We start from the raw sequence: 144179 nt of genomic DNA on the forward strand, positions 1-144179 counted from the left end.
TTCATTTCTCTATTGAGAGTGATTCGGAGTTTATGTGCATATAGTATTCTATTCAGATGGGTGTGTTCTGAGAAGAAAAGCTTGGGGTTAGTCTATGATCAGAAATATAAGTTCTATAATATTTTCACTGTGAAAAAGTCTTACTATCTGTTCATTATCATGCTACATCGTATGTGATACATAAGATTTGCTTCAATGGCTACATCAATGATTGTGAGTTATCTGATAAGAGTTATCAGGCTTATGATTGATCATTGTGAAGGCTTCAATCATAAGCAACAAATTTGCAATTGTTTTGAATCTGAGTAAAGGCTTCACCATTTTTGTGGGATGGGTAGTTTCCCTCACGAAGAGGGTTTTCCTCAGCATAACTCTCAAGTGTCATCTGTTATTTTTGTGTTTTTCTTTTCATTTGTTACATACCTATATTCTGGTTCGAGAAATTTAACACTATGCCTTGAGAATATTTCACCCTTTAATTTCAATTGGGAAGTAAATAGGATGCCTTTCTCTTTACATAAATATAACCATCTTTTGAATGCTAATCATATGAAGACACTTTGGCATTTCTGTTGTATATCCGGAACACATTTCCTAAATAGCATGTTCCCATGCCAAAGCGTTAAATACTAAAAAGCAAAAAAATTCACTGCCTTACTTTCCATACTAACTTGTACTGAATTCAACCTGTTGCAATTGATGTTTAGCAATTTAAAGTTCTTTGATAGGCTGCAACCAGTTTGCAACTTATTGCAACAGTAATTCAATTGGTGTGCAGATTCAAAGCTCGCTTGGCGTAAAGCGAATTTACTGGACTGATGTGCATTATTCTCTTCCTGGCAAGATGATTATCATTATTCAATAGACTGTTGAAAACAGTTGCCTTTGTGAGGCATTTTTGCTTGACCACAAGTGAGTGCACCTAGGCACAATTCTTGGTCATTGTCAGCATGTGCATCCAATATGGATAATCTTCAGCACCACATACTATTACATATCTGATGTTAACTAAATACATAGAGATTCTGCACAACACCATCTGGAACTGAATCCCATATCTATGGATTACAAAATTATTGATCGCCCAAAAAAAAGAACGATGGGAACTATACTAGAGCCCACATATTGGAACAGTGGAAAGCTCAGCCAAATAATCAAATTTTGCAGGTCTCAATCCTTTAAGATTATTTTAAAAATTAGAAGTTAAAGAATGCAAAGGAACAATTCATGGTCAAGTTACATTCCACAGTTCATGTTACATGTGAAGCTTAGGGTGAGGTGCAATGTGATGTAGCTCAAAATTCTTTTTTCTCTATTTGACAAATCATGTTAGATGATCAGGCAAGAGCCTATAACACAACAGTAAATTGTGAGCCTCTTATCCGAAATGTCTTCGGTTCGACTCTACACAAGCTTAATAAATAATAATAATTAATCACATCATATAATAATAATAAATTTTGACTTCAGCCTCTTACCCATCAAAAAAAAATCATATTAAATTATTCTAAATTCATAAAAGCATCTCATATCTTTTTTCTCTACTTAATCCTACCCCTGCATGCAAGAACTGCGAGATCAACAGGTTCGGGGTAAGCTCCTCTAGTAGATGCCAGCCAATTATTCCTCCCGCTTTTGTCAATTTTCTCAGAAACAGCAAGCTTGTAATCACAAACACATCAGATACGTAGCACCGTTAGTAAGATGTGATTCCTAATTTTGATGACTCGAGCAATGAGCAAAATACAGTGCAGTGATAAAAACATTACTAATGTCCTAAGAGTGATGGTGATTTGAACGTTGTAATGATAGTAAAGATAATGGTCAACAACATAGAAACTGATATTAACATAACTATCAATTAAAGGCTTTTAAAGAGTAGGGATCCAATGACATCTACAGCAATATCTGGAAATGCATAATCATAGGAAAGCTATGCATTCAGCCCAGGTACAAAAGAAGGATATTACATAATGAAGCATTTGCAATAAGTCAAACTGAGCCATATGTTTGATATAGGGTATATTCTTCTCCAGCGGTGAAAGCTTGATGTATTAAAGTCTTTAATATGCTTGTTAAAGAAGGTTGAAGCAAGTCTACACCTTGAGGCAGAATAAATACATTCATCTTTTCCAAATTTGAGTAGGAATGAATAGAAATGAGTACTGGAGGCGTAACTATGCACATTTTTGGAGCACGAATAAAGGCAGTGCAACGTTTGTATGGGCATCTTCAGCAACGCTGGACTAATAATACCCGATGAAAGACACGGCTCCCACAAAATGAATAACTGGAGAAGAAATGTCGTGAGAAGCTTTGTTATGCCCAATGCCCAACGATATTCAACCTTGGAACAAAGCACAGACGATGCAGAGCCGACAGGTCTGGATTGGAATATGGAAGCCCACACAAAAATACGCAGAATAGAGTCATCAAAGCCTAGAAGACAAGTACAAAGGAATGATATCACATATGCAAAATAATGAAAACATCCTAGCATGGGCATTAGGGAGTTCAATAAATATTTGAAACATTATTTGTACCGCTAAATGTTTGATGAGTCACTATGTCTGTCTTCGATTTGTTAAAGGAATACATATTCATAAGACAAAGTGGTGCCTGCCGGTTAAAAGGAAGATTCTGAACCGAATACTACCTATTATGTTTTAATTGAAAGGGTGTCATTATACAACTTTTAATGCTGAAGAGTCGCGTTTCTTACTACATGAAATATAAATATGGACTTCAAAACAACAATCCAAAAGAAGACATTCGAAGACATTCGGATTCTCAAAGAATAAGCATTTTATATTTTTTTGTATGGAGGGAGGAGGAGCTTAATATGGCTTTTCTAATGAAATTTTACTATTTTATTTTAATGATAAAATAAAATGTTCTTTGTTTATTATTAAAGTCGGAGAGATTTAAACTGCAGATGAATCATCTTTTGTAATTATTTTTTAAAAAAATTTTACAATTTAAATGTCAGATAAGTGAACATGGTCATTTAGCATTTAAATTCGATAATCACAGATAGTGTAAAATATTTAATTGTTTCCACATCTGTGTCCAATTTCTCTCCTTACCAGAAGAGTTAAAGTTCAATCTCAACTAATTTAAAATTGCATATATATTTGATTTGTCGCATCTTGATTATTTAATTGTTGGCAATAAAGTGTGTAAAACATTATAAAATTGTATGTGAAAAATCACTAAAGTTGACTCTATTCCCTGAATGAGCAAAGGCACTAGTCTTTTTATTATTGAAGTCATAAAATCTATAACTTCCTTCCTACAAGCATCAAATCCATTGTTAACAAACCTTATATAACATTCAAACATTCAACATTCAATCCTATTTTGAAAGAGTTCAAGGACTTTGCTAGTCGAAGAATCTAAAGCTTAAATTCACTTTAGAAAAGTTCTGAACCAAGTAATCAGGTTCGAGGAGAAGGTCTACCTATTAAATTGTAGCTTCTGTTGGATTGAACTATCTTAGAGTTAATCATTTCTATGACTATTGTTAATCATTAATCATACATACTCTAATATATATATATATATATATATATATATATTGTATGCTATATATTATATATAATATATTTCTATATAATATAGATATGTTTTAATTAATGATTAATTAACATATATAACTATAGAGACATGTCTCTTCACAAGACATGCCTCTTGAAGATATATTTATATATTTTGGAAATCTGCAATTGAAACACATAGAATTACAACAATGTTATTACATTTACAGAGATCCTTAATCTAACATGGTATCAAAGCCAAACTGCAAATGTAAGAAAAAAATAGAAATATCAGATTATTGTTTGAGAAAAACACATGCATAGATCGGTCTGAGGAATATTATTATCATTTTCCATTAAAACAATTTATCACACATGGGAGGAAATTAAAACGCAGAACAACGACAATGCTGGAGAACAATACATGCAATATTTCGATGATTCAGATAAGAGAGGTTGATATTGAAATTTTAATAGTCATTTACGCCCACATTATGCTCAAAATATACAGACCACCGATACAGAGTAAATAGGTGGAAGTATTATAAACAGAGCAGAAATGAAGACCAAAATAATATCATGTCCAAGGGAAGACGCAGTCATGCCTATTTGAACACGCATAGCCAAGTCGATTTATATTAATACAAAAGATGATCCATCGATAAAAGGTTATTGGTAAAGAAACATACCCTCGATAATCATCAGATGGTTGGCCATTCGACGACCAACGAAGAGAGACAATAACCAACATCTAAGAAAGATAATGATTAAGTTTCCATTGATTTGTCAAGATGACATCAATTAGAAGGCAAGTTGATACACAAAAAAATACATCATATTATGATATAATAATCAAACTATGGAGGTTCGTGTTCCAAGGAATGTTGATGCCAAGTCATCACATGTCATTTATAAGTATCCTTTTGTTATCGTGAATTTCTTCGTGCATCGTTGGAAGACGAGGAGGATAGAAGAACAACTAAAGGACGAAAGCACATGGAAGTGTAAGAAATGGGTGTAAATTCCACGCAACAAGACACGAAATTTGGAGCATGTGCATTCCGATGAAGAGGTGACCAGACAAAATTGGAGAAAGGAATCACACAATATGATACGAAGGGAGATCTATGAAGATAAATTTATATCCTTGGGCAAAGTCACGAATAGAAGAGGTGGTCATAATTTTGTGTATAATTAAAAGCAAAATTAAGGACAAGGAGGGAAAGAAGATGTTCTAAATTAAATAAGGAATCTATCTTATTAAAAAAATACGAATGGATGTGTTGCCTTGAAGGAATTGTATCCACTGCAGCAGAAAGGCTCTTTGGGAAAATATAATTCCATAGCGTGTTGGAAAGATGGATCCAAGATTCCAGGACGGTCTTTGCTAACTCACGAAGTTGATTAGGGGTCCAAAGTTGCGGATAATTGTAAACAGCAGTACGATCTTTCTACTTACAGCGAGGCTTCTGTGGCAGCTCAGAACTTTTTGCTTAGTAATTGTGAAAATGGTAAAGGTTTTAAAGAAAATGTGGGTGGATGTTCTGGTGCAGATAAAGAATTAGAAAACCGTTCGGAGAATAAGAATTTGGATAGTGAGGCATCATTCTGCATTAAATTCTCTGGCAGCTATCCTAGTAATCGATTTAATTTTGAAAATAGTTCTTGCAGGAAACTAAAATCAGGATATGGTTCAAACTTGAAAACCAATTTCACCCATGAGTCTAGCATCCTTGGTTCTAATTTTGCAGTAGTAAATATTAAAAAGCATATGTGGCAAAATTCTTCATTAAGGTCAGAAGTACAACATAATCATCTGCACGCCTCTTTACCATCCTTAGTTTCGTGTAATGGGAAGTTGCTTTTGGTGGGGAGGATAGAGAAAGGCATTGGAGGGTCTGTATGGGGTAGATTCCCTTTCATCGAACACACTCGTGTGGGAATACGGGAGTTGCTTAATAATAAGAATAATAACACACCGTATTGGTCTCTGATTTCTATTACTCCTCAAGATCTGGTAGAAGATACAATGGCGTCATCTCATGGAACAAATTCCATGGTTGCTACTCACTTGAACAAAATTTGGCTTACGATCAGAGGAAGCCAAAGTTTGTTGAGCCTTGATTTGAGATGTATGGAATGGAGTGCTCTGCCAGGCTGCCCCGCTGAAGATATTGCAGTTACTTTTCCAAGAAGCGCAGTTTGTGGGACTTTGTCAATTGGCTAAGTTTTCATTGTTTACACCATATCTACTCTTTGGATTCATGAACTTTTGTTTTTGTTGTTCTTACAGGAAAAGCAAGATAGATATCACATTAAGAGGGAGCTTGACATTTCATTTGAGGCTCTTGTAAAGCAAGGAGAAATTGTGAAGGGGAGCAGTGTGATAGAACATAGTAAATGAGCTTCATTAAGTTATGAAAGAATTGGTCATCACACATGCTACAGAATATGGTGAAGGGTCTTCTTCTGAAATACCCACGTATGGAGAAATATAATTAGTTCCATTTATGTCATTGTGGATGGAGAAAGGTAAAATCAGAATGTTATTCCAGGAAAAAAGGGAGGCTGATATTTCAAGCAACCTTGAAAGAGAGGGAGCAGATAGATGATATGATTTAGTAAATCTTCGGTAATCTGGATCATATTGATTCAGAGGGAGTAAATCGTGTTGTGATAGAATCTTCAATGATCGATAGATTGTAACAATCAAGAGGACTGTAATTTTTGCAACTATGTGATTTAATGAGTCTACCCCTTGTGGACAAGTTTGTGTTCACTTATACTACTAAGCTTAAGGTTTGGAGCGTCTATGGACGAAAAGATCAAGTTGTAAATTAGAAAGAAGTATTCAAATTTGATGTGATGTGAAAGTTCCAAAGACTCTGATGATCAAGTTGGATAAAGTGAGGATCTTGAAACAAATATCCTTAATGATTGAGATTATGAATATCCTTCTTTATTAAGAGAGAGTTTTACACTTCTTCTAAAGGCAATGTTGGAGTTTGGAAGATTTATAATCAGAGGGAGTCTAAAAATACACGGATGCGAGTTCAAGATTTTAATGAGCCACACCTTGTGAACATCACTAGAAAATGAAAAGATCCTTAAATAACTTGCATAATCATACTCTAGGTACCGAGTACGTAAAATTGCTCGATGATATAAAAGTTGGAATTTCACATTGTGGGGGGTAAACTTAATAAACAATGTTCAAATTCCCACTTGAAACCATCTTTAGAGAGGAGATTTAATGATTTGACATTTATGGATTGTCATAGAAAGATGTTCTTGCAAAAAAAACAAAAGTTGGTATGTTTGCTACTAGGATTATTGTGCAATGTCTAGAAGTGAACATCTTTTATGATTAAGATTATGAAGAAGAAATCTGACATTGCATCAAATTAAAAGGGAGCAAATAAGAACATGATTCTATCAAATTTTTATTCAGAGGGAGTAGATCATATCACTTCAGAGGTAAACTTGACATGATTAATGATTATTGTTTCTTATGCACCAATTGACTAACATCATATGGTTGATGATTATATGCATACAGTGATAAGTCTACTCTTGTAGAAAATGCTCCATGTCATGTGACCTTGTGATACTGGTGCATTTATCACAAGGATGAATTATATTAGTACAGATGAGCAAAGCGCTGATATTTTTACCAAGCCTCTTGCAAAGTTGAAATTGTGTACTTCAGAGGTAAAATTGATATGACTTTGTTGTAAATGCATTTATTAAAATATATATTCATGAATATAAAATTATTTTTGCTTGCAAGCTTGTATTGTGAAAAGTGACGACTTTTCTTGTGAAAGGTGACGACCTTTCATGTGTTTTGATCCTATTATAAAGTGACGACTTTATTTTAGTTGATCTATTTTCCAACAATGGTTGATTTTGGTGTTATCTTTCAAGCCGGATTTTGCCGGACACATTGATAACCTTCATGGGTCTTTTGGGCGATAGTCAAACACCATGAAAACCCATTGTTTTGAAAGTTTGAGTTATCTTTGTTCTTTGGGCCAAATCTTGCCGGACACATTGATAACCTTTATGGGTCTTTTGGGCGATAGCCGAACACCATGAAAATCCATTATGTTTTCTTTCTCTCTTAGTTTAAAACATAATAATGATTACACCTTATTGTGTACGTTGAACTTATTTCAATTTCCCTTTGCTTAAGAGGGAGTATTAAGGATTCTAGCCTCTTAGTGTGTTGAAGTAAATTCCATATGTTGATTTTTTAAATGTGTGTTGATAAATTCATATTGATATGCCATTTTTAGGAATATCATAGTGAGATGATATCTCCTTATACTCAAGAACATAGTATGTTATATATCAATCTTCCCAAATAAAGAGCGAGTGTTGAGATAGCTTCCATTGTATCTAAGTCATAGCTATGGTAGAAAACAATTGATATACATATCATTGTTAGAATTAGATATTGTTGGCATGTTTGTTCTGACTCATTTCGTGGAGCAATGCCTACTATAAAAAGATCTCACCTATGATATAGACTTTTTACTCATATTATCAAAGCATAATGTATATAGTGTGATATATATATTAAGGTCTTTAATATGACATTCTAAGATTATTGTGATAATGTATTCTATTGCAATCCTCCCGAGCTAAGAGGGAGTGTTAAATTGTAGCTTCTGTCGGATTGTATTGTCTTAGAGTTAATCCCTTCTATGGTTATTGTTAATCATTAATCATACATACTCTAATATATATATATATATATTGTATGCTATATATATTACATATAATATATTGTATGCTATATATTATATATAATATATTTTTATATAATATAGATATGTTATAATTAATAACGTTTTAATTAATGAATAATTAACATATATAAACATAGAGACATGTCTCTTCACAAGACATGCCTCTTGAAGATATATTTATATATCTTGAAAATCTGCAATTGAAACACATAGAATTACAACAATGTTATTACATTTGCAGAGATCCTAAATCTAACACTACCCACCTAGGTGTAGCAGAGCCTAAAGTGCAAAGGAATCAAAAAGTATTCCTGTTTGTTGGCCAGAACTTATTGAGAAGTCCTATCAGAGAAGTGGCAGGCTCTTGGATTTCCAATCTGCAGTTTTGAGAACCAACACGATGAAGCCAACTACTTCTACAAATGAATGTTAACAGCAGATATGTAATAGATTATATCATTATTCCAATACAACACTACACTGTAGACAGAATTAAACTCCATAAAAATATTTACTATTTGTCATTCATGAAAAGCTTTTGACTAAACAAAACTCAATTCCGTATCATTAGTTCAATTTAGCTGAAATGTATCCGTGAGTTAACCAGGTGACTAGTAAACTAATAAATTACTTTCCTTTTTCCATGCTCCATACCAATGTATAGAGCTAGCCAACAAAGCTTCAAACTAGAATCCAGTATGTAGCATTAACTTGGACATAAATCAGTATTTGTCATTCAAAAAAAAGATTTTGAATAAACAAAACAAAGTTCCATATCATTAGCTCAACTTAGCCAAAATTAATTCCTGTGTTGATCATGTAAGAAGTTAAAAAAAAATTCTGTTTCACATTCTCTATGCCAATGTACAGAGCTAGCCAACAAGTTTCAAAAGAGAATCCAGTGGATCCTCATAAACTCAATTGCAGGAAAAATGGTCAAATGTTTCTCGTCCGCACCAAGTTATGTGCATGTAAACCAGTGAGTTTTGTTTCATGATTCACCACAAAAGCTGTCATTTTAAGAACTGATATCAACTATACATAAACTCCTGTGGCTAAAAGCAAAAAAAATGATCCGAATCCCTGCAATAGATATTTTCACCTTTAGAAACTTTGTGCAAGAAATAAATTTGAAGAAAACAAAGAATAAAGTAAACTAATAAGAATATAGCTATGATCACATCCAAACCTACTTCACCAAAATAAATGATAAAAATGAAAGTTGGTTTGGCAACAATGGTAGGGAGAGAAAAATCTAGCACATACTAAGAAAACTGATGCCAAGCCACCGGTGGTGAGCTCTCTTGCAATATTACGGCTACGTTTCGAAGTGGTTGCTTCATAGCTGAAATCAACAAATAAAACTTGATAAGGAAACTAATATAACAAATTCAAACTATTTAGTATTTAGCATAACTAAATGTCCAATTATGACTGCACATCAGACATTTTTAACTCAAATTTCTGACACCTCTAAACTCTAAAAGAATGAAGAATACAGCATCAAGCCCCATTAAAATTCTAGCTTATATAGCACATAATATGCATACATCAGATGCTCGAGGACAGCAGCAGAAGTCGGGGAAGATTCACATTAAATTGAAGCACAGGAAAAACTAATGCTTACAGAAATGGATACAGTGATTTAACCAACAAAAAGGAGCTGAAGCAATAGAAATTATAGCATGCTTGCAAGCCCAATGGTAGCCCACCACCACATTTTCAATTGTTTAGAGATCCATTTAATCAAAATACAGAAACATCAGGAAGAGGATTCAAATGAGACTCCAGATTATAATCTATTAAATTCAAATAAAGCTAAATAAAATATTTCATATGCATAAAAGATGGCATTAGGATTTGACATAGTATCAGAACTTTCTGATGCAGACTCATATTTGTCTCTTGAAAGCACAATAACTGTCTCCAGCCAATTAGATAAAGGAACTTCATAATACTGATATCATCTTGTCTTTTTTTGCAAAAAGAGGGGTAAAAATTTATTAAGACAGAAAGGAATACAACAAGGAGAGCTCAACAAGGAGCTTGATCCTGAGCAACAAGATCATCAAATTCTTGCACCATCTCAAAGGACAGTTGCCTCCTATCCCTAATATTCCAACCCGGATCATGACTAGAAGCCCATTTGGCAAAACAATCAGCAGTTCTATTCCATTCACGCGGAATATACGCGAACCTAATGAACTGAAAAGAGGAAGAGAAGAAAAAAAATCTGCTTAACAACAGTGGCCAGCTGCCAACTAACATCCTCAAGCTCTTGCGAAGAAAGCATGTTCACCACCACCTGGGAATTAGACTCACAAATAATCTTACTCCATCCCCGCAAGCAACATTGTTCCACAGCATATAAAATAGCCTGAGCTTCCATGAGATTGTTAGTATAATCACCCTTATGAACTGAGAAGAAAAATTTAACATCCCCAGAACTACAACGAGCCACTCCGCCAATACCAGCCGGACCAGGATTCCCACGGGAAGAACCATCAGTGTTAATTTTCAGAACTCCACAGGGAGGAGTCGTCCAGTGCCCATCCCGGTTAACCCGACCCTTCCTCTGATGGTGAAGCTGCCTGGACATAGAAGGAAACCTATGAGCTGCAACCCCATCCTGCAGATGAAAATTGAGGCGATTACAGATAGCAAGATCAACCGGATCCATACCCCCATCAAGCTCACACTTCACAAGAATAGTTTCCTGAAGAGAATGTGATATTTTCCACCAAAGATGCAAAACACCAAGCCGAACATCTTGGAATATGCGACGATTCCTCTCCAACCAGATATGCCAAAGCATGAAAGATGGGCCAGCAATCCAAGCAGCATGGAGAGAAGAAGACTTGGAGGGAGCACTACCCAAGCGAGCCCAGAACTCAGGCAAAGAGGAAGCATGCCGACAAGAGCAACCCCAAGCGCTCCACCAAAGGCGCCATATCTGAGTAGAATAAGAGCAATGGAAGAACAGATGGGAGACAGACTCCTCTCCATTACCACACAAAACACAATAAGAGGGGCCCTGAAATCCACGTTTACAAAGATTATCCCAGGTAAGACAACGGTTGTGAGCCACTAGCCACATGAAAAAATTGCACTTGGACCAAGAAACTTTATTCCAAACTTGCTTCCACCAAGGGACCTCAGCATCCCCAAATAATTGTCTAGTTATCTCCTGATACCCAGCAGAGACATGATATTTACCAGACAAGGTACCACCCCAAGCCAAAACATCTGGACCAAGCAAAGAAGAACACTCTCTAGAGGCCAGAATTTGAGAAAGCTCCTGACGATCCATGTCTGTACCTCCAGGAGGCCAATCAGAAGAATGCTTCCATCTGTAACCAACAACAGGTCCCAATTGATAAGGAGTCTTGTAATGAGCCACTTTATCCCATCCAACGGCAAGAAAAGAGTCACAAAGAGGCTGAAGATGAGGGTATATGGATAAAATGGAAGGGAATCCATCCCAAGCATCAGACCAAAACAAAGCCTGAGAACCTCCTTTACATATCCAGAACAGACCCCTCTTCACCAACATCGCACCTGTCCTCAAAGTATGCCAAACCATTGAGCCACGACCTTCAAGAGGAAGTGCAGAAACAGAGCAAGGATCAGCACCATGAAAATATTTATGAGTGATAATACGAGCCCAAAGTTGATGTTGTCCAGAGCACCATCGCCAATAAAGTTTAGCAGCCAAAGCTTGACTACTCAATAGAGCAAATTGAAGACCAAAACCACCCTCCTTTTTAGGCCTACAAACAGTTGCCCAATTAACCAAGCTCCATTTAGTACTACGCAAATTACCACTCCAAAGGAATTGTCGAGAAAGAGCATCAAACTCCTTGAGAAAGTGAATAGGTGCAGCGTGAACCATGCTTCTATAAGTAGGAAGAGCTTAGATAACAGCTTGAAGAAGAGTAACCCGGGCAGCAGTAGAAAGCCATCTATGAGTCCAATGATTTACCTTATCCTGAAGCTTGGTAATCAAATTTTGCCAGAAGAGACGTGGCTGCCTGGAAGCAGCAATAGGAATGCCAAGATAAGTCAAAGGAAGTGAACCTATCTGCAACCGTAGGATACCAACGATCCTGTGCTGAATAGAATCAGGAGTGTTAAAAAAGTAAATGAAAGATTTGTGCTCATTAACTTTCTGGCCTGAAGCTGCCAAATAAACGTCCAAAGCATGTCGAAAGGCTTCAGCTTCCTTGATTCTAGCAAGACCGGCAAGAGCAGAATCATCAACAAATTGAAGATGGGAAAGAGAAGGTAAGCCATTACCCCACCGCCAGCCTTGAATAGAATTATGGGACACCTGATGCTTAATGAATCTGCCCAAGCCTTCAGCCATGATGATGAATAGATATGGGGAGAGAGGGTCACCCTGGCGGAGGCCTCTAGAAACACCAAATAGTTGAGAAGGTTGACCATTAATAAGAATAGAAAAAGAGGCAGAAGTAACACAACTCATAATCCAACTCACCCAGTCAGAGCTAAATCCAAAATAAAGAAGAATACTCCTTAAGAAGCTCCATTTAACTCTATCATAGGCCTTAGCCATATCCAGCTTAACAAACATGTCTCTCTCCCTTGAAGTAGCCATAGAGTGAATAGCCTCAGTAGCAATAACCACCCCATCCAAAATTTGTCTGCCAGCAACAAAACCATCTTGTTCTTCTGAGATAATAATGGGAAGCCACCTTTTCAGTCTCTCAACAATCAACTTAGTAATAACTTTGTAAACTACATTACATAAGGCAATTGGTCTAAAAAACTCCAATTGATTAGCACCCTCTCTCTTAAGAATAAGAGTCAAGAATGTAGAGTTCAAAGCTCGAAGCATCTGCTTGCTAGCATAGGATTCTTTAACCACCTCCAACAAATCATGATTAATGATGTCCCAAAATTCCTGAAAGAATTCAACTGGAAAGCCATCAAGACCAGGAGCCTTCCCCTTAGGCATGCCAAAGACCACCTCGTCCAGCACTTCCAAAGAGATAGGACACATGAGATAATCATTCATTTCCTGAGTGATAAGGGAAGGAATACAGGACAAAATAATATTTTCTTCATTATCAGGAGGAGGAGAGTCCTCAGAGAAGAGGGTAGAGAAGTACGAAATAGCCTCCTGGAACAAAGCTGGCAAGGAATTCAGTTGGATACCTTGAGAATTAACCAAAGAAGAGATAGTGCTCTGATTCCGGCGAGATTGCACTGTTTTATGGAAAAAGGCAGTGTTTCGATCACCTTCTTGGAGCCAATCAACTCTAGCCTTTTGCTTCCAAAAGATTTCCTCTCGAAGTTCTCATTCTTCTAGAGCTCTAGAAGCAAGGGATTCAGCCTTGCCAAGATCCTCTGAGAAACCTCGATCTCTAATCTCCCTTGTGATGACATCAAGATCTTCTTGAGCAAGCCTCTTCATAAAGTGAAGGTTCCCAAAGCATTCCCTATTCCATATCTTGAGTTGCCTTTTAACATATTGAAGCCTTTTAGAAAATGAGAACATTGCAGTACCATTTGCAGGAGCACCATCTTTCCACCAACAAAAAACAAAATCATGAAGAGAGGAGTTCACGAAGCCACATCAACTGGAACTTAAAAGGAGGATGCTTCGGAACATAAGCCCCTATAGCGGAAAATTTGATTGGCCAATGATCTGAACCCCTCCAATCAAGGATTTCTGAAGAGATAGTAAGGGTGCTACTAACCCAGAAGCAAGAAACAAGAAATCTATCCAGACGTTCTGAGATAGCAGCAACACGAGTCCTGCGATTATTCCAGGTATAGAGACCATTAGAAGGCTTAACATCAGAGAGATGCAAAAGAGATATGTGTTGCCGAAGAAGAGCAGAAGAAGGCCCCAATCTAGCCAAACCACCATGCTTCTCCTCCAGACTTAAAACTGAATTGAAGTCCCCTGCTAACACCCAAGGATGATAAGGATGACAATTTCTAACATATTGAATATGTTCCCAAAGTTCCTCCTTTCCCACAAGATCAACAGGTGCATACACATTAGTAACCATGATTACCTCTCCTGAGTCTAGAGCAGAAGCTACCATAGAGAGAGCTGAGCGAGAAGACATCCAGCCAAGAGGAGAAATTTTTTGAGGATCCCAAAATATAGCTAAACCACCAGCACTGCCTGTTGCCCCAACACACTGGCATTGGCCACGAGACCAAATACTAGAGGCATGTTGGACCATAGACTCCACAAAGAGCTTAGTCTCTTGGATACAAAAAAATCAGGACTATGATCAACCACGAAGTTATGAATAGCCTTTTGTCTAGGGATGCTATTCAACCCCCTTACATTCCATGAGAGAATAATCATCATTGAGTAGAATTGGAAAAATGAGAATCCAAAGGTTTCACTGAACCAGACTCAATCAATATATCTCCTGTGAGTTTAATCTTCTCTTGGTCTGTTTTGCGCCCACTCCTTAGAGGGGGAGTAGAAGAAGCCCGCTTAAAAGGTCGAGGCAGCAACCCCAAGGGGAGAGGAGATCCCTTGCCCTTACCTGATGGTAGCACATCCTTAACCAAGTCAGCCAAAACAACATCATTATCTTCGAACACTGCAAGAGTCACCAGAGCCTCTGTCACAGGAGCTACAGGAACCTCACAGTTCTGATATACTACAACTTGAGATGCCCCACAAGCATCATTAAGAACAGATCTCTCATCTGGGCAAACTGGATCAAAAGAGATAGGAGGAATACCCTCCTCTAGAACCATACTATCCAGCTCCTCAAAGCGGTTAAGACCTGAATCAGATAATCTTTCTTTCAAAGGCCTCTTTTGACCACGTCCCTTAGCTCAAGGGCGAACAGGGGTAAATCCATCCTTATCCTGCATTTGAGTCTTACCCTTACCTGTAGCATCTTGCGGATTCATCCCCTTGGTAGTATTAACCATTTGAGATTGTCCTTTCCCTGTAGTATCTGCCAAACCACCAACATTGCCAGTTGTAGAACCATCCACTCCTTTGAAACTCGAGTTACGGGGGCACTGACGCTGTAAATGACCATACTCATGACAAATCCGGCAACGGAAAGGGAGGGATTCATAATCTAACTGCTGCACCCAAGAAGAATCCCCCAGACAAATTCCCAAAGAATCTGGTAATGGGTTATTCAAATTAATTTCAACACAAATTCTAGCATAAGAAATAACTTTTTTATCGAGGGATTGATGTGCGATCGCAGCCGGCTTCCCCAACAAAGCAGCAATTTGTCGAAGGATGTCTTCACGCCAAAATTCCAAGGGAAGACGAGGCAAGCGAACCCAAACTGGCACTGTTGAAGGGAGATCCTCAGCAGAATTAAAACCTGAATGCCAAGGTTTGACAAATAACCCCACATGGTTGTAGAAATAAGGGCCTCCTTCAAAAACACGATCACGATCAGACATGCAAGAGAATACAACAAAAAAATAACTATTCCCTGCCAACATAATCTCCATATCGCCTTCCACCTGCCAAGAGCGGTGGATCCATGCCTCAAGAGCGGATAGGGAAATCCGGATTCCAAGAAATTTGCATATCAAAGCATGCTTGGTCCAATAATCAATGTCCTCCATTACAGCCGTTGGAGGAATAACCAGAACAGGGCGATCATGGCTACGCCGAAAACAACCATTAACTTTTTTCAGCTTGGAGCTCTCCCCTGAATAAAACGATTTAGATCGCATTGCATGCATAGTTGGAGAAGAACCATCTGTTCTCACCAACAGAGAAGAAATCCCAGGCCCTGCCATGCAAACAATAAAACCCCAATCCAAAATTGACTGCAGAAGATTTCCAAAAACACCGACGCAAATTATGTCCAGTAGCTAGCAATCCAAACAGAACAGAAAAATAGTAAAGATCAAACACCAAGAACAGGCTAGGGGAAAAACCCTAGCCCAGGCATATTTAGTAGTGATGCATTTTAATTTCAGGCAAGATTTGAATATTTATGTTTACAAATGCTATCTATAAAGTAATATTTATGTTCTGTTTGTATATATCATCATAAAATCCATTAAAAATAAATATAAACATAATGTCTACTAACAAAGTAAGCATATCCCTATAACATAACAGCCCGGACCTGAATGTGAGGCCTTTACTTAAATACAATAGCAATTAACACCATCAAACACTATCCCCTAGTTGTTATATTCCAACACCTCATAAGGGAAAAGCTACAAATTACAATGATTTATGCCTATGCATTATGGTTGTATGATTTGCAATATACTGCTCATGTTGGAGGTCACTCTAACTGCTGAAATCGAGATTACCTTTGACAGAAGATTTTCTAAGCTAAAATGAAATCCAACAGGAGTTATTCAGCTGCAAATCTAGATACAACAGAATCTTGTTTCGGCATTGTTTCAAGGACAACAAAAGAACCAATCAACCAGACAATACAGGAAAGTTTGCTTCCGCTCATTACATGTTCATGAACTTCATGAAATTCATTAAGATCAACTAATGATTCTTGCATGAATGACAAAAGAGAGGGTACTTAAAGATTTATTCAAGTTCTTCGAGGGTTGTCTACTATTAAATTATTATGCAATCATTAAATTAATGACATGGACAGTGCTAATAAATACAAGAAGAGAGCTCAAGAATGTTAAATGAGCGTGTCTGTCATCACATTTCTCCTCAAACTTTCAAAGGAAATATACATTAGTATAGGACATTGCAAATCCATTTCCTGTTTTATCACCTGATTCTCCTGGAATTATCAGGTCTAAGGTAGTTTTGGATGTGAGTAACCTTCAAAAGCCACCTCTAATATTGACTTCAAAATGTGAACCATCCCACCTCTACACAAACTTGCAAAGGAGATATGTATCTGCTAGTATAGGACATTGCAAATTCATTTTCTGTTACTTTCTCAATTTTTTTGTTGCTTCTTGAATTGTTAGGTCTGAAGTTGTTTTGTTCTGTGAAAAATTTTCAATAACCACCTCTCATAATGATAACAATATGAGGGAGAGACTGTTAGAGTAAATAATTAATCAATTACTAATTATTTATTCTATTACTTAAGCTTACTTAGGTTAATGCCTGTAATTAATAGTTGTAGTAATGAGTTGGTGACAACACGGGAGTTTTTTCCCTTCTAGTATGTTCCACCTTTTTGTGAAAGTGTGCTTAGTTGTCAACCTTATCTTCTACCACTTTTCAACTTGTTCTACAAACTTCCTTGAGGCCTTTATATTCGGTCTCTCTCTCATTATAAATTCATCCATTCACATAACCAATTTCATTTTTCCTATTGTGAAATACTTTCTCTTGCATTGTTTGCTTCAAGCTCTTGTTCCTTTCATTTCTCTTCAGCAAGCTATTTGCATGCAGGTGATCTTGGCACACTGTGGAGTTGGATTTTATCAACTCCTACATAGTATCAGAGCCTCCCTGGTGCTTCTTGGCTGAAAGATTTTTGAAGCCGCGATCCGGAGACACAACCTTAGTTTGTTTGTATTTTTTTTTCAATTAGGAGGAGGAGCATTTTTTTAGGATTTGGGGAAAAAGGAGAAAGAGGGTTTGACATAACAGATTAACATTTTTTGGTCTGTACTATCTTTTGTATCAGCTTTTTTCCTTTTCCGATCATTGTAGAGATCATTTGTAAGCACTTTTATGTATACGTACTGAGATAAAGTGCCACTCTTGCATTTCGAGTTCATGAACGTTGTTTTGAGACAGTTGTACTTGCACTATTTTATAAAGCACCATGGGGGGGACAGTTGTTTGTTGTTTTTGGCCTTCTTCCTTTTGTTTTCCCATGCAACGTCAGTGTGACCGTGTCTTTATAGGTGTTTGTACCTCTTCCCTCTCTCATCGTTCTTGGTTCTATTTGCAAAGGATATCGGTCCACCACCTCAATTGCCTGTCATCTCACCCAGTCTACCTTAAGGGGGAGTTATTCTGTTGTTCTAATGCATCCGTGGTTCGATAGTTCCATAGTGTGAGCTATGTATTCAGTGGTTGATCCTATATACGAGGCGATTGCAGTGTCTGGCTACCTATGCATTTTGGTGAGATGGATCATCTACCATATAGATGAGCTCAGTTCGTGCCTTCTTCTTCCATGGAGGTTCTTCAGATCGGCAATTTCTTTCTGATGGCAGATTTTGCAGCTTCTTCATGCTTCAGTGATGCTCTTCATGATCAATCTTTGTTCTTACTTTATGGGACATTCCCCTAGTTGGAGGCTTCTTCGGTCCTTCACTAAGTTCTTACCTCTTTTTGGGAAAGGGTTTTTCCCACGTGGTTTTCTCTCTTTCCCCATTTTCAGAGGTTGCATTTTTTTGCATTGTACATGGGTACCTAACATGGCCTTGTTGTCGGAACCCATTCTACATTTCATTTTAGTTTTGCGAGCTTAAAGCATTCCCCTAAGTTGCACTTAAGGGGGGGTGTTAGAGTGAATGATTAATTATTTATTCTATTACTTAAGCTTACTTAGGTTAATGCATATAGTTAATAGTTGTAGTGATGAGTTGGTGACAACACGGGAGTTTGTTCCCTTCTCACATATTCCACCTTTTTGTGGAAGTGTGCTTAGTTGTCAACCTTATCTTCTACCACTTTTCAGCTTGTTCTACATGCTTCCTTGAGGCCTTTATATTCGGTCTCTCTCTTATTATAAATTCATCCATTCACATAGCAATTTCATTTTTCCTATTGTGAAATATTTTCTCTTGCATTGTTTGCTTCAAGCTCTTGCTCCTTTGGTTTCTCTTCAGCAAGCTATTTGCACGCAGGAAATCTTGGCACACTGTGGAGTTAGATTTTATCAACTCCTACAGAGATAAAAGTCAAATACTTACCTAAACACCCAGAGTAATATTCTGAGAGACCAAATCAAATAGGAAACATGCAACTATTCAGTCTCTGGCTGCACATTGATTAAATAACCAATATGCTACAGTCAAAGAAGGCAACTCTGCTTACTCTACATGGAAATCATTCGTCCTGAAGTCCAAAACGGATATGAAAATGGAAGTGGAATTGGAAGAGGTGAGCCTAAAGTTGAGGGAAAGCCTGTCAGTATAAGAAATGCTTTCATTCAAAAGGAACCCCTTGTATCACAGTTATTGGAGTCATGATCAAGCCAACAAATACACACTATGCACAAGAACTAAAATAAGATTCTGGTCATAGCTGCCAGGTAAATTGGTCTTGATTATACAGATCTCCTAACTCTCTGTTTGAGCCTGTGATCCCTTCTCTGGTTTGTGATTGCTATTATACTCAGAATTTTTACCTACAGATCAGGAATTCAAATCGTAACATTGGATTTAGTAGTTTTTGATGGTTTACAAACTTTTTTCAGATTGCAGCACTAGTTTACCTACGATAATATTATTAACATATAAAAACCGAGAGCATTAGTTACACAGTGCAATCAAACAAATAAATCATCCTTAACAGTGTCAAATTGTAACCAGGACTTTTTATCAATGAAAAAACTCATTTTACTAGGATCAGATATATTCTCTTAAACTATGGGTGCTTTTCAAATAAAAATTTATTTTGTAGGGCTTTAGTGAGCCTCCAATGTGACTGAGCAATCATTTTGTGTAATATCCCTTCCCTAGTTCTATAAAGACATTTTTGCAAACAGTTTGCAAGCAACCTTGAAATATACTAGGGGACAAAAACTCTTGAACAAATACCAATCTAGAAGAACAATACAGCTATAAATACTAATCTAATAAACTAAGAATTCCAGTTCTCCTATTATGAAATGAAAATAACAATCATACAGCCGTATAGATAATCAAATCTCAGAAAGTGATATCTCAAACACAATTCTCATTTCACCAGTATTGAAAAATGCGCATACAGTAGTCTTACAGCCTTCCGATTGAAAGATTTGATAACTAATATTATATTAAATGTAAGGAAGGGGCTGTGGCATCTGTAGTTAAAATGCTCATGGATTCATCAGAGCTCTTGCTGAATATGGTCTGCCATAAGGAAGTTATCTGTACCAACGAATAATGTTACTGCCACCTTAACCACATGTGATTCTGACTTTACCCTGCCTGTAGGTGATGCTTGTGATGGCGCCTCTGCAGTACTGGAGGTTAGAGTGACACAATCATGTTGGGTTGCTGCCGAGACCACCTAACACTCTGCTAACCCTGCCATTCTGTGTATTTCCTACGTGAAGTTGATACTGGCTGCGAACCTTAGATATGTTAGCTGTATGTGATCCGACTTTGACACACCCCACCTCTCAGCTATAAGTGTCTGCCAACCCTGTCCGTCGTCCAAGCACCCACATCTGCCCGCTAAGAAACTGTATGTGCCCAAGTAACTCTGGAGAGTTCAATCACCATTTCTGCTTCCTGCCGTGAAACTTCAGCAATCTGCAAATCAGTGCATTAACTCAACTCATATTTCTGAACCTGCAAAGTGAGCACAAGGTTTGCGTCCAGTCTCACTTTTTTCCTTAAGGGGTTTCGTCCTTAGAATATTTCCAGTCACATTCAAGCAACCTTTAGGAATTAACAATAGCATATATTCATTCTGTCAATCCCAAGGCAAAAGCTTTCTTATATAACCTCGAAGTGTGGGGAGATACAAACATCTTAGCAATGTGGGATAAAAGATTATTGCATCTTTTAGTCACTTAAGTCATTTTGTCCTAAAGTGACTTTTAAATAATAAAGTACTTAATATTTCAACTCAATAAAATAAAGTGACTTAAACCTTAGGATTTCCCATTTAAAACTCCTCAACTGAAACCCAAACTCCTGTGACTAGCTGGCATCCTAAATCACATGCCGTTAGCCTATCTAGATGGAAAAATAGACCAACTAGGCGTCATTAAGGCTACGCAGAGAAGGGGACATTATAGTCCTCCCTTCTCAGGATTGCTTGCCCTCAAGCAATCTCAATGCCGGATGCTGTAAGATTGACTTGTTTTCCCAAGTAGCATCCTCATAAGGTAAATCCTTCCAGCGAATCAGATATTCTTTGATGGTCCTGTTACACAGCTTTCTCTCTCTGATCTCTATCACCTCTGCTGGAACTAATACAAGCTTCCCTTCCTCATTGAGCGGAGGCAACTCTAAGGAGGGTACTGTATGCTAGCCAATCACTTTTTTAAGACATGAAACGTGGAACACAATATGAATTCTATTGTCATCGAGTAAATCTAGCTCATAGGCGACCTCACCAACCCTCCTAGCAATGCGATATGGACCAAAAAATCTGGGCTGAAGTTTCTGAGACCTGCTCTTCTTCAAGGAATCCTGCCTGTATGGTTGGAGACGGAGATAAATCACGTCACCCAACTCAAAACTCCGCTCAGTCCAACGGCGATTTGCGTACATTTTTTGTTGATTCTGGGCCCATAGAATGTTTTCCCAAAGAGATCTAAGGATATCATGTTGATCCTATATCCAATTCCCTACCAGAGGTGCCCTACTGTCCTACAAAGCCAGGTCTACGAATAACAGGGGATCGTTGCCATAGAGAGCACGAAATGGAGACATCTAAATGGACATGTGGTAGGAATTGTAACAATACTCACCTAAATACAACCACTTAACCCAGGCTCTTTGTGGTCCTGCTACATAGCTACGGAGATAACCTTCCACCCATTTGTCAACTATCTCAGTCTGTCCATCCGTCTGGGAGTGATAACTCATGTTGGGTGTCAACTTCGTACCGGTCAATCTGAACAGTTTCTGCTAGAAAGTGCCAAGGAACTTGCTATCCCTGCCGCTCACAATGGTGTGAGGAAGACCATGTAAACAAAAAACCTTCTGAAAGAATAACTCAACTACCTGAGAGGCTGACCAATCTGCTGCTATAGCGAAGAAATTAGCGAACTTCATTAACCTATCCACCACCACAAAAATAAAATCCCTACCCTGCACCCTAGGCAACCCTGTAATAAAATCCATGGAAATACTCTCCCATTTCTGCGCCAAAATGGGGAGAGGCTGTAATAACCCGGCTGGAAACTCATGCTCTGACTTGTTCTACTAACAAAATTGACACTCCTTGATATGCTAGAGGACGTCGTCCTTGAGGCCCTTCCATGAAAATATTTCCCTAACCTGTCTACTCTATAGGTTTTGAAGAATCCTGAGTGTCCTACTGATGGTGAATCATGTAGAGTTTCCATAATCTTACTTTTGAGTTTAGATCCTGGTACGAGGTCAATACGATCCTTATAGAAAATCACATCATCTATTACCTTGTACCTACTGTCATGAAGCTGTCCATCCATAATCTTACATGCTCGAGTATTCTTAGAATACTCAACCAGCAACTGAGACTTCCAATCTACTGAAATCTCAGAAATAGCACAACATTCCACTACTGAGGATCTCCTAGAAAGTGCATCAGCAACGACATTGTTCTTACTTTTGACATACTCAATGTCAAAATCATAGGCCTAAATCTTGCTGACCCACTTTTGTTGTCTCTCATTAAGATCCTTATGTTCTAGGAAATAGCTCAAACTATTGTGATCCATCCTAACTATGAATTTGCCCCCCACTAGGTACTATTTGAACTTGGCTAAAGCATGCATAATAGCCAACATCTCCTTATCATACGTGGAGTACAATCTCTCACCATCCTTGAGCTTCCTGCTCTCATAAGCAATCAAATGCCTATCCTGCACCAATACCACTCCCCAAAGCATCACACTCAAGAACAAGCGTGTCATGTCCCCACTCTAGCTTAGTCTAGCAGAGACATGTGAGTCAACTTATTATGGGGTCTTGTAGGCTGACAGGGTTGGATAGAGACCCAGTATGGTTATTCAGTGTTGGGGACTTGGTGTTCTGGCAGTTATTGATCAGTTGGGAGACGTTCTTTGTTTTTAGGAGACAGTTTCTATATTTATGGGGTTCATTCCTACTTTTTAGGAGGTATGATCATGCGCAGGGTTGGGTTTCCATGAGTTTGCTCTTTGGGTTCAGTTTCAGAGGGATAGAGCTTGTTTCCTAAAATTTAGGAGCATCCCTAAATTTTAGGGATGAGACTGCCAATAGATCCTTGATTTCCGACTTTAGTCACAGACAGGTGACAGGATGATTTTATGGTTTGTGATGTCAATTGGGCATTTTGTAGCTATTTGGGTTATATTTTTAATATTTCCTAAGTTAGCGTTTAATAATTATTAATTAAATAAGGCTAAGTTAATAACCATTTTGGAGTAATAAGGGGAATTTTGACCTCATTTGAATGCGTACCCCTTGGTGTGATAGCTCGTTGGAAAGGTCTTGAACTTTTCTAAATCTTTCTCTTTGGTCTCAAGGCGATTCAGTGAACGGATTTATGTCTATGGAGAAAAAGGGTCATTTTTAGTAACATTGCCACTTTAAAATAAGACTTAAATCACTTTTGTAACCCAACGCCTTTTGGAGTCACTTTAGGGTTCGATTTGCTTTGGAAGGGGTTATAAGGAGATGGAGGCGCCATTCCTCATTCATATTATGCATTTTAAACTTGTTTACAAATTTTCTCTGCTTGGGCGATTTTATTCTAGGATGCAAACCCCAGGGTATTTACTGGCTGAGACGTAACCCCCAGCAGTATTTGGTCTTGGAATTTTCAGTAGTATCAGCTGTTATCAAGGAAGGAGGACGCCATTTCAGCTTGGGTCTCCAGTATTGTTTAGCTGGGCACGATTATTGGTACATGGGAAAGTGAGCCTTGCAGCAATAGCCGTCATTTGCAGCACTTTGAAATATAGAGAGTCGGATAATCAGCAGCAGACGTTTGCATGTTCACAATCCTTTTCCATCAGCCAGTTTGGCGTCATTGTTAGGAAAAATGTATTGGATCTTTTATTTGGCTCTATAATTCAGAGATCTACCTGGTACGATTTGTATCAATTCTGATTTTGCTGCATACTGTTATTTATTTTCAAATTCTTTTCATATCATTTGCTCCTTCTCATTTCTATGTTGAATAATCATCAAAAATGCAAAAACAAACAAACTCTTCTGCATTTCCGTCTAGTTCTGCAAGAAAACTTTAATGAACAAGAAAAAGAAAATTTTAAAAAAATATATATAATAAAGCTACAGCAGATTAGCAGCAGAGATCCATCAAGGATCTTTCAGTGGTATCAGAGCTTACATCCTGCCAGCCTGTAGGGTTTGTGAGAAATTATTACAACAGTTTTTGGCTTCTGGGTATTGGATAAAAAGTTTTGATAATTCATTTCAACCTCTGGGTACTGGCTAAAAAGTTTTGATAATTCATATTGGCATCTACGTAGTCACTAGTTGGTGGATTGAATACAAATCTATGCATCGTGGTGGAGAAATACACAGGTTCTACGAGCGCAGGAGAAACCAGTGGCAAGCAGAGGCCACCAGAGACACACAGATACCAACTATGGGTGAGGCACAGGGTGCTGCTGGCGACGACATGCCTACAGAGGCAGAAGAAAGAGAGATGGTGCAGACCCTATTCACTACTCAGCCCAAGATTGCTCAGGCTTTAGACAGATTACAGGATACCTTGGAGCGTTTAGAGATGGGTGGACATAGAGGCAGGCAAGGTAGATCAATTTCAGTGGCTGGTAGTCAGCGCAGCCATCAGTCTCATTCTTCAGTTGGGAGCTCCCTTCATTCCAGTAGGAGGCATCGCCATCATACACCTACTACAAATAGGCCATTGCTTCCCCAATTCATACTAGGTGAACGGCCAGCACAGGTGGAACCACCAGAAGTGGGGCTTCAAGAGTCAGTTTTGGCGGCCACAGTTGAGTGGAGAGCTCTACCTCCTGAGGTTAGGGACGTCTTCCCTCTTCCCCGGTATTGTGCACAGTGTAGAGATACAAACAGGTTTAGGGGAGATCGTGGTGATAGACTACCATAGCAGCAGCAAAATTATGACCTCAACAGAGCTACTGGGAAGATTACATTGGCCCCATATAGTGGCTCAGGAGACACTAGCGCACGAGCTTGGGTCCACAAGCTAGACATATATCTTTCATTAAGGCCCATGCCTGAGTGTGAGGCTATTCACTTTGCTGTGTTGCATTTAGAGGGGATTGCCCATGATTGGTGGCACCATGGATTGGTCACCCAGGATCATGCCTTAGTTCACTCCTATGCTGAGTTCACCGAGCGACTCACTGCACGGTTTGATCGTAAGGATACAGAACTTTATTACAGAGAGTTGGCTCACCTTAAACAAACTGGTCATGCAGAAGCCTATATTAATAAGTTCCAGCATATTGCAGTTATGGTACCTGATATGCCCTAGAAACGTAGTGTGATGTTGTTCATTGAGGGTTTGCAGGATAGGCTAAAGGGGTTGGTACATGCTTTCCAACCAGCTACTCTTAAGGAGGCTATTGATGTGACATTGAGACTAGATACTGTTCCCACTTCTTATTAGGCAGATAAGAAACCATTTAGAGATTCACGGCCTGCACAGAAGGCCAATACATCACAGAACAAAGGAGGGACCTCATCTAAAACTCCTTGGATGAATCAAGAGACGAGGAATGAATTGAGGAGGAAAAAGTTGTGTTTTTCTTGCAAAGAACCATGGGAACCAGGACACCGTTGTATGGGTAAAGGAAAGGTTCATTTGATTGAGGTGACTTCTGAGTTAGGGGATGAGGAGGTTCCTGATACTGATATTGAGGATAATACAGAGGATGTTGAGCAGTTTCAGACACAACTGGAGTTAGACACCCCTGAGCCTGTGGCATTAGCTAAAGTAGCTATGGCTACCCTCTCCAGTTATCCTAAGTTTCATGCTTTTCAGTTGAAAGGTACACTTAAGGGTAAGCAGATCACCAGTTTGGTAGCACAGGTGCTACGCATAACTTTATTGATCAGAAATTAGTTGAGAGGCATGGCTTACAGTACGAGGAGTTTGGTGGTTTTAGAGTGAAGGTGGCTGATGGTGCTATCTTGGGTTGTACCAAGCGGATTCCATAACTTAGTATTCAGATGGGAGATTATACTTTGACTGATGACTTCTATGTGCTTCCCATAGAAGATTATGATGTGGTTTTGGGCATGCAGTGGTTACAAGGTATTGGGCGTTACATTATTGATCACCACTGTATGCAATTAGAGTTTCTTTCTGGTGGGCAGAAGGTGATTTTGAGGGCAGCGTCAGATGGTGGACCTAGAGAGGTGACTTCTCGCAGGATGGAGACCATCCTTAGGCATAATGATGTGCTTTGGGCCACACTGTTTGGTTAAATCCAAAACACCCATATCTCAAGATGACCGTGTATTTCATGTGGACATTCAGTCAGTGATGGGTCGTCTCAGTAGAGTGTTTGGTGATATACCTCCTGGAGTACCACCAGAGAGAGGGTTTGAGCATGGTATAGAGTTGGAGGATGGAGCAAAGCCAGCGATTACTACCCCATACCGTCATCCCAGAGCCTATAAGGATGAAATTGAGAAGACTATTCATGAGCTATTGGACATGGGTTTCATTCGGCCTAGTTCCAGCCCCTTTGCTTCTTCTATAGTGTTGGTTAAGAAGAAGGATGGGACTCTACGGATGTGTGTAGACTATAGAGCTTTGAACAAGAAAACAATAAAAAACAGATATCCCATTCCGCGCATTGATGAGTTGTTAGATGAGTTAGATGGGGCTGTCGACTTTTCTAAGATTGATCTTCATTCAGGCTATCATCAGATACGGGTACGGGCAGAGGATGTACACAAGACTGCCTTCCGTTGTCACTATGGGCACTATGAGTTTCTGGTAATGCCTTTTGGCCTTACCAATGCACCAGCTACTTTCCAATCCTGTATGAATCATATCTTCAACAAGCAATTGAGGAAATCGGTTCTAGTGTTTTTTGACGACATATTGATTTACAACAGTACTTGGGAGGACCACCTCAGACATCTCGAGGAGGTACTTAGCATAATGGAGAGTCGGTCTCTATTTGCTAAGCTCTCCAAATGTGAGTTTGGATTGAGGGAGGTGTTATATTTGGGTCATGTGATCAGTGCTGAGGGAGTGAAGGTGCATGAAGAGAAGATTCAAACGATTCAGAATTGGCTTGTTCCTCGGAACATTACTAAGTTACGAGGATTCCTTGGATTGTGTGCTTATTATAGAAGATTTGTGAAGGGTTTCTCGCAGTTGGCAACACCTTTGACAAATCTCACTAAGAAAGGGGCTTTCAGATGGACAGAACAAGCACAGGGGGCCTTTAATAGACTCAAGGAGGTTATGAATACTTGCCCCGTTTTGGCACTACCTGATTTCTCGCAGCCATTTGTCCTAGAGTGTGATGCTTCGGGTTTGGGTATAGGAGCAGTGTTGATGCAGAATAGACACCCCATTGCCTATGAGAGTAGGAAGCTGCAAAACAATGAAAACTTGTACTCTACCTATGATAAGGAAATGTTGGCTATTATGCATGCGTTAGCTAAGTTCAGACAGTATCTTGTTGGCAGCAAATTTGTGGTGAGAACGGACCATAACAGTCTGAAGTATTTCCTAAATCAAACAGAGCTCAATGATCGACAACAAAAATGGGTTAGCAAAATTCAGGCTTATGACTTTGACATCGAATTCATAAAGGGGAAGAATAATACTGTGGCTAATGCACTCTCTAGGAAACCTTCATTGGTTGCCCTATGTTCATTGAGCGAGATTTCAGCGGATTGGAAGGCTCAACTTTTAGTTGAGTACTCCAAGGATCGGTATGCTTGTGAGATCTTGGAAGGGTTGATAGTGGATGACAGATACAGTGTGGTAGATGATATTATCTACTACAAAGGCAGGGTTTACCTTGTTCCAAGTTCTCAATTGAAGGAACAAATTTTGCATGCTCTCCATGATACTCCTACAGCAGGACACCCAGGATATGGTAAGACTTACAAGGCAGTTCGTGAGAGATAGGGTCTCAAAGATGATGTTTTACGCCATGTCCGTGAGTGTATGACTTGTCAGCAGAACAAATCGGAGCATACCTACCCAGCAGGATTATTGCAGCCATTACCTATACCGGAACAGAAGTGGATGGGGATCTCAATGGATTTCATTACAGGTCTTCCTAGGGTTCAGGGGAAAGATTGCATTTACGTTGTTGTGAATAGGCTAACAAAGTATGCCCACTTCTTTTCGATTGCGTTAGATTTTACAGCATCTCAGGTGGCTGAGTTATTCTTCAAAGAGGTGTTTAGACTTCATGGTCTTCCCAAGACCATTGTGAGTGATAGGGACAGCAAATTCATGAGTTCCTTCTGGCAGGAACTTTTTAGGCTAACAGGTACTTTGTTGACACCTAGTACTAGTTACCACCCTCAAACTAATGGGCAGACAGAAATAGTCAACAAGTGGGTTGAGGGATATTTGTGTAACTGTGTCAGGACAGCAAAAAGCATGAGTGCGTTGGTTGCATTTGGGCGAGTATTGTTATAATACTACGCATCATATGTCCATTGGCATGACGCCTTTCAGAGCTCTCTATGGATATGAGGCATTATCTTTCACTGATTTGGCATTTAGTGACAGTAGAGTACCCTTGGCTCAAGATTGGTTACAGGAAAACCAGGATGTCATGAGATCTCTTAAGGAGAATTTACAGCAGGCCCAGAATCAACAAAAGATGCACGCTGACAAGCACAAGATTGAGATGATATGGTCTTTCTACGCTTACAACCATATCGGAAAAGCACCCTAAAAAGGGGGGGAGCTGAGAAGCTCAAACCATGTTTTTATGGTCCATACAGGATACTCAAGCAAGTGGGAGAGGTTGTATATGAGGTTGAGTTACCACCTGGCAGCAGAGTTCATAATGTATTTCATGTATCTTGCCTGAAAAAGGCCCTTGGACAGCATATTACGGTTTCACCCGAGTTACCACCTATGGATAAGGAAGGTAAATTGATTTTGGTCCCTGATGAGATTCTTGAGGTGAGGGAACAACGGTTGAGAAGCCGGGTGATTCGAGAGCATTTGGTTCGGTGGAGAGATCTTCCCATAGAGGATGCCACCTGGGAGGGTGAGAACATTTTACAACATCCAACATTACAGTTGCTTGTGGGCAAGCATCTCCGAGAGGGGAGGACTGTCATGTCCCCACTCTAGCTCAGTCTAGCAGAGACATGTGAGTCAGCTTATTATGGGGTCTTGTAGGCTGACAGGGTTGGATAGAGACCCAGTATGGTTATTCAGTGTTGAGGACTTGGTGTTCTAGCGGTTATTGATCAGTTGGGAGACGTTCCTTGTTTTTTAGAGACAGTTCCTATATTTATGGGGTTCATTCCTACTTTTAGGAGGTATGATCATGCACAAGGTTGGGTTTCCATGAGTTTGCTCTTTGGGTTCAGTTTCAGAGGGATAGAGCTTGTTTCCTAAAATTTAGGAGCATCCCTAGATTTTAGGGATGAGACTGCCAATGGATCCTTGATTTCCAACTTCAATCACAGACAGGTGACAAGATGATTTTATGGTTTGTGATGTCAGTTGGGCATTTTGTAGCTATTTGGGTTTTATATTTTTAATATTTCCAAAGTTAGCGTTTAATAATTAAATAAGGCTAAGTTAATAGCCATTTTGGAGTAATAAGGGGAATTTTGACCTCATTTGGATGCGTACCCCTTGGTGTGATAGCTCGTTGGAAAGGTCTTGAACTTTTCTAAATCTTTCTATTTGGTCCCAGGGTGATTCAATGAAAGGATTTATGTCTATGGAGAAAAAGGGTCATTTTTAGTAACATTGCCACTTTAAAATAAGATTTAAATCACTTTTGTAACCCAACGCCTTTTGGAGTCACTTTAGGGTTCGATTTGCTTTGGAAGGGGTTATAAGGAGATGGAGGCGCCATTCCTCATTCATATTATGCATTTTAAACTTGTTTACAAATTTGCTCTGCTTGGGCAATTTTATTTTGGGACGCAAACCCAGGAGTATTTACTGGCTGGGACATAACCCTCATCAGTATTTGGTCTTGGAATTTTCAGTAGTATCAGCTGTTATTAGGGAAGGAGGACCCATTTCAGCTTGGGTCTACAGTATTGTTTAGCTGGGCATGATTATTGGTACATGGGAAAGTGAGCCTTGCAGCAGTAGCCGCCATTTGCAGCACTTTGAAATATAGAGAGTCAGATAATCAGCAGCAGACGTTTGCATGTTCACAATCCTTTTCCATCAGCCAGTTTGGCGTCATTGTTAGGGAAAATGTACTGGATCCTTTATTTGGCTCTATAATTCAGAGATCTGCCTGGTACGATTTGTATCAATTCTGGTTTTGCTGCATACTATTATTTATTTTCAGATTCTTTTCATATCATTTGCTCTTTCTCATTTCTATGTTGAATAATCATCAAAAACGCAAAAACAAACAAACTCTTCTGCATTTCCGTCTAGTTCTGTAAGAAAACTTTAATAAATAGAAAAAAGAAAATTAAAAAGAAAAAATATAATAAAGCTACAGCAGATTAGCAACAGAGATCCATCAGGGATCTTTCAAAGCGGTCAAGAGAAATCGGGCAGTGCCAAGACTGGGCATGTGCTCATCACCTGTTTGAGCCTATCAAAGGTCTCCTCTACCTCAACTGTCCATCCGAAAGCCCCTTTCTGTGTGAGGTCGGTAAGGGAAGTCGCTATCTGAGAGAAACCTCTAGCGAACCTCCTGTAGTAAGAGCAAAGACCCATGAATCCTCTCAAGTCTGATACGTTCCTCGTTGGTGGCCAATCTAAAATTGCCTAAATGTTTTCTTGATGAACCTTCACCCCATATGCTCCAGTCACGTGACCAAGGTAAAGAATCTCGGTCAACCCGAACTCACACTTGGACTCCTTAGCAAACGAGTGCTCCTCCATGATGTTGAGTACCTCATCTAGATGCTGCAAGTGTTCCTCCCAAGTCCTGTTGAAAATCAATATGTCATCAAAACATACTAAGATGCTCTTCCACAGATGCTTTCGAAAGATGTGGTTCACACATGACTGAAATGTAGCTGACACATTTTTTAGTCCAAATGGCATAACCAAGAACTCGTAGTGACCATAGTGACAACGGAAGGCTATCTTATGCACATCCTCCTAGCAAACCCGTATCTGATGGTACCTTGATCTGAGATCTATCTTTGACAAGTAAATTGCCCCATGTAACTCATCTAGAAGCTCATCAATGCGAGGGATTGAGTACCTGTTCTTGATGGTCCTCTTGTTGGGAGCACGGTAATCAATACACGTGTAGAGTGTCATCCTTCTTCAACAATAGAACTGAAGAAGCAAAGGGACTAGAGCTAAGTCTGATGTGTCCCATGTCTAGAAGTTCCTTAATCGTATTTTCTATCTCCTTATAATGCATGGGATGACGATAAGGTGTTGTGATAACAGGTTTGGCACCCTCCTCCAACTCAATGATATGCTCAAACCCTCTCTCTGGGGGAATGCCTAGGGGTATGTTCTCAAAAACCCTCTTGTTCTTATAAGCATCGGCTGAATGTCAACCTGAAACTCTTGTCCCGAGTCTAAGGTAGCCTTAGAAGAAATAAAACAATGTGTTGCCTACTCCATGTCATCATGCCTCATGATTGCCTCCATCCTATGGGCTAAAATCAACCTGGGTTCACCCTCTAGCATAGCCTTGAGGATCACCTATCGGCCATCCTGTAAGAACTCCAACTGCATCTTCTTATGATCAACCATGTATCTACCTATGGTCTATAACCACCATCTCTCCAACATGGCATCTAGTCCATCTAAATCCACCACATAAAAATCTGCCTCAAGAAGGAAATCATCAAAATGAATCAAAAGTCCAAACACCTTCCCTACGCATGTCAATCTCTCACCTACTGCCACTCAAACCTCAAACTCGCGTATGTCATCAATCTATAACTTCCTCTTGGTAACCCATCGTGAGCTTATGAAGTTATGCGATGCACCTGTATCTAAGAGGCATATAATACGCTGTCCTCTAACAATTCCTTTCAAATGAAAAGGGTGTCCCGTGGGATTGCTAGAAAGTGATGTCATGATAGGAGGTTTGTCCCTGGGTGCCTTCCGTCTTCCTCTCCTAGGTGTAAAATCCTCATTCTCTTCCTCATCACTGCCATCAACATCAGTGCCCTCCTGCTGCTCATTGTCCTCCTCTAAAAGTACCTCTACATAATGTATCTTGCCTCTGCCTAGGCATCTATGATCTGGTGTCCATGGCTCTCTGCAAGTGAAGCATAACTTCTTCCTCCTAAGTTCATTCTGTGTCTCAAAGTCCTTCCTGGGAGGTATAGCCTTATATTGGTTTATGTTCTTTTGGAATGAGGTGGACCCCTTATACGTTTTCTTAGGAGGTTGTAATATCGAAGAGGGTGACTCTAGATCGTGTGCGATCTTAATAGCATCATCCAGAATGTTTGGTTTAAGTACCTTAACCAAACCTCTATATCTATCCTGTAAACCCTCGGTGAACAGCATTACCTTACACTATTCTGACATATCTGAAACCATCACTGAGATCCATTGAAACTCATCAATGAAATCATCCAGAGTTCCACTCTATCGTAACTATGTCAAATCCCTGTAATTGACCTCAATTTCTTTCTTGTCAAAGCGAGTAATCAGCTTAGACATGAAGTTCTCATAGGATGTGATAAGACCATGATCCTCAGTAACCAACCCATGATGCCACCAATCATACGCCGATCCCTCTAAAGCATTGTAGCAAATCGGATGGCTTTAGTCTCTGACATAGGTTTAAGTGTTAGGCAAGTGTCTAGCTTGTGAATCCAAGCTCTCGCAAATGTCTTACTACTGCCATCAAAAATAGGGAGAGATAGTTTGTTTATAGCATGCTTTAAGTCCCGGTTTGGTGCTCTGGGTCTCCTGTCCTGTTGTTGTCTTTCTGCCTCCCTTTTCTAATTTAGGCATTGAATAAAAGTCATATTCCGTTTAACTAGATTAGGGAACAATTCTAACTCATCGAACATTGCCATAACATTGTCTAGTAGTAAGTTTGGTACTGCCAGTGGTGCTCCCTCTTCCTCTACATTAAAAACTGGCATTAAAGGCTTGTCAGTGTTTCATGTGGGAGCCCTAACAGCTCGGGGTGATCCTGCTACACTACTACCTCCACTGTGATGGCTCGGGGATCTCTTGTTAACAAGGGCTAATTGTTGTATATTAGCTACAAGTTGTTGAAGTGCATCAGCTATGTTATTTTGCCCATCTCTAATAGCCCGCAATGTTTCCCTTACTTCTCGATCTAGTTCAACTTCATTTTGTGTCATTTGAATGTTGTTTGCCTGTTCTATCTGTTCAATCTAATCAACCTGTTTAGTCTATTTGGCTTGTTCACCTGTTCCAAAAATCATCTCCTCATCCACTGAATAACTATCCTCAATGTCAATTTGCTTGGAAAACCCTACTTGTTCTGATTGGGGGTGACTAAATTTATAAGGTTTCTTCCTCATACCCTGCTGTCATTTTATTTCTTGTTTATCCCACAAGATGGCAGGACCTATAGCTCTGATACCACTGTAATATCCCTTCCCTAGTTCTATAAAGAATCCAGACTTTCCTTCATTGACATTTTTGCAAACAGTTTGCAAGCAACCTTGAAATATACTTGGGAACAAAAACTCTTGAACAAATACCAATCTAGAAGAACAATACAGATATAAATGCTAATCTAATAAACTGAGAATTCCAGTTCTCCTATTATGAAACGATAGTCTGCTACCACACAATAACTATCATACAGCAGTACAGATAATCATATCTCAAAAGTGATATCTCAAACACAACTCTCATTTCACCAGTATTGAAAAACATACATACAGCAGCCTTACAGCCTTCTGATTGAAAGATTTGATAACTAATATTATATTAAATGTAAGGGGGTGTGGCACCTGTAGTTACAATGCTCATGGATTCTTCAGAGCTCTTGCTGAATATGGTGTGTTGTAAGGAAGCTATTTGCAGCAGCAAATAATGTTATTGCCACCTTAACCGCATGTGATTCTGCCTTTACCCTGCCTGTAGGTGATGCTTGTGATGGCGCCTCTACAATACTGGAGTTAGAGTGACACAGTCACGTTGGGTCACTGTCAAGACCGCCTAACACTCTGCTAACCATGTCGTTCTGTGTATTTCCTACGTGGAGTTGATACTGGCTGCGAACTATAGATATGTTAGCTGTATGTGATCTGACTTTGACACACCCAACCTCTTAGCTATAAGTGTCTACCAACCCTGTCTGTCATCCAAGCACCCACATCTACCCGCTAAGAAACTGTATGTGCCCAAGTAACTATAAAGAGTTCAATCACCACTTCTGCTTCCTGTCGTGAAACTTCAAAAATCTGTAAATCAGTGCATTAACTCAAATCATATTTCTGAACCTGCAGTGTGAGCACTAGGTTTGCGTCCAATCTCAATTCTTTCCTTAAGGGGTTTCGTCTTTAGGAACTATCTAGTCACATTCAAGCAACCTTTAGGAATTAACAATAGCATATATTCATTCTATCAATCCCAAGGCAAAAGATTTCTTATATAACCTCGAAGTGTGGGGAAATACAAACATCTTAGCAATGTACGATAAAAGACTATTTTGTCTTTTAGTCACTTAAGTCATTTTGTCCTAAAGTGACTTTAAATAATAAAGTACCTAATATTTCAACTCAATAAAATAAAGTGACTTAAACCTTAGGATTTCCCATTTAAAACTCCTCAACTAAAACCCAAACTCTTGTGACTGGATAGCATCGTAAATCACATGTCGTTAGCCTATCTGGATGGAAAGATAGACCAACTAGGCGCCATTAAGGCTAGCGCAAAGAAGGGGCCATTACATTTTGGCCCTTCGAAAGATGGAAATAGCAGTAGTTTGGGTCTTGACTAGAAAATCCTTATGCAGTTTTGTGCTTGAATCTACCAAAACAATCATATCCAAAACACACCAGCTAGATTGCTTGAAATATAGTGGAATAACATATAGATATGTAATACAAATTTATTAAAATCAAAATTATATTAACACACATTTATGTGTACATGTGTGGGTGTGGGGATGGGTGTGGGAGTGCGTGTGGTAATATTAATATAACTAATGATTGCACCTTGGTGTGCAATAGGTATGTCGAAGAGGTATTAAAGGTTATTAAAGAGATCTTGATAGTTTTCAGTGTATTAAATTAGTTGTTTGGTATTCAGATGTATATAAATTTAAAAAATTACTTATATTTTACTTCCTTTATGTTTGTGTTTCTCCCTTTTCCTATCTAATTCTCTCTCCTTCTCTATAAATCTATATGTCTATCCATCCCTCTCCACATCCATTTTCATCTCTATATTTATGTGTCTACACATAGAAATGTTATTATTAATTATACTTTTTCAATTGAGTTGAAGTATATTTAATTAATTCATTAATATTTTCTTCTATTAAAATCTTTAAATTCTTAATTCTGTTATCCTATTTAATAATTAGGACCCTTTTGAAAATAAAATAATAAACATTATCCCTTTTCTTAAGCTTATGCTATTTTACATTCTTCTAACTCCAACATTTACAATAGTCAAACTCATCCTATTTTTGTATTAGGAGATGACTTAAACATCACACACTAAGGCTTGATTTCTAAGATAAAAGTGTTAAATAGTTAAAATGGACTTACTTTTTCCAAGCTTAATTTTTATCTTAGTGTGAGAACTTTTTTCGCCCAGAATTTTGTACACACAAACTGCAGCAGAAAAAAGGAATGGCCATGTCTTTGCTGGTCTGAATATCACAACAGGGGAAATTAGCTTGCTTCAGAATGTCTCTTAGGTCACTCTTAATCACAATCTTTCACATGGCAGCACCATTGGGGTTTACTAATGCTATGACACGTACAAACATTCCAGCCAGTGGGAGCTCATTTTGAAACTAAATGTTTCTATCGCTACTGAGCTTGTTTCCTTGGGAATTCTCCAAGTAGCTGCAGGTGATTTATAGCCGCTAATGTACCTTCAACTTGCTAACATACCAACTTTTTTTATTGCACATAGGGGCCATCGGCAAGTTCGTATATAAATTGGAGTGTAGTTTTATATGGAAAAATGAAAGCCATGAGAATTTCAACTAATCCATAAGATGGTAATGAAGGCACTACTAAGGGGTAAACGAAAAGGAGAACTGACATGGAGCACTTATCAGGTGGAAAAGAAATGGACATGTTCAAGGATGCAAGTAACACGTAGAACGTTTGTAAACAGGTGGTGGTCGCTCAAGGCTGTCACAATTTTTTATGAGATATGGGTCTTCTTAATATCTTTTGATTAGCCACCTCTTTTTCCAAAGCTTTCTGATTCTTTGCTTCCTTTTAAGATGATCTAGCTTTCTAGAAATGAACTATGTGAGAAGGCGAGAGACAAGCATGCATTGTTAGATTTGAAGAGGGTTGAAGGTGGGAAGAAAAATCGGGATATAAAACTTTGTTTCTTTATTTACAGAAGCAACAATAATGAATAGGATGCATCTTTAGATTTGCAGAGTTAAACATGAGAAGACAATTTGAGAAAAAAAGCTCTGAATCTCTTTTTACAGAACCTACGATGATGAAAAGATTTGATTTGGCAGGGTGTTTCCTTGCCTGACACAACAAAGCAGTGGAATGTCTTGGATCAAATAATGTTGAGGTACATACCAATTGTGCAAAGCCTGCAGCTCAGAGCACAGGCAGGATGGTGGAGGCAGCATAATAGCAGATGTCTAGATAGAGCAGCAAGGTTTGATAACCAGAGCCATCAGCATAATAGCAGATGTCTAGATAGAGCGGCAAGGTTTGATAACCAGAGATGCTTTGATGCAGGTAATAGCAGTTTTGCAGATTTTGTTTCTCCGCCAAGGAGACAGTGTTGGATGAATCACTGTTTAAGCGATGCATCAGCTCGAACTAAGATGTTGGGGAAGTGACCATTTTTTATTGGTTCCTACTGCTCTGGTATTGTTTCTCACTAATGAAACTTTATGTAGTGTTTTTTTAGATTCCTTTGTTAGAACTGCTCAAATTTGGAAAGACTCCTCAAAGCAGACAAGTTTTTTAAGCTTAAATTTCTCTCCAATCTCATCATTTTACTCTACCATTCCGCTCAAATTTTGAAAAAAAATCAAAATAGATGATTTTCTAAAGCCTAAATTTGAATGCAATCTCATCATCTTCGTCCATGCTTCCACATCATCTAATTGTGGCAGGAGGAGCTGATCATTGGGAGATGACAAGCAACACATAACACCTTCTGTCATAAATATTGGCCAATAAAAACAACAGAAAATGCATGGTTGTGATTCATTCAATCATCTTGCACGCTGTTTCCTTAGTTCTCAACCACTGATGTTGAAAAGTAGCTTGTTCCTTTCATATATGTGTTGGAGTTTGTAGCTGTGATAGAGATCTTTATCTCTAGTAATATGGACATTATTATTGTTATGGTGAACTTCAGCTGAAAAGGATGCTTATGATTAAATTGTAATATTAAATATAATGACATGTGTCATTCAATATGCGTTGAAGCATTGAAATTCCTAGAGTTGTATTTTAAATAATTATATTTTGGGAAACTCAAGAGACCTTGGGTGATAATACGAAGAGTCTCTCCTACTGTTATATATATATATTGCATCAAGCAAAGGATATTGTACGCTTGAACTTTTATGATTAATAAAATGATGTTTTTGATGTGCAGCTGGGTTTTTCCCTTCATTCTAGAAGGGTTTTCCTAAGATATTTCTGGTGTTTATTGTTTCTGTGTTGGATCTTTCTTATTGCTGTTTATCATCATTGATTTCTGGGCTCAAAATCTAACATGGATAACATCAACAAGGAAGTTTTTGTGCGATATCCTTTCTTAAGAATGTTTGCTCTTAGCGAGAGTATTCTTCAGTCTTCTTGTGTATTTCTTTTGTGATGTTTTGGCATCCATATGATAAGTCTTTATGTTTCATCGGCGTCTAAGTCTTAAGCAGATGTTCTTTATTCTAGCATTGAAAATCTTTAGAAGTCATCGATCCATGTGTTTTGCTATTTTTTTACTGTAGTTTTTATTTTAAGTTATGTGCATCATGTTTTACATGCAATATTGGGCTTGCTTAGCAGATTACGTTTTCATTTTTATGGTTGCCCGGGGCCCATAGCTACTTCGATGCTAGTCTTCTTTCAGCATCGTTTAAAATTCTTTATATTTTTTTTGTATTTATTTCTATTGACCACCGATGTATTGTGAAATTTTGGTCAGTTTTGATATTAGATTTCGTTTGGTGATTGCTGTGTATTGCAGTCGCAGGTGATTTTTGTGGCTTGTGACAATTTCTTTCTTTTCTACCGTTAAAAGTATTCGGCATTTTTTTTTCTGCCTCACGATATGGAATCAATGAGGAATTTGATCATCCGAGCTATCATGGTATTTGAAGATGATGATTTGTTTACTGGAGAGTGTGAAGCAACCAATAATGGAAGGTGATGCACGACTCTGTTCCAGTGAAAATTGAAGCTCAATCATCTTAAAACTGAAGTACGAGGAAGTGGAGGATGAGTGGAATTTGAGTGACATGCAGCCAATTTTGCCTGGAACAAAATGTCATTTGATGCCTTACCCATCACCATCCATAACTGTCTTTACTTCCACATCTCCATTTCTTTCAGCCACTTCATCTCCACCCATTCCATTTTTCATCCGGCAGAAGTCAACTGATTATCAAGATTCTTGGATTTTTCTGATTAACGTCTTCTTTACATTGGGATTCATTTCGTGATTGAGCTCCTCTTGTTCATGTGGTTCTGTCACCGATTTCTCTTGAAGCCTACTGTTTCTCAAGATGCAATGTTCCGTTCTTTTTCACAGTGTTTTATATTTCTCAGTAATTCCTTTGTGCTGTTGAATATGAGCAGGAGTTTTTATTGATAAAACTATCCTGACGTGTGGCTGAAAGTGCAAGGTGTCATTCATCATAAAAGTTGAAGAGACCTGGGCACAGAGAAGGAGGACCTGGGATCTCATCTTGTGTAACATCTGAATTCTTACGGTAGCATCTTCTGTGTCATAAAAATTATTATGAGCATAATTGTTAGTAATGAAGATGATGTTGTAATACTTTTATGATTTGCATGATTCATTATCTAATGTTGTTAGTGGTATTCTCATGATTGTGTTTTTCTTGAAGAAGGCGCATGCATATGTGAAGGTTTTGTATCTGTAGAAAATAAAGAGTTCCCTTATGGTAATGATTCCTTATTATAGAGTTGTGTGCTGAGAAGAGTTTCAACCTGTCATTATAACAGTTCTATACATCAGCTTAACTGTGTCCACTCTATTTTTGTGTCATAATTTTGCAACTCTGATTATTTGTATGTATGTGCAAGATCACAGTTGTATATCTGCGCTGAGTCTATGTTATCTTGTGCTAAGGGTGTGTGATCATCATATCTGTTGATTGAGGTTTTCAGTTTTATTCTTCTAGTAATGAATTTATCAGAGTCATCTGTGATTGTGTAACTCTGTGTATTATGATGCTGATTGAGAGCAATTAATCAATCTCATATATATATATGATAAGTACCCTAGACTGGCTGGCATACTTGGTACCATTTTGCAGATTTCTGCATATCCTCTGAAACATGAAACAAGATTTTGATCATCGATCGAGTATTGATAATTGATCAGATAAGTTTTATTGTGCTTTGTATGTGAGCAATATTGTTAAAAGAGATATGTATTCTATATATTATTCTCTATAAGGATAGATCAAATATTTTTGTTATAATAAGGAAAATAATGTATGATTTTAGAATTGATCTCTATATTTCTCTGTGTGATAGGAAGCAATGGGATGATTATGCAGACTGTGAAAATGGACATGATTGCTGATACTTAGAGAGAGATTTTAGCTTCAAGGGAGGCTTCATTATTAGGAGGGTGTGCTTATAGAATCCCCTACATGCTCATATATTCTTGTGATGCTTGTGGTATTTATAAAATTTGAGAATTAAATGGAACTTAGTCTTGTTTTGTTATGCCTATTTATATTCTTGTGTGAATAAATGAAATCGTAAGAATTAGCTATGATAACTTTTTTGCTTTGGGAGTGACCATCATGTGGAGAAAATCCATGATGACATCGCGTGGAGAGAATTCGTGATGGGAGTTGAATGTCATGTTGAGTAATTCCATGAAAGTTCACGTGGCGAGAATCCGTGGTTAGAGGCTTAGCTGGGATTCTTACAAATCTATCATGTTGAGTGATTCCATGATTATGAGTAATTGTTACAAGACTATCATGTTGAGTGATTCCATGACTATGAGTAATTGCTACAAGATTATCATGTTGAGTGATTCCATGATTATGAATAATTGTTACAGGACTTTCATGTTAGGTGATTCCATGAAATTTTATAGGATCTACATGAGTAGATTTTATCATTGGTGTTTTAGTTGCAGCTTTGTGCCAAAGATCTCTCTCTGGCTAAGAGGGGGTGTTGGAGTTTGCAGCTGTGATAGAGATCTTTATCTCTAGTAATATGAATGTTATTATCGTTATGGTCACCTTCAGCTGAAAAGGACATTTATGATTAAATTGAAATATTAAATATAATGGCATGTGACACTCAATATGCGTTGAAGCATGGAAATTCCTAGACTTGTATTTTAAAGAATTATGTTTTGGGAAACTCAAAAGACCTTCAAAGATGATACGAAGAGTCTCTTCTATTGTTATATATATCGAATCAAGCGAAGGATATTGTACACTTGACTTTTATGATTACTAAAATGACATTTTTGGTGTGTGGAAGGTTTTTCCCTTCATTCTAGAAGGGTTTTCCCAGGATACTTTTACCTTGTCTGGCCTCTATATTGACGAGTTAGAGGAATGGCTAAACAAAGCCAATAGAGAGGGAATTTAGCTGGCTGAATATGTGATCAGATTGCTTTTGTATGCCGATGACCTCACTCTAACTGCTAAAACAGCACAGGGGTTGAGAGAACATTTGAAGAACTTAGAAACCTTTTGCACAAAAATAGGGATGGAGGTCAACACTTCTAAGACCAAGATCATGGTCTTTTCTTTGAAGAAGAGAAAACAACAATGCACTTTCATATGTAATGACAAAGTGCTAGAAATTGTAGAAGAATACAAGTATTTGGGAATAGATTTCCATGACCAGCTCAGTTGGGAAACATGCAAATCAAAAAGGATACGAGGGGATGGAAAGCATCTTATCTTCTTCAAAACAGGTGTAGGGCAGCTAAGTTATGGGTTTGGAAGACTAAGAAAACCCTCTTTGGGTTGCTGGTGATACCAGTTATTTGATATGGCAGCGAGGTATGGGGGAGCAGCGTATCAAACCATAAATGGCGACAAATTGAAAGAATTTAGAAACACTTCATCACAACTAATCTCAAAATCAAATCCACAGTCCAATACAAGATTATTTTAGCAAAGCCGGGCATATTCCTAGTGGAGGCCTTGGCAATTGTTAGACTGTTGAGTTATCTAAAAAAGGTGACTAAAATGGATGCTCATCGCTGGCCTAGTAGGGTGGTGGAAGGAGAACTAGCTCGTCGGAAGAAGACATGGAAGAAACAAAACAATAAATGGTTCAATAAGTAGAACACTGACTACCTAGAATGTCTGGAAAACAATTCTGAATTTAAAAAATGGGTGGTAGGAAAAATCAAATCTGTCATGTGGGCAAACCAGCTAGGCAAAGAAAAAGCCTATTATGTCAAAGAATTCAACCCCACATGCGAACATGACGACAAAGAATATTTAGGAGCCGAGATCAAAGGAAAGGCAAAAATCCTAATCGCACAATTGAGATCTGGTTCCCACTGTTTGAAATGTCAAACTGGTAGATGGAAGGTTCCTAAGGAAGAGTGGGAGGACAGAATTTGTAGATTTTGCAACAAGGGTATGGTGGAAACAGAGTGGCATTATCTGAAGGATTGTATAGAATACAAAAACTTTCGCAGCCAACACAAAGAAGCGTTAAAAGTGAACAACATAATAGACCTTTTCGAAGGACCAAGACTCTTCAAGTGGGCCATTTTACTTATGCAGATTCACAACAAAAGAGACAGGCTGGAGAGATCACATCAGACTGACTAGGAGTTTTATGTGGGTCCCTTACGCTTATGGCCTCGTGGACTTCATTAAAAATCTTTCATTCATTCATTCATTCAGGTGTTTATTGTTCATGTTTTGGCTCTTTCTTGGTGTTTATCATCGTTGATTTCTAGGCTCAAAATCTAACAATATGAAACGCCTTCGGCGTAAGTAAAACTCCTAAATTTGTAATAATGTGCTTAGAAAATAATTAATATTGATTATTATAACTTCAATTAATATTCATCACATTCTTGCCCTAGCTCATTTTTAGGAAGTTATTAGTTATTCTTATTAATTATTACTAAAATTACTATATAGCTAAAACAAAATATCAAACTATTTCATTAGGATTCTTTGGAAAAAAAATAATGGATTTAGGCTAGCAGTGCACTCAACATTCCAAATACAATGCACGCACATAATTTAAAGGGAAACAATGAGACATAAAATCCAATGGTCTATAATGGTAAAATAATGAATGTGTTATTAAACAAAGATCATAAATTATCTATATATACAAGTATACACAGGAATGTTTCTATAATAAACAAAGAGAGAGAAACATAAACATTTTGAAAGAGAAAGAGAAAGTTTCCATAACGAACAGAAGGGTTTTAATAACATTACAAAAAAAGTGAGATGGAAGAGAGAGTAAATAGAAGCTATCCAAAATTGTAATACTTTCCCTTAATAGTCAATCTATCTTCAAAGAACAAAAATTTGCATGTCCTCAAAAAGCGTAAAAGGCAGCCTAGCGTATATCAAAGAGGTTTGCATGTTCTGCAATGTTGGCATGTGGCTGAGACCCTCCCTACTTCCGCTGATCAAAAGCAATGTGAGTCCTGCATTCTTGAATCATATAACCAAATTTGTGACAGTAGTTGCACCGGATTTGCTTCTTCTTAGAGCTATTCTGAAATTGCAAATGACTAAAATGGGCCTATATCTTTGTTAAAGGAGTGGGCTGAAAATGCTTGTTCAGAGGAGGATGAAGGAGCATTGCTGCCAAACTGTTGCTTCCAATGATCCTGCTACAAAAGTTTGGTGCACAAATCTAAAAATTTGAGGTCAACATTAGTTGCAGTAATGTTGAGTGTCTCAATAAAGTGCTCAATAAAGTGTAAGGTCATGTGCTCATCCATAATAATAGAGAATAGTTGATTCTTCAAAAAGAAGGCTTTGCTATTATCTGATGTCTTTGGAGATCCTTAGCGTGTTCCTCTTAATCAAACATTACACAATTTGTACTGGTTGGGTTGGGAATATAGGGTTCAATGTGGTCCTTAGCAAGTACCTCAAACCTAATTGTGACCTTGGATCCATATCTAGTACGAAATAACATGTGTGACCAATCTAGGGGTTAATACTTCAACTCTAGCTGGTCTACTATCTTTTTTGGCATAACAAAACTTGTGGCTCCAGTATCTACCATGCAATTGTGAACCAACTTACTCCTTATAATCGATGAAACATAAAATGGTGAAGGGTTTACATCCTTACCTTGAATCTTATTCTCCTCCTTGCTGCTGTCCTGAGACACAACTTCTTGGTTTGTCAAGACAGCCTTGCAGGGTTCATTACTGACTTGATTAGGAACAACCTCACTTGATAAGGCTTTCTTCAACAAGTCAATTTGCCCAAGATTCGCTAAAGGGTCCCACATAGACATTGTAATGCTCATCCTCTTCATATTTTCTACAATATTGAATGGTACAGTAGCATGTACCTTTGGTTAAACTTTAGGAACAGCAGGATGTATTTGTTGTTGTGGCTGCTCGAGAGTGACAATGGGAGGATTTCTTTGTTGTCCTTGTTGCCCTTTAGGTATAGATGGTCTTTCAATTGATATAACTTTACTTTTTGTTACTGCATCATTATCCAGAGCTCTTTTCTTAGATCTAGTATTTGCAGCAATTGGGAGAGCATCTCTACCTACACCATAGAAGTCCTCTCCTTGCCAGTTTAAGAAGGTAGCATCAACAGGAAGTATTTCTTGATACTGCTCGACATCAACTTCAGGTGCAAGTTGCATACTAGAAATACCTTGAACCATTAAAGCTTGATTAATGATCCCGTCAGAACAGGTAGCTTGACTATGAGGCTGATTGCAGGGGTAACACCACTCATAATCTGCTACTAAGTTAATTTGGGTGGGAACCCATATCTCTAAGAGCACTAAAGGGTGCAGGAGCACAAGGCCTAAATGGTCTTTGGTTTATTTTATGTTTACCAGCAAAATTAGCTTAGTAACGCTGCCTATTCGCTTGATATCGACCCTGGTTTTACTACTGGTACAATTGATTTGCAGCCTGATTCTGAGTTTGGAAAAGGTTGTCTACCCTGAAATTGTTACTTTTTTATGTTAGCCATCTCATTGCTGAAAGTTTGCATTAAATTCTCCATCTTAAGCTGACTATTTTTACTCTCTTGCAGCTCTTGTGAAGGGCCTACAACCACAATTTCTTGGATTGGAACAGTTGGCAAGGAATTAAAAGATGGTATAATAACTTAGGGCGTGTTGGACTGGATCTCTGGAAAGATGGGCATTGGAGACCTAGGCACAATCTTACCCACCTGGATAAGATTGTTTTCAGCTCTAACAGCAATATTATAAGCTTGGGGTAGCAAAAGTTAAAACACCCCCCATTAAATTGTTACTTTTTATGTTAACCATCTCATTGCTAAAAGTTTGCATTAAATTCTCCATCTTAAGCTAACTATTTTTAATCTCTTGCAGCTCTTGTGAAGGGCCTACGACCACAATTTCTTGGATTGGAACAGTCGGCAAGGAATTAAAACATGTTGGACTGGATGTCTGGAATGATGGACATTGGATGCCTAGGCACAATCTTACCCACTTGGATAAGATTGTTTTCAGCTCTAACAGCAATATTATAAGCTTGAGGTAGCGAAACACCCCCCATTGGTTGTATCATAATAGAAATATCACTGTTTAAACTCTTCAAATAATAAAGAAACACATGGTCAGCTCAAGGCCTTACCGAAACCAGAATTCTATCCCAAGCTTTATGAAAATTGTTATTAAAGTCCATCATCTGCTCTTGAGAAGCACGCTTTGATGTAGTGAGCTGCTCAACCAGGGACACTTGGTCTGATTTGTCTTCAAAATGCCTTGTAACGGCATCTACCGACGCATCCCATTAATTAATAGAACCAACGGCCAAGCTTTGAAACCATTGTAGAGCTTTCCCTTTGGAAGAAGCTACAAGCAGCTTAACAGCAACATCTTCTTCTGTAACATGATGAACGTTACACAATGTTGCAACATCTTTGATATGCTCAAATGTTGTTGTTTGGCTTTCTCCCGTGAACTTTGGCAAGCTTTTCAAGGCTGCTAGAGGAATATCATGGTGTTGAGCAAAATTCAGAGGACTTCCTTGATTGAAAGGAACAAATAAAAACCGTCTCGCCATTGGTGGTGGAGGAACTTATACTTGTTGAACTGGGACTTTAACAGGAGGAATTGTTGAATGGAAAGAGGCAGCAGAAACACTTGTAAACACTGTTGTTGAACTTGAACCCACTGCAGTTACAGACTACAGTTGAGACAGCAGATACTTCAGGCTCAAAATGCTCAGTTTTGCAAGTGGAACTTGCTGAATGCCTGATACTCCTTTCTTTTGATGGATTTCTCCTTCTATAATATTGAATATCAGGTGCTGAAAACTGTGACCTCTTTGTTGGCTTAGCTCTTGGAAGAGTTCTTCCACGTCTTTTGGGAGGCTCTAACTACAAATACTCAAAAAGAACTCGAACTCCTTGTCTAAATCCTTCTCATAAACTTCAAACAGCACTAGTCTCTTGAATTATCTCGAAGACAGAACCGCCAAATATGCAAAATACTTCTTTTCAGGTATTAAACTTGTTGTTTGCATACCAGAACAACAAGCTTCAAGACAGGCAGGATGTATCCCATCAGGCGTGCCAAAACTGTAAACTCTTAAAAGTGTACCTAATTATTAAGCTACTGAAAATTTAGCACTTTTGGAGAACATGGCAACAACCGTGAGTTTGTGGATGAACTACTTGAACGGTTGAACCTCCAGGTTATAGGTTGGTTCCTAAAAGATGCTTCACCTAATAAAAGGGAGAGGAAACTACTGTGCATAAAAGTATTTCATAGGAAGACTTCAAAATGAAAATATTAAAAGAACCCAATTCACAACCAATATTTTCAAAATAAGTTGTACAGCCTATGACCTATAAACAATATGTAATAATCCTTAGAGATGCAGCATGAGACATAAATTTGAAAGGTTTGAGAAAAGAAACATGGGAAAATAACATCAATCACAAAATTGTATACATATAAGACTCCAAGATAGATCCCAAATCTGTTGTATTATGCTCACAAAGGGCTGGAAATATCATACTACAATCTGATACAGCTATGGGAAAAAACAACACAATGCTCCAAAAATGGTCATATAGGCTCTGCCCAAACTCCATCAATCCCAATACCAAGAGAAAGAATATATCTTTCAACTGCTCACAATCATTCCACAAAAGGTGGAAATGGGGTCGGATCAAAACAAAAATCCTTGAAAAAAGGAACCCTAAATGCTCCAAGTAGAGTCCATCAAGTGTCTAACTTCCGCTCCATTAAGTACCAATGGTGACAAGTCAAAGTGACTTGATGAATCTTCCTAAAAAGACTCCAAAGTCTCCAACTAAAACTGGAATCAAAATAGGGCGTTTGAAACTTGGCAAAGTCATCTGCCACCACTCTTCATTAGGACTTTAACCAACTTTGTAAATTTATCTTCCTCACAAATGAAAATTCCACATGGCTTCTCATCCACTGCCACCACTCCCTTTCACTACTCACTCTGAACAGAAGTAGTGAATGACTTTGACTTTAGTCTTAAATAACCACTCACACGCACAAAATTACATTTAATTTTAAAATTAACTAATCGATTATAGGCAATCAATTAATTAATTTTGATTGCAATGAAATAAAAGTACACATGAACCCATAATTATTTTTCAAAAAATGGCTCTGCCAAGTAGAGCTCGCAACCTCACCTGCACTCATACCAACAAAAAGCAGTCTTCAAATTCTAATGGAAAATTAATTAATTGCAGAACTGAATACAAAACCAAAGAATGAGGATTTTGTGAATCTATCAATAAATTCCAACCACTCCCTGCATTACAGAATCAGGGAATGAAAAGATCGCTGTGGATACCTCTATCACTGCACATGGGAAATACTTTGCAGCTACTAAATATGCAAATCAATCTAACCTAGTTCATCGGCATAATCATTTAAATCAAAATCTAGAAGATCTAGGACTTTCCAAAGATCAGTCAAGAATCTTTGGACACCATACACATGCAAACGCACGGCAAAATGTAAATCACAGAAGGGATAAAATAGCCATCCCAAGAAAACAAGGTCCAACTTGTTACATCCCAAAATTTTGCCCAATTTTAAATTATCACATAGCCGTTGTGTAGATCATGTGAAGTCAATTAGCTGGTAAATCACTTAAAATAGTATGATCATGGGAAATGGAAATACGGTTGTTCGTTTTCATTCATGTGAAGATGACATGTTAGTTGATCATTACAATTTTAACTGAAAATGAATGTTTATTATTTTAATAAGTTTGGAAAAGTTAGTTGCTTGTTTGAAATGGTGGTTAGCTGTTATGATGATTATGTAAATGATTTTTGGTTATAGTAACCTTGATTTATATTGAGGAATATGTTATTATCGTGGAAATTCTTCTTGTTTGCAGAACACAACAAAGGGGGGGAAGTATTGCCAAAATGGAAGCTAGGGTTGGGGCACCAAAAAGTCAACTGGCAGGCCATCAGGTATGGATTTGAACCATCTTGGCTAAGGTTAAACAATTAGGCAAGCAAGAGTGTACCTTGGACAACTACGAGCTAACCAATCAGTTCATTACACTTATCAATTAAAGAAAAACATTAAGCATTAAATTAGTAAGACAAGTTGTTACCTTTTTATCTGAGATTATTGTGGGGCCTCCCGATATGCTTTATATATAGACACCATGATATTAGGATACCTATACTTACACATACATGTACATATATGTGTTAAAATCAATATAATGGTACAAAAGAAATAAATGACTAAGTTAACGCACATGTATGGATAAGTGTACATACAAATAAAGGTACCATAGGTACCATGATACTAATATATTTTTAAAAACATTTGGGAGGGAGAACCACTATCATTATTATTGTTCCATGGCAAAAAGGCTCATTTGTTTTATTTTGAGCGATTATCTGCCTTTCTCATCGGGCTTATATTTCTCAAATGTTTCTTTTTCAAATCTTTGAACCGATGGAGTTCAATTATTTGAGTCGATGGAATTATAATTCTTTTTGGAACCGATGTTTGGCTATGTGTCTGCCACCTCGGCCTTTCTTGTAACTGAGCATGCACTTAGCGGACTGTTTTATGTCTTTCTCGCCATAACCTTGCCAGCATTCTTCCAGATTATTAGCTCTGCAATTTCTATTCATTCTACTGGCACTAATCATAAGCCATACTGCAAGCACTATAGATAGTCCTGCATTCGAGCTCCCACATCTTTTATGAGTCAACCATTCATGGTTTTTCAAATTTGCCAAATCATGTAGCATCCAACTTCTTTCAGATTTTCAAATATGTCTGCCAGACAAGGATAGCGATTCATACTTATACAAGACTGTGTATTTCTTTCTAGTAGTACTAAAGGTTATGCATTTCACTTATTCCTTTGTGCTACAGTAGAAAGACCGAATGATGATATCAGTGATTTAAACTTCATATGGTGTTCAATATAATACTACAAGCAATCAGCCATGCATATATTTCTTACAATTTCTTTGTATGATATGATAATTCGAAGAACTAAGGTACCTTTACTAGACATATAGTCTAAGTGTGTTGGCTCATACAAAGGTGTTGCCAATATGCCTCTAAGATAAGTACAGCACTTGTTGCCATGGTAAAAATTTTGTATATGAATATTATTTCAGAAATGCAACTAGAAACTGAACTGACACTATACTCAAGGGACCTCCTAGGAAAGCACCCATAAGGCCCAACATGGTCAAGATAAAGGGTGGGGAGAGAATGCCCTTACAACAGCAAAAACAAGATGGATTAGTAATATATAACAGTATTAAATAATTGAGTCAGCTCATGGTTGTCCAATATATAACTCTTGTTGTCAAGTTGAGCAATGGGTGATCGGACAAAATTAATAGCACGTTGAAATCCTTCGCCAAGGTAAGTTAGTGGCATGCTTGTCACTATGATCACTAGAGGTCAGAGTGCTAGTAGGTAGAGGATAAGTTGATGGAGGATATCCACAACCTCGTGTTGTGATTTGCAGCCTAATCAAACTCTGAGGTTTATTCGGCGCGGTTTCTCCCTAGATTATTTCAACATGAGTTCAAGACAGGGACACGGGGTCCTAGGGCAGCGCACCAAGTCCTTATATTATAACGGCATCAGTTGTTATTTTTCTATTGGATGACTTATTCTAGCCCTAATTTCGTAAGCGGTAAAAACCTTGTATAAAAGGCTTAGGATTAGGTATTTCATAATGTATGGTGATATTGTAGCTTCTTGCGGCAGTAATGAGCTATAAGGGATTGTGGATTGTAATCACTGCATGGTAATAATATTGGACTTGTTGTTGGTGGACGTAGCTGATGCAAAGATAAATTCAACAGAAGGTAAAACAAAAGGAACTAGCACCAGCATGAGATAGTTAATAAAAAATTTCTAATTGATTTATCAAACGAACAGTATATACACTTGCTCTCCTACAAATTTCTTCTCTCGTAACTTCGTATCCAAAAACTTTCCTTCGTATCCAAAAATTTGACCTAAACCTAAACCTAAAAACTCTATTTATACTTGCTAGGATGGTCTACAGAACATTCTAGATTATTACAAAAAAGGAAAACCGACCCAAACAGAGTTCCCACCAAAGCGGCTTACAAAATATTCTAGATCAATATAGAATAGGGAAGAATGACCCCACAATGGTCTGAACAAATCCCAAGAAAAGATCTTATCCTAATGACGAAATTGGGATATATTCCTCAAGTCGGCTCATGCAAAAATCACATCCAAAATACTGATGCTCGACATCAACAGGGTAACTCGACATATGAAGGAACTCAGCATAAATTGCAACAATTTCTGGTGCTCAGTAACTTCTATAACTTGGTAGAGTTTGAAATGCGGCAACGTGTACAATCTTTATGTGGGTGCTCCTGCTCTAGTAGCCCAGGGTTTAGGTGAACCACGTTAAATCTAGGTGTCTTGTGTTCTCTTCTATGCGATGTATTATTTTCTAATATTGGTTATATTTGCATGTAACTGTTATTTATGTCTGTGTTTAATCCTAACACCTTGTATGTTGTCTAGTCGACACTCTCACAACAGGATGCTCAAGTGGCAGGACCGTGGTGCCCCCGGTCTAATCCCAAGGTAGGGAGGGTCTTTCTCGGATGAGATTGTGTGGGGATAATTAAAGGTCCGTGGTTGGGAGGTTAAACCCATGGAAATGCTTCTCTCTACCAATTTTTAAGGCTTGCTCAAAATAGTAACTGTTATCTACTTCATATATGGTACTTGATTCTTTTTTGTATTTTCGTTTAACATTTGACATATTATGTAATCATGAAACTTGTTTCTAATATTTCCTCATGCTATCATTTGAAAGATTGTATTAGGAATGGAAATTAAATAGATATGATAGTTATAATTGTATTTCATGTGAACTTAGATTAATTCGTTACTATTTCTCTTTAAAGTGAATTGCAATATTGGAATGAGTTAGTTCAATTCCTCTTTCATATGTAGTTGTTATAACTGTCACTTTTTCATTAAGTTATGGATATAGATGTATCTTGAATTAACAGTTTAATTTGGCTACGGAAAATTAGCACGTTACACAACTCTATTACGAGGTAATTGGTAAATACTTGCTTATAAATAACAGAGACCGAAAGGTCAATTTATACAAAAGAATGAGACGATGTTTCCTTAGGAAATGATCGTAAAGAATAGAAACATTCTATTCCAGAGAAAGCAAACTAAAGCTAAAGATATTTACAAGATAACCATTAACTAATAATAGACGTCTTATCTATTATTGTAATACCCTCCCTTAATGGTTAATCTATCTAACACACCAAGCTGTCCTCTGAATTTGACAAACTTATCGAGACCAAGAGGCTTGGTGAGAATGTCTGCAGTCTGATCTGTAGTAGGAACATACTGCAGATCTATAGTCCCGTCTTCAACCAGCTGTCGTATGTAATGACAATGAACATCCACATGCTTGGTTCGTTCATGGAAGACTAGATTCCGTGCTAACTTGATAACGCCTTCGTTATCAACAAACAGAGTAGTCGGTCCTACTGGTGACATCTGCATATCCCCAAGCATCCGACGAAGCCAGACAGCTTCACATCTTGCCTTAACAATCCCTCTGTATTCAGCCTCTGTAGAAGAGAGAGAAACTGCCTGCTGCTTCTTGCTGGTCCATGTGACTACACCGGATCCCAAACTAAACACATATCCAGATGTTGACTTTTTATCATCAACAGAGCCTGCCCAATCTGAATCTGTGAACCCACTGAGTTTAGGATTAGAACTCCGAGAATACAGAAGTCCATAATCAGAAGTGCCCTTCACATAACGAAGCACACGCTTTGTTGCCATCCAATGATCAGCCTTAGGAGCTGTCATAAAGCGTGAAATATAGCTGACTGCGAAGCTGATATCAGGCCTAGTAGCAGATAGGTAGATGAGGCTGCCTACTAGTTGCCTATATGTAGTATCATCAACGGAAGGAGAATCAGACTTGGCTAATAACTTGAGACCTTTCTCCATAGGTGTAGATGCAGGTTTGCAATCCTGCATTCGAAATTTGTCTAACAAGGCCCTAGCATATTTGGACTGAGAGATGAATATACCAGAAGACTGTTGCCAAACTTCAACACCTAAGCAATAATGCATGAGCCCAAGGTCAGTCATATCAAAAGACTGGCATAAGTGTTGTTTGATTCCCTGAATCAAAGATGTCGAACTGCCAGTGATGATCAGATCATCCACATAGATAACCAGAAGGATGATGTCACTGTCAATAGTCTTGATGTACAGATTTGAGTCTGAAGAACTCCTCTTGAAGCCTTGATCACTGAGGTATGTATCAATCTTGATGTACCATGCCCGAGGGGCCTGCTTCAAACCATAGAGAGCTTTTACCAATCTGAGAACCTGATGGTCTTTAACAGCAACCTTGAAACCAGGAGGCTGCGTCATGTAGACCTCTTCATGGAGATCACCATTCAGGAAAGCACTCTTTACGTCCATCTAATGGACCTTCCAGCCAAACTGTGCTGCCATGGCTAGGACTAATTTGATGGTGCTCATCTTTGCAGTAGGAGCAAAGGTCTCCTCATAATCAATGCCCTGACGCTGAGAAAAGCCCTTTGCCACTAAACGAGCTTTGTACTTATCCAAAGTACCATCTGATTTGTATTTGATTTTGTAGACCCATTTGCAGCTAATGGGTTTCTTCCCTGGGGGAAGATCAAAAAGAACCCAAGTGTTGTTCTTCAGCAGGCTCTGGTATTCAGATTGCATGGCATGTTCCCACTCTGGAATTCCTTTAGCCTCGGAATATGTTTGAAGTTCAAACACACTGTGAATGTTGGCCATAAGAGCAAAGTTAACAGAATCTATAGTTTTGCTCTTTTTCCGAGTAGTTCTCCCATCAATGAGCTCATCATCATGAAGATCAGCAAGTGTCTTAGCCCACCACTTAGGCTGGAGAGGAGAATGACCAACAGTAGTACTAGGAGATGCTTGATCAGCAGGATCCTGATCAGAAGAATCTGGATCAAACTCAAGTGAAGCATCTTCAAAACGAGGTGATCCTGCAGGAGAAGCCGCAGGTCGCTGTACAGGTATCACTGGCAGGACTGGAGCTGTAGGAGCTACTGGAGCCCTCCCATCAGGTGGACCTAATGGAAGCCGAACTCCCAAATCATGAACCTACATAGGCTGGTCTGCTGGATCAGGAACAGGAGAAACAGGCATGAATGGTCCTCGCTGCTCATCAAAGACTACATCGCGGCTGTATATGAGACGAGATGTCTCAACATCAATAAGGCAGTAGGCTTTGTGAAGACTGCTATATCCAGCAAGCATCAGTTTCTGACTCTTGGCATCCAACTTGGTGCGTGAAGCATCAGGGATCCAAACAAAAGCAAGAGAGCCAAAAACCTTCAGGTGACTGATTCTGGGCTTGCGACCTGACCAGGCCTCTTCCGGAGTTTTACCTTTGACCGCCACTGTGGGTGACCGGTTCAACAGATAAACTGCAGTGTTAACTGCTTCTGCCCAAAAACACTTCGGAACATGTCTGTGTTCGAGCATGGAACGAGCCATCTCGGTGATTGTCCTGTTCCGACGTTCAATTACACTATTCTGTTGTGGCGTGTGGGGTGTGCTGAACTGGCGTTGGATGCCATGTGTATCCAAGAAGCTGGAGAAAACATTAGAACAAAATTCCCCCCCATTGTCTGATCTAAGAGTAATAATAGATTTCCCAGACTCTTTTTCAACTAAGGGTTTAAACTTCTGAAATACAATAAATGAATCGGATTTCTTTTTAAGGAAATACACCCACATTTTTCTACTGAAATCATCTACAAACAACAGAAAATATCTGTACCCAAGAACAGAAGGAGTGGCCATAGGGCCACAGATATCAGCATGAACAAGCTGAAGTACTTGAGAAGCTCGCCAAGAATCGCCACTGGGGAAAGGTGTGCGATGTTGCTTCCCATCCTGACATGCGTCACAAACTCCAAGGTGTTGGGTTTGAATCTCTGGCAAACCAAGAACAAGCTCATCCCGAGCAAGTTGTGAGAGATAATGCACATTTAAGTGCCCATATCGTTGATGCCAAAGTGTGCTGATGGAAGATCGCCGAGCAGCCATAGCTAAGTCCTGAGAATCACCGGAATCAGTAAGTCTGAAAAGACCATGATCCTCAAGACCAACTGCAACAGTAGACTTAGTCGCCCGATCAGTGATGGTGCACTGATGTGAACTGAAGGTGACTGCCAAGTGTGGAGAATGTCGCAGCAACTGACTGACCGAGAGTAGATTTAGTTCCATCCCTGGAACATAGTACACATCAAGGAATATGAGCTTCCTCCCAACAGACTGAATTTGAATGTTGCCTTTACCAACAACCGTGTACTCTTCTCCACCACCAAAGATAACAGAATCTGAATAAGGCTGGTAGTCAATAAACCAATCTCTGCGGTGAGTGAAATGTCGAGAGGCACCTGAATCAATGTACCAGGCAGATGACTGTACATGATCTGCGGGTCTTTTAGCCATGAAGGCGTAAAAGGCAGATCCCGCCTTCTCAGTGTGCTCTGCACTGTTCGCTTTGAGTTGCGAACCTGATTGCTTAGACTGGGCAGCTAAGCGTTTCCGACATGCAACCTTCATGTGACCATACTTGTGGCAATAGTTGCATTGAATGTTCTTCTTTTTGGTACCATCGGATGCTGGAGCAGAAGACTTCTGCTGAGATGGTTGCTGAAACTTGCCCTTATCCTTCTGAAAGGATTTCGCAGCAAAGACTTGCTCAGTGGAGGTGGAATTGGAGCTGCTACCAAACTGTTGTTTCCACCGATCTTGCTGAAGTAGCAGGGTGCAGAGATCAGTGAACTTTAGATCAACACCAGTAGATGTGATGTTGAGAGTCTCGATAAAATGCTCATAGGAATTTGGTAAACTCCGAAGAGTGATTACCACAATATCCTCTTCCTCCATCTTGCGATTGATGGCAAGTAACTGATCACGGATTTCCTGAATCTGATTCAGGTGTGCCTGGAGCGAGGTGCGCTCATCCATGACAATAGAAAACAGAGTGTTTTTCAGAAAGAAGGCTCTGCTCTTGTTGGAAGTTTCATGAAGACCTTTTAGATGTGTCCAGATTTCAGCCGCTGTCTTGCCGGATGGAATCTGAGAAAGTTGGTCATCAGCTACGGATAGTTTGAGAAGCATTACTGCCTCTCAATTATTCAGATCCCATGTATCTTGATCAGGACCCGGAGAAGTCGAACGCTATGTAACACCCAGAACAAGTTGATCGGTGTTTCGATATTCGAAGATTGCGATGATGCGCTGCTTCCAGGTTCCATAATTGCGACCATTGAATTTGGAATTATGCTCGAGCAGAATATTTGTCAGAGATGCCATGGCACGTTTTTCAATGAATAACTGTGAAAATCTGTGAAGGCACGTTCTTCGAGGCAAAAATACGGAAGACCCAGAAGAATCAGAGAATGACCCAGAAGAGAGCTCGAAAAACCCAGAAGGAATCTTCTATCATTTTCTGAATCCGTTGGCTCGAAAATCGAGGCACCCAGAAAAAACGGACAACAACCCAGTTGAGCTCTCGAAAAACCCACCAAGAATTTGCAAACAAAAATTTTTTTCGACCCCAAAAATTAGGGTTTCGAAAAAAAAGGCCCTAGCTGAAAAAAACTTGAAAAAACTTAAGATTTCTTGATGAAAAATGGTTGAATCTGCTTCCCAGCAAATGATTAGAGATTGAGACGTTGCAAGACAAAGTGTGACCTCAAAATGATGGCGGATTTGCAAAGGTTTGTTAAAAAAAAAAAAAAAAAAAATGCAGAGCCGCGAGTGATACCACGTGAGCTTGCTGAAGAGAGAAGCCACGATTTTCACCAAACACAGAGCTGTGAGTCTGAAGGACCAGACAATCCGTGGTAAAAAATACCAATAAAAAAACGCGATTTGCAGAAGATGTTAGGCAAAAGAAATCGCGATTTTTAGATACCAGCTAAGAATGGTACAAAACGACCACGATTTTCATGCAATTTGCAGACCCGTAATTCGGGAATTTCTCCAAGCAGAAAACCCTAGGTGGGTTTTGGAGAATTTAACTGAAATAATTTTGAAAAATTTTAAACAAATAATTTCAAGAAGAAATTATAAATTTTTCCGAAAAAATTTAAGTATTTAGCTCTGATACCATATTACGAGGTAATTGGTAAATACTTGCTTATAAATAACAGAGACCGAAAGGTCAATTTATACAAAAGAATGAGACGATGTTTCCTTAGGAAACGATCGTAAAGAATAGAAACATTCTATTCCAGAGAAAGCAAAAAACGAAAGCAAACTAAAGCTAAAGATATTTACAAGATAACCATTAACTAATAATAGACGTCTTATCTATTATTGTAATAAACTCTTTATCTTAAACCACATAAAGATTTTCATCTAGGGAAGATCGCATCCCTCTCTGATCATTGCAAATCCAAATCTGGTCTCTTCCTTTTCAAGATTCCACAACTCCTCAATTAACCACAGTCATTTACCCTTAAAAAATATGTGCAACTCATCATACAAGAATATTTACTCCCACCCACTGGGTGCATGCATCAGAAACAATGTCATGGGCAAAGCTTCACTTATTATTATCAACTATTTCTCCGAAGGAATGTGGAATCGATGCAACACACATGGCAGTTTTGCACAATGGGACGAACCAGCAAGTTCTTTGCTTGCAGTAGCCAAATGGATTGAGGATGCCTTGGGGTACCAAGTCAGTATTACGATCATGGAAAATAATTTTCTATTTCTCGATTGCAATGATAAAGATCTTGTGGGGTAAATTATTACGATGCAACGATGTTTTCTTTGAGGGGTACAATGCTAGCTTCCATAAATGGTTACCAAATTTCGACGCCCTTGCACAAAATGATATAGAAAATTATAGATGGGTTTGTTTTAGGAATTTTCCAGTTGAACTACTCTATCACAATATTATTAGAAGAATTAGAAACCTTATTGGGAACATAGTAGGAATGGAGGCTTCCTTCCTTGCAGATTCAACTGTAAAATTCTTAATCAAAAACCAACGAATGTTACACCCTATCAAGATTATTACAAACCATTCAATTTACCACTTCAATCCAGAATATAAAGGGCTCATTAAAGGCAGCTTAACAGATACACCCCGATTCAAATTACTGCAGATCTCAAACTTAGATTTGGTATCAAAGACATCCCAGAAGTTTCTGGAAACCAAGGGGGTTTCACTATAACCAAATTTCCATCTTCTGACAATTTTGTTTGTTCTCTAAAGCATTCTGGTTTACCCAGTCACTGTCAATTTCACAATTCTGAGGTTGTATCCTGAACCTGACATGGAGGAAATGGAACTTAGGGAGCCTATGGAGCAAAATATGAGCACTTTCAAAAGGTTGTTCAATCTTCTACCTCTCCGCCAACCAAAGAACCTGACACTTTGAAACTTCTAAATGATTTCGACTTATATAAATCTAAAAAAATTCCACATGATCAAACCCCTAAAACCAATAATGAGACTGACCTAGCAATGCCTGATTTGAAGCCCTCACCTACAACACACAACATTATCACTCGAATAGACATCAATGATTTCGACTTTGGTATCCAGGATAGACCCGAAAACATTCCCTTAATTCAGGGACTAGATCATGTCTCCCATGGCCGTAGTAAGGAAGTAGCTTATATTCTCTCACCCAATTTCACAAGTTGTATTAATGAAGAAATTTTGGAAGAAAACATCAATAAGGTTGTGGGTCAATTCACAAATATGTAATCTATCAATAAAGAATGGGAATCTACATACTCAGATAACATTGAAGTTGAAATAAAGACTATTGTCAATAATAGCTCCAAAATCTCTAGTAACTGTGTTGAAGCTGATGAGTTAGATAAGATTATTAGAATAAACTCTGATCTCATCTCTGATCTGGTCTCAAAATCTTCTTTGGATGAAGTTGTCTCAGATGAAGAAAATTTCCCTGAGGTGTTTGACTCTGAATCAGAGGATGGATGAAGAAGGTGAAGCAACAATATTGGAGAAGAGATGGCTAATAAAAAGAATCTAAGTTTTGGAGGAAGAGGAAATAGAAGATGATTAGCTCTGTCAAAGAAGTCTGCAAATATAATAGTTATAAATAGTAATTTGGTATCCAAATTCTTGAAAAGTAAATCTTTATATCAATATCAATATCAATGAACTTATTTAATATATATCACAGTACGTATAAACTCATAATTAATGAAAAAATAATGAATTTAAACACCAAGCCAATACATCTTACCACTTTGATAATTAGTATAGAGGAGATATGGTAGCTTTTATTAAGAATATTGTATGTATTATGATTACATGAACAACTAGCAATGATCTTGGTCAAGATGCTCTAAATTGTGCAGCTATGTTCGATATTATTAAAGACGAGGATGGAGAAGGACTCATACACAATGCAATTGTAAATTATAACAGATGGATGAGTTAGGCATGGATAATCTCTGTTAACATAACTAAATGGGAAATTTTTAATTTTTCATACATTAGGGAATGCCCTTATTAAATTCTTGTAAAAGGAGGTATGCCCCCTAAGTCTTATGTATTTTATAGTCTGGACTATGTCCCAGGAAAGACAACAGGTTTTCTTCTCCATTCTTTCCTACCTACCAGTGTCCAGACTCTGCACTGAACTGTATAATTTCATTTTATAAATGAATTTCTTGGCCTCGGCCTTTTACCGATTAAAAAACAAAGTACATACAAATCTAAGGACCCACATGTCAAACCTGGAATAAGTACACACGAATCCATATATATAATGCATACACACACACACACACACGAATCCTTATGAATCATAATAAGAAAAAATCACAAATCCACGAATTGGATTCTTGTAACCAAACCCGTCCCTGAATCCACATCAGCAAATTAGATTATTTTCCTTTTGATAGAAATTCATCAAAACTGGGAAACTTAATAAAAACTTGGCTTTCAATAGAATCTAACTCCACAGAAAATAATTAACATTTTCACAAAACAAGTGTGCTCAAAATTCAACAAACCCTTTCATAGTAATGATCATCAAACAACTCCACCAAATATGTAACCATACAATGCTTGTCAAAAATATGTGCACTATTGACAAGAAACTAGCTCTAGTGAATATGCATCAACTAGCAAACATTAAACTTTCAGGAGATTCCGTTCAATGCAATGCATGCACTCTCTCTACAAGTTATAGTGCAGAACACCCTTTCTTGCCAAAAGCCACTTGAGACCATTGTTCTCCCCACCATCTCTAATTCTATTGAAGAGTGTCATCATTACCAAGTACAATGCAGAAACACTAGATCGTGACCAGCCATGACTTTAAATAATCTTCCTTGTAGTTTCACTGTTGAAGAATTAGGCAAGTCAGTATCCTATGAGAAAGCACTCATTTTGGAGCTCTGCGGTGCAAAGAGATTATTCATGCATTACTTCAAATAAAGATATGGCAAGAAAGGAACATTAAAAATGGTAAATTATTCACTAGATGAAATATATGAACTTGACTTTTCCACCTCCAACATACTTGTCATCAAAAACCAAGTAATTTCAAATGTGCTCCCCATCTTCCTAACGAGCATCCCCTGATATTTTTTCAGAGTGATTTCATTATCGCCAAGAAAGGAGAAATTGTGCCTATAAAAAACTCATACAATGGCTGTGGCCTGGGGGCAGCCAGACACTAGCCAATATGAGTTCCAGCTAAGAATCGCTATCAATGGTGGTTGGTACCTAGGCTCTCGATTGAAATGGACATGACTTACAAGTTTACAAGCATTGACAGCATTCCCAACCACAACCGAATGGATCAATACCATCCTGCCCATATTTTATATTTAGTTTAAGATTCCATGTCTAACTTAAAAGACAACAGGGATCTTCATTTAGATTTCATGACTCTACCTTTTGCAGAAGACGTAGAGAATAGTCTATTCAAGAATGTAAAGCAGAAAAACTGTGGGGTCCTGTCATAGGGCTAGCATTGGCTTGCCCTTAGTTATTAAATTTTAACTCAAGACCATCTTAGAGATTGCAAGTTTTGTGAGTCATCGAGCAATGTGGTCAGCAGGAAAATAAATATGGTCAACAATCTCATAGTTTTCTGTTACTTCATGGTAATTTATTGAAGATATTTTTTTTAGAAGAATTGCAGATGTCAATCGGTTGGTTCAAATACCATAAGTTGACCCACATGAAAGTTGTTTCTCCCTTCTCAATTTATACTCTACGGGCTCAATCTGGAAAATAGGCCCAGCCATTGATCTGGCAAGAACAGAAAGTTTTTTTTCAAGGAAAGTCCCTCTTTGCTGACAGATATTCTGTATTGATGAAAGGATCTACCTTACAGACAATGGATACAGTGAACTATACTTTGAACAAACATTTTAACTGGTTGATAAAGTGTTTACTGGGTCGGCCATAGCAGAATTAAATTGACAACCAAAGTATTACATGTTTTGAAAAAATAATCAAGAAAACAATTATATTTCAAAAAAAAAAAAAATTATACTTTATTTACTCCACCATAATTATCAATTCAATTAATTCAATTCTATCCTCTTCTTCAATGGTGAATTTTTGTTTCTTGTTTCTTATTACTTCTTTTCTCAATCATCATAGAATATGTTGTACCATGGATTTACCTTTTGAGGATGAAGGAGTCTACTCTGCTATGCCTTTTCCCTTATCACTCCTTTCTAGAGTCTTTTTCTTTTCTGAAAGATCTACACCAAGAGTCTCTATGTTTGTGGAGTTGAAAAATCTCACCTCTATGTCTTGGGAAACCCACTAAGGATATTCAGTGTAAGGCCATATGTTTGCATCTTGCATGCTACCCTTCTTATAGAGCCCTAGATAATATGTCACCCTTGTAGCTAACAACTACACCAAGTATGATGTCTTGTAAAAAAAGTTATTATTCTTTACTATCACTAGTTGCTCACCCAAGTTCTCACTAAGAATGGAGGCCCAATCAAGTGCAATCTTCACGATCTTGATGGTCTCAATAAAATGCACCATCCATATGTTCAAATGTCTAGAAGAGGGAAAAACCATGACTCTACTCAAGAGTATGATCAAGTATCCAATATATTCTTTCATGTACCCTCATGTCATATCCACTTTTCCTACTTTCCACCCCAGAGAAGTAAATTTATCTAATATACTTAACAAATTATTAACAAAATAATTTATCTAAATTTATATTCTGAAGTAAATTTAAATTATATTCTGAAGTAAATTTATCTAATATTATTAACAAATTTAAATTAAATTTGATTTAATTAGATTAGATAATAAACCATATAAAACTAATGCATATTAATAAGATTCTACTTAAATTTTCATTTAAGTAGATATTGTCATTTAAATTTGTTAATAATTTTCCTAACTTGAATTTAGGATCCACCTTACAGACAATGGATACAGTGAACTATACTTTGAACAAACATTTTAACTGGTTGATAAAGTGTTTACTGGGTCGGCCATAGCAGAAAAAAATTGACAACCAAAGTATTACATGTTTTGAAAAAATAATCAAGAAAACAATTATATTTCAAAAAAAAAAAAAAAAATTATACTTTATTTACTCCACCATAATTATCAATTCAATTAATTCAATTCTATCCACTAATTCAAAATTAATATAAATTTAAATTTATATTCTGAAGTAAATTTAAATTATATTTTGAAGAAAATTTATCTAATATTATTAACAAATTTAAATTAAATTTGATTTAATTAGATTAGATAATAAACCATATAAAACTAATGCATATTAATAAGATTCTACTTAAATTTTCATTTAAGTAGATATTGTCATTTAAATTCGTTAATAATTTTCCTAACTTGAGTTTAGGATCTACCTTACAGGCAATGGATACAGTGAACTATACTTTGAACAAATATTTTAACTGGTTGATAAAGTGTTTACTGGGTCGGCCATAGCAGAAAAAAATTGACAACCAAAGTATTACATGTTTTGAAAAAATAATCAAGAAAACAATTATATTTCAAAAAAAAAAAAAATTATACTTTATTTACTCCACCATAATTATCAAAATATTAATATACTTAACAAATTATTAACAAAATAATTTATCTAAATTTATATTCTGAAGTAAATTTAAATTATATTCTGAAGTAAATTTATAGAGAAGTAAATTTATCTAATATACTTAACAAATTATTAACAAAATAATTTATCTAAATTTATATTCTGAAGTAAATTTAAATTATATTCTGAAGTAAATTTATCTAATATTATTAACAAATTTAAATTAAATTTGATTTAATTAGATTAGATAATAAACCATATAAAACATTTGCATATTAATAAGATTCTATTTAAATTTTATAAACAGTTTTAATAAGAAAAAAATTGACAACCAAAGTATTACATGTTTTGAAAAAATAATCAAGAAAACAATTAAATTTCAAAAAAAAGAAAAAATTGTAAATCTAAAATTATTTTTGATTTAATTAGATTAGATAATAAACCATATAAAACTAATGCATATTAATAAGATTCTAATAAGGAAAGATTATAATAATATCTTTAATTCATTTCATGCTTTGATATATATTATTTTTGTGAAATTTAAGCATAAAGAACTATCCAAAACATATAATTAAAGCTTCTAGATCCATTATAATCTATATGTTGAATTCTAAAGATGATATAGCAATATGTATTACTAATATTAAATTGTGATGTATTCAAAATATGTGTTACATATTTTGAAAAAATAATCAAGAAAACAATTAAATTTCAAAAAAAAAAAAAAAATTGTAATAGTCTGAATTATAAGATTATTTAATGGGTTTTAATATCTTTATTTAACATATATTCTTTGATATATGTTGGGAATAATCTTATATCCATGTAATTCAAAGTATTACATGTTTTGAAAAAATAATCAAGAAAACAATTAAATTTCAAGGAAAAAAAAAAATTTAATGTGTTATTGTCTATATCCTCTTTTTCACAATAGGTATTAGTCTGAATTATAAGATTATTTAATGGGTTTTAATATCCTTATTTAACATATATTCTTTGATATATGTTGGGAATAATCTTATATCCATGTAATTCAAAGTATTACATGTTTTGAAAAAATAATCAAGAAAACAATTAAATTTCAAAAAAAAAAAAATTGTAGAACCCAAACTATAATACATATGTATTATTATAAGTGAATACATATAATACATGTCTCTCCAATTATAGAATAGTTATGCAGATTATGTTAAGGTGAATGATGTGTTTACCATGAGCATTTGCAAGGAACTATAGGTATGCCGAAAAGGAGATTCATCCTAGAAGCCATGGCCACCATCAGTCATTCAACTATTAGCGAAGTCTATAAAGTAACTGAGATCAACATTTATCAGACTTTTATAGATGGCATACACCAAATATTAATAGTCAGATAAAATATCAGCTAAGTCTATGAAGTAACTGACATCAAATATTATCTTATGCAGTAACTGAAATCAAAGTTTATTCGACAGAAATCTGGCTACTGTTAGGAATTTAGTAAAAGTGGAAGCCGTTTTGAAGTGATACAAGACTTTCATTGCAATAGAGCCATGGAGTTTTGTAGGTGTAGTTCAATATTTGAGAAATCTTATCAAATCATATTCCACAGTTGCAATCACTTATATTCCATAATGGTAATTGGTAAGTCCTCTAAATTCAACAGAAGGCAATTGTTTAGTAAACAATTTGGAAGCCACTGGATTTGGTGATACCTAGCTGGCAATTATTATTTTAGGCGGAGACAAATGTTAATAATAAAATTAAATTAATTAATTATAAGTATATATATGTAACTGAATAGATTAAGTATATATTAAAAATGAAATACATACATTATGAATTTTACATTATTTTAATTTATAAATTATAATTTTATATTTAAAACTACTTAATAATATTAATTATAAACTATAGGGGTTTGCTCCTTCCCCATCAAAGTTCCATCAACAATAATGCATAATAGTTATGTTGTACACATACTCCTACCCATACCCCTAGGATGCGTACAAGTACTAGTACATGTACAGAAGTACTGGTATGCAGTGGGTACTCAAGGGAGAGCATCATAGCAAAGGACCTTGATTAAGATTTCTGATTTTTGTTTCAGTTTTTTGTTTGCATGTCAGCTTGTTGTGTATCAAGCTAAATGCAATATGTAATTGGCTTGAAACTTTGATACAATACTGATTAAAAGTAAACTTTATCACTGTTCAAGTCAGAAGTTTATCTTTTACAATATGTCAATGTTATATAATTCATGTACTGAATATTGTACCAGCAATAGAGAACAATTTACAACTGATGATGTTTGATAGTTCTCTGAGATTCATCTGCAGTTCAATCCTTGAGTTTACTGGTTGTGCCTCTTTTAGTTTTGGTCTGCAGCATTCTTCTGATCTGCTGTTGTTTTACCTCCGTTGCTCCTGTGATTGTTCGAGCTTTTGTCTATGCTCGTATCTATTCCTATGGCGGCTCAGTTCCTTGCCTTATATGTTTTGACTTCCTTGATGTATAACACAGCTACGGAGTCAATTTCATTTGCTTGTGTGTGATATTTCAACATTGTTGTGGCTTCGTCAGCTTTGCGGAGGTTACATGAACAGTTATACATTCTTGCTATTTTTGTTATGGAGCTATCATTCTTCTTCATGTTACCGACGGTTCCCTTGGTGTCATCATGCGACACTCTTAATGAATATGCCAGTTGGCCTCTCCTTGCCGTAGCGGATGTTTGTAGCTGTAGAAGACCTTTTGTCTTCCAATTCTCACCATCGTGTTGCTACTTTCCTTGGGTATTCAAAACGGAGTCATTCTTTGTAAAAGTGTCATTATTGATAGTGTTTGGTGATGATTAAATCTATCCAGAATCACATTATTACAATAATATCCTAATCACTCTTAAAATTATCTGCAGACTATTAATGCTCTATTGGGTATGTGAACGGTATTGAGGTGAATTGTTAATCATTCTGTATCAGTTTGTATCAATAAGGAGCAGAACATTGTAATTGGCATTGAATCTGAATAAAAGCGTCATCGTTCTTGTGGGCTGGGTTGTTTCCCTCGAAGAGAAGGGTTTTTCCCAGGATAAAATCCTTTGTTGTTTTGTTTTTCTGTTTTTTTGGGTTTAACTGTTGCACTTATTCATATATTTCTGGTTCAAACATAACATTATGATCTTCTTGTTCATGTTTAAACTTTGCCTTCTCTGTTATGCATCTAAACATTGAATAAATATTATTATTACAAACATATTGCAATTCCGAAACTGAAAACAATACATCTGCAAACTCTATCACTGTTCTTGTTTTGAAAACTCATTGTCATGACTCATACTTTAATATTTTATAATATTAAAATTTAAAATATATTATTAAACAATTGATCTACCGAAGCATCCCTGTCCCCTATTTTGAAAAATACGTGTACCCATACCCAAGTACCTATCCCCATGCAACCTTGCATAGTAGTAATTTGAAAATTAGTGTATACTGTATAGTATTACTCATAGTTGGAAAACTCGGACTTGTCTCGGACTCAGAAAAAACTCAGAAAAGAACTCAGCAAGGAGTCGGAAAAAACTGTAGCTTTATAAAAAAAACAAAAAGATATAAATGCCTTCAAACTCTACAAACCTGTTTAGAAAAATAACAAATTATAGAAGCGACCAAAAAGTGAATTTTTTTAATGTTTTAACTTTTAACCTTGGCTGGGCATTCTCAGAAAATGCTGAGTGTCTTATTCAAGGACACCTAAGTCCATGTCCAAGTCCTTCAAAAAAACTCCCGAGTTGACTCTTGTGCACTCGACTAGAGAGTCCATGGCGAGTTGACTCGGTTTGCTAATGGACTCGCAAGTCTGTTCAAGTCCGCGGCAAGTCCACAAATTTTTCCAACTATGGTATTACTCTAAGATACCACTTCGCAGTCTACTGGGGTGGATGAAGAGGTAGAGACCAACAGGCACGCAGAGGCAAGGTGATGCCCTGCGGATGCCAACTGCAAGCATTCCGAAGCAGACGGAAGCCTGTGGATGGCATTCGGTCGGCATCCACAAGGCATCCCAATGCCTCCGTGGGAAAGCCACCAAAAAACAAAATAAAAAATGCTTTTTTAACTTAAATTTCATTTAAAACATGTGCCTTTTTGGCTTATAATATCATTTTTTTTTGCCAAACCCAAAAACATCCCTAATAGAGGCTTTGAAAGCATTCAACCATTAATTTGTTTGCAGTTGGGTTTGCTCTTCTCATTTGGCTTCCATTTTGGCACTTTGAAGGCAACATGATTATTTTCAAAGAGGAACGATCGTAGGGCAAGAGTTGGCTTCCACAAGTTCATTAGAACACTAAAAGGTAAGCATTTTATCCCATTCTTCGGTGTTTAATGAATTTTTTAGAGAATTTGATGAATCTTTTCAAGTTTGTGCAGAAATTTGTCTTTTTTTTTTTAAGAAATTGAGAAACAAGTTTAGGTATCTATTTGAATGGTTTTGTATCATTGTTTTTTACTTGCATGCGTGATATTCATTATTTTTTATTCATTTATATTTATTTAATTTCTTATTATAGAAAGAAACTACATTGTATTGTGCAAGAATGGCTGCCACCGATGGTCAGAGTTCAATGGGAGGACAAAGTCAAAGTTCAGTGGCAAGGCAAGGAGGTGATAATTTCAAAATTGATTTAGAGTCTCCACTATGGAGACATACAACAAGAATATCACAAGTTGCAAGTGGTGGCTCCTATATTTGGAGTTGTAATTATTTCAAAGTAACAAAGGAAAGCCTTTCAATAGCTCTTACTCTTGGGTAAAACTTCATTTCATGGGCCCTGCTGGTAAAGGTTTTGGAATGTGCAAAGGTGCAAATGAGAAGGGGTTCTCTGATGCACAGATAGCTTTGTTTTTAAAAGAACAAGAGGTTGCTGATCATTTGGTTAAAAGATTAAAAACGAGTTATTATCAACCTCCTTCCTCAAAAAAGAACAAGATGCAACCACCCGCAGAATTGGAACCAATTGTATCTACCAAACATCTATTCATGCAAGTACCTGTACTGGGAGAGGAGGATGAAGTAGAAAATTTTGCAACAGCCCGAACAAGAGGCCCATTGCACTCTTCATTTAAAATGGTGGCAACAAACCGTGCTAACGAAGTCATTGCATGTTGCCTCTATGCTAATGGTAAGATCACCATATTAGAAGGAAATGGTAAGAGCCATCATACAAGCACCAGATGATTACACAAGTCTTGGGTATGAAAAGGTGTGTACCACACTCTTGCAAAAGGAGAGAGTCTCTATAGAAAAAGCACTTCAACCCATTAGAAATTCTTGAAAATTTTCGGTTGTGACAATTGGGTCTGATGGTTGGAAAGATACAAGAAACAAGCCATTAATTAATGTGATTGCAGTGCCCCCAAAAGGGGCAATGTTTCTAAAGGCAATTAATTGTCAAGGGGAGGTGAAGGATTCACAATTCATCTCTGATATTCTCATTGAGGTGGTGGGCAGTGAGAATGTGGTCCAAGTTGTTACAAACAATGCCCAAAATTGCAGAAGAGCTGGTGCTTTGGTTGAGGGTCGATATGACTATATTTTTTGGACACCATGCACTGTACACTCCCTCAACTTGATTATGCAACAAATTGGCGCTCAAATAGATTGGGTGAAGCAAATATATGACGAGGGAGAGGATATCCAAATGTTCGTGACTAATCACAACATGTCACAATCCATTTTTAGAACATACTCACACTTGGAGTTGCTAAAGGATAATTAATTTTTTGCAATTAATAAATTTCATGGATTTGTAATTTAATTAATATTTATAATTTTATTGGCAATTGACATATTGTTAACTTGCTTAGGTTGTTGAGACCCGTTTTGCATATCATACTATTGTTATGAGACAACTTCTCAAGGTGGAAGATGCTTTGAGCCAAAAGCCCATTTGTCCTCAATGGGGTGTGTGGAAGGCTCCAAACATAGAAAGAGCCCTAAAGATTAGGGGTATGATATTAAATGAATGTTGGTGGGTTCATATGCAATATGTATTGGATATCACCGAGCCCATAATGACTATGCTTCGCTTTGCCGATACAAAAACACCTTGCTTGGGAGATGTGTATGATGGCATGGACATCATGGTTGAGTAGGTAAAACATTCTATACAAGCACATGAGAGTGACCCTACAAAATGTCAAGTCTTATGCAGTAAAGTGAAAGCAATAATTACGCATTGTAGGGAGAAGATGACTGCCCCATTGCACCTCCTTGCATATGCTTTATCTCCGAGGTATTATAGTGAGGTGGTACTTTCTACGCCAAATAGAACTGCACCATATGCTGATGAAGAGGTTGCTAATGGGTGCTTGAAAGCTTTTGCAAGAATCTTCCAAGATGATGAGATGCATGAAAAGGTGAGGCTAGAGTTTGGCTTATTTGCTTTCGGAGCAAAGCTTACTCCATTTGCAATTAAGGACCAAAATAAAATGGGAGGAATCACATGGTGGTACATGTATGGTCAGCCATACAGGCATCTACAACCTCTTGCAATTAAAATCCTCTCACAAGTAAGTTTTGATTTTTGTTTTTAGATCACAACTAGTATTCGGTCATTTTGTCATTTACTTTTTGTTTGTATGTTTAATTTTTTTAAATTAATTTTGTGAACACAATACAGGTTGCAAATTCTTCTGTTGCTGAAAGGAATTGGAGTACATACTCCTATATCCATTAAGTGAAGCACAACCGGTTGGGGTCAAAGAAAGTTGAGGACTTGGTCTACATTCATACCAACTTGCGTATTTTGTCACGTAAGGATGATGAATACACGGATGCGGTAGCCAAGCTTTGGGATGTACTCCCTGAGTGTGCAAACTTGGATGCAACACTTCATGATCTTACTATAATGATGGATGATGGTGATGATACGTCCGTGATGCATGATGTATCTAGCGCAAGTGAAACCATTCTTGGTTCAAATGATATGGACCTTGCAGCAGTTGGAGATGAGGAGTATCCAGATTTTTTTGAGAAACCTTATGATTCTGATTAGTAAACATTGAATCATGAACTATGGTTTTTTATTTTGTAGTTTGGACATGGAGTCTAGAACATGAATAGTTGTGCCTATGAAGTTTTCATTTGAAGCTTGAACTATTTAATTGACATACGAAATATCTTGAATCTTGATCAATGGTGAAGCATCATATGAATAAATTAATTATGATACTATCAAATGATGTATGTTTGTATATTTCTAAGTTTCTAACTCTAAGTTCTTGTATTTATAAGTTTCTTAAATTCTTTGTATATATATTAATATTATATATAGACATTTCCAAATGCATCTGTACCAAAAAAAAAAATCCTGCATCCTATATCTGCTTCCGATTCTGTATCCGAATCGGTAACTTGGGTATTACGATTAATTATATAGTTGTTCCAATCAGAATCCATGGGACAGAGCATGTTGAGAGCTCAGTTCATATCGAATCCATGGTTTAGAGCAGATTCATCAGCTGCTTCAATTCTATCTCACATGTCCTCCACAATTTAGGATGATTGAGGCCCTTTGAAATTCAGTAGATGACCGCCATTGCTACTCACACTCAACTGTTTATTATTATGTAGAGTTTGGAAAGAAAACTAAGGGATAGACTAACAGACTGTTTCCATACTGATTCTGCACTTGCTTTGATTCCTTCCTGATATTGGCTCTGTTTCTGAGTACTTCAGTAATTTTGTGAAATTTTCTATGGTTTTCAATTTGCAGGTTTTAGCAACATTTTTTTCACATCTTTTGCTGTTTTGGGGATTTAAACATGATTTTAACAGGACTTAAAAGCAGAAATAATTGAAAAATGGGTCAATGATTGGTCAACAATTTTTCACAGATCAGATTTTTTAGGGGAAAAAATTGGCTTGTTACACAATTTGTGATTGATCGGGTATATTCACAGTTTTTCACAAATTATTGCTTCTCTGGTTTACTCAAATGGAAACAATTCAACATATTTATTAAATTGATCAAGCTCAGTCTGCACATGGACACTCTATACTGAAATTGCATAAAACAGATATAAAATGGATTGTAGTAGATTATTATATGAACAGTTTTAAATTTTCAGACTATACATGCAAAGAAAGCCAACAAAGTCCTGGTGTAATGATAATAGAAATATTCTATCGATCGAGACCCCCAATCAAAATCACCCTTAAAGCAATAAGGTAGCCCAGAACACCAGCAGTTTGGGTATAACGAATATTGAGTAGATTTCTTGGTATGCTTTCATATACAAGATCAAAAGTCACAGGCTGATTCGGTAAAATTATAAAAATTATACCTTGGAACAGCTAAAACTGTATATCCTAATACACTAAGTTTGACTGTATCCCAAGTTTGAACATGCGTTCTAATAATTAGATAGTTAATTTTTATGCAAAAACCAAGGTAGGAAAAATAAACCTATATCAACATAAAAATGTAAGCAAATTACTAAGGGTCCATTTGGTTCCTGGAAGATGACAGGAATTGGCTTTTTCAAAACTCGGATTTGAAAATTTGTGCGTTTGTTTCAAAATTTGCAAAATGGAATTAGCATATGTGACTTCCAATTTTGCCTCACAAACAGGTTTTCCAACTTCCTAAAAAAAGTAGGAATTGAAAATCAAAACCTGGTTTTGTTTTTTAAGGAGTGTGAAAACAATAGATTGGGCTACTTTTTGAAATTTGCCTTCAACTCCAAACTTAGCATAAAAATGTGTCTTCACACGCATCTTCCGAGTGAAACAAACAGTTTCAGTAAAATCCCAAAAATCGGAATAAAAATATACAAAACCTTGATTTGGCTAAACCAAGGTTTGTAGAAATCCGAATTTTTTTAATTCCACTAGCCAAACGGACCCTAAATGAAGACGCATGTCTGCTACTGCTTCGCTTAATAAAATATAATAAAGATTATAATGTTCTCAGATCTCCAACAGTTAGGGTTTTGTGAATAGTTTCATTCCAGAGTCTGACCCAAAAACCCTGATGAAGGAGATTTAACCAGAAGTTAATTTGTTTCAGGAAAATAAAAACGCTTACATGAAAAAATTTGCTGTGACTACAAGACCGATGAGGAGAAGTACAAGAGCCAAAGAAGGATACATCGCCTCCGATACTGGACTGCCCAGGGGTGTCGATGCCTGCGAGCGTGCACACGATGAAACCAAATTAATCGTAAACACAATCATAATGTATATGTACATTCTCAAAACGGGAAGATCAAAGAGCTTGTTCAGCTAAACATCCGCTGTCTTACCATTGATAACTAGGATCTACAGATCGCCTGCAAGCTTGTAACGGAAAAAAAATAACCTGCGTACACCTCCAAAATAAGCGTCTAGACGGGGGATATAGGATTGACGTAAATTAGTCCTCGGTTTAAAGGTCGCGGTTCTATAGTGGGTTCAGAAAATAGCAATTGCAGCTTGGGCAATGGGTACTCTCACAAAGTTTGGAAACATTAGGAAATAGTTAGGTCTATTAGTTGTATAGATGTTTTTTTTAATATATATGAGTTTAATTAAAATATTTTTTTCAATATATGAGTAAGATTAAAAACTAGCAATTGTATCTTAGGGTGCAATAGGTACGCTGAACAGATATTGAAGGTCAATTAGAAAAAAACATTGGTGTATTCTTTTAAGTACATTTGTACAACTAATAGATATAAAAAATTTCTAATTAGGAAGACAATCATACTCTATTATCATAAACCTTAACCTTATCAAACCCTATCACAAATATTAAATCATAATGGTAAATAAGGTACAAATTCTCAACACTAATTGTGACATAGACCTAAACCATTATCCTAATCCTAACCTTATTAAAAGTTGTAACTTCAACTATAAAACTAACTATATTCTTAAGTCTAACATCAACCTAACCGTAACTATAATAAAAATCTAAACTCTAAACATAATACTAAGTATAATGTGCTCCCTTACCTTAAAACAATAAGTTTAACTCTAAATACTATTCACGTAACTTTAATCCTAAGCCCAACTCTAATCCTAACATTAACTAAAATCCTAATCCTAAACAATCATAACCCAAATCCTTAACACAATCTTAGCCCTAATTATAACATAAACCTACTCTCATAAATTCTAATTGTGATTTTCAATAAGTCATGTTTCAATCCAAAAATATAACTAAACAAGAAATATAATGATGATGTTGCTTCTGGATTCGATTGTGTAAGTTTTTTTATCATCAACGTTTCGGATCACACTCTGTGATCCATCATCAGGATGAGAGAAGGAAGTAAAAAAGTATCACAGAGTGTGATCCGAAATGTTGATGATAAAAAAACTTACACAATCGAATCCAGAAGCAACATCATCATTAACAATGGATTGTGGAAACTTGATATTATTAAGAAATATAATTTTAAATATATTTTATTACTATGTAAAATTAAATATATTTGATATTTATATTGTAAAAAAGTGATATTGCAATTAATATAATTTAAAATATAATTAATTAAGATTCAAAATTAAATCTAATTTTGATATAAATATCTACTAAATCAAAATCAAAATTTAAAGCCTTTATCATAAATATAAATTAATTAAAATTTAAAATTCAATATATTTGATATAAATATTAATTAATAAAAAATAAATTCAATACAATTTAAATTGTTAAATATTGATTGGAATTATAAAAATGTTGTTCTCAAATATCTAAATATTTATTTTAAATAATAAAATACCTTCAACATAAAGATTATCCACACATAAGTATAGTTATAAAATAAAATCATATTACTATAAATAATTATCTATTCAAAACGTCCTCCCTTTTTCATAATTCTAAAAGTGAAATTATTTCCACTCTTCCTTGGAATTCTATACTCAATTTTAAATAAAAATAAAATTAAATATTTAGAAATATAATTCATATATTTTAAATAGAAATTTCTACAAATTTGATATAACTATTGTAACTATTATTAAAAGCTTATTGCTTAAATCAAATTTCATAGTGAAAAACTACATGCATTATTCCTAATTCAAAAAGACTTGTGAGCTTGGAATCGAGTCCATCAAGCTCTTCCCTATTTATCTCATGTTACATATCCTTGGCCCAATAAATGACAAATGGCAACATTAAACTAAAAAATAATTAATAAATTAAAGTTAATAATGAAGTCAAAAACATGAAAGTTTTGTTTTAAAATGATGAATACATGAGTAATAAGTTTGAAAGCAGATTGTCTAGAAAATGGTAAATAAATGCTAATAAATGTGGACGATAATTAGATGATAGCACCAAGAAAATAGTAAATATGGATTGGCAGACTACTGTAATTCAATCATCTTGCAAGGTGTCTAATGAACTTTCAACCGTTCATCAATAATGCTAACTTGTTTTCTTTAGTATAGAACGCCTTCAATATAAAAATTACCAAGTTTTATTTTCAACTATATGTTATTTTTTCTTTATTTTTTATTTTTTTTTAACTAGTATAGATTTATTAAAAAATCTATCAAATACATAGGAGAAGTTGCTAACAACTGGGCAAAGATCTATGTTCTAGTGGAGGGCCTTTGGTTGTGTAAATCCTTAAATGTTAAATTTTTTGAAGTTGAGGGGGATTCTAACATCATAATTAATGCCCTTAGAAAAGGTTTCCTTCCTAACTAACAAATAGATGTAAAATTAGCTATAGCTTTAGAACTTTGCAAATATTTGCAAATATTTTGACAAAATTATTTTCAATCATATATATCTGGAAGGTACTAAGCGAGCGATTGAGTTAGCTAATACGGGGATTACTACCTTATTAGTTACAAGGCTAAAAAAAACTACTAAGTAAAAGTTGTCTTTTAAGTAGAAAAGAGAGATTTGTTTTGTGCTCTTCCCCTTACCAAATCACGATTACATTTGCAAGCTCTGAATCTTTGTGAAGTTGGAAATCTAAGTTCGTAAGGAAGGCTTTTATTATTCCCTTTAGGTAGTTGGTAGAAGTCTCCCCTCTTTCAAGTTTCTTCTCTTTCTTACTCTTTGTCTGATCAGATTTTGAGATGTATAAGTCTGATTGGTATGTAGAAGTATTTTAAAAAGGTATTTTTAATGTTATTTATTAGCTCTAGTTGTGTTGATGTTTATTCGATTTTGAAGTCTTGTTTTCTTATTTAAATGCTCTTTTAAGATTTTGTGGGATTTTGCTCCTCTATATCTAGTTGATGGCCTTTTGCAATTTCTTGTTGTTATCTTTTTAATAGTATATTTATTTAAGTTTTCTAACCTTGAACAAAGAAATATGGAGTTATATGTTTTGGTTTGTGGTTTTGTGGCACTTTGGGTAATTTAAGACACAAGAGTGGATCTCTTTGGAGAATATGGAAAAAAAATTATACCCATTGGGTGTGGAATAAAGGCTATATTTTAAAATTTGGTCTAAATTGAGGGACCATCACCCAATTCCATCCTTTCAATGCCTTATGAGTTGGGTTGTATTCTTTTTATATTTAATATATGGCCTCAGCCTTTTGCTTATCCAACAAAACAAAAACAAGAAATCTATCAAATGTCCATAGATATTTATCTAAAAAAATATTATATTTCTTCTATTTCTATTTATTTCATTTTAATTTCTAAAAAAAAAATTAAAATTATTGATAAACAGTCAAGGCCTTGTAAATTGTATTAAATATTAATAAATAGAATTACATTGTCTCCGTTCAAATGGGCACTGGTAGGAAAGAATGAATAAGAAAACCTCCAATCTCACCCGGGACTAAAGTCCTATATAATACAATTTTAAAAGGGGCATACCCCAGTTTTAAGATTAATACAAATATATTCTTGTCTTTCCTAAAGTATTCATCTTGTCCTTTTTTTCATTTGTGATCCAATTTAAAGTTTACCACCTTTGATTTTGGGCATTCCTTTCCTTTATTGCATAATTTTTTTGTCATGTTGCTCATGTTCCATTCTATTTGCTATTCCTAATATAGATCTTCTCTTTATTTCCTGCATCTTAACACTTCAAGCTCAAGTAGTACATTAGTCTTTCAAAACATTATTTATGACCAAAACTTCCTATTTAAATTTTTTAGCAATATCAAATATCACCGATGTTTCCTTTTGCCTCAAGTTTAGAATAGTATATTCATTTAAACCTGCCTAAATGAGTACTTATTGTTTTAATATTCATAGTTACACCCATTGGTTCCATTACTTAGTTTTAATATTGTTATTTCATTTTTTTAATTTACATATTATTGATGGCGATGAAAGATACATGATCTGGTTCCAAAGAACTCTCAACAAAATAAATATAATTATTTTTGACTAATTTCTACCACGATACTATAAATATGCAAAATCCAATCCTTTGAGATTTATATTGTTTATTTCAAGTCAAAAGAGAAAAAAGAATAGGGATTTTCTTATAAAGAAAATAGATAGATAGCAATCAACTTGCTTTCTTAATTCTTCCAACTTTCTACTTATTTGTATTGAGATCTAAATCAACTATAAGGCCTAATCTAGGGGGAGGACGAATCTTTGTCCTCAATGTCATCAATTATGCACATAATAGGTAATTCAAGTATATTGGGATATGATCTAGATTTACAATCCCAAACCTCTATCTCTTCTTCTGCCAAGTAAATGCCCATTCAATTCACACAGGAAGTTGGACGAATGTGGAAAGAGATGAATGAGAAAGGTAGATTTCTTTTTACAATTGGGAACCAACTAACCAATTGATTGGAATTGAGCGAAGACACAAGAGGATATAAAGGGATGAGTTGACGTTGATCAATAGGAGTATCGTAATGACATAGTTTGCAAATGTAGATATCATCTCTAAAGCTAGCAACCACCTTGCCAGTGTTGCCAATATATTCATGATTCAACAACCATTTACACAAGATCAAGATACTTGATTTATTTGTCTCTTAAAGACAAGCCATTGCTAGGAACATTATTGGAATGTCACTAAGAACTCTATACCAGTCTATATTATTGACAAATTCATTGCCAAGGATTTTGTAAATTGCTCTTTTAATCAAGAAATGAGAATTCGGCATAACTAAGGACAGATGAGAGTTAGAAATGGGTTCATCGAAGGCAACTTGTGTAGAAGGTCCCTAAAGCTTGATGATTCAATTCATATTGGGAACCTTAACCAAGAAGAAGACAAGAGCCAGCTAAGATATACCCTACTTGTGGACAACAAAATTGAAGGGACAAAGACAAAACCCACAATCTAGGAGAAACCAAGGGCCGAAAGGAACACCAAATGGTGGAAACCAACTAGGCTTAAACAACTGCAAGATTGGAAGGCCAAAAGATAAGCAAAAGGAAAAGTCAAACAACATTATAGTCACATTTACCCCATCTTATCCTTCATTTGGCCCATTTCTAGAATAATCTAGCCAATGAAATAATTAAGGTGAAAATTAACAATTATCCAGCTAGATCCATATTGAGAAGCTAATTAATAATCTTCAAACAAGATATAATCAAGAAAATACTACAGAGGAGGAATATAGATATAGAGAAAGCAAAACCAAAAGTTACGAACAAAAATATCTTCATATAATCGATTAGATATCCTTGAGTCGTATTACATATAGATGGACTATTCAACTACAAAAGAGTGCCCATAAACAGAAGACGAAGTAGCAAAATAGGGGAAAAAAGAACAAGACCTAGTATACTAACTAAATACATTATTTGGTTGGCTCCATGTTAAAGGGAACCCAACAGCAAAAAATAGCTCTAAAAAATGTACTAATAGTATTTTGAAGTGAGACAAAAGAAACATAAGTAACTGACTCCAGAAAAGATAACAAAAGCTAAGGACTAAACCAACATGATTAGAATCATACCTCAGTCTTCCAAAAAACCATAATTAGGTCTTCCACTTCTTCTATGTCTAATTTCTTTGGCTCTAGAGATAGAACGAATGTTGTTTTCTCCCAGTTAGACTTATTGAAATTTGACAAAGAGAATTCTTGTTTGCTAAGATCCGCAAAATCTACTCTTGGTTCAATGAAAGAATCAAATGTTCTAAGGTAATTGAGAAGACAATCCTTGTTTATGTCCTCCACAATTCCCCTCCATCTAAGAAGAAAATAAATGGTTGCTTCCATCTTTGTCCATTCCTTGTTGAAGAGGTTGAAATCCCTAATATGAAGAATAAGACGTCTAAGTACAATTGCATGAACATAATTGTCTAGAGGACGAGACATATATTCCTCTGCATATGGAATTTTCAAATTCCTATCAGTATTGACGACTGCATGCTCTAGCCCCTCCAACCAAGTTGGGTAAAATAAATTGTAGCAAAGGCATAAGACATCCCATTGATCAATCTTGGCTTTGGCCAAACAAGCTATAAACAATTCCATAGTCGAACTATTAATATGCTAGGTATAATCATAGTTGAAAACCTTTTCACCTAAATCTTTATTAACAACTACTCCAGACATATCATCAATAGGGTTAAGGAGTCTATTTCAATGTTCTGGCTTAATAGAACCCCTAAACACCATTGTTCTGACTTTGCAAGCATGGAATAAATTCATAGTAGACTTCATTCTAGGACACAATACTTAGAACACAAAAAACACTAGATTAGGCTACTAGATACAATATCCAAGAATAGAGATGTTGAAAAAGACTACACTACATTGTTATAAATAACATCTTATGATATTGCTATCAGGATTTAACTGTGTAATTTTGAGTCAAACTCATTGACCCATATTTCATGAGTAGTGATTCAACATGAATCCATCTCTCATGAGAATAAATGGAACACTTAGCACTCATTGGATCTAGGTGATGCTCACAGGGGTGAAGCACCGAGACTTCCCGGGAGGTCACCCATCCCAGTACTACTCCAGCCTGAGCGCGCTTAACTACGAAGTTTCCTCCATGGTTAAACCCAAAGCTAAAGAGATAAAGGTAGGAATTGTGACAAGAAGAGAAAAGTAGGAAATGTATGTACATAAGTTTGAGATATATAGAGAGAAAGATATAGAGGGAACATAGATAGATAGACTGAGAAACAAACATACAATCAGATATATAGATAAATAGAGAGAGGGAGGGAGATATAGAAATAGATGGATAGAGACACAAATAGATAAACAGATGCAAGTAAACAAATAAATAAGAAAATATAGAGACAAATAAATAAACAAATATTTAGACATACTTATATAGATAGATAAAGAGATGAGCAGAGAGACAAACAAATAGATTCAGATACACACAATAATATACAAGTAGAGAGAGGGGTGCAAAATAGGGAGTGTGTGTATAAGTGAGCCATATATAAAGAAATAAAGGCAATAAACACTAATATTTGAGGTCAAATTTTGATAGTAGTTCATCGAAATTCTAACCACAATCTGTTACTCAAGTAATAGAGAGAGTCATTAGAATGAATGCATCAAAAACTGTGACAAACTTGGTGAGCATTAGAATTCGAACACCCATCCATCATAATATGGGAATAAGTTCTCATCACAATGTCGACTACGAATTATCATAATCTTTCACAATCTTAGAAAATTAATCATCACAATTGTGATACCCATGTGTAGAAATGTTCAATGGGGACATTATCGGATGTACACCATCCCCATTAGAGTTATTATCATAATCTAGCATTATCTTAGATACTTGACCATCACAATTCAGACACGTGTGTAGAAATGTTCATTGGGGACACCATTGGAAGTAAAACATCCTTGTTGAATTTGTCGCAATCTGGAATTATCTTAGACAATTGACCATCATGATTGTAATGCTTGTGTGTGGTAATGTTTGATAGGGAAGCTGTTAGAATTACAACATCCCCATCAAAAATGTTGTTATAATCTAGCATTATCTTAAACAATATATTATTGTAATTGTAATGCCTATGTGTAGAAATGTACGATGGGAACATTATTAGAATTACAACATCCCTGTCAAAGAAGACTACCTGATGGTTAAAATTATGATGGCGAGATATGTTTTTTTTTAAAACTATAAATGTAGAGATGTAGGGATATGTAGGTTGATTTATAAACCTCCAAAGCACACATATGCTTTATTAGGAAGGACTTATCAAGCCTCTAAAGATATAAAAGTTAACTATGTATGTCATTAAGGCCTCAATTGATTAATATAGGCATGCACTCAATGATATGAAATCATCAAGTTAGAAAGGAGTAGAAAATACAAGAATCCAAAAGAAAATAGATCATTATTTTATATCTAATTTATTTGCTTCATTTGTAAAGCTACGAGGATTAATTGTTCATCAACAAAAGATAGTAACAATAAAAGACATTAAAGCTATAGGCATGATATGTTTCCCAAGATTAGGATATGGATGTTGTTTAGACACTCACCAAGATTCCCAAAACTTTAAAGAGTTCCTTTAAAGATAAGCTACTAGTGTGCCACAAATTGTTGATGGAGCAATCTATGTAATGTGCATTGTGTGCCTTGGTTCTTTGAGACACCATCCTTGCCACTAGATCTATAATGGAACTACAATAATAAAAGAAAGAAAATTCAATTACAATCCTCACTCATCAGGCTCAAGTTCATAGCCATAGTGTAAGGAAACTTGTAAAAAAAATATAATTGTTTCCTCATTATCCATAATGGATCTAAAATAAATATGCAATTGAAATCCACATGCAAGAGAATAGACAACATACCCACAAAAATTGTTACACAAGATATGCCCTAGGAAACCCTCATTGAGGGAAAAAACCCAGCCTCCAAAAGCATCCATCATCGTATATTACTCAACAAAAATACAATTTCAATACAACCATGGAAGCATTTAAAGCCATAGCCATAACCAAGCAATCCATGTCAACAAACATGAATCCACACATCCCAAGCCATGCTTCTAACCTTCACAAATGCTCCCTTGGCTAACCTATCAAGCCTTGTATTGCTCAACTTTATTTTTTTCCTTTTTTCTTGTCTTGTCTCTACAACTACCCTTGTGGCTGCTTATATAGTAGCAAGTCCCACAAAATGACCAAGTGGTATTACATAAACTATGTGCTAAAACCATGTGCTACCTAACCCATTGACTCCATATTTAATATTAGACATTCAACGTGCAACAAAAATATAATCATTTCCACATAACCCATAATAGATTTGAAATAAATATGTATTAAAATCCACATGCAAGATAATAGACAACATACCCACAAAAAATGTGGCACAAGTTATACCCTAGGAAATCTTCATTGAGGGAAAAAAACCTAGCCTCCAAAAGTATCCATCATCACGCATTATTCAACAAAAATACCATTGCAGTACAAATATATAAGCCTTCAAAGCCATAGCCACAACCAAGCAATCCATGTAAACAAGCATGAATGCACACATCCCATGCCATGCTTTCAACCTTCACAAATTCTCGATTGGCTAACCTATCGAGCCTTATCTTGGTTAACTTCCTTTTTTTTCCTTTTTCTTGTCTTGTCTCTACAACTACCCTTGTGGATACTTATATAGTAGAAATTTTCATAAAACCACCAAGTGGTATTACATAAATTATGTGCTACATAACCCATTGACTCCACATTTCATATTGGACATTTGACTTGCAACAAAAATATAATCGTTTCTACATAACCCATAATAGATATAAAATAAATATGCAATTGAAATCCATATGTCAGGGAATAAACAACATATGCAAATAAATTGTGACACAACATATATACCCTGGGAAACCCTCATTGAGGAAAAAAAATCTAGCCTCCAAAAGTATCCATCATCATGTATTATTCAACAAAAATACCATTGCAATACAATCATAGAAGCCTTCAAAGCCATAGCCACAACCAATCAATCCACATGAATAAGCATGAATCCATACATTTTATGCCATGCTTCCAACCTTCACAAATGCTCCCTTGGTTAACCTGTCAAGCCTTGTCTTGCTCAACATGCTTTTTTACCTTTTGCCCTTTTTTTCTTGTCTTGTCTCTACAACTACCCTTGTGGCTACTTATATAGTAACAAGTCCCAACAAACCACCAAGTGGTATTACATAAACCATGCGCTAAAACCATGTACTACCTAACCCATTGAATCCACAATTAATATTGGACATTTAATTCTTTTCCTCAATATTAAATAATTACATCAAATATTATCACAATGTTACAATACAACTCATCAAGAATATCCCATAGAAATTTTTACATGCTATATGCCCATCTAGGTGCTCCTAGGTGCAACATTATATAATGAAATAATATAACATAATAATATTATACAGTATGTGCAATACACATAATCTCAGCAATATCCCATGTGTTGTATACATTGCATAGGGTCAATCCATAGCCGGATAAATGAATAAGAGAAAAATCCCTCCTAGCACATCCACCATCATGGATTAAAGTACACTAAGTGCTCCATCCTGCTACCTGCAACAAAATTAAAGTATCCAACATTTGAAAAATGAATGACCACAACTCCTATTATGCCACTGCCACCAAGCATACATAGAAGCCATCCAAAGAGAAAGCCACCCAACCTGGCACATTAGAAGATCATAAAATTTTGTACCAACTAAAATGTCAAGCACAAATCCAAAGGTAATCATATGTATTTGTAGCTGTCAAATATCCATAGCTAAAATAACACCCATCCACCATCATGGATTAAAGTACACCAAGTGCTCCATCCTGCTACATGCAACAAAATCAAATTATCCAACATCTCAAACATGAATGATCCCACCTCCTATAATGCCACTACCACCAAACATACATAGAAGCCATCTAAAGAGAAAGCCACCCAACCTGTCACATTATAAGATCATACAATTTTGTACCAAATGAAATGCCAAGCACAAAAAAACCTGATGCAAAGGTAATTATATAGCTAAAATAACACCCACACCATCGAACTATTCATACCTCCAAAGGTATACCAAGTGAATCTCACATCATCAACATATCCAATATGTAACCTACAATCACAAGCCTCAAAAGCAATACTTGCCACATATACACCAAGAAGTGCCCACTACAAAAGATAATGTCAAATCTATAACCAATTCACTCACACATCTCACATTAGTGAGTCCATGTAGTATCAAGGACATCCACAATACATAAACCAATAAGATGCAAGAACAACTCTCATAACAAGTCTCCAACACTCTCTCAGGTTCTCCACAACCAAAAAATGAAAGAGATAAGGAACAACCATACAATCTCCCACATGACATAAATGAACACATACTAGTGATCACAATCTCTAACCAATCTCAAATCCAATGTAAGTGAAATTGAATATCCAAAAAGATAAGCAAGAGCAAAGAGATACCATGCAAATCATAACTTGTATCACGTCCTTTTACACACACCTCCAAATGTAAATTGTGCTAAGTATGATCTCCCCCATAAAACCCCAACCAAGAAGCCACAACAATACCCAAAACATACCATATAACTAATCATGAATGTAAGCCTCTCACAAGAAGATAAAACTCATAAAACAATTCCTAAATTGAAGAATAACCATTCCTAATTTATGGAATAAATCATAAGAAACTTGTGGGGTGGAAATGTAATATGCTAAGTCAAGATGGCAAAGTTACTCTTCTCAAAGTTTGTCATCAAAGTATCCCTACTTATGCTTTGAGCCTATATAGGATTTCAACTAAATTTGTAGATGCTATCGATAAAATACAAAGGAATTTTTTTTGGTCTGGTATAGAGGGAAAAAAAAGAATGACATTGATAGGTTGGGAAAAGATCTGTAAACCCACACTAGAAGGTGGTTTGGGTATTAGATCTATAAAAGTATGAATAAAGCTTTATTAACCAAACAAGGATGGAGAGTCTATCATGATAATAAGGAATGGAGTTCCATTTGGAAATAAAATTACTTGTATGAGGCTCCTTCTTTTTTTGATTTTCTATCCTACCCTAATGTTGAAGTTGATGAATGATCAACCCCATAGCTCCTAAGATCACCTGCACACAAACACCTATTACAAAAGAGAGTAGCAAAAAGCTATGGAGACAAAAATTGCTAGATTCATAGACGAGACATTCTTGATGAACAAAAAAGTAGATTAGTATAATTAAAAGAAAAGAGTCTACAATGAGAGATCATCCTTATAAAGGAGATCGAAACCCTAAAAATTTCTAATCTAGGTTACATTATACTAATTAATAAAAGAATTAATTATTAAATGCCTAAAGTTTAGCTAAAGAAAACTAGAGTTAATTAGGAAATATCTAATTACTCTAACACCCTTCCTTAAGATAAACTAAGGGAGTAGCTAAAAACCTATAAACTACTATTGAAAGTAGAATTGGGTCTCGACAACAAAGCCTGATGAGGTACCCAAGAACAACCAAATCTCTAAAAAGAAGAGAAATAGAGAAAACTACATGGGAAAAACCCTACTCCAAAAGGGATGGAAAACATGCTAAAAGAAACTAGTGAAGGACAGAAGAAGCCTCTAAACTAGGGAATGCCCTAAAAGATAGGAACAAAAGATGATCATGAAGAACACCATTAAAGCATGCAGAAGCTGCAAAGCTCTGTCAGAAGTAACTACTGATTTGAAGAACCTCCACTAAAATAGAACTTGACTAGGTAGAGAAGACTATAATCTACATCGAATAAGGAGGCACACAAAGGCAAACAACTAAACTCGAAGATACAAATGGCACAAAACACCAAAGCCTGAAGAGCTAATCAATTGAACCAAGAAAGCATGAGAAACAATAGAACTCCCCCTAATACAGACAAGGGTGAGGTGACATGTAACTAGAAAAGTGGGCCAAAAGAATTGCATGTCAAAACCATGATCAAGATGCACAAAAGAGTACATATGTGTGTCTTGAGGTGATCAATCTCAGACACACCATGATGTTAATGTCACAGAAGGGACACTCACTGGACAAAGGAAGATGGAAAACAAAGAAAAAATATCAACCCCTCATGACACTTTATCAGAGTAGTGCATGTACAATAAGGCACAAGATATATGAATCCTAAGAATACAATAATCTGCATGAGTGTCCTCAGATGGCACTACTCAAATCAAAAGGCTAAACAATGCAAAACAACTAAAATGAAAATAAGATGTAATATGACACTTTATCTTAGTGTGTTTGTAAGAATGCATATAAATGATGTCTAAATAGACCAGAAGAGGCACAAGACTAATACAATAGATAGTACAAGTCATGATGAATCATCTGAAGCAACAAAATTGATCTCCAGACTTGAAATAACCAAGATATTCACCAGAATGCATAAATGCAAAAGATTGAATAGAATGTGCTTGGAGCATATTCTAGAAAAACAAACAGCATTAGTAGAAAGATCTTAGAAAGACCTTTTCAACAATATAAAGAGTTCCCAAATTGGAGATTGGATGTTCAAGATATGTCTCCCAGAGTGCAAAAAGGAACTTTGGAATTTGATAGCAAAAAAAGCTATAAAAAATGCATCAAAACTAAAAATCATCTATACCACTGTGACGGGCTCAGAACCAACTTTCTCGTAATATCTCATTTTTAGAAAACAGAGTTTGTATGCCTAAGATATGAGCAAAAATGTGAAGGTAGGTCCAAATAGAGGTCGAGGAGGTGACAGGAATGGTGATGCAATGCTGACATGGCACTAACGTTAGCAAGTGGCAAGCTCAAACTTGATGGTCAAACAACCATCAAGGCAAAAAAAAAAGCCAGAAAAATGACCCTTGATGTTAGAAAAAATCCATTTTTCTAAAAAAAATCTCCTGAAAAACAAAGGGTCGATGCTAGATTAAAAATTGGTGACCAAGAATGAACTCCATGTTCCAAAAAAAAAAATGCCATGAGAGAATCTCGCCCATATGCATTAAAAAGAATCACAAACTACCAATTTGCCAAAGTTTGTCAATAAACCACCATTGTGCATGACTTGCATGAGCAAGGTGGGACTCCTTGAGAATCCAAAGAGCTCATTATCATGGGGTACAGTCAATGGTGGGGCCATTGAAAAACCATAAACTACCTGAAGTAAAATAAAACTCCTTGAAGGGTGGTTGAGTTTGCACCATGTGGCGAAGAAGGTAGTAAGCTATACCATTGACTATGGTATGGTAATAAAGTATTATGGACTGGCTAACAATGCATAAACATGGGCTTTAGTGCTAATGTGGAGGTCAAGTGGTAGAAAAAGTATTGAGCACTTCTACCAAGCATTGAGAGAGACCATAAAAATCCACATCTATCATTTTTGGTGGACTTGTTGTTATGGAGACCATGTAAATTACTCTAAGCATGACTACACACCCATAATCAAGGCCCATTTTATAGCTTGAGTGGGAGTTTGGACCCAACTTTGACTTCAACAATCTCATAAAATGATGCAATAATAAGCAGGAAACCACCAATAGTAACAGGTGGTTAGAATCCAAAAAATACGAAGGAGATCACTACCCTATACATGCAATGCAAAACAAATCCAAACTCCAAGTGAAGGGCAAGTCCTCTATGTGGAACATGGGGATTTGGTAGTGTGGAAGCAAGAATGGGAAACCTGCACATGAAAAATGCACATAAAACCAGGCCCAATCACAAATTTTGGTCCAACAAAGTCCCAAGCAGCTTTTCTAGGTCAACATGTGCCAAAATAAAACTCCATCAACTAAAACAAGCTAAAAATCCACAAATCATGCCTCTATCAATCTAAAATTGAGCTACTATCATGCATGGGTTGAGGAGGGAGTGGAGGGCCTGAGGTTTGAAAGGAGGAGTTGCGACCATATCTCCCAAACAAACCAAACAAAAAATGTGCCAATGCTAACTTAGACTCAATAACATCAAATACCAAGGAGCTGACCAGGAGTCAACAAGCATGTAGAGAAGGCTTAAACATGATTACAAAGCTTGGAGAAAAATATAAGAAGGCTTGATTATAAAAAAATCTCCTCCTTTAAATGTGCATGTACTATAATCACACCTCCCAAGTGAATTCTCCAAATATGCAAAGCCTTTAATATTGAAACTCAATCTTCAAATTGTCACAAAATGCATGTGAATCCAAGAAGTGTGCCTTCAAGGGGAATTAGTCCAGTCATGGCTTCTCCCCCTCACAGATCTCCAACTCTGAACTCGTACATTTCGAATTAGTCGCAAGAATAAGCCTCCACTCTAAGTGCGGCCAGTGACACCTTCTCTTCATTATTTAATGAGAAATACTTGTGCAGAGCACATACCTCCTCTTTAGATTTGGCACCCTTCTAGGATCTACCCAAATATGGATCACAAAGCCTTAGTCAAAAAGACATCGCGTGGAGAAGAAAATACCATAGTGAATGGCACAAAACCACCAAAATCACTGAAACTATAGTTGGGAGCAGCAAACATAGGGTGAGCGTACAAAGGGATCTGCTACATGGGCTCTCCAATCACATCACACTCTCAAAAAATATGTAGTATCATGGAGATTTGATATGGGTCAGACAAGCCAATTTTTTTATTTATTTTTAAAATATTTTTTTAAAAATCACTATCTTGGTTTGCATGCCCAGGTCAAAACAGCTTGGGTGCAAATTATTTTTTCCTCATATTTTAATATCATCCAAATAGGACATATTTTATATGGAAATGGGGGATTTCAAGGGCTCTAATCTCAATGGTTATGCCCATTTTTGCTCAAAGTGCCATGAAAATCAGTGACCCCCCAGATCCAATAAAAATTTGTTGAAAGCTTAGATCTGAAAACCAATGCCAAAACTCTCAAGAATAGAACAAGGGCATGATGATTTGGATCTTTGATACCATGTTGAAGTTGATGAATGATCAACCCCACAACTCCCAAGAATCACTTGTATGTAAACACCTATTACAGAAGATAGTAGAAAAAAACTATGGTGGTAGAAATTGCCAGATCCATAGATGAGACATTCTTGATGAACAAAAAAGTAGATTGCTATAATCAAAAGAAAAGAGTCTCAACTAATTGTTACAATGAGAGATCATCCTTATAAAGGAGATATAAACCCTAAAAATGTCTAACCTAGGTTACATTATAATAATTAATAAAAGAAGTAATTATTAAATGCCTAAAGTTTAGCTTAAGCGAACTAGAGTTAATTAGGAAATATCTAATTAATCTAACACCTAATGTTTCTTCATCTTCTGCTATTTAGAATGCAGTCCAAGGACCTAAACATATTTTAAATAAATGATGTAAATGGAAAGTGGGCAATGGGAGCAAAGTCAAATTTTGGGATGATGAGTGGCTCTTGGATCATCCTTTGATTGAGGATTTTGGGAATTGGACTTTTGTTGATATATGTAAACAAACTTACGGTGATTTTGTGGAGAATTATTAGATTAATAGTGAATGGGTTAATATTGCTAAGGTTAATCATGATTTTTCCAGCATCCAGTTGGCTTTGAATGCTTATAACCTTTATCCTCAAAAAGAGGATATTATGGTTTGGTAGATTTAACCTAGAGGATGTTTCAAGGTCTCCTCTATTTTTAGATCTAAGGAGAAATGAAATCCTCTAGTGTTGGCTAAATCATGGATTAAAGGTATTATTCCTAAAATCAATATCTTTTTTTGGACTATGCTTCAAATAAAATTTTGACTCTGGATAACTTGTAAAAAAGAGGGGTTTATTTGGTCAATAGATGTTGTCTTTGCAAGGTGGAGTCTAAGCCTAGGAATCACCTCTTTTTGAATTGCAAGTTTAGCCATAATGTCTGGAGTCATCTCCTTTACTACTAGAATATTGATTGGGTTCAACATCATAACATTGATCAATGTTTTTAGAGTTGGACATGTCCCACAAAGGATGTTGATATCGAATTTCTTTGGAAGATTTCTCTTCCTCATCTCTAGTGGGGTATCTGGAAAGAAAGAAACAATAAAATTTTTATAAATAAGGAAACTCTTGATTGGGTTTTGGGTTAAAATATAATCAGAGCCATCAAAGAGAACTTCAAAACTTAGAGGAGAATGTTTGAGGTTACCCAAATAAGTAATCCTATGAATGGTGAAGGTACTAAGATAAAACAGGATGACCAAAGACAATATGTTAAGTGGAAATCTCCACCTTTGGGTTGGATTACAGGCAATTTTGATGGTTCAGTAGGGTAGTGGATGCTATTGCAATACCTAAAGGCAATTCCACTAGTCATAAAGTTGAGGCTATGACTACTTTGTTCACTATGAGGATGGTTGTGGAATCTGGATTTTAGAACTTATGGTTGGAATGAGATTCTCTTAATATCATCAACATGTTGAATAATAAGAGTCTAATAACTTGGAGTATTGAGGTAAACTTAGTGGAAACAAAAGACCTTATGACAAAATTTGATAATATTCTTATTTCTCATATTTTTCATGAGGGCAACAAAGTTGCTGACTGGACAATGAATCAAGTGGTCTATAAGGAAAAAAAAGTTGAGATGGCAAGATGACCTTAGCAAGGAATTTGAGCTAACATCAATTGTTAATTATGAAAATACACATGCTATTGAAGGAAAGATCACTCAAGATTGAGGAATTTATGAGGGGAAGTGATGGGTTTATGGTGGATTATCTATGTATCCCAAGGAGGTACCATTTTGCAATAATGGTTTGTACTTGGCATGTATACAAGGTTAAAGGCTTCTTGGAAATCAAATACACTTTATTTTTCTTGTTATTTTTGCTTCTCAAAGTAGTTGCAGGTGCAAAGCGGAATACAAGATGGCAGGGGAACCAAGAAAGCAAGAGCTGAATAATTGTAAGGAGTGGAAGGAAAATTTGACGATGTGGGATATATTGCAAAAAGGGAAAGTTATGAAATATATTGTGAAACTACATGGGTATAAGCTCCACATTATAGAGTATTTTTTTCAAAAATTATATTAATGATAGGGTTACACTGCATGGGGTTATTGTGAAACTTTTTGAGGAATTGATTGCTGAGATTACGAGTCTTCCAATGGAGGGTCTTAAATTTAGCAAGGAGACAAGCATTTCAAATGTTGCCTTAAAAAAATTCCCAAAAAGTGATGAAGACTGGAGTGGTGATTTCTATGACTTGAGCTAGATTAAGGCTATTTGGAGGGATGTTTTATTGTGCATTCATGATTATTTCATCCTTGATGGTAGATCTAAGAGGGTTCACAAGTTTCATTTTGTGTTCTTAAATAATTTTAGGTATAAAGATAGAATCTCTTTCCCATGTTATTTGAAATACTCTTTGATTCAAAGTCTCCAAGCCCATAGGAAGGAGTTGTGTCTATTACTCCATGAGGGCTTAGTTTTACTTATTAAAAATTATTGCAAAAACAAGGTTGTTAAACCCTCTCCGATTGTGGGGAAAAAGTGGAAAGTGACTAGTAATGAACCTCACTCAAAGAAATTTAAAAGTAAGGAAGGTACTAGTGATAGTAAGAGTACAAAAAATGGCAATAAAAGGGAGACCAAAAATAAAAATGTGGAGGAAGTAACGAATTTTGAAAACTCTACCGAAGATGATTCCAAAATAGGAATGTGGCGACTTAGTTTGAACTTGGATGGTTATTCTAAGAGTAGAGGCATTTCTACTGACATAGATAATGTGGAGGATAGTAAAGATAGGAAAAATGAGTCTAATGCAGGGCCAGAAGCTTTAGGGGATGAAGAAGAGAAATATAGCGATCTTCCTTCACCTTCTAAAAGATATTTGAGTGAGGAGAAAATGGACATGGATACAAAAAATAACAATGAGGGTAAAGTCCTTGTTATGAAAGAGCACAACTTGAGCAAGGATAAGAAAGATGAGCCTAACCAGAAGCAAGACACAAACATCAAGATCGAGGCCACTATTGACACTGCAAATAAGGTAGATGATGGATGCAGAGATGAGTCTCATTAGGTGAAGTTATCCTTCCTTCACACTACCAAGCTCAAATTTGAGGCGTCCCTTCAAGGTGACTCTTGGCTATACAATGAGATAATAGTGCTTAAGAAAAAAAGTTGGGGATATTTAGAAAGAGATGGATCACGAATGAGCCAGGAGAGCCCATCTGGATAACCAAGTTGGTAACATTCTTGAAAAACTAAAGGAGTATGAGATGGAACTCTAGTAATTAATCAAGGATAGTGGGAAGAGGATGGAGCTGGTTACTTCCAGTTTATGCGTTGAGGTGGTTAGTCTAGGAAAGAAAAGCAATGAGGAGGTTATGTCTTTAGATACTATTGGTGTGAAGAGTCCTGGAGGACCAAGTAAGATAACTAGGTAAAGTATGAGGAAAAAGACTACTGAGGCACCCAAGGTTTTTGATTCTACCATGGATGATATTATCCAGAGTACTGCAGAGGCAAGTAAGGAAGTTGAGAAGATCATAAAAGAGCTATTTAGGTGCTGGTCGTGGTTGTTGGTTTGTTCTATTTTTCTGGTTCTATTTTTATATTCTAGCTTTTTGTTTAAACTTTAAGTTCTAGGTCCTTGTAAAACTTGGATGTGTTTTTTGGTTGGATTACTTTTGTGGTTTCAGGTCCTTGTAAAACCTAGTTTTTTTGTGTTTTGTTAGAAACTTTAGGTTTCAGGTCCTTGTAAAACCTGGTGGTGCTTAATGTTGATCTTTAGCTTTTGTGAAACAGTTTTAGGTCCCTTCAAAACCTATTTTTGCCTTAATTTAAAACTATTCCTAATCCATGGAATATGCCCAATATAAAACCATCTCCAAAACTCAACCAACATAACAATAACATATGTACATGGAGCTAACCAATGCTAAACCATCTCTCAAATGAACCCTCTACAACTCACTCACATGTTGCATAGCTCAAGATACATATCAATGAAAGACAAGCATAAACACAATGTGCCTAAGAGAAACAATGGGTTATACCTCTCAAGTAGTAACCTTCTGAGTAGACCAAGAGTGAGCAATGAGAATGCTCATCAAGATATCCAAGTCTCCAACCAAGAATCATCTAAGAATAATCTCCTCTCAAGTCTATATCAACTGAATGCCCCTCAAACTTCCTGTTGGAACCATCAACTATTCCAACAAATGTATCTCTAATCACAAGAGAAATCAACATCACCAACATCTCTAAGTATCCATGAGTAGTTGTAAACAATCAATCCATTCCAACTCCAAATACAACATAGAAATATCATGAAGTATCTAACAAATGATCAATGTACTCAATACAAAGAAACTAAACTAAGATCAATGCCAAAGTTCTAACCATGGCCTCAAGAACATAAACATGACAAAATGATCTAATACATCTCAACTAAAGAGATAACATTTACCATATGAACATACCATAACATGTCAAAACTCTAAATGCATATTAAGAGTATACCATGACATAATAATGAAACTATCCTAACACCAAGGATAACATGTCAAATAAAAGCATAACCACACTTTTACTAAGAACCCCATGAATCTTCAAGATGCAACCATATCCACACACAATGAAGAAAAACATCTCCACATAACATGAAGAACCATCTCCATACACCATGAAGATAAAAAATGCACCATGCAAATGTGAAAGACGCTTCTATAGAAATAGGATCTAAGACAAACCTCCAACATCTGCAAACACTTAATAAATATATCAATACTAACAACTCCCACTCAACTATGGTACCGAGTCACCCATGGCATCATAACATCCATCTCCTATATGGAGATCCTCCAGGTCTACACTCACATAGTACCAAGTGAAACCAAGATCTCCAAACCAAGAAGATACAAACCAAACTAGGAACCAATCCTACACTACCACCTCATCACTGTCACAAGCTCCCACTAAATTGTGTATCCAAACTATCCATGACACATGATAAAAAAACCATCCTCTAACCATGAGAATCAACCATGGCATAAAATTATCAAAGAACTCAAAGTGCACATCATGAGCTCCTCAAAAGAAACCAAATAACCATGATCCTCAACCAATGAATATATACTACCATAATAAAATTGGGAATCCAAATCAATAAACATCAAGAATGTGCCTGTATATCCAATCATGTCATTCCAAAATCCATGACACTATGATCACATCCATGAACTGAACATATAACTCTCCAAGTTTCCAACTCGTCCGTACTAAATAGTCAACCACAATCTTGCACCATGATTGTACATGATAACAATATCTAATCCCTTCTACATGAAGAAAAATCAACAAATCACATGATTCAGGGCATAAACAACCCAAATCCAAGCCACCAATTTGAATATGCATCAATAATGAAAGATCAATGGGCAAAGACGACCCATAATCAAGCCATAATTGCAACATGTAAGTATAGACTGCTTACAACACTAGACAACTTGTAGACCCAACAAGTCATCATATATATCCAAATTAAATACTAATAACCATATCATCATGAGACCAATCTAAAATATAAGCTAAGTATACAATGCCATTAAATCTCAAATCTCCAAAACATACAATGTCATAAGCTCACAATGTTACCATAGTCAATATATATCATAAACCATTCAAATCAATATATTACCAAATAAACTATGCCAAACCTACACCAAATTTGAACCAATGTGTAAAGCTCTCCAAGAACTTTACATTGACTACTCAAAGTCCAAAATCTAACTTTGTATGCCATAATATGTACACAAAAATAAATAAAATCTAACTTTTGGGCTCTTAAAACCTAAAAAAAATCAGAATAATAGAATCAGACCTACACCAAGTTGTAGTGCTCTCAATTAGCTTTCCAATGACTATAAGAAGTCCAGAATCCGATATCTTGAGAGAAAGTTATGATTGTTTTGCCAAGATGGATTTTTTACCATTTCCACAGCGATTTTTTTTTTTGTGACAAAAAATCTAATGGGATTAAATTTAATGGTCATCACAGGCTGAAACTAAAAACCTTTTATATTTTCTATCAACATGGCCAAACTAGGGCATATTATATATCAAAATTTATGGAAAAACCAAACCATATCCAATGGCGAGGTCTACTTTTGCCTAGGAGATCATTTCTACAAGCTATCCCCTAAAACCCCCATTTAAATGAAACATCCAAAAAATCCTTTTGACCAATAATTTTACATGCCCAAAATTTGTCAACATCCCATCATAAAAAGAAATCCAAAACACTCAGATCTACAATAACTTATGAAACCCATATATCTTACCCTCTCTTTTATCCTCTCATACATTCCCATGAATTCAATCTAGGGTTACAACAATAAAACCATGACTCTGATACCACTTGTATGGAAACTTACAACAAAAATATAATCGTTTCCACATAACCCATAATAGATCTAAAATAAATATGCAATTGAAATCCATGTGCAAGAGAATAGACAACATGCCCACAAAATTTTTGACACAAGATATACCATTGGAAACCCTCATTAAGGAAAAAATCTTAGCCTCCAAAAGCATCCATCATCATGTATTATTCAACAAAAGTATCATTGCAATACAATCATGGAAGCCTTCAAAGCCATAGCCACAACCAAGGAATCTATGTGAACAAGCATGAATAGACACATCCCATCCCATACTTCCAACCTTCACAAATACTCCCTTGGCTAACCTATCAAGCCTTGTCTTCCTCAACTTTCCTTTTTGCCTTTTGGCCTTTTTTCTTGTCTTGTCTCTGCAACTACCCTTGTGGCTGCTTATATAGTAGCAAGTCCCAAAAAACCACCAAGGGATATTACATAAACTATGTGCTACCTAACCCATTGATCCCATATTTAATATTGTACATTTAATTCTTTTCTCCAATATTAAATAATTGCATCAAATATTATCACAATGATAAAATACAACTCATCAAGAATATCCCATGAGAATCTTTACATGTTGCACATGTTGGAATTGTTTAGAATAACTGAGAGGGGAAAGGGGGGGTGATTCAATTATCCAAGGTCCATATGTATAAATAAAAATTTTCACAACTTAGTGAACCCATAAAGCATTCATACCCATACATGCACCATTAGGTAATTACTAAAACTTGTATGTTATTGTCAAATCAACTTGTTGAAATGTAAAACATGAAACACAGTACATTCATTGGTACACTTGACACAATGATTTACATGGAAATATAATTTGGGAAAAATGACCAGTAACATGCTACTCTTTTTTACTCTTTTGAAGTGATGCTCTATGAAAGGCCAACCCTGTTAAAGGTTACAATACACACTATTAAATGTGACCCTATTAAAGGATTTCAATCACCCTATTAGAAGTGAGCCTTGTTAGATGACTTTAGGCCATTCACTTGGAATGCCACCCTATTAAAAGATTTACAAATGACTGTTAGGTCAACCTTAATCCAAAGGATTTACCCTAGACTGCTATAATTGATAGAGAGTATTAGTAGAACTTTGATCTGATACAAGTTACAACTTCTTCTACAGATTACAAATCTTTTAGTCCTCCATTCTGCTTGGCCTTTATACTTTGTAGCTTTGATAGCTTATTAACCATTCAAGCATTCATCTCCTTAAGCCTTTTTGCTTAACATGTCATTGCAGACTCTTCTCTTGGATCACTTGATGAAGCAAAACCCTTAAATCCTTCTCCTCTCTGGTTTCTCGCATATGACAACCTTGCTTTATGACTAGACATTCCTATAAATAGGAAATTAGATATTTTTTCTGCTCATTCTTCATCGTCCAATTTAGGGTTAAGATGGATTAGGTAGGATACAATGTATCTACCCCATATCTTGTGTCTCTTCTAGAAACTTCTCCTAGAATCCATTTGAATTCACCTAAAAATAGTTTACATAAAATTTTGTGCCACCAACTCATCAACTTTATCTTCCTCTTGGTTCATGAGTTTCAAGAAAACAAACTTGTTGGCTTAGATTTAATGAATCTTTGACTTTTAACATAATGTAGCAACTTGACGTTATCAAGCTTCTGATGCTCGGCACACACAATGTTACTTGGCATCAACTACAAAATTGCTCGGCATTAAGTAAAGTTTTCTAGTGCTCGGCATCAACTAAACTTAGCATCAATTGTCTTGCTCGACATCCACTAGAATTTTCTTTTACTCAGCTCCAACTGACTTTTTGCTCGGCTTGTACTAACTTTTCTCAGCACCTACTATCCACTCGGTCAAGCTTTACAGAAAAACTTTGTGCAACTTAAAATTTTAAACTTTCTTAGTGTAGCCAACATTTGTAACCTTAAGTGGATTATCAATTCATCATGTCATCATTGTCTTAACTATCCTTGTACTTCATTACATAATCATAACTCAACCTTTCGTCCAGGAGCTTTTATTACATCTTATTGATCAAATCTTCCTCATTAATTGACTAAGTGATAGTACTTGAATCTTATAAGCAGTTTTCTTACTAGCAAATAGTAGGTTTGACATTAGTAACAAAAAAAGTGATCGAAACACATAGTGTTCTTCAACAATCTCCCTCTTAATAATCACTCTTAACAATTTTTAATCAGATTTCAATAATCTCCCTCTTTGGCATTGATGGAAAACCAAACTGATCAACCAAATTAATCAAATGATGAACATCTTGTTCAACCAAACTGACCAGGTTAACACAATAAGACAATACCAAAAATAAAACTTGTATAAAAGTTTCTCCCTCTATCAACAACTTCCATCTTCTAATTAGGCTATAAAACTCTTTCTTATAACTCCCTCTGAGTTCCTCCTTGTATCTTCCTCTGATCTCCTTCTAAGATTAGTAACACTTCTCAGCTTTTCTCCCTCTGATGATGATCTTTCTCTACTTTCTCTCTCTTTTTGTTTTGACTCTTGATTAGTAAATTTTTTTCTTTCTGATTGCTTTTTGATGATGATCAATTTCATTTACTTTTTTCCTCTTTGACAACAATGCCAAAGACATATACCAAAAACTTGTCATCTTAAAATATGCAGATATAAGCTTTTACAATTTATTTAGTTTCTTCTTTCTGTCACCTTGCTTATGACTGATTTGTAGTTTTAGCTCTGTGATTACTTTAGGTAGCTCCTAAAGTAAGATCCACTGCATCAATTTGTATTATATGAACACCAACTTGTTTGATGAGGACACTCCTCTTATTACTTAGATAGCCTTTGATAGGGGTATCACCCCTAGTTTACCTCTTAGATACTCATAAGCATCCTTAGGCAATGCTTTTGTGAAGATATCAACAATTTGCTCTTTTGTGTTAACATATTCCATCTTCACATCTTTATCTTGAACTAACTCTCTCACGTAATAATACTTGATTGCAATGTGCTTAGTCTTTGTATGCATCACTAGATTCTTTGATATATTGATAACACTTGTATTGTCACAATAAAGTATCATTGGTTTTGTGATTTCTTCCTTCATTCCTTTGAGTAGATATTTGATCCATACAATGTTTGTGCAATTTACAATAGCAACAATATATTCTACCTCAGCAGTAGATTAGGAAGTATAACTCTATTTCTTGCTAGTCCATGTAACTAGTCTTTTACCTAAGAAAAATACTCCTCCACTGATGCTCTTTCTATTATCAATGTTTCTAGCCCAATCAACATCAATGTAGGCTCTCAATTCAAACTTTTCATTCTTCTTGTAGTATAGACCAAATTCTTTTATTCCTTTTAGATATCTCATTATTCTCTTCACATCCATTAAATGATTCTCCTTGGGATTAGTAAAGAATCTTGCAACTATCCCTATAGATAATGGAATGTCAGATATGCTATGCACTACATATTGTAATTTGCCAATCATAGACCTGTATGATGTTTGATTCACCTTAGCCGAATCATCATTATTTGACAACTTGTGTCCTATCACCATAGGTGTACTTATTGGTTTGGAATCCTCTAATCCAAAAGTCTTTAATATTTCTCTAACATACTTTGACTGAGTGATGTATATACCATACTTCATCTAGTATACTTGCAATCCCACAAAAAAATTGATCTCTCCAAACATAGACATTTCAAAGTCTTGCTTCATTTGATTTGCAAAATCCTTACATAAAGCATCTTGTCCTCCAAATATGATATCATCAACAAATATTTTAGATAACAAAATACCTTTGCCTTTCTCTATCTTCATGTACAAATTGTTGTTATCATCAGTCTTTTCAAATCTAATCTTCACAAGATAATTATGAAGTCTTTCATACCATGCTCTTGGTGCTTGTTTCAAACCATACAGGGCTTTGTGTAGTCTATATACCATGTTCTTATTGTTATCATCAACAAATCCTTCTAGTTCTATGTAAACTTCCTCTTTTAGTATGCCATTTAGAAATGTAGATTTGACATCCATCTGATAAACTTTGAAACCTTTGTATGCAGCATAAGCAAGTAGAGTTCTTACTCCTTCCATTCTAGCAACAAGGGAAAATGTCTTCCCATAGTCAATTCCTTCTTCTTATGCATATCCCTTGCAAACTAATTCTGCTTTGTTCCTTGTGACTTCACCATTCTCATCTAGCTTGTTTCTAAACACCCACTTGGTGCCAATTACATTCTTGTCTTTTGGTCTAGAACTAGACTCCATGTCTTATTTTTCTCTATCTGTTCAATCTCTTCTTCCATGGCTTTGTACTAGTCTATGTCTTCTAATGCATCTTTAACTATTTTAGGTTCCTTTATGCTTAGAAAACATGATTCACTTCTCAATCTATTTCTTGTCATTGGCCTAGCATTTTTATCTCCAATGATTTGATCAATAGGATGATGTCTTTTGACATATTTAGACAATCTTGGCTTAGCTGTTATTTCTTTATTTTGTCTCTCAGCTTCAGAATCACTATGTACATCTCTGTTAGATATCTCAACATTTCTTTCATGTGTACTAATCTTAGAATTAGAATGTGCATCTTCTTCATTCTATAACTCAACATTTAAATGTAGCTCGGTTCTTAAATGCAACTCGACATTCACAGGATGTGACTTGATAGTCACTAAAACTTGTTGTTGGTTTCCAACTTGATTTGCAACATTATCTTCAGTGGACATACCTTCATAAAATTATACAAATGATTTGTATTCTTCTAGTTATTTCATAGGTTTAGCCTTATGTACCTCTGTAAATTCATCAAAATTCACATTTGCACTTTCAACAATTTTGTTAGTGTTAGAATTTAAACACTTATAAGCTTTACTTCTTGTGGAGTAACCAAGGAATATACCTTCTTCACTTTTTGCATCAAGCTTTCCATTCCTAACATCTTTAAGAATGTAACACTTGCTTCCAAATACCTTAAAATATTTCACATTGGGTGAGTGTCCATACCATAGTTCAAAAGGTGTTAAATGGGTACCTTTTTTGACTTGCACATAGTTCAAGCTATATACAATAGTACTTATAGCTTCTCTCCAATATTTCAAAGTAACATTATTTTCCATCATGAGTGTCCTAGCACAATCCATTATAGACCTGTTTCTCCTTTCAGCTATTCCATTTTGTGGAGGGGTCCTAGGGGCAGATGTTTATCTTTTGATTCCTCTGTCATTATAGAACATCTCAAACTTATTTGATGTGATTCTCCTCCTCTATCTGATCTTAAACATTTGATACTTTTACCTATTGCTTTATCAACTCTTGCTAAGTACCACTTAAACATTTGAAAAGAATCAGATTTCTATTTCAAAAACATAACCATCATCATCCTAGAATAATCATCAACAAATAACATCATGTACTTATCTCCTCTGTAGCTTTGCACACCAATTGGTCCACACAAGTCAGTAAGAAAAATCTCTAGTATTTATTTAGAGGTATAAGCTTTACTCTTAAAGCTTGACATTGTCATTTTGCTTAGTTGATATTGTTTGCACATTCTATTGTTAGGTTTCTTCAACTTAGGCAAACCTCTAACTTTCTTCATGTTACTGATACTAAGTTATCAAAATTAATATGACAGAACCTCTTGCGCCATAGCCATACATCATCAAGTCTTACAACAAGACAAGTAGCATCCTCTATATCTAGATATAATAGATTAATTCTAGTTTGATCACCTTTTCCAATCAGCTTTCCATCAATATCATATATCTTAGCAATCTTGTTTTCAAATTCAACATTGCATCCCAAATTGTTCAATTGTGACACACTCAATAAGTTATAATTTAATCCTTCAACATAGTAAGCATTGTCACATGAACTCTTGTTTGTAAGTTTGATAGAACCTTTTCCTTTTATCAAACATGGTGCATCATTACCAAATCTTACACTATTTCCATCATAACAAGGTAATGAACTTACTTCTGTCTCCTATCATGTGGTGTGAGCATCCACTGTCAATGATCTATCTATCATTTTTATTCACACAAGTCACAAGTGCAGTTGCCTCATCTTCATTATATTCATCCTTCATTGCACCATACACCACTTCATCATCATGTTCATCAGAATCATCCCTGCTTCCTTCTTCAACAATATAGCATGACTTCTTGCCTTTGTCTTTGTAATCTTTGCTATGATATTCTCTTCTATTTTTGTACTTATTGCCATCTCTATAGTTCTTCTTCTATGTACATCTTGTAGCAACATGACCAACCTCATTACAATTGAAACAAATGATGGGTAACTTCCCTTTGAACTTGCCTTTACCTCTGTGAAATCTTCTTGCCAGTAGTGCTTCCAATTGTTCAACATCTTCCTAATCTATATCACTATCACTAGATACATATTTTATCTTTCTTCTTCTTCTTCTTCTTCTTTTGCTTCACCACATCAGAGTCCTTCAATAACAACTTGGCTTTGAATGTAGATTCAAGGCTCTTAGGTTTGTAATTATCAAAGTTAGATAGCTCAAAAGCAGTGAGTCTACATATCAAACCTTCAAGGGTTAGATTATTTCCTGGAATACATCTCAACTCTTGAATTGTAGAAACTCTAATAGCATAAACATGCAATAGTGTTCTCAAGACTTTACTTAACACAGTATCATCATCTATAAGACCAGTAGCACCTTTTATTGCACTAACAACTTCTTTTATCCTAGCAACATATTGAGCAATATTCTCACCTTCTTCCATTCTCATGTCATCAAACTTACCTTTAATGCTCTTAGATTTGGCTCTCCATATATTTTTGTCTCCTCCATAGATGGTGCATAAGGTATCCCACATTTTCTTTACAATGTCATAGCCTTGGATATCATCAAATTTGGCATAGCTTAGGGCAGAGGCAATCTCCAACATTGCCTGATTGTGTTCTTTCTTCTTTTTTATATCTTTAGCAGTTAGGGCTCCAATTGGATCAACATATTCTATTGTAATGGTAGATTATGCATGATCTCCAAGTCCTCCAAGGTGTAGCTTCATCAAAATTTTCCATGTAGGAAAGCTATCTCTATTGAGCTTGGGTACATCTCTTTTTGGCATCTTGATCTTTGTGCTTCTAGTACCTTCAAACTAATCCTCTTAAGCAGATGACTCTGATGCCAATTGTTGGAATTGTTTAGAATAATTGAGAGGGGGGAGGGGGGTGAATCAATTATCCAAGATCTAGATTTATAAATAAAACTTTACAACTTAGTGAACCCATAAAACATTCATACCCATGCATGCATCCATTAGGTGATTACTAAAACTTGTATGTTACTGTCAAATCAACTTGTTGAAATGTAAAACATGAAACACAACACATTCATCAGTATACTTGACATAATGATTTACGTGGAAACCCAATTTGGAAAAAACCACAAGTAACGTGCTACTCTTTTTCACTCTTCTAAAGTGATGCCCTATGAAAGGCTAACCACATTAAAGGTTATAATACACATTGTTAAATGTGACCCTGTTAAAGGATTTCAATCACCCTATTAGAAGTGAGCCTTGTTAGAGGACTTTAGGCTATTCACTTGGAATGCCATCCTATTAAAGGATTTACAAACGACTATTAGGTCAACCTTAATCCAAAGGATTAACCATAGACTGATACAATTGTTAGAGAGTAATAGTAGAGCTTTGATCTGATACAACTTACAACTTCTTTTGCAGATTACAAATCTCTATTCAATCCTTCATTTTTCTTGGCCTTTATACTTTGTAGCTCTGATAGCTTGTTAGCCCTTCAAGCATTCATCTCCTTAAGCCTTCTTGCTTAACATGCTATTGCAGACTCTTCTCTTGGGTCACTTGATGAAGCAAAACCCTGAAATCCTTCCCCTCTCTAGGTTCTCTCATATGACAACCTTGCTTTATGACTAGACATTCCTATAAATAGGAAATTAGATATTTTTTTGCTCAGTCTCTGTCGTCCAATTTAGGGTTTAGATGGATTAGGTAGGGTACAATGTATCTACCCCATATGTTGTGTCTCTTCTAGTAACTTCTCCTAGAATCCATTTGAATTCACCTATAAACTGTTTACATCAAATTTTGTTCCACCAACTCATCAACTTTATCTTCCTCCTAGTTCGCAAGTTTCAAGAAAACAAACTTGTTGGCTTAGATTCGACAAATCTTTGACTTTTAACATAATGTAGCAACTCAACATTATCAACCTTTTGATGCTTGGCACACACTGTGTTACTTGGCATTAACTACAAAATTACTCAACATCAACTAAAGTTTACTAGTGCTCAACATCAACTAAACTTTACTTGACATCAACTGTCTTGCTCGACATCCACTAAAATTTGCTTTTATTCAGCTCCAATTGACTTTCTGCTCGGCTTGCACTAACTTTTCTTGGCACCTACTGTCCACTTGATCAAGTTTGGTAGACAAACTTTGAGCAACTTGAAATTCTAAACTTTCTTAGTGTAGCCAACATTTGTAACCTTAAGTGGATTATCAATTCATCATGTCATCACTATCTTAACTGATCCTTGTACTTCATTACATAATCATAACTCAACCTTTCCTCTAGGTGCTTTTGTTACATCTTATTGATCAAATCTTCCTCATCAATCAATGAAATGATAGTGCTTGAATCTTATAAGTAGTTGTCTTACCATCAAATAGTAGGTTTGACATTATTGACAAAACAATGATTGAAATACATAGTCTTCTTCAACAATCTCCCTCTTAATTGTCTCTCTTAACAACTTTCAATCAGATTTCAATAGCGTGCCGATCCAAGTGCTCGTAGGTGTAACATTACATAATAAAATAAAATAAAATAATAATATTATACAATGTGTGCAACACACAATCTTAACACATAAAACATAAGAAAAGTCAAAACTTCAGATTTTGAGAGCCACTTGAATTTTTTTTGACCAAGTAGCTTCGGTAGATTCTCAAAATCAATTCCATTAGACCAAATCAGTTGCTGCAACTTTATTCCAATCATGAGAAGCTAGTGATTGCTCAAGCCTACTTTTAGCATTCATGTCTAGTCCTATAGCAACAAACCCCATTAATTCACTTGGGTTAATGAGTTATTTACTCTAGAAACAATTCCACCTCGGAACCCTACATTTTAAGAAAATGTATCACCTTTATGAAGAATTTTTTGATTATTTTGAAGATATTCCACTTGTTGATGGGTGTCATTGGTTTAAAAAATTTTATGGGATAGAGTATGGCTCACATTGTTTGATCCAACTGGATACAGATGCACAACGTCTTCATTCTCTATCAAATTTTCATAACTAGAATAATCATGGCTTCCCACTCATAAAAGTGGAAATCACCTTTTTTTTTCTATCCATTGTTGATAATTGATGTAGGTTTATATTCTCCAAGGAATTTTGAAACACAAGTAATTCATTTTTCAATTCATGTAGCCTTTCTCGAACACACTATGATATAGCATCATACATCTCCATTTTTGATAAAGCTTATTCCTTACTTTCCATAAATAGGTCATCAATTCTAAATGGGTCACCTATAAGTATTGTAACCCACAAAAACCTATCTTATAGCCTAAAATTAATGTTAAAATTAACATTAGAATTAATATTGCCAATAGTGGCATGTTGTGATGGTTAAGTTGTTGAGTTGTTATCCTTGCCATCAAGATTCAAATCTAATGGGGATGAGGTCCCCCATTTGTGACCTCACTGGTTCATAGCTCCAAGTCAAAACATTTACCCCTCTTTAAAAAAAAACATTAGAATTAATATACTCAAAAATAATTTAGAAGACTCTAAAAATTGAAAGATGAAGTTATCAAGTATAAAACATAATTTTTAAAATCTGTACCTTTTTCCTCACATGTGGAAGCTAGCTTCTGATAGGCATTATCTCCCGCATGCTAATGTGAACAAATGGAACAACCAATGTAATCTTCTCAACACCAAATACCAACCTATGAAAATCCCATCACAAAATTTATTTAAAAATTAAACCCGATTTGTGCATCACACAATACTCTAGTCTCTATCTAATCTAAATAGAGGTGAGCTCACGTATAATTTTTTGTCCAATGCCTCTTTTGAGAAATACCTTGAAGTCATAAGATAAATTTTAAATTCTTTATATTGTTCAAGTTTCTAATCTTTGGTCTTATGCATGATTGGGTTCTTGACATGTTTTCTCAATGGATCCTACACTAGTTGTCTTTTGTGATAACATTGTTACTCAAGGTAGTCCAACTCATTTGTAAGAGGATTCAACAATAAATTTTCCTCCATTCTACTCACTCAACCAGTTCATGTTAGAAGAGCAAGTGCATGCCTATGCAATGTTCAACCTAAAATTAATTATACATTTTGTTTTGATGACTTGCTTATCTTTGTAGGCATTAAACAACTACTAACTTTAAATTTCCTCCACCGTCAATGAATATAACTACATTATTTGGGCTAGGAAAAATCGTTGACATGAACAACCCTCATAGATACTTTAACTACACAAATTAGGGTAGGCCAACTGATTGACAAGGGACAATCCTCATAGATAATGAAACCAATCATCAATTAAATAACCTCTAGTCCACTATTAAGCATCATCGAACCACTTAAGACCAACATCCCAACCAAAATATGCAAAAACCAACAAACATCTTCTTGGTTACACCACCAAACACATCTTTTAGATAATAAAGTTTGCAATAAAAGATACATCACTACAAACACAATTAGTAAAGTAGACAACTATGTTTATGAAGTCAAACTAAATCAACATTCATAAACTTTGTGACTTTAAACTAGCCCAAGTCATCTCCCATGTTAAACTTATGGCCCTCATTCATTTGTGAACCGTTTCATCATTGAACATATGGAACCTTTTATATTCCTTTTGCTTCTTCAATAAAAAGGATCCACATTGTAATTAAAGAATGTTTCAAAATAAGGATAGGTCTAGTGCCAGCTATGGACAAGCCAATATTGACAAGCAAAGATCATCATATTATAGTGAGTATAAGTGGGCTACTTGTAAGTGATATGATAATATGAGTCACATGATATGCAACATTTCACAAATGCCTCGATCATGGAATGTACAACTTAGTTTTGGTGGTGGTTATAAGATTCAATTATTTTCATAATACAAGGCAATTACAAGAAATTTGATCAAAAGATTGATTATTGACATTATGCAGGATAATTGAGTAATCAAATAAGAAGATTAGTTCTTTCTTGCATGAAACTTGTATAATACTAATAAATAATTTCAATAAATATTGATAAAGCAATAAAAAAAAATTGCTTCCTGAACACATGTCAAGATATTCATCTAAAGCCTTTGTCTCTTCTAAAATAGATAAAGAAAACCCCATTTATAATCATTCTTCAGATTCAAATACAACCCTAAACATTAACTTGTTCAATAAGGAAATCAAAAGCTAAGGCAAGAAACCTTACATTCTTATAACAACTAAAACCCAATTGTGCTTCTACCTATTCAAATTTAGAAGCAACTATACTCCATACAAAATACCACTCCTTGGAAGGCTAAATTCTTCAAAACACAATAAATTTTTTTGGGAAATTTTATTAGTTAGTCATGATCTGCATTCCCATTTTTGTTATACCACAAAAGATCATTGTTACTAACCTTGAGGTGAACAAGAACTAGTATGTTGTTAGACTTAACTCAATAATATCTATATAGTTGTTGTTAAAAAAAGAAGGTATTAATGAATAATAAATATATAATAAATTAAAAATGAAGAACATGATAGAATCTACGACATGATTCCCAATTTTACCCTTTGATGTTGTTAGTAATGAATCACTGTCGTTGTTCTCATTCTATGTGATGGAAGGAACTTGTTATTGTTTCTTGTTTCTATTGATTCTTTTGATGGATACAAGCCCAAGAAAAAGAGGATAATGTGTAGGAAGAAAGAAAATGTTTTGTAACTATATTTAACTTGTTTTTTATCCTCTTTAACTATATTTCTAACTAACTTGATATTAAATATAAAATAATGCTTAGACTACATTATTTGGAACATAATATTGCAACTTAAAATTATCATAATGAATGAACAAATAACTATCTTATAGAAATACTAAAAATAATAATTCACAAATCTATTTTATATAAATATTAAATAACTAATTATTCAATCTTAAAAACTATCTAAAAGAATTGTTTATTAACAACTAAAATCAAACAAAAGATTTTTAAAATTTGGTTGTTACTCTTTTTGACTTCTTGATATGCAATAGTAAAAGATTTTTAAACCAAATAAAACAACCTTATATAAAATATATAAAAAAGTAAAACAAAACTAATTAAAATTTCTGAGCACCTAAATTGGAATTTATTCTATTGTTTCTTTTAGCCCAATTAAGAATTAGAAATAATGGTTTCACAAAAGATAAAATAACCCTCTTAACATGAGAATTCGGTTCAAACAAGAATCCTAGTTTATTAAGATTATTCCTAACATGAATTAAGGTTCCAAAGTTTATTCTAAGAACAAACCAAATGTCCAAAGCAATATACCAGCACTTATACCAATGAGGTGCAATGATCATGCCAATAGTTGCATTTCTTTGGGTATAATTATGTTGATTGTAGTTGATGCAAAAATTAAAAATGGTTATGTTTGAGTTGCAAGTTATAGCTTACATTGGTAAAGTTATGTGTAATGTTGTTACAATACATATTGCTTACACTTATTTACATTTGAATTTGCAAATTTGTATTGTATGGTATGTGTAGACAAATTATGAGGCCATATGATTACTTGTAATTTTTTTAGAGCATTTTTTAGTTGGATGGATTATTTATCACAATTCATAAATTTCCCTTCAAGAAATATTCAACTAATTTATTTTAATAGTAGAGGAACTTTAGGATAAGGATGATTGCAACCTCTTCAATATTAATTTCTTCTAAGAGACTTATCCATTAGTAAAGATCCTTTATTGAAACCACACACCTTATGCCATACTTCCTTAAACTTCCCCTCAATAACCTAGTTATCATGCTTCATTAGGAAGACATCCCTAGGCCAACTTCCAAAATTGCTTTATTAATAAATTTTGTGAAATTTGAAAAAAAAAAAATTCAATTTTAACTTCTTATCTTCAAAAGTTTATAAAATCTAAAAATAAAAATAAAAAGTTACTTAGAAATTTACATATTTTGCATGCTTCATTGAAACTTATTTTATAAACTTTTAAATCTTGTATTACAACTTAATTTTTTAGTTAAATTTTTAACACTTAATTTTTTCTTTTAAAACTTATATTGTGAAATATGAAAACAATTCAAATTCATTTTGTATATCTTAAAAAAATTCATAGAATTTCAAAGGCAAAAGTTTCAAATTCATTTGTTATCTCAAAACTTATAAATCTAAAAGTGAAAATTGAAAAGTGACACTTTTGAATTGTTCAATGAAACTTATTTAAGTTTTTTAATATTAAATTACAATTTATTTATTTTTAGTTGTGGTATATTTTAATAATTATTTTTTCTCCTTTTAAAATTTAAATTGTGAAATAGATAGAAGTTTTAGATCTTGAATTATTGTGAAAACTATTATTACAATTTTTTTAAATTTAAATTTACATAAAATATATATTTAAGTCAATGCGCTTATTTATCGTGGCACACAATAGCCTAAAATCTTTCATATATCAGAAAAATGTTGAATGTTAGATGCTAAAAAAATTATCCATTAATAAAACCAAAAAAAAAAGTTTGAATGAAAAGTGACACTTAAATAGGGGAGTCAATAAATCAAAGATTTGGGTTCTGGGGATACATGAAGGCTACTTGTCATTTTACAAGTGCACAAAACTATCAAAGAAATGGATAAACAACTACCATTTAGGGGGCTGCAAGCTCATTGGGTAGGGAGAATCAAGAAAGTATGAACAAGAACATGGGGAAGGTTTTTGGATGATATCAGTGAATGGAAGGCTAGGGACCAAATATAAAAACTAGAATCCTATGCAAAGATTTGTTGAATAATCAGATATATATTGATGTAGGGGCATCTGAGGGTTAAGGCTGTTGACTTAGATGTGGGTTTTGGTCAAAATTTACTTCTAGGGGTCATAACTTTTGACTTGGATGTGAGTTTTGGTTGAAATTTTACAGGCAGTTGCGTGAGGAGGAGTTATTTGGATTGCTAATAGAGCTCAACTAGATAGGTGGCCATTTTGACATTTTTTTGGGAGCCTAAAATATCATCTTGACCTCCAAAATTGGCTTTTCGTGTTTTTCCAATTTTTTAAGAAAGTTGTTTTTGTAATAAATTTGAAATCAGATTTTGATTTCGTCGATTAGTTGACAATTTATCTTGCCTTAGTTGGGAGATTTTCTTGGGAAAAAATGGGATTCATAGGATGTGTTTTGAAAATTACCAAAAATGGAAATATCCATTTTCCCAAAAAATTACCAAATATGGTAATTTTTGGAATTGTAATAAATAGGTGTTTTATTTCATTGTAGAGGAGAGTAGAGTTGCAAAATTTTAATGAAAGATTATGACATTCTAAAACTTCTGTGTTTTGTCATTTTTTGATTTATTCTTTGAAGAGTTGAGGGTTACATCATTTGGTATCAGAGCAACAAGATGATTAGGAGAGGAAGAGGAAGAGGAAGAGGAGGCATCACACTGATGCAAAGATTGGTGCTGGATATGTAGAGGGAGATTGAACAACTCAATGAGCAAATGGATAATCAAGGAATACAAAGAGGAAATGAACTTAATGAAGAGGGAGAAAATATAGATGAAAGGTTGGGAGAGATGAGCTATGAAGATAGAGTTCCCAGGGCTTTAGAAGGAAGAAGTGATGCCATAAAGATTGATGTTTCCAGCTAAGCTACTAGTCTTAAGCTAGAAGAACTAATAGATTGGCTAAATGAGATGGGGAATTTTTTTGAATGGAAGCCTATGAAAGAAGAAAAGAAGATGAAGTTTGCATGCACAAAGTTAAAAGGACATGCAATGATATGGTGGGATCACCTCCAAAAGGAACAAACTATAAATGAAAAGGAAAAGATTAAGACATGGATCAAGATGGAGAAAAAGCTGAGAGAAAAATTCTTACTCACGGATTATTCACAAACCCTCTTTCGTAGATTCCAGAATTAGAAGCAAAACTTGTCTTTAGTGCAAGACTATACAAATAAATTCTACAAACTATCCATGTGCATACATCATTAGGAAAGTAATGAGCAGATGGCTGCTAGATATGTGAATGGCCTAAAATTCTCTATTTAGGATGAACTAAGCATGTACGGTGTTAATAGTATGGAGGAAGCCTACCAGTTATCTCTAAAGGCTGGAGAAAAGAAGAATACACAATATAACCAGAGGAATAGAGGTGGTCAAAGGGTTACCTCAACCCCATTTCGGGGAGGTGCTAATAATGGGCAGGGAGAGAGTTTTCAAGGTTTTGAAAAAAATATAGACACTAGGCAAGATCCTCCAAATCAAGAAAGAGAAAGGGGGTTTCAGAGAGGTCAAGGCTATGGAAGTGGAAGGGGTTGGGAAAACTAGAGAAGGCCTATCACTTGTTTTAGGTATGGAGAAGAAGGACATAGGGCATCTGAGTGTTCCAACTTTAACATGCAAGACAAGAATCAAGGAGGGCCATCCAAAGTGAACCTAGCCTAGGCTGACAATGAATTTGAACAAGAAGTATCTCCAAATATGGAAGAAAGTCTCATGATGAGAAGAACAATTATTACTCTAGCCAAGGAGGATGTAGAGGAGAAAGGTATTGATGATTCATGGCTTAGATCCAACATATTTTAGACAAGGTGTACCTTTGGAGGAAAGGTATATCAAGTAATTATTGATGGAGGTAGTTGTGAGAATATGGTTTCTAAAGAAATGGTGGAGAAACTAAATCTCTAGTGTGAAAAGTATCCACATCCTTATTGGATTGCATGGTTTAAAAAAGGAAGTGAAGTCACGGTGGAAAATAGGTGCCTTGTTAAATTTTCCATAGGAAAGGTCTACAAGGATGAGCTACGGTGTGATGTGTTTCTAATTGATGCATGCCATGTCCTCTTGGATCATCGCTGGCAATATGATAGAAAGGATATTCACAATGGGGAAAATAATACTTACACCTTCTAGAAGGATGGATCTAAGGTACTCTTATTACCTCTAAAGGGTGATGGGAAAACTAAAAGCATGCTATCTAAAAAGGAAGTTGTCAAGGAGATGAAAGTAATAGGGTGTTGTTAAGCATTGGTAGTACAAAAGGAGAAAGAGGAAGACTTGACTATACCACCAAAAGCAGCTATAGTGTTGGAAGAATATTTAGATGTTATTCCAGAGGAGCTACTTGATAGACTTCCCCTAAAGTGAAATATTCAACACCATATTGATCTTATTCTAGAGCAAGTCTTCCCAATGAAGCGACATACATAATGAATCCAACACATCATGTAGAACTGGACAAATAAGTGATTGAGCTCATACAAAAAGGTTTAGTACAGGAAAGCATGAGCCCCTGTGCTATTCCAACATTTTTAACTCCAAAGAGAGATGGAACATGGAGGATGTGCACAGGCAGTTGAGCCATCAATAGGATAACCATTAGGTATCCCACATTTACATGACATGATGGATATTCTTGCTGAAGCAATGTATGTCTCTAAGATTGATCTATGAAGTGGGTACCATCAGATCTGCATCCTAGAGGGGAATGCATGGAAAACAACTTTTAAAACTGGGGATGGTTTGTATGAATGGAAGGTTATGCCGTTTGGTTTATCCAATGCACCTAGTACTTTTATGAGACTCATGAACACTATGTTGCATCCCTACATTGGTAAGTTTGTGGTAGTTTATTTTGATGATATACTAAATTTTAGTAAGGGAAGGGAAGAACATCTGCAACACCTAAGGATCATATTAGGGGTAATGAGAAGAGAAAAGCTTTATGCTAATTTGAAGAAGTGTAGGTTCATGCAAGCAAGTTGGGTTTTTATGGGGTTTGTCATTTCTGCTAATGGTGTCAAGATGAATCTAGAGAAAATTTGGGCCATTCTTGAATGGAATAGTCCACATAGTATCACTAAGATGAGAAGCTTTCATGGCTTGGCTACTTTCTATAGAAAGTTCATTCATAATTTCAATAGCATTGTAGCACCTGTGATAGACTGCACTAAGGGTCGGGAGTTTTCATGGACCAAAGAGGCTAAAGAGAGTTTCCAATACCTAAAGAATAAAGTCATTGAAGCTCCAATACTAGCCCTACTAGATTTTGATAAAGTGTTTGAAGTGGACTATGATGCCTCACATGTGGGCATTGGTGCTGTACTCAGCCAATAAGGTAAGCCCATTGCCTTTTTTAGTGAAAAATTGAATGATGTGGGAAAGAAATATTCTACATATGATATAGAATTCCATGCAATTGTGTAAGCTTTGAGGCATTGGAAGCATTATTTAGTAGCCAAAGAATTTTTTTTGTTTACAGACCATATTGCTCTAAAATATTTGAACACATAAAAGAAATTGAACACTAGATATGAAAAGTGTGTCTCTTTCCTATAGGGGTTTACCTTTGTTCTAAAGCATAAATCGGGGAAACAAAATCAAGTTGTAGATAACTTGAGTAGGTGAGTTGTTCTTTTGACCATCATGGAAATATAGATGGTTGGATTTGATGCCATCACAGGCTTGTATGAATCTGATAGTGATTTTTGGGAAGTTGTTGATCAGTTAAAGAATCCAGTACCAGGGCATGCAAACACCATTCAAGGTGAGTATCTAATGCAAGATAGTTACTTATTTAAGGGGAATTAGCTATGTGTTCCTATAGGCTCAATGCAAGAAAATATTATTAGAGAATTTCATAGTAGTGGTATGACTGGGTATTTTGGGAAGGATAAAACAATAGCTTTGGTGGCAGATAAGTACTATTGGCCAAAGATGAAGCAAGATATCACCAGGTTTGTGGAAAGGTGTTGAATTTGTCAGGTAGCCAAAGGGTACTCTCAGAACACCAGATTATACATGCCATTAATAGTACTAGTAGGACCTTGGACAAACTTGAGTATAGATTTTGTATTGGGACTTCCACATACACAACAATGTAGTGACTCTATCTTTGTAGTTGTGGACAGATTCTCAAAATGGCTCATTTCATTGCTTGCAAGCAAACCAGTGATGCTACTGGGATGAATGAGTTATTTTTATGAAATAGTGAAATTGCATGGAGTTCCAAAAATGATGACCTCTGATCAAGATACTAAGTTCTTGAATCATTTCTAGAGGACCTTATGGAAGAATATGGAAACAATGTTACAGTTCAGTAGTGCTTACCATCCACAAACTAATGGAGAAATAAAAGTTGTCAATCATAGTTTGGGTAATCTATTACAATGTATTTTTGGAGAGAAGCCCAAACAATGGGATTTGGTATTGCCCTAGGCCAAATTTTCTTATAACAACTCAGTGAATAGGTCAAATAGTAATGTTGATCTTAGATTGGTTTTGACAAGTGAGTGTCAACACACTTAAGCTTTTTACTTAGTTCATGCCGAACAAGTAGTACATGTCAAGTACAACATGTATATATTAGACCATGTCGAGTCATAGTGAGTGCCAAGCCACTCAAGTGCCGAGTCACTCAAGTGTTGAGCAGATAGTATATGCCGAGTGAACAGTGGATGCCGAGCACTACAAGTTTTGAGTCACAGTATAAAGATTAGTGTATGCCAAGCATCAGAGACTTCAGATGTTGAGTAAGATAGTTTTGACATATTTGTTTGTAAAGGCACAATAACTATGCAAACCATTTTTGAGCCATCTTAAGATTGAATTTTGATATTTTGGAGATAAGGATGAATCTCTAGTTGGATTCCCTATGCAATTACATGCAACCAATCAAAAAATGGGAAGGATTAAGCAAAAAAATGGATGAATCTCAACCGTAGATTCATACCTAACCCTAAGTCACCTAAGCCTTTATAAGGAGGACAAACCCTAAACTCTTAAGCAATTGTGTAAGGCATAGAAGGAGTAAAGAGAATAGTTTTCATGCACAAACAAAGCATTCATGGTGGCTTAGAAGTTATGAAGTGAAACTACATTGCATAATCAGTTAGAGAAAAAAAAAGGATAGAGAAAAGGATATAACAAAGAGACATGTGATCAAGAAGACATTATTTAGAGGTGATCTATTATCAAGCAATCAAGTGCTAACTGCATGATCAAAGCTGAGACATTCTAATAGTTGATTTTAGTCAAAATCTCTTAACATAGTAGTCCTAATAGGCTGTATGAAATCCTTTAACAGGGTGCTTACTTATTTGTGAGTTAAATTCCTTTAGCAAGGCACACTTCTAATAGGGTGTTGGAATCCTCTAACATGGTGAGACCTAACAATCTTTGTAAGCCTTTAATAGGGCAGATCTTTCATAGGGTAAATCATGTCTCATAATCAAAACATTGTAACCTTTATTGGATACACTTTATTACTACATTAGTGAAGATTTGTGGGTGTCATTCCCACCCCAGTTTTACCTTCTCACTTGGAGGGTTTCTGGGTAATCATATCTTGTGTCATATGTGTGTGATTACTTATATGTTTTACATGTTCTAGATGTACATGCTTTACATGTTTTTCTAGTTTATTCATTGAATGTATGAGATGGATGTGTGATAAAAGTTTTTTGGGTCCAAGTTTAAACTAATGATTCACCCCCCCTCTCATAAGTTTACCTTTCCTATCGTGATTCCAACAATTGGTATCGGATCTTTGTTCTCTGAAAGAGAAGCTTTACAGCTTTGAGAAAGGATCTTGAAATGGAAGTCTACAAGTTGGGAAAGACTATTGAGAACCAGGAGATTGAAATGCATCTCATTCTAAATCAACTAAATGAAGCAAGAGAATAACTAAAGAAATCCTTGAAGAGAAGGAAGGAAATTGCTATTGCAGAGAATGACACACAATATAGAGAGATCGAAACTACTAAGGTATTTTCATATCGAGACTCTAATGAATTTGATGCAATAGTTGCAGATCTAATGGAAAAGAATAGAGCACAAGCTGAGGAAATCAAAAATCTCAAGTTAGAGCAAGAATGACAAGCTATACTACTATGTGAGGTGACTGAATAGAAGAAGAAAGCCACAGATGAAAAAGCTATGATTGAAGAAGACAAAAGAGTTTTGGCCAACAGACGGGAAGAAAAATCATCAGAATTAACTAAGATTTCCAACATGCAATTGGATACTCTAAGTAAAATGATAAATGCTAAATATGAATTGAATGTCAAGGACATTGAGATAACAACATTGAAACTATAGAATGAGAAATAGAAGGAAAAGTAATTTGCTGAAAGTTTCAACAAACCAAATGAAGCCATCAAATATTTTGAGAAACTATTGAGATCCCCTAGATCTAATAATGATACATCTAGACTGGGATATATAAGCACTAAAAAAGGAAAGTCATCTAAAAATGTAGAAGAAAGGAACAACAAAGATGAGAACTCCAAACCCACTTGTCATTATTGTGATAAGAAAGGACACATTGCTAATGTGTGTAGGAGCAATTCTACAAATCAGAATGTCAAGTCTAAGAACATGGTTCACTACCATAAGTGCAACAAACAAGGTCATCAGGCACATGAATGTAGAACCAGGACCATGCATACACAAAGATTTGAAGGATATTGTTACAACTGTCAGAAGTATGCACATAGAGCTTTTGAGTGCAGATCCAAACCCATGTGGGCATCAAACAAGAAAGAAAATGTAAGGAACAATGGAAACTCTTATAACTAGGATTATAATACAAGGTACAACTATCATTATTGTCAAGAATATGGACATATTCCTGAGAATTGTATTAGGACACACTTCAAAGGTAACTACTAAAGGTGGTTGAACCAAACCACATGTTTCAACTATTTGAAGACTAATAGGTATTGTCCAACTAGGTCAAAGGCACCAAGTTGTGAATTTGATAAAGATAAAGGCAAGGCAGATGCTAAACATGAGAGATGAAATGAATAAGAGATGGAAGAGAAAGGATGATTGTAGTACATCAAATGAAGAATGGATCACTTCACCCATTGGGTCAGGTGATCACACCTCATCAAACTAGGCAATCAAGGGGTATGTAGGATTGATACTTAAAGGTTATATCATATATCAATTCCAAAATGACTTAACACTAAAAATATTATATTAGAATTAACAAAGATGCAAGATGTTATTAGAAATCCAAGATAAATCTTTAAGTTTTTCATGTTGTTACTGAGCATGAAATATTTCCTATGTGTGCCGAGTGAAATGCTAGAAGATGCTGAGTTAATAGTCTAGCTAGTTGATGCCGAGCTTGTAGTGGTTGCCGAGTGATTGAAATGTTAATGGATGTCAAGTGAGCTTGAAGTTGATTGATGTTGAGCTTATAGCTATGTAAGCACTCAACATTTGCTACAAGATTTTTAAAGGGTATTTGATTGATTTGAGCTCATTTGTCATCACTTCAAATTTGAGAAAGAGCAAGCAAAGCAGAAGGTGATCTAGAAATCCATTCAAAGTAGCTACAAAATATTTGAGCAGTGATTCTACACCAGCCTGTCAGATTTCATATGGTATTTATCAAGAGCCGAGCTACATAGTTTAAATTTCATAAACCCTAATTTTACATTATGGAATCAAGTTTGAAGAATGTAGAGGGAAAGGAAGTTTTGAATGTTTAGTTAGTGAGTAATGAGGTCCAGCAACCCATTTTCAAAGCTATTCCTAACATTGCTTATAAGAAAGACCCTTCTGGTGCATTATCGATGATTCCATCGAATGTGATAACAATACAAGATGTAAGAAAACTCTATAACTATAAGATAAGAGGCATTGGTGATATGGAGATTAGGGAAGCATATCGTAAAATCTATGATGATGTTGTTTTGAAAGAAGAGTTCAAAATCGTAGAGAGGAAGGGATTGACACAAGCCCTAGATTTTCCAAATGTGTTTAAAATAAAATTGATATGGATAGTGCTTAGTTGAATTCATGATGGTTCATTATGGCTGGACAATGGACCTATCAAAATTACTAAGAGAATAATTCATAAGGTTACTGGTTACCCAGCCTTAGATTGGCCTAAGACACTCATAAGTGATTCAAAGGAGGTGATTGAGAAGAATACTAGAGTCGTCTGGAACAAAAGAGGCATGAAACTTGATACAATTATTGATCTATTGATTGACTTTGTTGTAAGGGTGATTTCACACAAGTTTTATGAATCTAGTAGATTGAACAATGTGCCCTGTATAGCTGTGGATGTGGGATAATTTTTTTTCAAGAAAGATGACACATATGATCTAGCAGAGCTACAATTGCAACAATTGATGGAAAGCCTTGGAGCAATCAGAAAGACTAAGAGTGCACAATGCAAATTTGGTTCTATATTGATTTGTATGCTCTTTTATGTGAAAAACACATTCCCTTTATTTGGCACCATGGGGTGGAAAACCAACAGATTAGAAGCAGTGTAGATTGGTGAATACATTGAACAGTTAGGAGAGAATTTTGAATCTTTAATGAAAAGTTATTTTGAAGACTTCATGAAGTCAATGAAGGAAAGATTGAGAATACTAGTGTCACTAGTAGAGAAACACTATGATGATGTATGCTTTCTAGTGGATGCTGATTATACTTTATACAAGCTACTAAACCAAGGGTGAGATGGTTGAGACCCTTAGGTTATGAAATTAATGTGGATGAAGCTTCTGCAACCATTACTGTATTACTTGCAAATGAGGTAGATAAAAGCGCAAAGATATTTGAAAAATATGAGATGGTAAAGTCCAAAGTTACCATGGAATTGAAGATTACTTATACCATGAAGAAAAAGGAGAATACAGTGAAGAAATTGAAAGCCAAATTTGGAGAGGGTGCTGAGCAAGAAGAAGAAGAAGAGGATGAAGAGAAAGAAGGCTCTCAAACACATGCACCACTAGCTTTGACACAACGTATGAGAGAAGATTGAGAAGAGGAGGAGACTAAAGGTAATGAGGGAGAAGAAGCCGAGGAAGCACCTACTCCTACCAAGCCAAAAAAGAGGAAAGCTAAGGTCCAACTAGTGACTAAAGCTAAGAAGGTAGCCAAGACAAGTCAGCCCAAGCACACTGCACCTACTACAAGAGCTAGTACATGTGCAACAACTCAAAAGGCTAAGGAAAAGACCAAACCAATAGAGAAAGGAGGCCAAGGGAAAAAAAGGCCAAGAAGAAAGTATGAGGCACTAGCCAAGTCAAATGAAGAGAAAACAAAATCAGATGACAACAACCAATTTAAGGTGGTGAGTCACAATCCTTTGTTAGATGTAGAAAATTTATGTGAAAATGTTAAGAATAGTGTAGACTTATCAAGATTTAGTCATGTTGATTTTGATAATTTGGGTAAAGTAGAGAAAAATCAAGTGGAGGAGGCCATATATGCCATGATGGAAAAATTCAAGACAACTCCACTAGAACTTGCCAACTCAATTCCTAAGAGTCTATATGACAGAGTTGAGCAAAAATGGCACTATTGCCTAAACTTGGAGAGACAAATTAGAGAAACATATCTAGCTCAAGTGATGCCTAAACTTACTAAGGCATAGATTTCTAATGTTGTGAATAAATATGTAGTTAGGTTTGTACCTAAATACAAAGCCTTTAGCATTTTGCAAAATAATATTGAGGATGTTGTTAAGAAGACCACTTAGAGGTGGAAACTTACTTATGGGTTAACTACAATAAAGGAAGGTGAGGAAGAACCCATTGAGGTCAAGGATGATGAAGAAGATGATAAGAATGAAGGTACAATTGAGGGAGGAGCAGAAATGATAATAGATGATAAGGCAACAACTGAGGAAGAGCAACAAGAAGAACAGAGTGTGCAAGACACACAATTGTCGAGTGTTAGTCCTCAACATGTAGCAAGAGAGACTACTAAGACAGTAACTGTTATAGATGTTTTTGATCTATCAAATTAAAACATCAATCCCCTTATAGAGGATAATTTGAAGAAGATACTAGATCAGTCTACACTACATGCCAAACTTTGTGACAATCCTATTTTGGTAAGTGTGAATGCATTACAAAAGATAGTAACTAAAACTAAAAGGGAAAAGGTGAATCCACAAGAACCTCTTTCTATCATCCTTCAAGTCACTAATGTACAAACTTTGGTCAAGATACCAGAAGCCATATCAGACAAGGTTGAGACAATTGCGGAGATTGATATAGTAGAAAAGAGCACAGTGGAAGCACAAGTTACTACTGTAGAACAACAAGAAATAAGTCAGATAGACTTATCTGCACCTACAACACAAGATCAAGGTGCAAGTTAGATAATTATGGTAGAATAGGGTAAGTCTGAAGAGAGTGAGATGACACCACAACTGAAGGAGCAAACAACTATTCAAGCCATGGTAACCTTACCAGTATCTAGCACTCCATCAAGTCATACTCTTTAGAAGCTAAGCACAAATGCTACACCATTGCAAATCTTAGTGCTAAGACTGAATTCATCAAATACTGAAGAAGTAATTCGATATGGAGATGTGAGCCTTGATGAGGAAATCATTTTGCCAAAATATGATTATGATACCATGACCATAGAATAGATGAGCATACTACAACAAGCCCTAGCAAGGAAAAAGCATCATGAAATGCTTAGAAGGGAGCACAGGAAAAACTAGGCACTACAAGATACTAAAGACATCTATTTAGATGCATTCAACTTTCCAACTTTGAATGAGACCGAGCCACTAATGGAACAAGTGACAGATATAGTGGAGAAGGTCAGTAATGAAGACCTATATACTAATGCAAAATTACTTGAATGGGCATAAAAGAAATTCCAAAACAAAGTGAATGAAAAGATATAAGGTGACATAACACTGACACAAGTTGCATTAGCAACTAAGGTTGAGGATGTGAAGAAGATACTTGAGAACATATTCTCATTGTACATTAAATTGTGCAATCCATCACTCTTCACCCAATAGACCAGAAGTCACATTCTGAGTTTGGAGAGCCAAATTACTCCATTAGCTGCAAAACTACCAACGAATCTAGCTTAGAGTGAGAAGCACTTTAGAACATTGCTTCAAACCCAGAGTCTGTTAGCTGTATTGACAGAAGATGAGGCCAACATCAGGGCCATACTGACTAGCATCCAGGCCACTCTCACCCCCCATATATAAATTTTTCACAAGGATCTAGGCTATGCCGAAACATTAATGAAGAAAAACTAAAATATTTCTACCTTAGATGGTCTAGTTCACCTTGTTGCCAAGCTAGAAATCCAAATCAAGTCATTGGATGTAGCATGTGAGAATTGGGATGCAGCTCTTGAAATGATACTAGATGTCCATAAATCTTTTCTAGACAAACATACAATAAGTGTATAGCCCATTTGACATAAGTGTCAAAAAGGGAGAGAATAAGATTAAGTGGGAGAAATATTTTGGGAAGAATGAGAGAATGGGGGAGACATAAGGAAAGTGAGAAATGGGGAGAGCAAGCAAAGATGGAGAAACATCAAAATACAAGAAGTATCAGATGAAAGAGTATCAACAAAACAGAGCATGAAGTCAAAGTCTATTAGCTGAGACACATTTACTTAGAAAGAGTACATAATTTTGGTTATATAATAGACATATTAACTTAGGGGGAGTTATCAACTTTTGAGGTATATAAGTTGTTACAAAATTTTGAAATTTTGAAGTTTTGTATATAAGCTGAGTTGAGATATGTTATGCTCATAAGATTAAGAATGTTAATGTATAATCAAGTGTTTTTGACACTCATGTCAAAGGGGGAGATTGTTGATCTTAGATTGATTTTGACAAGTGAGTCTCAACACACTTAAGCTATTTACTTAGTTCATGCCAAACAAGTAGTACATGTCGAGCACACACACACACACACACACACACACACACACACACACACACACACTATATATATATATATATATATATATATATATATATATATATATATATATATATATAAAAGACTATGCTGAGTCATAGTGAGTGTTGAGCCACTCATGTGCCAAGTCACTCAAGTGGTGAGCATATAGCATATGCCAAGTGCAGTGGATGCCAAGAAATATAGGTGTTGAGTCACAGTATAAAGATTAGTGTATGAAAAGCATTAGAGACTTTAGATGCTGAGTAAGATAGTTTTGACATATTTGTTTGTAAAGGAACAAACAACTATTTAAACCATTTTTCAATCGACTTAAGATTGAATTTTGGTATTTTGGAGATAAGGATGAATCTCAAGTTGGATTCCCTATATAATTACATGCAACTAATCAGAAAATGGGAAGGATTAAGCAGTAAAATGGATGAATCTCAGCCGCAACTTATACCTAAACCTAAGTCACCTAAGTCTTCATAAGGAGGACAAACCCTAAACTCTTAAACGAGTGTGTAAGGTGTAGAAGGAGTGAAGATAATAGTTTTCATGTGCAAATAGAGCATTCGTGGTGGCTTAGAAGTTGTGAAGTGAAACTACATTACAAAATCAGTTATAACATAAGAGAGGATAGAGAAAAGGATACAACAAAGAGACATCTAATCAAGAAGGATCAAGAAGACATTGTTTAGAGGTGTTTTTTTATCAAGAAATAAAATGCTAACCACATGATCAAAGATGAGACATTCTAATAAGTGATTTTAGTCAAAATCTCTTAACAGAGTAGTCCCAATAGGCTATATGAAATCCTTTAATAGGGTGCTTACCTAGTTGTGAGTTAAAGTCCTTTAGCAAGGCACACTTCTAATAGGGTCTTGAAATCCTCTAACAAGGTGAGACCTAACAATCTTTGTAAGCCTTCAACAAGGGAGATCTTTCATAGGGTAGATCATGTCTCATGATCAATACATTGTAACCTTCATTAGATACACTTTATTACTGCAGTAGTGAAGATTTGTGGGTGTCATCCCCACCCCAGTTTTACCTTCTCACTTGGAGGGTTTCTAGGTAATCATATCTGGTGTCATATGTGTGTGATTGCTTATATGTTTTACATGTTCTAGATGTACATACTTTACATATTTTTCCAATTTACTCATTGAATGTATGAGATGGATGTGTGGTAAAAAATTTTTGAGTCCAAGTTTAAACTGTTGGTTCACCCCTATTGAAATCTAATTGAAAATATCATTGACTAGAAAGATTGATATGAGGGAGATTTTTATGTGTTTCAATCATTATTTTGTCACTGATGTCAAACTTACTATTTGTTGGTAAGATAATTACTTATAAGATTCAAGTACTATCACTTAGTTGATTGACGAGGAGGATTTGATCAACAAGATGTAACAAAAGCACCTAGAGGAAAGGTTGAGTTATGATTATCTAATGGAGTACAAGGATCAGTTAAGACAGTGATGATATGATGTATTGATGATCTACTTAAGGTTACAAATGTTGGCTACACTAAGAAAGTTTAGAAGAAAAAGTAAACAAAGTTTATCTGCCAAGCTTGACTGAGTGGATAGTAGGTGTCAAGAAAAGTTAGTGCAAGCTGAGTAGAAAGTCAGTTGGAGCTGAGTGAAAGAAAATTCTAGTGGATGTCGAGTAAGATAGTTGATGCTAGGTAAAGATTAGTTGATATTGAGTATCAGTAAACTTTAGTTGACGTCGAGCAACTTAGTATGTACCGAGCATCAGAAGATTGATAATGTCGAGCTACTGCATTATGACAAAGATCATAGATTCACCAAATATAAGTTGAAAAGTTTTTTTTTTTTGAAACTTGTGAACTAGGAGGAAGATAAGATTGATAAGTTAGTGGCATACAATTTTATGTAAACCATTTTGGAGGTGAATTCAAATGGATTATAGGAAGAAGTTTCTAGAAGAGATACAAGATATGGGATAGATACATTGTATCCTACCAATCTATCAAAACCCTAAAATGGATGATGAAAAATGACAAAGTATCTTAATTTCCTATTTATAAGAATGTTTGGTCATGAAGCAAGGTTGTTAGATGCAAGAACCCAAGGAGCAAAAGGAATCAAAGAGTTTTGCTTCATCAAGTGACCAAGAGAAGAATCTCCATGACATATTAAGCAAGAAGGCTTAAGGAGATTTATTCTTGAAGGGTGAATAAGCTATTGGAATTGCAAAGTGTAAAGGCCAAGTAGAATGGAGGACTGAAGAGAGATCTATAATTTGCAAGAAAAGTTGTAAGTTGTATCAGATCAAAACTCTATTGTTACTCTCTAACAATTGTATCAGTCTAGGGTATATCTTTTGGATTAAGGTTGACCTAACAGTCATTAGTAAATGCTTTAATAGGGTGGAATTCCAAGTGAATAGCCTAAAGTCCTCTAACAAGGCCCACTTTTAATACGGTGATTGAAATCCTTTAATCGAGTCACATTTAACAGTGTGTATTGTAACCTTTAACAGGGTTGGCCTTTCACAGAGCATCACTTTAGAAGAATGAAAAAGGAGTAGCATGTTACTGGTGGTTTTTGTCAAATTGGGTTTCCATGTTAAATCATTGTATCAAATGTAATGATGAATGTGTTGTGTTTCATACTTTATATTTCTGCAATTTGATCAAACAGTAACCTAGAAGTTTTAAGTATTCACATATTCATTTGTATACATGCATGAATATGAATGTTTTATGGGTTCACTAAGATAAGAAAGATTTATTTGTACATTTGGACCTTGGATAACTGATTCACCCCCCCTCTCAGTTATTCTAAAGAATTCCAACAATTAGTATCAAAGCCATTTACTTAAGAAGATTAGTTTGAAGGTACTAGAAGCACAAAGATCAAGATGTCAAAGAGAGATGTACTCAAACTTAACAGAGATAACTTTCCCGCATGGAAAAGTTTGATGAAGCTACACCTTGGAGGACTTGGAGATCATGCACAATCAACCATTACAGTGAAACATGTTGATCGAATAGGAGCCCTAACTGCTAAAGATATGAAAAAAAAGAAAGAACACAATTAGGCGATGTTAGAGATTGCCTCTGCCCTAAGCTATGCTGAGTTTGATGCTATCAAAGGATGTGACACTACAAAGAAGATGTAGGATGCCCTGACTACCATCTATGGAGGAGACAAAAATGTTCAAAGAGCCAATTCTAATAGTCTCAGAGGTAAGTTTGATGACATGAGAATGGAAGAAGGTGAGAATATTGCTCAATATGTTGCTAGGATAAAAGAAGTTGTTAGTGCAATAAAAGGTGCTACTGGTCAAATAGATGATAATACCATGTTAAGTAAATTCTTGAGGACATTACAATTTATTTATGCTATTAGAGTTTCTACAATTCAAGAACTGAGATGTATACTCGGAAATAAACTAACCCTTGAAGGACTAGTAGGTAGATTCATTGCTTTTGAGCTATCTAACTTTGACAATTACAACCCAGAAAGTCTTGAATCTACTTTCAAAGTTAAATTATTATTGAAATATTCTAATGATATGAAGCAAAAGAAGAAGAAGAAGAGAAAGATAAAGTATCCATCCACTGACAATGATACAGATGAGGAAGACATTGAACAATTGGAAAAACTACTGGCAAGAAGATTTCACACAGGTAAAGGCAAGTTCAAAGGTAATTTACCCATCCTTTGTTTCAATTGCAATGAAGTTGGTCATATTACTACAAGATGTACATAGAAGAAGAACTACAGAGAAGGAAACAAGTACAAAAATAGAAGAGAAGATGACAATAGAGATTACAAAGATAAAGGCAATAACTCATGCTATATTGCTGAAGAGGGAAGCAGAGATAACTTTGATGAACATGATGATGAAGTGGTGTATGTTGCAATAAAGGATGAATTTGGTGAGGATGAGGCAACTGCACTTGTGACTTGTGTGAACAAAAATGACAAGTGAATCATTGATAGTGGATGCTCACATCACATGACTAGAGAAAAAGATAAGTTCATTACCTTAACTTGTTATGAAGGAAATAGTGTAAGATTTGGTAATGATCCACCATGTTTGATAAAAGGAAAAGGGTCTATCAAACTCATAGAAAAAATTTCATGTGGAAATGCTTACCATGTTGAAGGATTGAATTATAACTTATTAAGTGTATCACAATTGAACAATTTGGGATGCAAAGTTGAGTTTGAAAATAAGATTTCCAAGATATATAATATTGATAGAAAGCTAATTAGAAAAGGTGATCAAACTAGAAGTAATCTATTCTATTTAGATATAGAGGATGCTACTTGTTTTATTACAAGATTTGATGATGTATGGCTATGGCACAAAAGGTTATGTCATATTAATTTTGATAACTTGGTTGGTATCAGTAACATGAAGAAAGTTAGAGAATTTCCTAAATTAAAAAAACCTGATAATATAGTGTGCAAACAATGTTAGCTAGGCAAAATGACAAATTCAAGCTTTTAGAGTAAAGCTTATACCTCTACAGAAATACTAGAGATTGTTCATACTAACTTATGTGGACCAATCGAAGTGCAAAGCTATAGAGGAGATAAGTACATCATGCTATTTGTTGATGATTACTCTAGAATGATGACTGTCATATTTCTAAAATAGAAATTTGATGCTTTTCAAATGTTTAAGTGGTACTTAGCAAGAGTTGAGAAAGAAATAGGTAAATATCTAAAATGCTTGAGATTAGATAGAGGAGGAGAATTCACATCTAATGAGTTTGAGATGTTCTACAATGAAAGAGGAATAAAAAGATAGACATCAACCCCCATGACCTCTCCACAAAATAAAATTGTTGAAAGAATAAATGGGTCTATAATGGACTGTGCTAGAACACTTATGATGGAGAAAAATGTTGCTTTGGAATACTAGAGAGAAGCTATAAGTACTACTATTTGCACTTTAAACCGCATGCAAGTCAAGAAAGGTACTCGCTCAACACCTTTTGAATTATGGTGTGGATATCCACCCAATGTAAAATACTTTAAGGTATTTGGAAGTAAGTGTTATATTCTTAAAGATATTAGGAATGGAAAGCTTGATGAAAAAAGTGAAGAAGGAATATTCCTTGGTTACTCCACAAGAAGTAAAGCTTACAAGCGTTTAAATTCTAACACTAACAAAATTGTGGAAAGTACAAATGTGACTTTTGATGAATTTATAGAACAAAACATGGAGCCTAGTTCCTAGACTAGAAAATAAGAATGTGATTGGCACCAAATGGGTATTCGGAAACAAGTTAGATGAAAATGGTGAAGTGACAAGAAACAAAGCAAGATTGGTATGCAAAGGATTTGCACAAGAAGAATGAATTGACTATGGTGAGACATTTGCCCCTATTGCAAGAATGGAAGGAGTAAGAACTCTACTTTCTTATGTTGCATACAAAGGTTTCAAAGTTTATCAGATGGATGTTAAATCTACATTTCTAAATGGCATACTAGAAGAGGAAGTCTACATAGAACAACCATAAAGATTCATTGATGATGACAATAAGAACATGGTATGAAAACTCCATAAAGTTCTATATGGTCTGAAACAAGCACCAATAGCATGGTATGAAAGACTTCATACTTATCTTGTAAAAATTGGATTTGAAAGGACTAATGATAACAACTATGTGTACGTGAAGATAGAAAAGGACAAAGGTATTTTGTTATCTAAAACATTTGTCAATGATATCATATTTGGAGGACAAGATGCTTTATGTAAGGACTTTGCAAATTAGATAAAGCAAGAATTTGAAATGTCTATGTTTGGAGAGATCAAATTCTTCATGGGATTACAAGTATACTAGATGAAGAATGGTATATATATCACTCAGTCAAAGTACATCAAAGAGATATTGAAGACATTTTGATTAATGGATTCCAAACCAGTAAGTACACCTATGGTGATAGGACTCAAGCTATCAAAGAATGATGATTTAGCTGAGGTGAATCAAACATTATATAGATCCATGATTGGAAAATTGTAATATAGTACATAGTAGACCTAATATTGCATTATTTGTGGGGATAGTTGCAAGATTATCTGCTAATCCAAGAGAGAATCACTTGATGGCTATGAAGAGAATAATGAGATATCTAAAAGGAACCAGAGAGTTTGCTTTATACTATAAGAAGAATGAAAAGTTTGAACTAAGAGCCTACATTGATGTTGATTATGCTGGAAACATGGATGATAGGAATAACACTAGTGGAGGAGCATTCTTCTTAGGAAAAAGACTAGTTACATGGACTAGTAAGAAGAAAAGTTGTACTTTCCAATCTACTGCTAAAGCAAAATATGTTGCTGCTGCTATCAACTACACAAACATTATATGGATCAAATAGTTACTTAAGGGAATGAGGGAAGAAATCAAGGAACCAGTGATACTTTATTATGATAATACAAGTGCTATCAATATATCAAAGAATTCAGTAATGCATGCAAAGATAAAGCACATTACAATCAAGTATCATTATGTAGGAGAGTTGGTTCAAGATAAAGAGGTGAAGATGGAATATATTAACACAAAGGAGAAAATTCCTGATATCTTCACAAAAGCATTACCTAAGGATGCTTATCAGTATCTAAGAGGTAAACTAGGGGTGAAGCCCTATTAAAGGCTATGTAAGAGATAGAGGGAGTGCCTTGCATCAAAAAATCTGATGATCGTATAATACAAATTGATGTAGTGAATCTTAATTTAGGAATTACCTAAAGTAATCATAGAGATGAAAACTTCAAATCAGTCACAAGCAAGGTGACAAATGGAGAAATTGAAGAACCTGAAAAAGCTTATACTTTCATGTATTGAAGATGCCAAGTGTTTGGTATATGTCTTTGACATTATTGTCAAAGAGGGAGAAATGATAGAAACTGATCAAAAGCTAAGAAGGAGAAAGCAATCAGAGGGAGATACTCTTCTAATCAATTCAATATAAAAGAGAGGAATAAGAAGGAACTCAGAGGGAATTATATTTTTGTAAAATAATCAGAAGATGAAGAGAGGGAGTTATATTTTTGTGACCTAATTAGAAGATGGAAGTTGCTGATAGAGGGAGAAATTTCAATACATGTTTTCTTTTTGGTATTGTCTTACTGTTTTAACCTAGTTAATTTGGTTGAACAAAATGTTCATCATTTGATTGACTTCATTGATCAGTTTGATTTGCTGTCAATGCCAAAGAGGGAGATTGTTGAAATCTAATTGAAAAGATCATTGACTAGAAAGGTTGTTATGAGGGAGATTGTTATGTGTTCCAATCATTGTTTTGTCACTAATGTCAAACCTGCTATTTGCTAGTAAGACAATTACTTATAAGATTTTAGTCCTATCACTTAGTTTATTGATGAGGAGGATTTGATCAACAAGATGTAACAAAAGCACCTAGAGTTATGATTATGTAATGGAGTACAAGGATAAATTAAGACAGTGATGACATGATGCATTAATGATCTACTTAAGTTACAAATGTTGGCTACACTAAGAAAGTTTAGAAGAACAAGTTAAACAAAGTTTATTCGCAAAGCTTGATCGAGTGGATAGTAGGTGTCAAGCAAAATTAGTGCAAGCCGAGCATAAAGTCAGTTGGAGCTGAGTGAAAGCAAATTCTAGTGGATGTTGAGCAAGATAGTTGATGCCGAGTAAAGATTAATTAATTCCAAGCATTAGTAAACTTTAGTTGACGCCGAACAACTCAGTATGTGATGAGCATCAGAAGATTGATAATGCTAAGCTGTGACATTATGACAGAGATCATAGATTCGCTAAATATAAGCTGACAAATTTGTTTTCTTGAAACTTATGATCCTAGAGGAAGATAAGATTGATAAGCCAGTGACACAAAATTTTATGTAAACCATTATGGAGGTGAATTCAAATGGATTCTAGGAAGAAGTTTCTAGAAGAGATACAAGATATGGGATAGATACATTGTATCCTACCAATCCATCAAAACCCTAAAATGGACAACAAAAAATGGAAAAGTATCTTAATTTCCTATTTATAGGAATTTCTAGTCATGAAGCAAGGTTGTCAAATGCGAGAACCCAAGGAGGAGAAGGAATCAAAGAATTTTGCTTCATCAAGTGACCAAGAGAAGAATCTACATGGCATATTAAGCAAGAAGGCTTAAGGAGATTTATGCTTGAAGGGTGAACAAGCTATTGGAACTGCAAAGTGTAAAGGCCAAGTAAAATGGAGGACTGAATAGAGATTTGTAATCTACAAGAGAAGTTGTAAGTTGTATTAGATCAAAGCTCTACTATTACTCTCTAACAATTGTATTAGTCTAGGGTATATCCTTTGGATTAAGGTTGACCTAACGATCATTAGTAAATACTTTAACAAGGTGGCATTCCAAGTGAATGGCCTAAAGTCCTCTAACAAGGCTACTTTTAACAGGGTGATTGAAATCCTTTAACTAGGTCACATTTAACAGTGTGTATTGTAACCTTTAATAGGGTTGGCTTTTCATAGGACATCACTTTAGAAGAGTGAAAAAGGAGTAGCATGTTACTGGTGGTTTTTCCCAAATTGGGTTTCCATGTTAAATTATTGTGTCAAATGCACTGATGAATGTGTTGTGTTTCATACTTTACATTTCTACAATTTGATTAGACAATAAACTGCATGTTTTAAGTATTCATATATTCATTTGTTTACATGCATGGATATGAATGTTTAATGGGTTCACTAAGATAGGAAAAGATTTATTTGTACATCTGGACCTTGGATAACTGATTCACCCCCCCTCTCAGTTATTCTAAAGAATTCCAACAAAGCCCCACCCATAAGTTTACCTTTCCTATCATGATTCTAATAGGTAAGTTACCCTTTCAAGTTGTTTATGGTCATAATTCTTAGGGTTTTCTTGATTTTGTGCAACTTTCCTTGGGTGACAGAGTAAGTGATTATGGAGAAGCCTTTGTAGAGAAACTCTACTAGTTGTAGGACATCAATGAGTAGTACAAAGCTTCCATAGATGCTACTTGAAGGTATTAGTTTTTTAGTGCAGGTGATCTAGTGACGGTTTATCTCCAAAAGGAGAGGTTTTGTACCAGGACATATCATAAATTGAAATATAAGAAGACTGGGGCCTATAAGGTTCTAAAGAAGATTAATGATAATGCTTATGAGGTAGAACTCCTCAATGGTCTTGACATATCTCCAGTGTTTAATATTTCTGATTTATATACTTTCCATGGTGATGATGCCTCTATTGAAAAGAGGATGTGGTAGACTAGACACACACCATCCCCATCAAGAAAAGGGAAAATGTTGCATAGATTCTAGACAAGAAGACTGTTTAGATTTGCTAGGGTGACTACAACAGATATCTTATGCAATGGCAAGGGTTGGCACTGATAGATAGCACCTGGATTACAGAATGGGATTTGTAGAATCTAGATGAGCCTAAATGGAAGTAGTTTGAGAATCAAAACTTGCAGGAGCTACATTATCTTCAAGTAGGGGAGAATGATGCAGGGGCATTTGAGGGTCAATGCTATTGACTCAGATGTGGGTTTTGGTCAAAATTTACTTCTGGGGGTCATAACTTTTGACTTAGATGTGGGTTTCGGCAAATTTTTTATAGGTAGTTGCATGAGGAGGAGTTATTTGGATTGTTAATGGAGCCCAACTCAATAGGTGGTTGCTTCCTCATTTTTTCAGGAGCTTGAAAGATCGTCTTGACCTCCGAAATTAGCTTTTCATGTTTTTTCCAATTTTTTTAGAAAGTTGTTTTTGTAATAAATCCAAAATCAATTTTTTGATTTCATTGATTAGTTGGTAATTCATCTTTCCTTAGTTGGAGGCTTTTCTTGGGAAAAAAGCGATTCATAGGATGGGTTTTAAAAATTACCAAAAATGGAAAAATTCATTTTTCTCGAAAAATTGCCAAATATGGTAATTTTTAGAATTGTAATAAGTAGGTGTTTTATTTCATTACAGAGGAGAGTAGACTTGTGAAATTTTAATGAAAGATTATGGCGTTTTGAAACTTCTATGTTGTGTCATTTTCTGATTTATTCTTTGAAGAGTTGAGGGTTACATCATATATCAATGGTTGTCAACTTTTAGTTTTTCCAAGATTTATGTATCTGGAAAATGTGGGGGTATTAAGAAGGGGAAAAAAGAAAAAAAAAAGTTTTGGATGGGAGAGAGGGGGACTAGAGTAAGAAGAGCTATTGTAGTAGAGGAGTTTTCTGGAGTAGTGCATCAAACCATGATATCCGTCTTTATTTTTCTGATTTAGTTAGGCCTTCTATTGATGGATACCTTGCATTAATTTACACGAGCCTCTGTAAACTCTTTCCCAATAACATTTTGATATATTGCAATTTAGCTAACATAAATCCCTGCATATTCTTTGGCATTGATTAGATTTGATGCTAGAAAAATCTTTTGATTTTAAACATGCTTCGTTACTCATTTTTTTAATTCATTCCTTCATCATGTGTAGAACATAATTCATTGTGGAATACTCCGTAGGGGTTTGGTAGTCCTTGAGCAGTTTAGTTTGAGTCTTTTTTAAACAAATTGACTCTGGTTCAACCTGTGAGGCTCTCTTTATCAAACATAGTCTGAAGACAATAAACTAAGTGTTAGGTTTGACAGATCTGAAATAATATAAGAATAAATAGTTATATGCAAAAACATAAGAAGAACACAAAATAAACACTGGATAACACATAGATTTACATGCTTCATCTCCAAACCTGGGCTACATCCACCTACACATCCTTCAACCTTTCTATTATGCAATAAAATGTAAACCAACATTACAATGCATTATACCTCTCAGCCACTTATAGCAGTCACCACAACATCAACACCCACTATATGATTAGTCACCACAATATCAACACTAAGCATGTTAGATAAGTTGGCATTGATTATAGTGTTGGCTATTTTAATATTATTCTTTTACTTGTAGTATGACTATTGGGATTCATTATGATGTTTACAATAAAAGATGTGAGATGATAAGTAATCTTTTGCTTCAGTCTTTCTTTCATTAATATACTTTATTGCTCCTTAAACATTAAGTTGATCAATGTCTTAGTGACACTCTTATTTTTCTTTCTCATAGCAGACATGCCTTCATATTTGGGGGCTTCATTATTGTTTTATGTAGTTTGAGGAATGATTAGTTCCTTGAGTAATGTTTGACCTGCTCCATGCTTATATAGTTGTTTAAATCATCAGAGTCTCTTTAATTTCATATGACTCCAAAGTCTTTGTGGTGGGTGCTTGATAATTGAATGATTTTTTATGAAAAGATCTTGATGCAGTAAAATTCTCCAGTCATGTAGTCTCATCTTGACAATCATATATATGTTCAAACCTTAGATTTTTGTTTTTCATGGTTTTGATAGATTGGACTTGAATATTAAAATAGTGATGTTACCCCTTTTTAATTGACAAATCATACTTATCCCACTCATTTGAGTTCTTACTAGCAACTTGGCTTAAGTGGAATATCTTGAAATGTTAATGTTATTGTTGCATTTTTTTAAAGAATTCTGCTAGCAGTTCATTCAAGCTAATGGGCTTATTGATTATTTAGAGGCATAAAATGGAGAAAAGTGCCTTGCCCAAGAGGTGAGAAAGATCCCATCAATTCAACTGATAAAACAAATTGCCTTGATAAATATGAGATGGCTGAAAAATTCACTACTTTATCACAATAAAATATTGAGTCTTTTGAAAGATACATTGTAAAGGAATCAAGTTTTTCCAATGATTACGTTTCTTCTACTTCTTCTAATAATCATTTTTCTCTTGGAGTCCAATTTTACATGGAAGCAATTTATTGATTAGGGATCAAATGACATTTAGTAAGGATTATTAACAATTACCATGCTATAAGTAAATAAATAAATAATGAAAGCAGTGCACATTACATCACTTCAGATTAGCATTGAACAAACCAATTCATAAATACACCCAGTTCAAAACTATAATTTAGAAAATAAAAGTCAAGCAACACTCAATGTTGAAGCATTCAAAGATTGTTCAAAAAGTGACTTGTTAATCCATCAAGTAATATTAATCAACAATGGTCTAGAAAATATATCAAGTTATAATTCTAGGTAGAATTTCTAGATGGGAGAAGTTCCAGGCTCATGGAGTTGGCTAGGATTGGAAAGATGATCTTTCATGCCCTTGACGAGCTAGGGATGGGTCCTTCGTATTATAATTGTTGAGTAAACAACATAATCTTGAAATTCAATAGTTTTACAAAGTATTTCTAGAGAATCCGTGATTTCATCATTTATTGTTGTTGTGCTAAAAAACTGACTTGAATATTCCTATAAATTCCCAAGCTTTGGGAAAATTACTTTCATATTTTTGAATACGTATTATTTTTTAAAAGCTTAAATAAGGAATATGCCTAACGAAGCATTACAAGATGTAGTTTCCTCCAAGTCATTTATCCCTTACAACATATGTTGTTATCGGCTTAAACATTGCATCTTCTCGTGCAAGTGCTAGTATATAATCTAATCTTAATAACTTTTCCTCTCACTAAAAGAACCATATTTCTATCAATCTAATATATATTATTATCTACTAAATTATTACATTTTATTTGGTGCAAGCTTTAGTATAATAATTATCATAATAAATTGATAGAAAGAACTCCATTTTACCTTTATAAAGAATTTTATGAAAATATAAATTAAAAATTTAGCACTAAAAATATGTTAAAACATAATAAGATGTATAATCATATCTTGATAATAGTTCAATATTAATTGCAATATCATAATACAGTTATTAATTTAATACTAATAAGTTTTTTTCACTTATGCATTGAATAAATACAATTTATCTTCTTTTACCCATATTTTCATAAAAAATTAACTTACAAAAATTGATAATGTGTTTATACTTTTTATATAGTTATTTAAAACTATTGTTACCAATATTTAGCTAAAATATTAACTTAATCTATTTTATAGTTTTAATAAAAAATAAAAGAAACAAATTACTATAATAATAAGTAAAACCTTGCCATGAAAAATAGTAATTTGGCAACACCTGCTCACCACCGTATCATTTGTCTATCTCTTGGCACAATTTATTCAATGAGGAATACATTGAGAAGTTAGGGGGGCTCATCATCAGATTGTACAAAAAAATTTGAATTACTAAAACTAGTTTAGTCAAAAGGCTATCCCATAGGCTATTCTTTAGCCTTGTGGATGTTAAAAAGATAAAATAAGCTATTCTTAGCCTCGTGGATGTTAAAAATCTATTTTATCTTTTTTTTTTGTGGGATTAGTAAATAGCTAAAGCCTAGACTAGTTATTGTTATTTGATATAATTAATTATTTTTGTGTTAAGTGAATTCAAACCTAAGACCTTCCACAAGAAAGGCTCACAAGTTACCATTGTGTTGTAGGCTCTTGCCTAAAAATCTATCTTATTTTATCTTATCTTATTACATTGGAAAAAATGAAATTAACAACTAGTGGTGTATAAGATGCCACATAACCACAAAAACAATTGGGGAAAAAGCTAGAAAAGATACATTTTTTTATTTTTTTGGCTGGTTGACAATGGTATTTTTGGGTGTTCAAAAATACAATCTCATGGTGTGTAGACCAACATCAAAGCAAAAAGTACTGTGAGCCCTTAATATGATAGCTTCGAAAAGAATTTTGGCATCAAACAGAGCTTCTAAAGTTGACATCTGAAGATGATGGTGTCGTTGACTTTTTTGGCCTTTTTTTCACCATTTTTTATTACTTCAACATCAGGAATTGAAACCAGCCGGGTGGTTTTGCCAACATACATAGCCTATCAGCTAAAAATTAGGCTTAAAAAGATGTAAGTTGGAAGAAGCATTTGCTGTATGAGAGACTATGTCGTGGGACATGTATGGCATCTGACAAAAGGAGAATAGAATTCAAGAATGCAAAAGCATGTCGCCATAGAGATCACAAAGAAACAAAGCAAAGATTGGAGTTTTAGATGACTCAATAATCTCCTTACCTAAATAAAACCACAAGTTCCAAGCATAAAGATAGTGATACTCTTATGTAGAGCATAAATATAATTTATGAAGATAAGAAAAGAAATCTACATGTGAAAGTAAATGTCTAGATATCAAGCCTATTCTACTGCAAGTAGTGAGAGACAATAGATTAATGTATGGAAGAAGTGACTTCTCTCATGCTAAAGGGATAACCAACTCTATAGAATTCATATCAACATTAGCAAAAAGAGGTCTATTAGTAATAGAATAAGACAATACTTATCCATTAACAAAACACAGTTTATCTTGACATAATGTCTCGATGAGAGGTCAAATCTAATGAAATAATTTGAATGATTTTAGGACATGTTTGGTTCATGGATTTTAACAGGAATTGGCATTTGTAATTTCTAAAAATAATTAATCCATTGTTTGGGTGTGCAAAATCGAAATTGGAATTGAAAAAAAAAGAATTTGGTATCCCCATTTACCCTCAAATCTAGGATTTGGTCTTCCATCTAAATAGATGGAATTCCTCATATTCTCGTTATAATTCCAAATTGACAAACATGAGCATTAGAAATAAAATGAAATTAAAACATTTTTATGTCTGCCTAACATGTTCCTAGATAGATTTGTGGAGAATAGAGAAAGTTTGCAACGGTGATGACCAACTATGAAGTCATATTCATGGCAAAAAGAAATTGTGTATCATCCATTTTGGTATACTAATTTCTACCACACATCATGATGTGCCCAAGAATTTCATTACCATTCATTGTAAAATTTATTCATAGGTTAAATGCTTTCATAAAAAGTTCCTCTACCCCCCATGTTAATGGAAATTTTCCTATATTTCCATCATTCTACAAAGCGATCAATTAACTTGGATTTAGAAACAAAAGCACGATTGTTACATAGTCATGGCAGAAGAAAATCAAATTTATATGGGAAAGAAGAACATATGGAAAATTCCACCAACTAGTACTCCTCTCATTCTCAAATTGAGCCTTTAGCCTGAATCCAATGCTAATTTAGGTAGTTTATTAACACTTAGATTTCCACACAACAAGAATCCTACCAATATTACTCTTATCTTCTTAAGTGCTATCACAATTTCTACTATCTCTGCCTCATCTAGACATTTTCTCTTTTATTACTCTTTATTGTTGCTATTGTCATAGAAGCCCTCATTCTCTATGTTGTATTTTAGCCCAAAATACCTAAATACTCAGCCCATAATGTATACATTTTGGTGTGCCCAATAAACCCTCTTCCTTAAGTTGAGTAAGTAACCTCTATTTAACATGATGGTCTTCTTTGTTTTCATCTTAGGGTCTATAAAATTTAAAATCTGCTTATTTTAATGATATTTCAATTCTAGAAATGTGCAACCAAATGGAGGAAATATCTTTTGGCATCATGAATTCTTGATGAACCAAATGGTCCCAAATTAAATTCCCAAATTTTTGTAATATGGATTTAAAGTTCCAGAATCCCACATCCAGGATTCTAAATGACAATTCTCAAATCATATTCCAACAACCAAACGAGCCCTTAAGGAGATGTATTTTTTAAAGAGAGATTTTTCAAAAAAAATTAAAAAATTCATACAACATACAATGATGTGGTAATGCCAAGGCTAAGACTAGCTTACAAAGAAATAAGAACACTCAAATAGTTTACAATTAGCAACAAATACCACATAATAATACCCATCAAAATAAATAGTGTGGAGTTCACAATTCATGCCTCCAATCCATTATGGGAAAAAGATAAGAATAATTGTATGGAGATTCCCAAAGCATAGAATTAATGATTTACTTGAGTATGATTTATTTATACAACACATGCAACATGTCCCTCATCAAATGGAAATGTTTACTATTTATAGTTCTTGAAGGAGAAATGTCTATAGCATTGATTTTAGAGTTTCAATAATAGTTTTATGTACCCTCTAAATTTCCTTGTGAAGAAAAGAGGCTTGAATTAGGTTGGTAAATTGGAAAAGCCCCTAGAAACCCCCAAAATTGTCCTCACCCAAAATGGAGTGTAGATCCTCATAAAATGTTCCCTCTGTGATATCAATGGTCAAAACCTAAAATGATTCCTCTTAAGGAAAATAAAATGAACTTTACATGTATTTTCTACCCACAACCCCACGCGCCCCCCCCCCGCCCCCCCTACCCCTCTCAAAGCAATTAGTATGGCTTAAATTTATTCTAATAATAATAGTGGTTACTATAACAAGGCAAATAATTATATGTCAAGAAGAAATAAATGATGACTATTTTTTAGTTCACCCCCATATAAGAGCTTCTTGTGTTTTTTGTGGATCCCTTTGTCTTGTGAGTTTTAGAAAAATATTGCTAGGTATACCAGGTATTCAGTGAAGAACTATGTTGAATATGTTACAAATCAAATACTTGTACTCTTGAAAATCACCATAAAAAAAAAACTTCATCCCTTCGATATATTAATTAATAAGAATACACTTTATAGATAATTTTACTTGTCCTCAACCATTATTTTCACTCTATCAAATTTGATAACATGTATCTTTGATTATTTAGGTATCGTAGCTAAGTAAAGTTTCAAAGGAATTCATTTCATTTTATTGTTGGAATTCTTTAGAATAATTGAGAGGGGGCTGAATTAGTTATCCAAGGTCCAAATGTACAAATAAAACTTTTTAGTTCTTAACAAATTCATATCTATAAAACCATAACATGCATACATCCATTAGATCATACAATACCTTAACTTAGTAGGTCACTATCCTAGGTCAAAACAAAATAAATTTGCAGTAATGTAAACATGAAATGCCAAAAACACATTCACATAATTTGACACAAGGATTTTTATGTGGAAACCCAATTTGGGAAAAACCACCAGTAACATGCTACCAAATTTCACTCTTCTGAAGTGATGTCCTGTGAAAGGCCAACCCTGTTAAAGTTTATAATACACACTATTAAATGTGAGTTGGTTAAAGGATTTCAATCACCCTATTAGGAGTGAGCCTTTTTAGAGGACTTTAGAACATTCCATTACAAGGTCACCTAGTTAAATGATTTACAAATGACTATTAGGTCAACCTTAATCCAAAGGATTTATCCACACTGGTGTAATTGTTATAAAGTAACAACAAGACTTGATTTGACAAAAACTTACAACTCACTTGTAGATTATAGATCTTTGGTTCAGTCCTCCATTCTAATTGGCATTCATACTCTTTAGCTCTGACAACTTGTTCACCCTTCAAGCATTCATCCTCTTAAGCCTTTTTGCTTGGTATGCCAACTACAGTCTCTTCTATTCAGCCACTAGATGAAGCAACACCCTAGACTTCTTGTCTTCCTTAGGTTCTCACACATGACAACCTTTGCTTCCGGTCAACTATGTCTAAAAATAGATAATTTAGATCTTTTTCTGGTTAACCACAATCATCCATTTTAGGGTTAGGTAAGATTCAATGAATCTACCCACTTTTCCATTTTAGTTCCTCTAGAAACTTCCTCTACAATCTTCCTTGAATTATCCTCAAAATGGTTTATCTTGAATTCTATGCCACTAGCTCATCAAGCTTATCTTCCACATGCTTCATATAATTCAAGAAATCAAATTAGTTAGCTCAAATTTGTCAAATCTTTGATTTAACACTTTTTGCTATCACTCAACATCTACAATATTCTGTCACTCGACCTACACTAGTTCACTTGGTATATACTAAAGTTTACTGATGCTCGACATTAACTAAAATTTACTTGGCATATACTAACCTTCACTCGGATTCCACTGTTTCTTTTCTTTGCTTGGAACCTATTGATTTTCACTTGGCTTCTACTATTTTTTGCTTGGCTTGCACTGTTTTCTTGACAAGGCTTGACAAACACATTTCTTTACTTGATCTTTTTCTAGTCTTTCCTTGAGTAATCTTTCATTATAGACTTTAAGTAGATAACCAATACACTATAGTATCAATGTCTTACTTGGTATTAGTGCTCTTTTTATACACTTAAATAACTTAACCTTTCTCTAGTTTCTCTTGTTATCTTCTCTTTTCAAATCCTCTTCATCAATTAAAAAAATGATAATAATCAGACCAAAAAAGCAATTATCTCACCAACAAGTAGTAGGTTTGACATCATTGAAAAAATAATGATTGTTCCATGATAGGTTCTACACTTCAAACAATATCTTTTCAACATTTATCTCATCATGTTTACTTTTAGGATTTTTGGCTACAATTCAACCATCTATCAACTAGGAACTTTTTTATCTTGTAGATGATGGATCATGTGTTGTAAAGTAATGAGATGGTGAAAAGGTAGGAATAAAAATTGTACACATGAACACGTCTTTTAGAAATGAATTCTTAAGAGCATTTTCCTTTGCATGTAGTAACAATATGTCATGCCCAAAATACTGGGCAAAAACGCACCAACATTTTATTTTAACAAGGGAAAACCGCATGCATAAAGCTTACAACTTTGCAACTATGTTAACAAATAGTCTATGCTGAAAGGCTGATCTAAGTTAAAGCAATTTTTTTAGCAACTCAACTTATTTCAAACATGTGTGTTGATCATAACATTGAAAGATACACAGATAGTAAACTGGGTTATTTGGAAGTCTATCATGGCGGAATGTTTAATCTCTAAGGGTCTGTTTGGTTCATGGAATTTAAAAAACCAAGATTTCTACAAACCTTGGTTTAGTCAAATCAAGCTTTTACAAATATTCATTTTGATTATGGGGATTTTACTTGAATTGTTTGTTTCACTTGGAAGATGTGTGTGAAGACACATTTTTATCCTCAAGCTTGGAGTTGAAGGCAAATTTCAAAAAGTAGTCCAATCTATTGTTTTTACACTCCTTAAAAAACATAACTAGGTTTTGATTTTCAATTCCTACTTGCTAGTAGGAAGTTGGAAAACCTAGTTTTGAGGCAAAATTATAAGTTCCGTATGCTAATTCCATTTTGCCAATTTTGAAACAAATGCAAAAATTTTCAAATCCAGATTTTGAAAAAACCAATTCCTATGATCTTCCAAGAACCAAGTGGACCCTAAGTTCCCTACTTGCATAGAGAGTTGAAAAAGAATTTTGATAAATAGAGTTTTCACTTATTACCAAGGGACGATTTAGAGTTTCAAAATTATTCACTAAGTGTTTCAAAATTTATATCCAACCTAACTCGTAATTTTGACGTGATTATATACTTTGTTGAAATAATTCATTAAGTGAAAAGGTTTCTATTACAATAATTTCCTAAAGTCCTACTAACTTCAAAACTAAAGTATTAGTTCCTAGGATAATCTAGACATTTAAACCCCTAACTCAATTACTTAATCAATTATGTCTTCATGATCGAGTGAATCATTAAGTTCGAATTTATTTGTTTCCAAATTACTGCTAAGGTCTAAATAGTGTATTAATTCCCCCACTTAACTAAATATTGGTTTATTTAGTTTTTAATAAAAGTTGGGTGTTTAAAAGGAACATAAAGTAAATTTCCAATTCAAAATGTACACTCAATCATGTGATGTCAACTATTCATTAATACTATTAAATAGTAAATATTACCACTTAGTGATAACATTGTTTAATTAATAACCATCAAAATGATATCTCTTTGAGATAATGTGATAAACAAATAAAGAAAATAAATTATAAGTTTAATATATAATACACATTGGGTAAGTGCAAGAAGTTGGGTCTCACTTTTGGGCAAAAAGTGGAAGTTTTTTTCCTATTTTTGAAATTTCTTGTCAATTGATGTCAAAATTTGATGCATTTAGAGATTGAATATAAAAAAATTTCAAAAATAAAAATTGTAGTGCTCAGAATCTACTTTTTGAATATGTAATTTATTTGTGTACCCATATGATAGATCTTTTTTCGATATGGATCTTTAAAAACCACTTTTTCAAAATGCATGTTTCGGGACCATACCACATTGGTGTACGAACACCATAATTTGACACAAATAAATAAATTTTTGTAAATCCTTTTAAAGGAAGTTACCTAACACACCAAATATTGATGATAATATTTTTCCTTAATTTTCATTGAATAATTTTTTTAAAATTTATTTTTAATTAACTATAAAGGTAAATTTTAAAACCTCTCGTGTACGAACACCATAATTTGATCAAAATTTTACCTTTCTAATTTTTTTAAAACTTCAAAAGAATTGTATGTAGAATGATGACATATAAATTGATTTAAGAAAAATTATAAATTTAAAAAGTTATTAGAGTTTTAGTGAACCTCGCTATTTTATATTTAGGTACCACCTTTGATTAAAAAATAATAATAAAATAGTAAATAAAATCATAATACTATAAAATTTATATTTGTAAAATTAGGACAGTGAGAGCTCTAATGGGTTTTTGTTTTGTAAAAAAATTTGATCGAGAAGAATCTCTAAAAATTATGGCAAGGCATAACTTAGCCAAATCTTGAGAGGTCAAGGTATAGGCTTGGTCTCACTAGGCCTATCCCAAACCAAAATCCATGGTAGGAAAAAATTCCCGCCCCATGCTATAAGAAACGGGCACCCGTTATTTGAAATTCAAAAAATGGGTGCCTATTTTGAAAAATTAAAAACAATATTTAAAATCCCTCCCCCCTCGCCCACAAAAAATAAAATTGAATTTTTTAGAAATGGGTACCTATTTTTTACTTTTAAAAAATGGGTACTCGTTTCTAAAAAGTTTATTTTTTTACTTTAAAAAATGGGTACCCATTTTTTGAAATAAAAAATGGGCACCTGATTTTTAAAAAAATGGGTGCCTATTTTTAAATTTAGAATTGGGTACCCAATCCTAATATGAGTGTTCTTTTTTAAAAATGGGTACCCATTTTTGAAGAGGTCTCACTCTGTGGAATTGCAACCCAACTTTGTGCATTCACCCCATTACATAATATAATATATATATCATCCTCCTACATATATTTGTAGTAGAGGACATGCAAGTCAAGGATAAAACCCTAAGTTCATCACATAACCTCACATATATATACATACAGAGGGAGAGAAAAATAGGAAAATAATCTTTTCAATCTCAATTCTAGGGAACTAGGTCTAGAGAGATTAGTTCTAATTGAATAAGTAAGGAGCACTATTTCAAACTAGGTCTAGGAAGAATAGGGGAAAGATATACAATTCCTTAAAAACTGTGTGTGTGTGTGTGTGTGTGTGTAATGAAAGATAGATATATGTAGATACACTGAAAGGAAAAAGAAGGTAAAGGAACACACCTTTGAAGTTTGTTTCATGTTGGTTATTATGATCAAAATGAGTGGAAGTTATCATATCCAAGCCTGAAACTGAAAAGTAGACAAAAGCCAGAAATATTTTGGTGAACTCTTAGGGGTGAACTGGATCTTCAGGGGGAAAATGGAATATTTAGGGGTGCAATATGCCCCTAATGATGGTGTGTGACATTGATTTTGATTTCACAATTTTGAAGAAAACCAAAAAGGGTACTCTAATCTACAACCTATTCATTAATTCAATATCCATAACTTGCAAAAAAAGGAATTTGTTGTTGACAGGGGGTTTGCCTTGGTCAAAACCCACTGTAGGAATCAAACTTGAATTAAAATAATTGAAATAACATGAATGCAAAGTAAATGTATGAATTCACCTTACAATAGCAAGGTCTTTGGAATTGAATGCAATGTGTTTACTTCACCAATGAATTTGGACCAAAAAGATGAAGATTAATGGATGTAAAAGATGCAACAAAAGATCTTGAATGGATTGAAGAAGATCTTGAAGATAAACTCTTTCAATTGCTTGAATGCTTTAATATTTGATCTTAAATGGAGGAATGTTTGAATGAATGCTTGAAGGCTTAAAATTTGAATGTTTAAGAGCTAGAGCCTATAGATGCAATTGCTTGTTATGATTGTGGATGAGAAATGGAGCAAATGGAAGGGTTTGTATAGAGTTCATAATTAACTAACTCTTGTAGGTTGATCAACCTAGAAGTTAAGACCTAAGCATCTCAAAACATGAGACCCAAAGAAGGGGCTAGAAATAGGGCCTCATTAGGGCAAAACTGTTCCCTTGATGATCAAGTGCATAAACCCTTAGGGCTATCTCGGGGCTCCAAATTAGGTCTTGGGATCCATAAATCAGGTCTATATTATGAGGAAACCCTATTTTTGGTACAAGAAGTAGATTCCAAGTGGATATGTGGATGAAAGGAAGGACCTAGAGGAAATTGACCCTACCTTGAGCTTAACACCATGAAATAGGAGCTTTAAAGAGGATATATTAGATTTTACCCAAATTCCACCTAGGAGAAAGCATGAAAAAGGGAAGAAGAGATGAAAGAGAGAAGGAGATTGATGATCTCACATTAAATAGGTGCTAGACCTTCATTATATTAGAGTGCATATAATTTAAGATGGTACAATATTCTTGCATTCTCTCATCTTGATGATGGAGCATGGAGTGTGATTTGAAACATTGATGCTAAAAAATAATTCACATAGTCAAATCCAAAAATATAATATACACATTTCAAATAGATTGTGGAAATATGATTATATATGTGTGTGTGTGTGTGTGTGTGTGTGTCTATATATATATATGTATGTGTGTATATATATCTATGTGTGTGTATATATATGTATATGTGTATATATATACATACATATATATAGACACACACAGATATATATATATATATATATATATATGTGTGTGTGTGTGTGTGTGTGTGTGTCGCTATATATGCATGCATGTATGTGTGTATATATATCTGTGTTCGTGTCTCTATATATATTTTACCCCATTCAAGTGTAGGCACCGGGGAAACAAGGTTAAGAAAACCCTCGATGTAGCCTAGGACCAAAGTCCTATAATAGGTTTAGGTGCCCTAAATAGGATCTTTAAGAGGGCATACCCTCTTTTACAGATTATACAAAGTTTTCATTTGAACTATTTGAATTAGATAAGATCTTTGTTACATAGTTCTCTCATTAGAGAGATTACAAGATTAGCATCACAAATGAAGACAATAACCACTTTCTCTCAATCTTTCTGAATAAATGTGAGTTTCCTTGAGATTATGAAGAGTAGATCATGCTAGGGGAAGGAAATTGAACTTGATGATCCATCCAATGTTTGAGAAAACCTATCAAAACAAAAACCATGATAACCTCCTTCTCCACACTATATAAATTTATTATAACAAAAGCTCCTTATCCTGTGCGAGATAATGTTTCTGATATAAAGAAACTATTATAATGATTTAAAATAACTGTTGTGGGGGGGGGGGGTGGTGAATCAATTATCCTTAGGTCTATATGTACCAATTGAACTTTTGAACTCTTCACTCAACTTAGATCTAATCATTAAGTAGCTCGATCTCTATGGCAACTTATCAGTAACATAAACTTGCAATCCACTAGCCTAATAGTAACTTAACTTGTACAATGTAAATACTAAACAATAAAACATATCAAATCACATCCACACAAGTAAGACACCAGGATTTAATATGGAAACCCAATTTGGGAAAAACCCCTAGTAAAAAGTCACCAATTTTTCCAACCCTATTAAATGATTTAATCACCCTGTTCAGAGTTTCCTTGTTAGAGGAATTAAAAACATTCCATTAGAATTTCACCTTGATTAAAGGATTTATAAATGACTATTAGGTCAACCTTGATTAAAGTATTTTAACTGATATAATGATTAGAAAGTAACAATAGGTTGATCTGATCAAATACTATCTTAAAGTAAAAATGGGAAGCGATAGCGATGGGAGGGGGTGTTTCCAAAATTTGAATTCAGGCAAGAGCAGGAGTTGGATGGTCTATTTCAAGTCCCTGGACTAGAGCATGGACAGCAAGATGGAGGCTGTCTGGCTGCTCCTGGCACTAGGGATAGGTCGAAAAGCGCAGTTGGGGGTCCAACTATCCTAATCAAGGAAGCAACCACGTCTCCTTTGGTTTCCAAAACAAATGTGCAAGGAACTACAAAATGGTCCTCACTTTTCGGGGTTAAACCTTTTGGTAAGTCCTCTTTCCCACCTATTAAAACTATTCAGAATTTGGTGATTGTTTCTTGTGCGATAGCCATCTTGGATGAGATTGTGGACCACAATATTCAAACTATGGCTTCTACTTTGGTTGGGAAATTTCAGGGGCCTAGACCGAGCATTGACAAAGTTAGGCAACTAATAAAACAAAAATGGGCTCTCAAGGGCCAAGTCTCGGTCACAGCTATGTGAAAGGCTTTATGTCTTTTGATTTCACTTGCTCGGAAGACCTTGCTAGCATTTTGAGTGAAGGGCAATGGGCCATGGGTCGTTCTTCCCTTGTGCTCCAGAAATGGTCATCTGGCATGAGCTTGAATGATTCTTTTTTCACCCAAGCTCCTGTGTGGGTAAGACTACCAGAACTGCCACTTGAATACTGGAATGTGGACGTCTTTGGGGGAATAGCTAGGACCTTTGGGG

General features: G+C 35.3%; 1 protein-coding gene across 1 annotated transcript; it reads right to left on the bottom strand.

Annotated features, from left to right (window-relative positions):
• Positions 1 to 9001: 9001 nt before the first annotated feature.
• LOC149538566 (uncharacterized) lies at positions 9002 to 71920 on the bottom strand. The gene is made up of 4 exons (XM_089799873.1): positions 71718 to 71920; positions 71501 to 71601; positions 9557 to 9635; positions 9002 to 9373 (listed from the first exon to the last, which is right to left on the bottom strand). Exons 1-4 carry the CDS (start codon positions 71718 to 71720, stop codon positions 9326 to 9328), a joined length of 231 nt encoding a protein of 76 aa, XP_089655999.1. The 5' UTR covers positions 71721 to 71920; the 3' UTR covers positions 9002 to 9325.
• Between the last annotated feature and the right edge of the window lie 72259 nt (positions 71921 to 144179).

This window comes from Cupressus sempervirens, chromosome 9, assembly GCF_028749045.1.
Source record: "Cupressus sempervirens isolate cs-2001-9-10 chromosome 9, ASM2874904v1, whole genome shotgun sequence".
NCBI lineage: Eukaryota > Viridiplantae > Streptophyta > Pinopsida > Cupressales > Cupressaceae > Cupressus > Cupressus sempervirens.

What these genes read in the sequence shown, in the direction of transcription:
- LOC149538566 (XM_089799873.1), bottom strand. An exon ending in GTCACAGCAAATTTTTTCAT is followed by an intron (nt 9,636 to 71,500) that starts GTAAGCGTTTTT and finishes TGTTGATTTCAG; the next exon opens with CTATGAAGCAACCACTTCGA. An exon ending in GCTTGGCATCAGTTTTCTTA is followed by an intron (nt 9,374 to 9,556) that starts GTATGTGCTAGA and finishes TATCTATTGCAG; the next exon opens with GGATTCGGATCATTTTTTTT.